Source organism: Sciurus vulgaris (genome assembly GCF_902686455.1).
Source record: "Sciurus vulgaris genome assembly, chromosome: 6".
NCBI classification, from domain to species: domain Eukaryota; kingdom Metazoa; phylum Chordata; class Mammalia; order Rodentia; family Sciuridae; genus Sciurus; species Sciurus vulgaris.
Genome location: NC_136466.1, coordinates 171,880,022 through 172,019,473, shown reverse-complemented (window position 1 = coordinate 172,019,473; position 139,452 = coordinate 171,880,022). Strand labels below are relative to the sequence as shown.

At 59.8% G+C, this 139,452-nt stretch overlaps 2 protein-coding genes and 1 long non-coding RNA gene across 3 annotated transcripts; 1 reads left to right on the top strand and 2 right to left on the bottom strand.

Moving 5' to 3' along the window:
* The first annotated feature begins 4,989 nt into the window (after positions 1-4,989).
* LOC306664520 lies at positions 4,990-15,631 on the top strand. The gene is made up of 3 exons (XR_013764733.1): positions 4,990-5,250; positions 14,857-15,029; positions 15,395-15,631. It is a non-coding gene; the product is annotated as an uncharacterized lncRNA (long non-coding RNA).
* Positions 8,006-42,129, bottom strand: SLC6A3 (solute carrier family 6 member 3; the record flags this gene model as incomplete). Its single annotated transcript, XM_079145447.1, has 14 exons — positions 8,006-8,201; positions 14,824-14,895; positions 16,331-16,498; positions 19,518-19,618; positions 19,904-20,003; positions 20,456-20,584; positions 21,585-21,697; positions 24,257-24,381; positions 25,533-25,636; positions 28,180-28,314; positions 28,912-29,050; positions 34,907-35,138; positions 40,437-40,568; positions 41,850-42,129. The coding sequence occupies 14 exons, from the start codon at positions 42,127-42,129 to the stop codon at positions 8,178-8,180; spliced, it is 1,854 nt and encodes a 617-aa protein (XP_079001573.1). The 3' UTR covers positions 8,006-8,177.
* Positions 42,130-61,357: 19,228 nt separating this feature from the next.
* On the bottom strand, positions 61,358-105,359 carry LPCAT1 (lysophosphatidylcholine acyltransferase 1). Its single transcript, XM_079143499.1, has 14 exons — positions 105,110-105,359; positions 87,301-87,443; positions 84,892-85,106; positions 79,540-79,652; positions 78,351-78,411; positions 75,397-75,455; positions 73,383-73,417; positions 72,204-72,258; positions 69,372-69,454; positions 66,567-66,692; positions 66,021-66,174; positions 64,285-64,383; positions 62,879-63,020; positions 61,358-61,634 (listed from the first exon to the last, which is right to left on the bottom strand). The coding sequence occupies exons 1-14, from the start codon at positions 105,242-105,244 to the stop codon at positions 61,450-61,452; spliced, it is 1,605 nt and encodes a 534-aa protein (XP_078999625.1). The 5' UTR covers positions 105,245-105,359; the 3' UTR covers positions 61,358-61,449.
* Positions 105,360-139,452: the final 34,093 nt, after the last annotated feature.

Below are 139,452 nucleotides of genomic sequence, written 5' to 3'. Positions count from 1 at the left end.
CCAGCTGTGTGGGCCCCCGCCCACTGGCAAACAGCTCCAGGGAAAGCAGAACTTAGCTCCGGGGGGAGGACAGCATGTGGATTCCAGGTGAGCACGCTCAGCCTCGCACACTCAGGCTCGCATGCTCAGCCTCGCACACTCAGGCTCGCATGCTCAGCCGTGCATGCTCAATGCCCGCTCGCCTCGCCAAGTTCAGTACGCATTCTCAGGAGAGCAAAGCCTTTGAGAAAATAGGGTGTTGGATTTTTCTTGCACCGCTTCTGTCCACTGGCCTTTGATCCTCTGAGGCTGGTGTCCACGTGGGTGACCTCTCCAGAGGGAAGAGGCAGTGTGGGGACTCCGCCAGCACTAAGCATTTTCTTGACTAATCGGAGCCCTTTGGGGAGGCGGGCAGGGAGCAGGAGTAGGCTCACCCACCACCTCTCAGGAGCTGCCTCATGGCCTCTCATGGACACTCATGGCCTGGGCTGAGGACTTGAGAGCCACCTTCCTGATCACAGATCTCAAAGGCAAACCCGAACAGACCACTCTGCTTCCTGGGGGGTCCTTGGCCTAGTGAGGGCACAGGCAGGTGGTGCTGGCCAGCAGTTCCTGATGCTGCCACCCAGCCCAGTGCTTCCTGCAGTTGCTCCCTGGAAGGCATCTGGGTCTCCCAGTGGGGTGGTGGGGGGGACAGACCACGGGGACAGTGCTGTGCCAGACTGTCAGCACTGAGTTGGGCCTGCTTCCTAGGGTGGCCCTGGCGGGACAGGTTGCAGTGGTGACATCTGCTATCCTGTGGAGGCTGGCCGGACACAGCCCCACTGCCCCTTGCAGTGGATAATGTAGACCAACCTGCAGCGGGACTTCTGGGTTCCTGGGCTGGGGTCCCTGTGGGGCAGGTGGGATGCAGAGCTGCCCCCACCACTGGCTCCACTGGCCCCCACTGCTGGCCTCTGAGCAGGTTCCTGGAAAACTCCAATGAGCAGCCCTGTGTCCCTGTCTGGGCACCTCCGCCTTAGCCGGGGGGATGCTTCTGTAACCACAGAACCCTGATTCCTCTGGTGGAGGCTTGACTGTGGGACAGTTTACCTAAACATCAAAGCCTAAATTCCTAGCTTCTCAAAGAGAAAGCGAAGAGGAGAAACCAGCAGTGCCCCGACGCGAGCTGCCTTTTGTGGGTTAAACAGGCCTTTCAGTCAGCAGCGCCTGCTCTGGAAGATGCGCCCTGCCTGTCCTCCCCTCTGAGGTCTGCATTGGATTCTGGTACCTGGCCACACGCAGCTGGTCTGTGCTGGTTCCCGCAGCAGAGGAGGGGTCGCTCAGTGTGTCCCTTCAGTCCACCCCATGCTCTTGAGTGGACACAGGACACTGGCCTTCTGAGATGGTGAGCAGCCTGGGCGCCACCTCCCGACCCTAGTTCCCTGGCCTGTGACGAGGTCTGGGCTCTAGGAGCACAGGGGAGGCAGGCGGGTGGTGGGCCCTCTGTGTCAGGTACCCTGTCACCGGAAGGCGTTGGTGTGGGATGCGGGTCTGTTGGGAGGGCCCTGGCCTCCCCTGGGGGCTGCTGGGCGCAGGGGCAGTGCTGGGTGCGTGGTGCTCGTGACCCCGCTCCTCCTGGGAGGGGAACAGTGCCTTCCACGGGGACCAGAGGCACAGGCCTTGCAGATCAGCAGGGGTTCAGAAAGGGGAAGGTTCCCTTTTCCTGCCATTGGCAATCAGGAAACAGGTAGCTGCCGTGCCCTTTGGTCTGGTCAGAAGAATCCAGAGAGATCAAAGGAGGATCGTGGAGTGAAAAACAGAAAAACCAAACACAGAGGAATCCGTTTACCCTTTAAACCACGCTTCCTGTGTTGTTAAGCCTTTATTAAAATGCTTCCCTCAGAGGAACTGCTGGCTTTTCTGGGCTTTACCACCCAGACTTTGTGTCTAAAGGTCACTCGGTGGAGAGCACAAATCCGACGGTAAAGAGCAGAGGGGGCAGTGCCCGGCAGAAGAGGGGCCCAGGCGGCTGGCCCAGGAGCGTGGCTTCCGCATTCTCAAGAGAACCCTCTGGACGTTCAGCATTAGCTCATCTCACTTACGGTGAAGAGTTGGCATTTCCTCGGAGAACAAGTGCCCAATGCAGCGCCCACCTCTAGTGCTGCCCGGGCACCGGGGTTGGGCCAGAAGGCAGACTTGGGGAGGCCCTTTGTTCACCCACCACCCTCCTGCTCACCTGTCTGAAAACGCTCCACAGCCTTCTGGGGACCAGGTGCCTCCCAGACACCTCCAGAAGGAGTGAGGTCTCAAACTTGGAGCAGGGATGGGCAGTCTCCTGTGTGATGGCTGCTGGGTCAGAGCAGACATCCAGAGGAGATGGCCAGTGGAAGCTGAGCCTGGAGGTGGGGCTTGCAAAGAAGCTGCTCTGGACGGAGGGAACCAGGGCTGGTATGGACAGGAAGGGGGCCCTGGGGCTGGAGTGCAGCTCAGGGCCAGCGTCCACTGCAGGTGGCCTGATTCCTGACACCTGGAGAGCCTGCCCGTTGTGGCTGTGGTGGCCAGGGGACAGCACAGGTGAACCTCAAACGGCCAGCTTGAGCTCTGCAGCTGCCCTGACCGCGGAGGTGTCCAGCGATCTGGACCCTTTGGAAGCTCCCGGAAGACCCCGCAGAACCTTGCAGTGTCGAAAAAACAGCAAGGGGTACACGAACGTGTCCATGCAGGTGGACAAAGGCCAGCACAGGCCTGTGGCCAGAGCTCGGGAGCCCTCCCTGTGGAGATGGCACTGAGCACAGCCATGCAGCGCCGCCAGCAGGGCATGCCTGCGCCACCCCAGCCGCCTCCTGCAGCCAGGTAGCCTGCGTCTCGGTGGTCCCTTCAGGTGCTGACGGCACTGGCCTGCCCAGGTCAGGTGCCTCTCCAGGTCCCGTGTCTCCCGCCTCGTGTGACCCGGGTGACACACAAGCTGCTGATCAGCTCTCCGAGTTGTCGTCAAGGTTTCTGGCCGACAGCAGGCGGCTGGTCCTCACGTTTTGGGGGAGTCAAACGTTACAGGGGCTCCGTCAGTGGCCGGAGTGGAGAGTGGACCCCCGACAGCCCTGAGCAGCCCCCTGTGCAGGCCCTCCACTCTCGCCCAGGCCAAGCCGCAGCCTAGAGGGGTGCCCGGGAGGATGAGGAGATCCACGTCGGCCTCCCCCGAGGCTGGCCCTGCACCACCCCACGGCCCTGCAGACACCTATTCCGAGGTGGCAGAGGCGGCAGCTGAGCCCCTCTCTGCGTAGGCCTCTGCCAGGCCGTCCACCACCATGGATGCACCGAAGCTCAGCAGCAAGGGGCCGGGAGGGGCGGGACAGGAAAGCCCGCAGCGTCCGGGCCGCTCTGGGCTTGGGTTCTGTTGGTTTTACCGCGAGCTGCCTCCGTGGGTGATGACAAGTGTGTATTTTTAAGAAGCCAGGGTCTTCTCTGTACACCTTTGCTTTTAAATTGTTTCATATCTGGTCAAGTTGGGATTTTTAAGGGCTTCATTTTAAATTTGTATTGAAAGTTTTTAACTTGAATTTTCCAAAAACTGTCATCAAACTACAAGTACTTATTAATAAAAATATTGAATAACTGTTTAAAGGTTTTATGCAGATTTTTGAACCTGCAGGCATTGGGTTCCCTGACCCTTAGCTGTTCACTAACCAGTGGCTTCAAGAACAGGGGGAGGCTGGTCTTGCAGGCTGAGGCTGGAGGCCGAGCCACAGCGTCACGGTGGAGGTCCTGGAGCTCCTGGGCTGGGCCCATCTCCACCTTGCTCCTCTCCACCCTGCGGCCACTGCTGCCCCTGGGGTGCCCACAGCTGTGGCCTCGGTCTCACTGCAGTGCGCTTGCCCCCTGCACCTCAGGGCCTCTCTCCTGTCCTGTGCAAACACGAGGCCCGTGGCAGTTAGGCCACCTCTGCCTACATCTGCAGCAGCCCGATCTCCACGTAAGATGGCTTCACAGGTACTGGGGCGTCAGGACACGAAATCTCAGCACCCTCCCAGAGACCAGTGCCTTCCGCTGAGGGCTCTTCCTGATGCTGAGCTGGGCTGTGGGTTGGCATTCCTGCCATGTCCAGCATGGGCATTTCCTTTGGTACTAGGGATTGAACCCAGGGGTGCTTAACCACTGAGCCCCGCCCCAGCCCTTTTTGCTTTTTATTTAGAGGCAGGGTCTTGCTAAGTTGCTTTGGGCCTTGCCGAGTTGCTGAGGCTGGCTTTGAACTTGTGATCCTCCTGCCTCAGCCTCGTGATCTGCTGTTATCACAGGTGTGTGCCTCCACACTCAGTCCAGGGTGGGCTTTGGGGACACTCTCGCACGTGTATCTTCAGGTACATGTAGCACACACTGCTGGGCATGCAGGCAGGATTGTGGGGTTCTGGGGGGACATTAATCTGAGGCACAGGAGTGCTCCTGAGTGGGATTTGTGCACACTGACTTCCTGGGCTCTTAGCAGAACACTAGGTGGCAGTGAAGCAACCAGGACCAGGGAGGCTGGTCCCTGTGGAGCGCTGCTCCTCCGGACCCCACAGTGACCTCGGGCCGGGAGGGGCTGGGACGCTCAGGTAGTGCTGGGACAGTGAGGTGCAGGCTGCGCCTCCACAGGCGGGGAGGGGGGGTCCTGCAGCAGGCTCCTCCTCTGACGGTCCCCCCAGATGCCATGCCTATCCGTCTCCCCTGGAGGTCAGTGCTCTTGCCTGCTGTCCACAGCCGTGTGGGAACCTCAGCTATGGTGGAGGTGAGGGCCGAGTCACGTTCCCTCTGTGACTCCTGGGCTGGCATTGCTTCCAGGTCTGCTGGCCACGTGGACACCCCTGTGGCCACATAACTACTGGTACAGTCTGGACCTGGAATGGCCCCAAGGTCCACGTGTTAGAGGCTGGGTCCCTGCCTGGGAACTACTGGGAGTATGGAAACTTAAGAGGTGGAGCCCAGGGTCACTGGGGGGCATGCCTTTGGGGAACCCTGGGCCCTACCCTTCCTCTTCCTACTTTGGGTGTCCTGGCCATGGGTGAGTGGCTTCTCCTTGTACTGTCATGACAGCTGCTTTTCTGTCCACCCCAAAGCACCAGGGCCAACCAATTGGGGACCAAAACTCCCCCCGGTGAGCAGGCCTCTGGGAGCCGCGCAGCTGGGTACTGGCTACAGTGTTGGGAAGTTGGCTGACACAGTGCCACTGAGGACTGGTGTGCAGTTGATTTGCAGGAGCTCCTTCTGAAAGCAGGGCATAATCCCCGCCTCAGCGCTTTCTGAGGATCACCTGGGGTGAGTGCCCCTCCCGTGCTCCTAGGATCCTCCTTGTGGTTGCCTGCAGAGCTCAAACCTAGAGCGCGGCCACGGCGTGGAGGCTGGCAGCCTTTGGGGTGTGCCGGGCTGCCTGGTCCTGGGGCACCACAGCCCAGGTGTCCCCCTGTTCTCTGCAAGGTGCTTGTCCACATCTGTCACGCGAGAGCTTTGGCTCCTGCTCAGGCCCTTGTCCTCTCCGCTTTCCTTGTGAGGGGCTGGTGGACTTTAGTTTTGCTGGGGCTGGGGAGGGGCACCTCGGAGGCCTCAGCACTGTGTATGACCCATCTGTGCATTGGCCAGACCACACCCTACTGAGCAAGCCCAGATGTCTGGATGGTGGCCATATGGCCACAGTGCCTCAAAGTGTCTTGGGCTGTAGGCAGGGGAGAACCATTTGGCCAGCCCAGCTGACCTGATTGCAGGGTCACTGCAAGGTCACCCTTGAGGCTACCAGCGGCAACGCTTGAGACTGTAGGCCATGGGCCCCTGAGAGCGAGGCCCTGGCTCAACACGTAGTCTTGGGTCAAGCAGCCTCCATGGTGAGTCACTGTGTGGGCAGAGACCTGGAGGAAGCAAGGCCACTCTTCTGGGATCTGGGACGAAGGTCATCGTGTGGGTGGCAGCAGAGGTCTCCACGTGGGCAGTGCCTGCAGGACCCCTTGGCTGGGCGGGCCATGCTGTATGCAGCACACTTGTATAGGGGCCACTGTATCACCTGGGCCACAGCAGGGAAACAGTGAGTAGGTGACCTCTCAGGGGTCACCGAGGGTGCCAGCGGTCAACCAGGTGGCCAGGTGGACTGGCGTCTCTAGGTCCCTTTGGCTACAGAGGGGACAGAGACCATGGAGGACCAGGGCCAGGAGCTACTCAGGAAACATGGGACATGTCCCTGGAAGGGACTCATGGGCTGGGCAGTGGCAGTGGTCAGCTTGTGGGGCCTGAGTCGGGATGCACGGGGGCTGGGGGAAGGCAGGGCAGGTCTTCAGGGGGCCACCCGTAGGACCCACCTGAGTGAGCAATGTGACACCAGCACATGACACGTGCAACCACAGGGCAGCCTGCAGGAACGCAGACCTGGGGTCGGGGCCAGGTCACCCTGGGCGCACCCATGTGGGAATCCCATGGAGGAGGAGGTGGACCACCCTGGTATAACTGCATGGGATCCTGTGGAGGGGGATGGGGTCACCCTGGTATAACTGCATGGGATCCTGTGGAGGGGAATGGGGTCACCCTGGTATAACTGCATGGGATCCTGTGGAGGGGGATGGGGTCACCCTGGTATAACTGCATGGGATCCTGTGGAGGGGGATGGGGTCACCCTAGTATAACTGCATGGCCAGGTAGTTGCCCCAGCACCTGTGTGGGAGTTGGTGGAGGGGAAAGGGATCACCCCGCATAGTTGCCTGGGAGCCATGGAGGGGGTGGGAGGCACTGTGTGCCCACGTGGGAGCTCATGGAGACGCTTGCCCAGGCTCTGGGGGGCAGGTGAGGAGAGCCGTGGGTGGGTGGAGGGCGGGCTGGGGCACAGGGGGAAGGCCTCCCCATGAAGTTGGCTCTCCGTCCCTCAGGGTTGAGCAGGTGAGCTGCCCTGTGCGGGAGGACAGGTCAGGGCAGAAATGGGACAGGCGGCCACTGTCCTAGCACAGGTTTCTTTATTGTGCGTGAGGACCACACGAGATACTGACACAGAGACGTTAGCATGCTGACAACGCCTGCTCTACACACAGGGCCCGCCTCGGGAGGAGGTGGCACAATTCCTCAGCGTGGCCGTGGGTGGGCTCAGGGCCACCAGCCCAGTGTCCCCCAGTGTCAGGCTCCAGTCCACTGGTGGGAAGCCCAGACGGGCTCTGCACGGCCCGCACCTGCTGGACAGCACAAGGTGCGATCTCTGTGGGCAGGTCCAGCAGCTCCAGGTGACCTCATGACATGTGCCCTCCCCTCCAGGGGCAGCAGCCTGTGTGCCGGGGGAGGTGGCTCCTGGCCAGCGTTCTCCACTTGGTATTGCTAATTGCTTTTGTCAACAAAACCAGAACACCAGCATACAGACTTGCAGAGACTAGCCTTACGTTGTGAGAACAGTCTTGACTCACAGGTGAATATGATTTTAAAAAGCCACTTCCTAATAGGAAAAGTGTCCATAGATGTGACAAGTGCCTGAGAGAAATAAAGCCCTGCTGGTTCTTCCCCAAAAGGTTGGCTCCCGGACAAGCACGTGTGTCCCCAGCTGCCTGGGGGCTCGCACCTGCCAGGGGCCGTCAAGCTGGGACTCATGGCTTTCTCCCATGGCCTGGGAGTCCCCAGTGAGGTGACCATGAGCTGACTAAGAAGCAATCAGAACTGGCCGGTCTCATGCACCAGGCCCCTGGTCCTCCATGGCTCCGAACAGAGCCGAGGGCCACGTGCAGGCGGGACGCGCATGTCCCAGCATGGGTCAGACCAGCCCCTGGGAGGACTTGGCACTCTGAACATTTCTGCCATTCCTCCTTCTGCACACTTAGACAAATCAGGACACTTGGCTTTAAAATCTGAGCAACACAAATGACCCAGGCAACTATGGTGGGCACAGGAGTCCTCACACAGTGTATGTACAGTCACCCAGGTCCCTGTCCCCAAGGCAAGGTGACAGCAGGCCCGTGCCCCAGGGCGGCTGCAGGGTGGAGCTGGTTGTGTGGTCAGGCTGGAGCCTCACCACAGGCATCTCTGCTGTTCTCGCAGTGACACAGGACACAGGGCAAGCCCCTCTGAGGCGGGAGACGGTGAGAGGTCAGAGACGAAGCCTCACGCTCCGGTTGTTCTCAGAGGAGTCAGGGGTGGGAGTGGCCCTCTTTCTCCGGAAACATGAATCTCCCTCCTCTGTCCTGGCTCCTTGTGGCGAGAGGACTGCCCTGCTCATCCGTGGGCTCTATCTACACCAGGAGCCAGTGGCGTAGCTGCAAGGAGGACATCTAGTCAGAAGTAGGCAGTAGCCCTGGGCACAGGTAGCTCCTGGCCCGACCCTGTTAGCTCAGGGCTGCCCTGCCAGCAGCCCCTGCCCACAGGGGAGCACGGGATGCAGGATGGACATGCTTCTGGGGGCCTGGTTAAAGTTGGATCTCAGCTGCAGAGCAAGGCCGGGGCATGGCTGGGAGGCCATGGAAGACTCCCGGTTTGTTGGAGACAGCAGCTGGTCTGCAAAGATGCTGGCCCTGGAGATCTGACCTTCTGCAACCTGTGAGTGACCCAGCAGCATCCCCTCCCCTGCACCCCACACTTTTCCATCCAAGTGGCCTGGCAGCACGGGGATGGCCCCCAGGTGGCCCCAGATCGAGGCCAAGGGACAGCTGTGGTGCTGCAGCCGCTGCCACCATGCGGTTACCAGTCTGGCTGTTTGAGAGTCGACTGGTGACACACGGCAGCAAGACTTCTTAAATATTTTCTAAGCAAAAGCTTGTGGCTGTTCCTGAACATGGCACCAGAGGGGAAAGAGGACACTGGCCCTGCTCCTCATGCAGCAGCTTTCTGTCCCCCCGTCAGGGACCCTGCGGGGCTACCTCAGCTGGTTAGGACATGCCACAGGTGGTGGGGGTCTGCAGGGGCCTGGGGCAGCTGCAGGAGACACCAGCACAGGCACTATCCAGGTGTGTCTTGGGGCCCAGTGAAGGCAGTGGTGGGCAGGACCTGGCTGGAGTCGCAGTCAGAAGGGCCCAGTGGCCAGGGTCCTAGTGCAGCAGATCTGGGTAGCATCCATGCAGACCAGCGATGGGGGATGCTGCTCAGGACCAGCTCCAGGACCCATCCCTGAAGGCGAGAGGCCCTTCCTCGACACCTACAAAAGCAGAGGTGGCCCTCTCTGTGGGAGGGGTGTTTGGGTTGACTCCCGAGGTCAGGCCACAGGCTGGTAAATAAAAAGACTAGAAATGAGAGACAGAGGCCGGCTCTGGGTGTGGGCTGGCAGGAACCAGAAGGCCAGCAGAGCAAAGGACCAGAGTCTGCAGGGCCAGGTGCCAGGACAGCACCACGCAGTGGGTGTCCAATGGAGGGACCAGGCCTATGCACCATGCATACCGCACAAGGGGCAGGTGGACCAAACGCAGCCCAGGTCAAAGCTGGAGCATGGCTGTCCGTCAAGGACGCTGCACAGGGCACACGGCTTGTCAGCGCAGCAGATCACACAAGTGGCCCTGAGGGTCTTCCCAGAGCCACGGGCACTCTGGTAAAGGTGGATGAAAGGGGCCAAGTCTCTCCCAACCGTGCTTGACCACCGGCTAGGCTAGAAGCCTTGTGGCTCCTGGGCCCTGGTGGGGAGTGCTCAGGGTGGTCGGTGCCAGACAAGCTCTGGTTGACCTGTTTCCAAGTATCTTCACAATCCCCCAAATAAAGCTCAAGAACATCTGTAGGAATGCAAGCATATTGGCACCTAGCAAGGAAAGCCATAGCACCTGGGGGACAACTAGACACAACTCGACATGCAGAGCAGCAGCACACAGCCCCAGCGGGAAACCCCGTAGCCAAGCCCATCCCTAAGGGACACACGTGGAAACCTGCAGGTGTGACTCAGGAAGTTTCAAATTACTGTGTGTGTTCAGAAGTTACGCAGAGATCCAGAGGCATAAGAAGACCCCAGGGGACCCCACAGAGGACAGGGCATGGATGTACGCCAGAAGGGGTCAAAGGAAGTCACAGAACTAAGAGGACCAAACTGAACCACAGCAAAGCAACACAGGCCAAAGCTCCCTCAGCCACTGGAGGGCACAGAGTTTCCCACCCAAGGTCCAGAGCACAGTGTGTCTGGAGAGAGAGATGCACAGCTGTGCAGGAACTTCCAGGGCAGAGTACTCATGTGCTTGCGGGCCTGGGAGCAGGACAAGTGCTTGAGGAACAATGGCCGGGAATGCCCAAACCTGATGCCAGCTGCAAACCCCAGCAGCATCAGCAAGTGCCACGTGCCCTGCCTGTGCACAGGTGGAAACAGACCTCAGCAATCCTAGCAGGGTGACCCTTTCCAGAAAGCCGAGAAGAACTGCAAGCAAAACATGCTTTCTAGGACCACAGAAGCTGTTCAGGCTGCCGGGTGCGGTGGCCATGCCTGCAGTCCCAGCTCTCAGGAGGCTGAGGCAGGGGACCACAAGTTCAAGGCCAGCCAGGGCACTTAGTGGAGCCCTGTCTCAAATCAGAACTGAAAACAAGGGCTGGGGATGTAGCTTGGTGGCAGAACTCCCCTAGGCTCCACCCTCAGTACCATAAAACATAGAAATCTTTCTTTCTATCCATCCATCCATCCATCCATCCGTTACCTGTCAATCATCTGTCCATCTATTATCTATGTACGTAGTCATTTTGTCTGTCTTCTATCTACCTACCTTCTATCTATCATCTATCTTCCATCTACTTGTCTTCTATCAATCTACCTACCCACCTACCTACCTATCCATCATCAATCATCTGTTCATCCATTATCAATGTATCTATCAATTTTGTCTTTTATCTTTCATTTTCTATCTTCTAACATGTATCTATCATCTACCTACCTCTATCATCTATCTATCAATCTATCAATCTATTCATCCATCCACCCACCCACCTACCTTCTGCCTACCCTTTACCTGTGGAACCAACTTATGTAGTAAGAAGCAGGGGAGGGATTCATGTGGGGCTGAGGCTGTTTGCTCCAAGGACTTTCAGGAGAGGGTGGATGGCTGGAGGTGATCACATCAACGCTGAATTTTCATGCAGCAGTCTCACGGGGACTTACTTTGTTTGTGGACAGATAAATAAAAAGTGGCAATGACGGAAGCATGCTGTAAGACTGTGGCCCTGAAGTTGCAGTAAGGAAACCCCAAGTGAGGGTTGGGGCAGGAAGGCCTGGGCGGGTGCTGCAGAGTCCTGGAGGGACTTGCTCTGCCCTGTGCTGGTGCTGGGACTGAACCCTGGTGCTCACCACCAAGTCTCATCCCAGCCCCTTCCACCTTTCACTTTGAGACAGGGTCTCTTGCTGTTGCCCAGGGTGGCCTAGACGTGCATCCTCCTGCCTCAGTGTCCGTGTGTGTGATCATAGGTACAGCCACAGCACCTGGCCAAAGGCAAGATTTTAAAATGTTGTTGCAAAATCCCCAGAACTGATACAAGTTGTGGATCCACAGATCCTGGACACACCATATGTCACACAGATATGTCCCAGGAGATGTGAAAAGAAGCCCACACAGGCACATCATGGTGGAACCAGACCCCACAGGGCATCTGGTGGTGCCCAGGGAGCCAGACACCATGCTGGGGGCAGCGGGATCCAGCACTGTGTGTGCGCCAGCAGGCCAGGATGGCAGAAGAGGGCTGAGGTCTTCCAGTGCCGACAGACCATGCTGCCCACCTAGGACGGAGAGCCAGAGGATGTTTTCATGAAGGAGGTAACCAGAGACTCACAGACACAAGCCTGAGCAGTCAGTCCATCAAGAGACCCATTTAGGGGGCTGAGCAGGGCGTTTTGAAAAGCCAGAACATGGCCCTAGAAGGGAAGCTGCATTGCAGGAGGGCAGTGAGCTGGTGACCACCAGGCACACAGGCCGGCAATGCGGTCACACACATCACCACACAACAGGAACCGCACAGGGGCGTCCTGCTTGTGGGTTAGAGTCAGAGACAGACGGTGATGATTGCGGTGCTTTGACCAGGAGGCGGAAGACCCAAGTCCTGGTACATTGAGGGGGTTGAGATGTTGACCAACCTTGGACTCTGTGGGGACAGACAGAATTAAAGGCTGCAGCATGAGGCAGAAGCTCGTCAGGAACCACAGCAAACATAAGTGGGTTAACCTGCCCAACGGCCATAGGAAGGAGTTGCAGGTATGGGCTGGGTTTGCAGAAGACACCATGACTTAACATCTCTGCAGGCTGTGAGTTGACAGCAGGCAAACCCAAAGGCACCCTGTGCAGTGGTAGTCACGACAGACAAGACAACCCCGCAGCAAACACCTTGCAGTAGAGGACTGGCTCCTAATGCCAGGAAGCTCTGACCATCCTGAACACAGGTGGACCTCAGAGAAGAGTTTCAGCTGATGAGCCACAAGGGCAGCTGAACACAGGTGCCGTCAAGGTTCACGTCACAAATGGCTCTCGGTTATCAATTGTCCAGCAAACCTAAAATCGACAGGCAGTATAAGACATGGCAACGTCTCCACCAACCTAATCTCACAGGCAGAAGCAAGCTTGGTCCCTTCATAGACGTCTGAGCACAGTGCAAGAAATGTAGAGGCAGCCCCCAAAAGAGGAATGAAACAGCTCATATATTTTGGAATTTAAAAGCAGACTTATAAGCAAGTTACAAGTTGAAGAAGGTACAATGGAGATTAAAATATATTTAGAACTAAATAATGAAATATACTCTGTCAAAAGTTGTGGGATGCAGCAAATCAGGTATATTGAGGGAAATTCATAGCCTGGAATACATATTAGAAAAAAAGAAAAGTTGAAAATTAATCATTAGGGTCCAAAGGAAGAAGTTAGGGAAACCCACAGAGAAGACCCAAGAAGGAAAAAATAATAAAGACAGGAGCTAGAATTCTTAAGATGGGAGGCAGATGCCAACAGAGCAGTCTGCACAGTCGAATCTGGAGACTGAGAGGTCCCACAAAACGCCACACACAGAGCAGCCCTCCCATGCCAGTGCAGGGCTCTCAGAGGACCTGGCTCTTACCAGGGTGGGCAGGGCCCACGAGGCAGGGAAGGACATCCTGTGTGGGTAGGGCAGGGGGCCGAGCTCTGGGGATGGGGTGGGAAGCTGGCCCAGCACCAGAACCTGTCCTAAGAGAGGAGGAACAGGAAGCATGACCAGTGGCCACAGGGAAGTGCTCCTTGCTCTGACCCACCCTCGCCAGGCGCCCTCCCTCAGCCCGGCCGCACTCCTAGCCCTAGGACTGGCAGCTGCTCAGGTTCCCTGCCACTCCTGTGGGCAGGCTCTTGCAGGGAGTGGAGAGCAGAAACCCAAGGGGAAGGGCAGCGGAGCTCCACCTGACACCCAGAAGCCCTGTGAACACCGACTGCCCTGCCTGGGTTCGTAGGGCCCTGTGCCTCCAAGTGCCACCCAGGAGACCGAGGCCTGTGCACCACGAGCTGACACAGTGTGCTTTTTAGACCAGCTAAGGCACAGGTAAGGGACCGTTAGAGATCCCTGCTGCAGGTGTGCTCCAAACCCGTCTGCACTGGTGACATCCCCTGGGTCCCAAAAGCACCCTGGGCATGGCCGACCTCCAGACGGAGCACCCCACGCCCTCCCAGGGCCACTGCCTACCACGACCTTTCAGACAGCCTGAGGCCGGACGTGCCCGGGCGGTCCTCTGGGAGCGCGCCTGCTCCTGCAGGCCCTGCCTTCCTAGGAAATCCCTCCACACCTCTTTGGATGTGTCCTGAAGTCCTCTCTGTGGTTGAAACACGCTAGGGCTAGGTTAAGGTCCCTTCTTCCTTCAGGGGACCCTCTTGGACAACTGGCCCTGCCCAGGGGACTGTGGCTGCCATTGCTCTGCACAGAGGATGCTGGGTGGGAGGGGTGGCGGGCAAGGCAGGTCCCCTCTGCTCCACTTGGCTAGGCTGGGACACGCCAGAGTCGTGCCCTCAGCCCTTCTCACCCTGGGGTACCCCACCTTGCATTCAGCTCACACTAGAGTTCTGGAGATGGGCCACCCTCCTGGGTTGGGGAGGGGACAGCTGAGATGCACCTAGAGCATAGCCCAGGTCTACCTCCCACTTTGCTGTGGGACCTCAGGCAGGTTCTGAGCCTCTCTGGGCTTTGCAAGGAGACAGGCCTGCCTCTGAGGTGGTGGCGTCACAGCGGCCAAGCACTTACCCTAGGCTCTCAGCAGTGTGCAAGCTCCACAGCAGGTGAGCGGCCACGCTCATGGCAGGTAGGGGCACGTGGCCTGCTCACCTGCATCCCGGGCTCCCCCAGGCAGGTGAAGGATGTGGCCTGCTTACCTGCATCCTGGGCTCCCCCAGGCAGGTGAAGGACGTGGCCTGCTTACCTGCAGCCCGGGGTCCCCCAGGTAGGTGAGGAGCACGAGGCCTGGTCACCTGCCCCCCATGATCCCCCATGTCAGGTGAGGGGCACGTGGCCTGTTCACCTGCACCCCAGGCTCCTGAGTGACTGAGGAGTGAGGCTAGTCAGGGCTGCCAGGTCCTCCTGCTGCCTTGGTGGACACCTGACCAGTTCTAGACCTTCGAGAACCCCCAGCCTGTCCTGTCCCCTCTCTGCCCCCCGAGCTGCCCAAGCCCCTTGGCCTCCTCTCTGTCACCACACCCAGGGAGGCAGTTTTGGCCACTGCAGGCCCTCCCTTCCTATGGGTGTCTGTCAGCTGTCACTGGCTCTGTCATCGCCACTGACCTCTGCTGCTCTTGGGCTGCCCCACACTCAGTCCAGGGTTTCAAAGTGGCCCCTGGCCAGCACCCAGGGCCCTGTGGCAGAGGGTGCACCCAAGCATGAGCTGCTTCATGCAGCCTTCTGGTTCTCTGGGGCCACGGGAGCAGCTGTGGACAAGGACACTGCTCCTCCATCCTTCTGAACCCCTGCCCAGGGGGCAGGCTGACTCACCGTGAACTGACGCACCTCCCCTCTGTCCACCAGCTGGCGGTCCTTCTCAGGCGTGATGGCATAGGCCAGTTTCTAAGAGAGAACGAGCCGTTGGCGTTGGCATCTGCAGGTGCCCACCCACCAGCATGAACCAATGCCCCTCAGTGGACATGTGGGCAGATGCAGGAGCCCATAGCCTGCAGTCCAGGAGTCCGGATGGGGCGTCAGTGAGTGTCCATGCCCAGTTTGCAGCACAGATCATGGTACAGGGCTCTGTCACTCAGTCCAGGTGTGGTGGGCTTCATGGGCCCTCTCATGCCTGCCGGGAGCCCCTGCTTCTCCTGTCCAGCACAGGAGCTCATCACCCCGACCTCCCAGAAGAGGCATTGTCAGGAGCTTGACTTCGGAGGCCCGGGGCCATCCCCGAGTCCCTGAGGCCATGTCCCCACCTGGGACCCTGGGTGGCCTGGCCCACATGGATGTGTAGTCTGCTACCAGGCTCAGCTGCCAAGGTTGCCCTTGGCTTGTGTCCGGGGCTGGGTGGCAGAAGCAGCTCTTTGGGCCCACTGAATGCAAGTCTTTCCTCCCGCAGCTCTGTGCCCACCTGCCCCACCATCCTGGGCCCGAGGGACCTGCCTCCTGCAGGAACTGCCTGGCACCTGCTTTCCAGCATCCTGGCGGTCTCGAATGTCCATGGCAGACAACTGAGGCCACGGCAGCCCACGGAGACACAGCCCCATCACAGGCTGTGCTGGGCCCACTCCAGGCCCCACCTGGCCTGACGACTGGGGATTGGGCTGAGTACAGCCCAGAAAGGCGAGGAGTGCTCCCTCTGTGGTGCCCAAGACCAAGGGGCACGAAGTCTAGAGTGAACCCCTGGACCCAGGGGGAGCAGTGATGGGCTCTGCCAGGGCACTGCCTCCACCCAGGCCTGCAACACTTGGGCACGGAGCAGAGCTGGGACCACCCACGGGGCTCACAGGGAGGACAGTCCTCCCAAGGACACGCCTCGTACCTCCAGGCTCCGCAGCACAGGTCAGACACGGCCTCTGGGCTCTGCTCACCACTCTGCTCTAGGGGCAGCCAGGCAGAGGGGAGGAGCAGGCTGCAGTAGGATCCCAGAGCTGCCCTTGGCCACACCACAGACAGGCTCAGTCCCTGCAAGGCTGCAGGTCACCCTGGATACCCACTTCTGCTGGCTGCCCTTCCCACTCACCACGGCAGTGTGCAGATGCCCACGCACACACAGCACGCAGACAGACACACAGACCTACTGCGTACAGGGGCTTGTAGACACGTGCACGCACACAACACATGTGTGGGCACACACCACACAGATTCAGGGACAAGGCAGATGAGGGTCACCCGGTCACATGTGTGGACACTGCATGGGCTCCTGCCGCATTGGCCCACCCCTCGGCCTCCACATCTCCCCATCTGCTCCTGTTGGGGCTGAGCCAGGGGTGTGGTCATGGACCACTTCATCCTGGGCAGCCGGATGAAGGCCGAGGGCTGCACACACACCCACCTCTCGGAAGGACCCCGGCAGGCTGCAGAACTTGTAGGCCGCGTACAGAGGAACCATGGCCATGGAGGACGTGGCAATGACCCAGCCCAGGGCGTTGGCCCAGTCAGGGAAGACGTAGGCTCCATAGCGGGGTGGCCTGAAGGTCACGATGCTGACCACAACCACAAACTGCAACAAGCACACAGGTCAGGACCAGGGGTTGGGGTGGGACAGAGGTGACCAGAAGGGGTGCTCCAGCACACATGCTGGACCTGGCCAGGCCCTGCAGACAAGCAGGCTGGGGGTGGCTGAACAGCTCAAACAAGGTCCTTAGGTGTTTTGGTTTGGATATGAAGTGTCCCTCCAGAGCTCATGACCTCATGTGAGGTCATGCGGGAATGTTCCGAGGTGAAATGATTGGGTGGTCACTGTAGGCAGGGGGGAGTGGTTGGAGGAGGTGGGTCACTGGGCTGCCTTTGGGGTTGATGGTTGTACCAGGTGAGCAGAGCTTGCTCTGCTTCCTGGTGCCATGTCCTGGGCTGCTTTCCTCCACCAATCCCTTACGCACGATCCTCTGCCTCGCCTCAGGCCCAGAACAACGGACCTGGCCAACCATGGACTGGACCTCTGAAACCGTGAGCTTTTAAAAATAAACTTCCTCCTCTCAGGTCCTGTCAGGTCTTTTGGTCCCAGTAACACGAAGCTGACTAAACAGCGGGTATGTACTGCCCTGCCCTGCCCCATCTACCTGCCCTCTCTACCCTACCTGCCTCCTCTGCCCCATCCTACCTACCCACCCTACCTGCCTACCTACCTACCTGCCCTACCCTGCTCTACTCCCCTCCCCTCCTCAATGCCCTACCCTGTCCTGCCCTCCCCCACTCTTCCTGCTCTACCTACCCTCCCTTACTCTACCCTACCTGCCTATGGACACTTCCCCACCCTGCGGCATCTACCCACTCCACCTACCCCATCCTTTGCTTGAAATCAAATGACACCACTCCCACCAGGGCATTAGTCCCCCTCTGCGGGGTGAAGACACTGTGGCTGTGGGCACCCTGGGCAGCCTGGGCTGGGCCCCTTCACCCGCTGTGGAGAGGGGTCTGGTAAACTCCCAGTCTTCTCAGAACTACGATGATGGCCACAGATGCAAAAGGAGGGTGTGTGGCAGCTGCTGATGGGGGTCCCGCTGTCCGGAGGATCTCCTGGTGCAGCTGCTCACCCCTCCCACACATGGGCATCGTCAGGACCAGGTCTGTGCACCACAGCCTGCACGTGTGCCACACACCCGCACGAGCACCTACGTGTGCCCTGAGCCCCACACAAGCACTCCAGTGTGCACGGTGCACCTGGGTGTGAGGGCCTCTGGAGGGTGCAGGGGAACATCGGAGACGCAGTTTAGGATGAAGCTCGGAAAGCAGATTCTTGCTCATCATGGGCTTTTCTCAGGGTCCCCAGTTAAGTGCCCGCACAGCCACCTTGCTGAGCAGGTTTGGACACGTCTGTGCCTCAGTGTCTTCTGTGTTGCCTGTTTCCTCGAGGCTTGGGGCCCAGGGATGGAGGATGGGGCTGGGATTCAGGACATGTTGAGCCAGGCGTGGAAGCTGGTGGCCGCTCACAGGACTGGAGCACCAGAGGGGCAGGCGTGGCTGCCTGAGGGTCTGCACGTGGTTGGAATGGACGCCCTCCCGCAGGCACCGACTGAGCTGGCAGATGCTCTGGGAATGCGTTAGAGCCCTGCAGAGGCTGTGCACACGCCCGCCTGCAGTGCACCAGCTCCCTGGGGCTGTAGGGCAGGGGCCACGCTGGGACTCAGGGACACAGGGCAGCACAGAGCTTGCTTTCTGCTGGTGTGGAGGCTTCACAGGAAGGGCTCTGGCATACAGCCAGGGCCTGCTCAGGTCTCCATCAAGCTGGCAGAACAAGTTCTGTTGGGCAGTCTGCAGGTTTGAGCTAACCTGTACCAAGAGTCTAAGAACGAGGTCCCAGGATGCAGAGTGTCTGCAGGGCCCTGGTCTCTGAGGACCTGGGTCAGCTCAGGTCGGCTCTTGGTGGTCTGGGTGCTGGCCAGATGGGGGCAGACCAGGAGGACGATGGCAGGGGAAGGGTGTTGTGGGGGCTTGAGGTTGTGGTGGGCGTCCTCAGGGGCAGCTCCTGAGTACCACGTGTGGCTGCCAGCGGGCGTGAGCCCCTTCCCCTGGCTGCAGAGGGCTACCAGCTGGGCTGGGGCTCATCCCACACAGCCACAGATGGGAGCCAAGTGGCTGCTGACTTCTGCACAGAGCCTGTGGGGCCTCTGGCACTGTGTCATGCCGTCCAGGAGAGGACTCGCCCCTTGCTTCTTGCTACACCCTGGGCACTGCTGTGAGCTCAGGGTCTCAGAACTTCTGCACGTGGGCCTGCCGAGCCAGTCCAGCTGCCTGGTGTCCGTGATGAGTGTCTTTGCTTCCCATGGCCCCTGCTGGCCCTTGGGACCGGGCCCAGGTTGCTCCAAGAGGTGTCTGGCCTGAGTTGCTGCCCTGTTCCAGGCCTGCCCTGGGGACTCAGGGCAGCTGTGCCTTCCTGGGACAGCTCATGGGACTCTGCTCAGACCTGCAGCCCCAATACAGCTGCGGAGGCCCATGTCTGGACTGGCCAGAGCTCTGGGCTTCTTGTTCTCTGCTGTAGCAGGAGAGACAGCCACAGTCCATCCTGAGGCCAGAAGGTGCTGCCAAGCTTTGATAAAGCTACAGAAGCAGGCAGCTGGAGGACTTTGTGGGTTGGCCCTAGTCTGCTGATCCCTGTGTCCCTGCTCCAAATCAGGTGCCGACTGGCCATACTAATGGTCCCCAGGTCGAGGGACCCTGGGAACAATGGGTCTAGGTTACTCCTGCCCCAACCCTGGCCCTGGAAGGTCTAAGTTCTGTCTCTGACTCACAGCAGACAGGCTGACTGGTCTCTGGATTTCTTCCAACACAGAGGAGTAGCTCAGGACAGGACTCACTGGGATCTTAGTGGGTCCAAGATCCCTGAGATCACACGTGAGTTCCTGTCCGGGGGAAGGTGCCTTCAGGAGGCCAGAGAGGATGTGGGGGACCCACCTGCCTCCTCAGCTGAGTCCTGAGAACCCCCCAGCTCAAGCCATGGTGCCCTGGCCTCCAGACACTGGGATAGGCACAGGCTGGGTTAGGGGCAGAGTCAGGGGGTGATGAGTGGACGTGGCCCTTACCAGGAGGAAGCAGGGGCTGACTAGCTTCCAACACAGACGCCAGTACAGGCTGGGCCGCTGCCCTGTCATCTGCTTGATGTCCTCGCTGAACTGCTGGACACCTGGTGGGGGGCAGCAGTGGCCACAGGATTAGGACTGTCATGTTCTCGTGACGCTGAACACATGCCAGGTTTCTCTTACCCTTGGGGTCCCACCCTGCAAACCCCAAGCTCTGGATGCACCCAGCCTCCCATGGAGGTAGCCAGGTCCCCCACCCCCAAGATTACCTGGTGACATTGCTGACCATGGGTCCCCACGTGCCCTCCAAGGTAACTTTGCCAGAAAGCAAGCAAGAGGAAGCTGGCCTGGCTGGCCACAGAGTGCACGCCCTGTGACCCTGGGCTTACCGTAGAACCAGGCCACCCCGATGGCTTCGATGAGCACTCCAAAGAGGATGGACGTGCCAGCTGCAAAGTGGTCCAGCAGCGTGAAGACATAGATGCCCCCCTGGAAGAGAGGGGTCCTGGCTGGACTCGTCCCCTGCTGGGCGCCTCCCTTGCACAGGGCTTTTCCTGAGACAGCCCGGCCTGCGGGCCACTCTGTTGAGGAGTCTGAGTCATGAACTCCAGCCCGGGCAGCTTCTGGGGAAGCTGCTGTTACAAAAGTTAAACACAAACCCCCTCTCCCAGGACTCGGGAGACACAGGCAAGCCCCACACTCAGGATGCTTCTGCCACCTCCTTCTGCTGCCCACATAGTCCCCCACCCGCCCACGTCCTGCTGAGGGTGCATCCAGGAGCCACCTGGATGGCAAAGTCCTTCTGGGACCAAGTTTCAGACAGGCAGCTGCCCCGCGTGTGGCCACAGGGGACTGGGGGGTGGCAGCTTCTGAGAGAAGCGCTGCCCGCCCAGCCTGACAGCACTGGCCACCTGCCCCCGGAGAGCGAGACCTGCGCGTACATTGGTGATGCAGAAGAGGGACAGCAGGAAGGTGGCCAGCACAATGCAGAGCGTGAAGAGCTCCCGGTGCCTGTGCAGCAGCGCGAACTCATCGATGAGCCCCGTGATCACAGACTCCATGCCGCCCATCTGCAGGACACAAGCAGGACACTGGCACTGCCCCGCAGACGCCGTGCCATCGGGAAGCACGCCCAGGGCAGGGAGAAGGGGCCCACAGCAGTCCAGGGGCCAAGCCAGGAAAGGCTTTGGCGAGGGACACTTCCTTGTTGATATGGCCATCACAAGTGGCCGTAGGGTGACCACAGCTACCCCAGGTTGGGTGAAATGGCACAAGGCTAATACAGTACGTCCACTGCCACGTGGGCCTGACCAGGCCTGGCTCTGCCAGGTTCTCCTGAGCCCCTCCCTGAACGAGGGCAGCCTGGGGGGCTGTGGGCTGCTGTGGCTTGCTCCTGAGTCGTGTCACAGCAGACGTCACCCGGGCAACTGACAGCGGCGTAGTGCCCTGTGAGCACCATCTACCTGGGTGCAGGAACACAGGGGCCCATGGTCCCCTGTGGCCGTCACCAAGGTGGGTGGGAGGTGCTGCGGAAGGAGCTGTGGCAGGGATTCCAGCACATCCTGGGCCCTGTCAGGTGGGCAGATGGCTTGGAGCAGCAGCCCTCCCGCCAATCCTGAGGCCCCTGAGGGACCAGAAGGAGCCTGAGCAGGAGCTGCAGGCCCAGGCCCAGAAAGGGCCCAGGCAGTCTCCCTCCTGGGGAGCGAGGCCAGACCTGCTGTGCATGCTCGTGGCTGGTCACACTCCTTCCAGCCTCCCTCTGGCGCTGGGCCTGCTGCCCATGTGCTCAGATTGCAGAGCCCAGACTGGACACACAGATGCCCAGAGCAGGATGAAGGGAAAGTTGAACTCCAGGAACCACCAGCCCCTCCAGAGAGGGTCCTGAGTAACTGTGGTCTGGTCTGTGTCCCATATGTGGCTCTGTGCCCAGCACAGGAGGCCTGGGGGTCCATCGTGGGTCTCTGGGGTCCTGCCTGGCCATGCAAGGCAACGCCCCAGGAGCAGGCTCATCAACTGTGGTGCTGCCGACCCAGCAGGCCGGGCGCAGCAGCCGAGGGCCATAGGACTCACGGCACTGTCGATCCCCAGGGTGAGCAGCATGGCGAAGAAGACCACGGCCCAGGCGGAGGACAGGGGCAGCGTCGCGATCGCCTCAGGGTAGATGATGAAGATCAGCCCCGGCCCTGCAGTGGGAACCCACTCTTGTCACTGCGGAGCGTGCTTCTTGCTCACTGGGGACCATGGGGACTGGACAGTGGGAAGCCTGCCCCACGCGTTCTCCTGGAGGGTCCTCCGTGACCTCAGCACACCTGGCGCAGATGCCAGGAAACGGACGTGCAGAACCCACTGGGGGCCTCTGCTGGTGCCCCTGCTGCCAACCTGGGTCCCCACGGTGTCCACATGGGATGCAGGGAAAAGCAGCCAAGACAGGGAGTGGAAGCAAGGAGGAAGGGACTGTGGGCAGGCCAGTTAGCAGGCACCTTTCTGGTGCAGGCCGTGCGCACAGGCACGCACACGTGCCACACATGGCACACTAGCATGCAGGCACACACCCGTGCACACACACACAGGTGGCATGCATGTGTGCCTGCACAGATGCACGGGAACGCCACACGCACACACGCACACAGTATTGTAGCCTGACAGTAAAGTCAGACGCACGTCGTGGCGTGCTCCTGACCCCGCCTCCTGACCCCTTGGGGTGGCTACGCCAGGCTCACTCTGGCCACACAGTGCGAACAGACATGGGTGACACCTTGTACACAAGTGTCGCTGGCTCCCCACCCCCTGCAGCAGGACTCTGGAAGCCCACAGACGGGCACCTCCTGGCCCAGATGGCAGAGCGCCACAGCACCCAGAGGACTGTGCCCAGCGAGCAAACCACGGTGCTGCTGTGGCCCTGAGGCCCGGTGTTGGGCACACCCAACGCCCTGGCAGATCGGCAGAGCCGTGGACCTGTCTTCCCAACAAGGTGAGGCCTGCAGGGCCGGGGAAGGCACCTGTGAAGGTCAAAGGGTCGCCCGCCGTGTGGCTCGTGGGGACAATGCCAGCAGAGGGGGAGGACTGGGGCACTGCGGGCTCCCAGCAGAGCCCCCACAGCTCACCCCAGATGTCCCGGGAAAGGGCACCCCCACGCCGCTGGGAGTGCCCGTTTCCAGCCCACCGTGTAGGCGCCACCCGAGTCTCACCTGCAGACCTCTAGCTGGCCGTTTTCTTTGGTCCCCGTCTTCCACAGGAGCGCGTCTGGCTCCACGCAGGAGCCGGCACTCACCAGTCTTCTTAAGGACCACAGACCAGAGCTCAGTCCACACCCACAAGTTACCTGGGACCTGTGGCCAGGCAGGGCTGGACCTGGGCTCCTCGCAGCTGTCAGGGGGCCCTACCACCAGCCACCACCCCAGGAAGGCTGTTCTGTGGTCTGGCTGAAGGCCAACATGCCCGCCTTTGGTCTCTGTGCCCGAGTTGGCACCCTGCCCTGTGGAACTCAGAGCCCGGGAGGTAAGCGACGTTGCCCGTGGGGGATGCAGACACGTGGTGCTGCACGTCTGGGCTCCGCAGGCTTCAGCAGTGATCGCGGTCATCACGGGAAAGGGCCAGAAGATGGGTGGGCTGGCGAGGCGGGGTGGACTGCACCCTGGGCTCACTGCACGAGGCTCCTCCACCTGTACTGCTTTCTCCCTGCTCAGGAGGCACCCGGCCCGTCCTGCCTGGCTATGCTCGGGCTGAGGGAAAGGCTGCGGCTGGTTTTCTACTTGCAAAGTGAGGGTCCTATTGTTCAGCCCTCCAAGGACAAGTGGATGATCAAGGCTGGCTGTGGCCAGTGTTCAGGGCACAGCGGTGTGGCCTTCCTCCAGCTCTGAGCCCCAGGAGAGGTCACAGGTGATGGCACTGCTGGGGTGGGGGCCGTGGCAGCCATGACGGTCACGGCCGTCTGCACACAGCTGCTCCCCTTCCTTTGCATGGATGCCATCCTCCTTGAGGCCCTCACCAGAGTGGAGATGATGCCAGTGCCACGCTCTTTTCTTTATAAAGTTCCAACTTCAGGTATTTTGTTACAGCAACAGAAAACTGACTAAGATACCACGTCTTAGTCACACACACACACACACACACACACACACACACACACACACAGCACTCCACCCTTCCCACTTTCTCAGTGCCCAGGTGTGGAGAGACACTGGGAATCTGAAATCCGGCTGAGTGAGGGAGGGTCCACGTGCCAGGGACTTCAGGGATTTCTCTGTGACCCAAAGCCCATCAAAGTATGTCATGATCTCTGGATCTTTGTCAGAAACAGATTAATTGCTCATCTGAAGAGCAACCCAGCTGGCTTGTGGCAAGCCATGTAATGGCCAGCACTGCTTAGCCCTGTGTCACATGCAACTGAAGTGGCTCAGTCCCCTCCCCGCAGCTGCAGGTGCCACATCAGGGCGCAGGCAAGCTTCCAGGGGCCCTAAGGGAAATGTGCACCCCAGACCCTGCCATAGGCCTCCAAGCGTCTGCAGGGAGCCAGTGTTGAGGGATAGAGGCATGAGGGGCATGAGGGACTTGTGGCTCTGTTGGCTGCAGCGGGCTGTGGGGCAGTGGGGGCTGGCCACTGCTCTGACAGCCAGGCTGCAGCTCTGGGCTGGACCCTGCAGTTCGGCTCGTTCAGGCAGCTCCTCCTAGATAGGGCAGCTTGGGCCCCGACCCCCTTCCCACCCGTAGGAACTGGGAAGGTCTGGCGGGGCAGGGCTCACCATCCTTGGCCACGTCCCCAATGGGCACGCTGTGCTTCTGTGCCATGTATCCCAGGAAGGAGAAGACGACAAAGCCAGAGGAGAAGCTCGTCAGAGAGTTGATGGAGGTGGTGACGATCGCGTCTCTGTGAGAACAAGACAAGCTGTCCTGGCGCCAGCCACGTGGCGGCCCCTCCAATTTCCCAGTCATTACTCTCAATTTGCTGTCTGGGAAGGGCAGGAAGGCTCTGGAGGGGCGGCTTCTGCAGACGAGCTCAGCAGCCCTTCTGCAGCCTGGCAGGCCTGACCTGCAGCCGCCCTGGACCTCCTGGCTTGGGATGGGTGGAACAGTCTGAGTTCCTCTGGCCCAGGTGGTGTCTGCCCACCTTGCCGGGGGGTTGCTCAGTGGGGCTTCTAGAACCTAGAGGTGTCCATATCTTGGGATGTTACTGAAATGCAGATTCTGAGTGGTGGTCTAGTGGGGCCTGGCTGCGTTTCCCCCCACACGGGGGTGCTAGTGCCGCTGGTCTGAGGTTCACACTCTGAGGGCTGGGAAATCAGAGGCCAGAGGCAACCAGGGGAGAGCCAAGAGGGCCAGGGTCCCTCGGGAGGCCAGCTCTCCTTCTGGGTTCCAGTGTGGCCAGCATGCTGCTGGAGGACTGTGGTTCATCTGCAGAGTGCCTGGACTCTGGCTGACACAGGGCGGGCTCCGGGCAGGGGCTGCCTTGGGACCTGCCGTCTGGGGTCTGCCCTCTGTGGGGCCTCCCTGCCCCGTCTGCCTGGCCTCTTCGCTGTGCTCAGTCTATTCCAGTGCATTTTCATCTTCATGACATGGGAGAAAGCGAACAGGAGTGTGCACAGGCGAGAGGAAGCAGGCCTCGGACTCAGACCGTTTGCTCTCAGGAGGATCTGGACTCTGCACGTGGCTGCAGTAGCCCAGGCCCTCCGGAGCTGGTGCGCCAGCCTCGTCTCCCTCAGGGCTCCACACCCTCCCGTCATCCAGGCACCCTGAGGTCCTGGTGAGGCTGGCGCTGGCCAGGGAGGGAGGCGGCAGGAGGAGGGCCCTCCTGGGAGGGGACACACCCCCACGGGTTTCAGGACCTTCCTCCAAGTGGGAGTCCTGCTGGGCTGCCCGTTCTAGTTTCCACTTAAAAAGCCTTGTTCAGAGGTTCTGCAAGCCTGGTTTATCTTCCAGGACCCTCATTTCCCCAAGTCAGTGTCCCCCTCCCTGCTGCCCCCTGCAGTGATGCCACGAGCTTTCACAGATGGCCCAGGGTGACCGCAGGGTGGGACTTGCCTGTAGCAGTTGTTGGTGAACTTGTTGTAGCTGGAGAAAGCAATGAGCACTCCGAACCCAACGCCCAGGGAGAAGCACACCTGGGTGGCAGCGTCTATCCAGACCTGCAGGGCGGGGAGCAAGGCGGCCCTGGAGGCAGTGGCGGGGTGCCCCGCCCCCACCGCAGGGACCTCTGCCAAGCCCCGGGCTCCCAGGAGCAGCGGGCCTCCCTCCTCCAGCCCCCAGCGTGTGCTCGGCATTATCAGCAGGAAAACAGCATCAGCAGAGTGCTCAGGGCAAATGCCGCCAAGGCAGTGACCCTCCTGTCCCTGGCCTGAAGGCGTGAGAGGAAGGAGGCGGGTCGGCGTGTGGGTCAATGTCCGTGGTCCAGGGAACATTGTGCGGCCATGCCACACGACCAGGGGGGTCTGGTCCATCACCCTCGAAGTCACTTCCGCTTGTTGAAGCACCGAGGGCTGATGGCTGGCCGGACTACGGCCTGCCAACCTCTGCCTGTGTCCCCAGCTCCTCAGACCCAGAGTGCCCCAGCCTGAGCCGTGCATGGGAGCGGGGCCACCTGAGGCCGGTGTGGTGTCCAGCGGTGGCCCGCCCACACCCTGAACGTGAAAAGGTGTGCAGGTCAGCAACTGCACCAAGGTGGCACCAGGCTGCTCACGGCAGGGCCCTGCCAAGTCCATCAGAGCGCAGGCTGCCTGGCCGCTGCACAGCCTGTGGGAGCTGGAGGAGCCCCGAGCCCCAGGGTCTGGGCAGGGCCTGCTGCCCAAGGGTCTGGGCCCGCTCTTCCTGGGGGGGCTCTTCCTGCATGTCCAGCCACCCGCAGAGACCTGGCGCCTGAACCTAAGGAATGAGGGCAGAGGCTCACGCAGGGGGCTACAGGGCTGGGCGGGAGGGCAGGGGCCCCCGGCATCCCAGGCCATCCTCCTGGTGTGAGGGAAGCAAGCTGGACACAGAGGCAGCCAGAGCCTCGGGCTGCAGGGTACCAGGCGCCTCTGTCCTTTGGAACCCAGGACATGTGTGACCATGCTGGGGACTCATGCGAAAGGGTAGCTGGCCAGCTGATGGTCAGGGCTGAGGAGGTGGCCCACCATGGTCAGGAGGGCAGCAGGGCAAGGGGGTCAGGTGGCCGTAGGAAGGAGGGGGGCACCGAGGGGTCCTGCTTCCTGCACAGCCTCAGCCCTTGCCCAGCTGACATCCACCCCAGGCTGTACGTGTGGCCTGGGACCTGCCTGGACCAGCACCGGGCCCGCCGCTCAGCAGCACTCTCCTGCGCCTCTTCCCACTGTCCACCCATCCATCTGTGCGGCCATCATCCATCACTACCTCGGCTCTGATCCGTGTCTGCCTCCCGTCCAGCCCCCACCCACCCTCTGCCTCCCCACCTGTTCCCTCCACCCGGCCTCCATGCCTGCTCATGTGGACGACGCTTCTTTGCCGACGCTCATGAACACACGTGCACCTGCCTGCCTCTCCTGGGCTGCCAGCTCTGGGCGGAAACCTGGTGCTCAGTTGGGCCCCTGCGATCTCCCTGGCTCAAACACACCTCCTGCGCACACCTGCTCTGCTGGCCTGTGGCGGATGGCCTCAGCCACCAGCCTGGTCCACACCACTACCCCCCGCCTGCGGCTCCACCCCAGCTCCCAGGGTGTCTGGTCCACTGCCCTCAGCCTCCACTGCCAGACCTGGCCTCCACCTTCGGCTGGGCTTGCACCCAACCTGTTGTCCTCACAGAGGCGCTTTCCCTCTGCTCCTGGGCTTCATGGGACTCGGGGTCGACCTGCCACCCCTCCTCCCTGCCTAGCCTGCTTTGGTTGCCGGTTCGGGTGTTTCTGCCTCCCTATGGATCCTGGCACCTGGCTCTGGCCCACCCTACCTGCCCTGGGCCTCAGCCTTCGGAGGGCCTCCTGGCCCCACCTGCCCTGCAGAGGTCTGCTGTGCCCTGTAGCTGCCTGGATTCCCTGGATGGACTCTGTCCCCACCATCCCAGCTTGGCCTCCTGAACCAGAAACGTCCCCAGCAGAGCTGCTGTCTCCATTACCTGTGCCCACGTGCCTCTGCTGCAGTCCTCTTTCCCAAAGTGGCATTGTTTCTTCTCCTCCCGCCGGGACATACCTCTCGGGTGTGGCCAGACCTGGTCTCTTCATGAGGCCTCTCCAAATGTCTAACCCAGTCTCTTTGTGCAGCCTCACCGTCTTGGTTTTCCGGTGACCAGATCTAGATCACTCTCATTGTGTGTGGGCCCTGGGAGTTTGGTCTCCAAAGGAGACCCTGGTGCAGGCAGCTCCGAAGTATCTCAGAGCTGCAGGTTGATGGACAGAACCACAGCCCCTGGCTGCAGCCCTCAGGGTGCAGTCTGCGAGGACCAGAGTGCTTATCCTAGGAACTCAAGGGCGTCCTTCAGGAAGTGGTGGTAAAGGGGAGGAGAGTGAGCGGCACAGGATGTTCTGACTGGCAGTGGCCTGCTGCCCTGGACTGCTCCCTGATGTCCCCTGAGCATCTGCTCAGGCTCCCTGCTGCACCCACGTCCCCTTTCACCAGACCTGATACCTACTGACTCACAGGGAAGGAGAGAAGCTCCTGCCCAGGGCTCTGGGGACTCCAGGCTGGCGGGTAGGAGCTGGTGGCCTGGCACCTGCCTGTGCATACTCACGGATGCCTCGCAGAGCCGGTAGAAGTCCACACTCAGGTAGGCTCTGATGCCGTCGATGGCCCCGGGGAGGGTGATCCCGCGCAGGAGCAGGGCGGTGAGGACCACGTAGGGCATGGTGGCTGTAATCCACACAACCTGCAGGGGGTGTGACACTGGACGGTGCAGCCACCCAGCTGGGGCCCTGCTGGAGTGAGCTGGGGCTGGGGAACGGCCTCTGAGGGCTGCCTGGTGCCCGGCACGGCACAGGACACAGCTCGGGGAGGCTCGGGGGTGTACTGCGGTGGCAGGGTTCCCCATGGTGAGGCAAGCCCACCCTCCTTACTTGGGTGTGAAAGGCTATGGGGACCGGGGAGCCTGTGGTGCCTATCACAGCACAGTGACCACTGCGTTAAAACTGCTTCGGGTGCCCATGTGCCACCAGCATGTCCATAGCAGAGACAGAGTGACACTGTGTGGGCTTCATGGGAGACTCCCCCCTCGTGTCCTTTCCCAGACCCAGCAAATATCGCCTCAACCTGTAAGGCCACGTGTCCCCTCGGGCCAGATCAGACACTTCTCCATCCTGACCCAGCTGTGGCATGTGTCCAGCCCCAACCCAACCACAGCCGTGCATCCACCTCCGACCTGACCATGGCCACATGTTCACCCCCCCAACCTGACCATGGATAGTGTTCACCCTCGCCCCAACCACCACCCTATGTCCATGCCTGGTGGCGGGGGCCCTGCCCTCACCTTCCCCGAGGTCTTCACCCCCTTCCACAGGCTGAAGTAGAGCAGCACGATGACCAGCACCAGGCAGGCTGTGAGCTGCCACCGAGGAGGACCCAGGTCGTCGATGCCTCGGCTCTGGTGGAGGTGTAGCACACCACGCCTGGGGGAGACAGTGGGGCTGCAGAGGGCGGCCAGCATGCCTGGAGGAGACAGTGGGGCTGCAGAGGGCGGCCAGCATGCACAGACCTGGAGCTGGGGCTGCAGAGGGCGGCCACCACACACAGACCTGGAGCTGGATAGTGGGGCCCAGAGACCTGCCCTCCTCCACACCGCAAGGCAGAGAGCATCGGATCTAACCAACCAGACAGCCTGTCTGGAAGGTCCAGCCTACCAGCCCCTCCCTGAGAAGCAAGGGCTGCCTGGGATGGTCGGGGAAGTTGGGCAGCGGCTTCCTGGATGCCCAACCCTTGCCTATTGCCGGTGGCACGGCTGATTTCTGGAGTGGGAGGAATCGGGCTACCTAGGTCTGTGAACAGGGGAACCACAGAACCAGAGGGAGGCTGGGAGGTGTGGATGGCCCAGGCTTCCTCGAGGCTGACCGGCCCTGAGCAGTAACACAGGCTCCTGACCTGCTGGCACTGCTCTGCTGCAAGGAGGCTCCTCAAGGGTCAGATTTGGGGACTCTGCCCTGGGCTCCACCAGGATCCACACGTGGTGCCTGTCTTTTTGAGAAAACTCAGCCGAAGGGCAGAGTGTAAGGTGACGGGGAGGGCGTGTGACTGAGCCAGGCTCCAGTCCTGGACACCATGTCCTGGTGACACCTGCAGCAATCTGCAGGAAATGTGGGACAAGAACAAGAAGATGTGACCCGAAACCAGAACGAAATCAGTCAATGTCCACTGTCCACGGTATAAAAACTAATTCGGAAAGTGGAACGGTTTGCACAGAGATTAAAGAACTCCTGATGAAAGCAGGTAAACCGCGTGACCTTGGGTTTGTTTGCCAATGGATTCCTAGACACAAAATAAACCAAATATGAGACAAATCTGATTTCATCAGATTTAAAAACGTCTGTACAGCAAAGGATTCCATCGACCAAGTGGGTTGGCAAACTGGAAGGGGAGAAGACATGTCCAACTCCTTGTCTCTAGTGGGAATGGCAGCCAGAGTGTAAGAAGGACGCCCAGACCCAACGGCACCGGCACACAGCACTCTGCTGTGGAGGGGCTCCAGTTGGCGCTTCTCCACAGAGGCACAGGATGGCCACTAGCATGTGGGAAGACGCACAGCACACCAATCACCAGGGACGCGCAGACCCAGACTCCGTGAAGCATCACCACCCTCGAGGTCAGAGACCGTCTGAGCCAAGAGACAAGCAGAGGAGTGTGGTCAGGAATGAAGCTGGAGAAGGGGGCCTGGCTGGAATGGAGAGGCCAGGCTGCAGGGAGCCCAGAACTGTCCTGGAGGCAGCTGTCCACCTGCGGGCTCGTGCTCCACAGATAGGAAAGCAGGGCTCGGACTCTGCCTCACACCCACGTTCCCACAGGGCCCACGGCAGCTGGAGCGCAAAAGCCACCCAGTGTCCGGGCGCAGGCGAGGGGACAGGCAACTGCAGGTCGTCAAGATGGACAGCACCTGACGACACGCGGAGCCACGCCCTCACTCTGGTGGACACTGAAGAGTCACACTAAGTGCAGGAGGGCAGAACAAAGACCCCGTGGGCCCAGGTGAAGGACGCCCCTGGGCACTAGAGCCACCACACAGAGCCTGCCCCGGGGCATCGGGCACCATGGGGACCGCAGTTGAGTTTAACGGGGACAGAACTTCAGTTTGAGAAGCTGAGTGGGTCGGAGCCGAGTGGTGGCAACGGCCTCCCACCACATGAACGGGCTCGACCAGGAAGCTGCACGAACGTGGCCAAACCGTCAGGTTCTAAGCCGTGCAGTTTGCCACCTAGAAGCCCCAAGAAGAAGAGCACGTTTCAGGAAAGCCAGCAAGTGCAGAGCACGGGGCCTTGGAGGGGAGTCTTCACACGGAAGGGTGATGGCCAGAGGGAAGCCCCGTCCCCAGGAAGACGAGCCGGGAGTGCCGGCAGGCAGGAGGGGACGGGGCTCTTCTCTCTGGCTTGAGTGGATCTACGCACACTTGTTTAAAGCAGACCTGAAATGATGGCATTTGCAGGTAAATGGATGGAACTGAGGAAGATCATGCTAAATGAACTAAGCCAATCCCAAAACCAAACACTGAATGTTTTCTCTGATATGCGATGCTGGTCTGTAGGGGGGGTTGGGTCGAAGGAAGGGACTTTGGGTTCTGCAGAGGGGAGTGAGGGGAGGGGTGGGGCGGTGGGGGAAGGAAGGACGGTAGAAGGAGACCGACATTATCACCCTCAGTACACATAGGGCTAAACTGCAGGCGTGACTCAGCACCACGTACAGCCAGAGGAAGGAGAAGCTCGCTCCATTTGTGTGCTATGTGTCAATCCTACTGTCAGGTACAACAATCCGAGCAAAAAGCAAAAAATCAAAAATGAACACCAGGGCGTTGTGCGGCCTACAACACAGGGTGGAAGCAACCGTGATGACCGGAGGGGAGGAGGCAGGCAGCGGGCCCTCCGTGCTGGGGAGGAGAGAAGGCACCTAGCCACTGGACACGGAGGAGCTGCAGCCCGGGGCCAACCAAGCAGGAGAGCGGAGCTTCCACTCGATCAACAGAGGAGGAGGAAAAGGAGGAGGAAAAGAAGAGGTGGGGTTGGCGTGAGGTGGGCAGGGACCTTACCTCCCTTGTCCCTGTAACAGTCCTGACTTCCTTCTCCCAGTGACTTGAGATGACGTCCTCTTCATACGTTCAATCTCTCTGAGTCTGAGTGCACTTACTTCCAGGCATTCTGTTTTGCTAACAAGCCTGCATGATACTCTTCAATTATTCAGGCTTTTAAAAATGCCTTCATGTGTTTTAGTGCTGGCCCCACTTCTATGCTTATTTTTTTCACTAAATTTAGCATCAGGTGATATAGCTTAAACTGTTTTCACTGAGATTTTGTTAAATTTACAAATTTATTTACACAATAATATGGTCCTATTTCTAGAGAGGCTATTTTTGGCCTTCAGTGGTATCTGGATTTTGATTTTTAATACGTCTCACATTTTAATTGACAAACATTAATATTTTTTGTTACTGTTATATATGAAACCTTTTCTTCCATTAATCTTCCAAAAGATTGTGTGAATATATGTAAACTACTGATTTTTGTATGTTGATTTTGTACTTGGTAATCTAATTGAGCTATCTTACTATTTGTAGTAGCTGCTAATAAAATATCTTGAATCTAAAAAAAAAATAGAGGGGGGACCAATCAAAAAAATAGCAAGAGAGAGACTTCAACCCAACCATACTGATGACCAGTTACAAGACAGATTGTCACACTGGACACAAAGCAGGAAGGGACTCTCTGCCACCCACCAGAAGCCCACTCTGAATAAATGACACTTCAAACGTGAGAGGAAGGAACAGGTCCCAACAGGCCACCACCCCAACAACCAGGTGGCCATATTCATGCCAGAGACGCAGACTTCAGGAGGGGGGACATGAGCAAAAGGGACACTTCACGACAAAAAGGGGGCAAACCAAAAGTCAACATTCACAAGCACACTGGTCTTCATGCCAGGGCCTCGGTCATGAGAGCAGTACAGCTGACAGTGTGAAGAGGGACAGGCAAGCCCACCACTGCAGGGGGTTGCAGGGTCCTTCCCAGGAACTGGCAGACAGGGGACAGTCCTCCCCCGACTCAGCAGAAAGCATGTTTACTACGTATTGCCTGGGCTGGCCTTGAACTCCCAGGCCCAAGTGATCCTCGCAACTCAGGATCCACCACACCTGCCAAAACACCACTGAGTTGTGGAAGCTGACCTTAGACTTGTGATCCTCCTGCCTCAGCCTCCTGAATTGCTGGCTACAGACGTGCTCCACCATGCCTATGCCACCGTGCATTTAAAAATGCATTCTTTTTAGATGCCCAGGAAACTTTCACCGACGTACGCCACAGAGTGGAAGGTACATATAGAGCGTCCACCAACGACACCACATAGCAGGCCATAAACAAGCCTCAGTATATCTTAAAAGATCAAAGTTTTACACATATATCATTTTGTCAAAGTGAAATCAGAAATTGCTAACAGAAATATCTAGGAAACCTCCACATACTTCAAAATTAAACAATCAACTCCTAAGAATGTTCGGTTGGTCAAAGTAGAAATCACATGAGAGATTATGAAGTACCTCACCTTGAGTAAAAATGAAGACACACACCAAACCTCATAAGGTGCAGCTACACTGGTCTCGCAGAGGAAAGTGTGTCGCTTTCAATCTAGAACTTTCTACCCTGTATTAGAAAGTGGGTGAGGCAGTCTTAGTGTCTGTGGCAGCGAGGGGAATTTGAAAATGCCTGGAGTGGGTGGGCCCATCTGGGGCTCCTGTAGCCCACACGTTTTCTGGGCGCAGTCTTCGTGCTTACCTGGCCAACTGACACCTGAGGCCTCAGGCTCGGTTTGCACAGAGCCCGGAGGCTGCTCTGCGCATGGCCGCCCCCTGCAGGTGAGCACCTCACCCCTGTGGCCCGTGGTTTTCCTCACCTCTCGGTGGGACCTGGCTCCCCATGCGGTGCCTGGAGGAGCCCGCGTCTTCGTCTGGGTGCGCTCCATTAGAAGGGGGTCTGCACTCCGACCCCTGTGGGCCTGCACACTGAGGTCACTGGCCTGCTCCAGGTGTGTGAAGCCTGGGCATGCCAGGAGGCTCCGCGGGCACCTCAGTGCCAGGGAAGGCTCCTCGGCAGTCAGTGCTCCTGCCTCCCCTCCCTGCCTCGGCCTCCACTGGCAGGTGGCCCTGTGGCCTTCATGGGGCAGAGGGCTGGGTCACCCCTCCATCTGCCTCCAATCATCTGATTTCTAGAACATGTATTTTTCCTCCACCATTCACCACGACTCACTGAGTCCCCCAGCCCTCTTTCTGAAAAACCAGGCATATGAATGACCGGCCCTCCCAGAGCATCATTGGCTCTGCAGCCTTTCCACATGCTCCGAGGTGCGCTGAGGTCCACCCACAACATGGGATGGCCTGGCATGCGCCCCACATCCTCCTGTGCCTCACAGCCTGGCCATGCCCGTCCACCCCGCAAAGCCTGCACACCACAGCTCAGGGTAAAACTCTGGCTGGAATCGGGCTGGGGAAGAGACCACCTTCCCCAGCGCGGCTCCCCACAGTGCGCTCTCCCACACACACGCACCTGTCCCAGAGGTCAAGGGGTAGTGGTGGACCTGTGCTGAGGTCACAGCCCTTCCAGGCAAGGCCACTTGGCGATGGGGGAGGACGAAGGAGCTGGTGCAGGGCGGAAGGGCTCAGAGAAAAACAGATTCCAGAGAGGGGCTGGCCTGCAGGTGGACTAGACAGGAGGCCGGGAGACAGGAGCAGGGCATGGGCATGTGCAGCAGGAGGATGGAGGGCCTGTGGGCAGGGCGGGCCCAACACAGGGAATAAAGCTGTGCTTGTTACAAAGAGAAGAGCTTAGGAAAGTGGAGTTTCAGCTGGTAGACAACCTCTCTGTGAAGCAAGGGCCAGGCTGCAAGGCCAGCAGCCCCTCTGCTGGAGAGAGCAGAGCCGTGAGCAACAGCGTGGCTGACCCCGTGGGCAGGGAGGCGGGGGGGGGGTGGCCAGAGGCTGACCCCCGACCCAGGCTCGCCTGCCTCCCACTCAGTGCTATAGCCCTGAGAGGCCTCCTCCCCCACTGGGGAGCAGGATGGACGGTGAGCGGCTCCTCTAGCAGGGCAGCTGAGCTAGAGGACCCCTGTGGGAGTCAGAATCACACTCCACCAGGACACAGAGGAGCAGGTGGGCAGCTCCAGGCAGGCCATGCCTCCACCCCTGCACGCAGCAGGGCAGAGCGGTGCCCGCAGGGTCGCCCTGGAGGGCCATCCCCGCCCTCCCTCGTCCTCCAGGCCTGTAAGGCTTGCCTTCCACTCACTCGAAGTACTCAGCGGCTGGCGTGGTCCCGAGAGTGTCGTTCAGGCCCGCGCCGAGGGTGGAGTTGCCGGGGTGGGCGTCGGAGCAGCGGGGGCTGTTCCAGGAGTTGTTGCAGTGGACCCAGGGCAGCTCCGCCGAGAAGGAGGAGAAGAAGTAGTGCAGCGCCCAGGCGATGACGACGTTGTAGAAGAAGCCCACGTAGAGCGAGATCAGGATGACCGCGAAGCCCACGCCTGGGGATGACAGCAGCCCGTCAGCGGCCGTCGCAGGCCCGCCTCCGCCCGCTGGCGTCCTGCCTGGCCTTCGTGGTGCCGGAGGACGCGTGGAACACGGAGAGGCTCACGGAAGGGCTGTGTGCCCTCCAGAGCCATCTCCTTCAGCCAGACATCAGGGTGTCTCTAAGGGACACCAGGGCCAGGAAGGCCTCCCGGGGCACAAGTGACCACCCTGGCAGCTCCAGGGATGCTTAGGGTTAACTAGGGACACCCAGCAACATCTGGGGCCACGTTAGGTCACCCAGGGCCATCTAGGACATGAAGGTCATCCACATCCAGGCAGGGTAAGGAGGGACCGTCCACTGCTGCCGCGGACACTCAGGGTCAACCAGGGGCATTCAGGTCACCTAGGTCACCTAGGTCATCTCTGCGTCACCCACGACAACATAACCAGGGTTAGGTGGGACTACCAGGTCCACGTGAAACCGTCAGAACAGTCACCCTGGGCCACCTTGAGACACCCATGTCAATAAGGCCATCGAAGGTCCCTCAGGAATGCTCAGTGTGGCCAGGGGACAACTGGGGTCCTCCATGAAAATCCATAGCAACCCAGGCTCACTCAGGATTATCAAGGGCACCCAGCACTGTCCAGGCTTAGCCAGGGACACCATGATCACAGGGCGGTTCACAGACTTCATGCTCATCCTTGCCCATCAGGTTACCCAAACTCATCCAAGGCCATCCGTGGCCACCCACAGCTACCCACCTCCCTCTGAGACTACCCAGGGTAAGCAGGGTCACCTGGGGCCATTCACGAGCACCCAGGCCATGCCTGACCGTCAGTCTCCCAGGGTCATGTATGATCACCCAGGGCTTCCTAGGACCACACAGGGCCATGCATGACCACCTGGGGCCACCCAGAGACAGGGCCTGACAGAGTGCTCTTTCCAAGATCACAAAACCTGGAATTTGGGATCCTCCACTTGGTAGGGGCTCCTGGTGAACTGGAAAAGAGCCCAGTTGGGGGCAATCCACAGAATGGGGTCAACCTGACTGGTGAGTAATGGGTCTGGTGGTTAGAAGACCTCCTCCTTAGCCAAGGGTTCGTCTTCAAGGATGCTGGACCAGCCCAGCCACGTTCTGCTGCTCTTGCTCCCTTCATCAGGCTCCACGTTTCACTTCAGCTTCCTCCTCAGCTCTGTGGCTGGGCTGTGACGGATTCAGGTCACGAGAACCTGTGTTGTGCCTGACCAGCGGCTTGCCAGGGAGGAGCCCACCTTTGGGCGGATGCCTGTTTCAGGGAGTGGTTTGGGGTCCTCCTCAAGGACCCTTCGCAGAGGCTGCTGTCATGATCAAGGCACCGTGTTAAAGCTCCCTTCCTATCCCATGAGCAAAAAGCAGGATCGGGAATGCACATGAGCCCCCTTGGAAAGTGTGGTCAGAAGCAGTTACGATCAAACCAAAATGCTTGCTTGGGACGGCTTCTCCAGGCGGAACCGGTTAGTGATGAATCATTCACACACAGCTCTGTTCCTCCAGCTCCATACAGAGTCTGGGTTCTGTCAAAGGATGGCCCAGGCAGCCATGATGGGCAGCCATGTTGCCAGGAAGCCAAGCTGTTCCACAAGGTGCTGTTCCACAAGGCACCATGGGCAGTCTTCCCTGCAGCCGGCTTTTCAAGATTAAAACTTTGAATCCCAGGTCCTCAGCTTGGAACTTGGGGAACTCAAAGTATCCTTTGATCAAACGCTAAAGTGCATCCAAATCTGGTGTACCAAGGGAGGGCTGATTTTGTTCTTCCAGGGCCACTGCTGTATGGAGAGTTCTCCATCTGGGCTTCACAGCACAGGGACAGGAGAACCACCATTCACAAGAGAGTGACAACTTGGCTCCCACAGCAAAGGGCTTGTGTGGTTAGCAATGCCACAGAGGAGGGTCTTGTCTGGGGCTGCCTCTCTCCTGCACTGTCCAGCAGCCCAGGTGCCTGCGGAGGAGAATGGCTGCCTGCGCCATTCATCTGGTCATGCTGAGCTCTGCCCTTCAAGAAGGCAGAGCCTGGGAAGGCAGACCTGTGCCTCTGGCACGCAGCCCTTGCCAGCTCAAGCAACCCAGCCTCAGGAGATCCGTGCTCTGCTCTGCTGCAGCCATGCCCTGCAATCGCTGTGCAAGCAGGCAGCACGGCGAGGCTCCACGGAGACCTTCACCACTCAGGCCACGGCGGCCGTCTCCCCTCGGCAGGGGCGGGCTTCCTAGCCCGAGGTTCCAGGAAGAACAGGGATGGAAGCACAGTGCCCTTCCTCTCCCCGGAGGCTCAGAGACAAACGTTAACGCCAGCGCTCTTGCCGCTATCCATTTTCTTAAAGTTCTATTTCCTTAGCATTTCTTTACATTAACCTTGTGTGTATTCTGCGGTTTCCTCCGAGCCACGTTTAATTATTTTTCAGAATGAGGGTGAGCTTGATCAGTCACACTAAAACATTACCGAGTGCAAAATATCATGATTATTTTATGTTCAATACAATAAGGTGATTTTTCCACAGCATTGTCTGCCTTTGGCAATAAACAGACAACCTGAAAGAAAGCTTCCTACTAATGTGGGCACCAAGGCCCCAGGACAGCGACATCCACCTTTCTCTCCACAAGACCTAGCGCCCCATGAGTGCTCACAGGCTGGCTCCAGGACAGCCTCACAGACACTTCGGGAATCCATGACGGAGCATCCCGTACGGTCCCTACAAGAGTCACCAGGCAGGTGGAGAGACACACATGGAGAGAATGGGAAGGAGAGGAAAAGAGACTGAGGTTTAAGGGGTTCTTCTCCAGGGCCAGGCCAGGCCCACTTCAGTGCTGAAGGCCACCTGAGGCCTCTCTAGCTGCTTTCCCTCAGGGCCCTGGAGACTGTGCAGAAGAACCAGGATGACTCACGGCCTCAGACACAGCTGGGCTCACTGTGGACTTCACTTTCCGGCTTTCAAAGTGGAGCTCAGCTCCTGGTTAGGAGCAGGGGCAGCTCCCAGGGCTATAGAAGGGGCAGGACACGTCAATCACCCACTGAGGATGACCTGCATGACCCTTTAGTTCCAAAAATCATTCTGGGGCACTTTAACTGTCGTCTTCATTTACCAGGTGGTACTCCTATTTAATGAGACATGAAAATGTATAGTTTTATTAACAAGACAGGACTGGGAGGAAGGAGAAGGCCTACCTACCAGGGCTGGTAGGAGAAGGCTTCTGCCCACCCTGCTCGAAAGCCAACCATGCCCTCCAGTCAAACTGGCACCCTAGGGACAAACCAAAGGGCCACTGCCTGCTGGGACTGTGCTTTGGTTGGTCTCATACTAGTCAAGGACTTTCCTCTTGTAAAACAAACAGACCAGTTTTCTTGCATGGATTCACTGAGCACTGGCTGCATGGATGCCAGAGCCAGCAGCTGGCCTGAAGTGAGTCGCGATTTCCCCACCACAGACCACACTGCGGGGGAGAGAGCCTCTGCCGAGGAGCTGCCCTGGGGGCACACGTGACTCCTCCTGGGCCCCCTGGGCCCCAGCATGGCCCTGCAGAGTACCTGGCTGCAGGAGTGTGCAGGGCTGAGGTGGGGGTCCACCTGTCCCTCCAAGGCCTTCCCACCTTCATGTTCCTGCGCAGCTAGGAGCCCCGCATCTGTAATCTGTTTCCCAAGATGGTGCCGACGGCCATGCTGCGGAGGTCAGATGTCCTCTAGCAACCCAAGGCAAGTTCCCAGGACTACCAAGTGCTCTGAAGTTCTTGGAATTGCTTATTTTACAAAAATCCACTCTGCAATGTCATTAGTACTGCTGGGTAGAGTCGGGAGGACACCCTCAGTTCCTCTGCACCAGGTCCTGTTAGTCTGCCAACCTGGCAAAACCAGGGATGTGCAGTACGTGGGCAGCACAAGGTCAGTTGCCCAGAGCATCTGTCCCTGGAGTCCAGAGCCTTCAGTGAACTGCCACAGGGATCCGAAGGGGACAAGGTGACAGTCACATCGCAGACAGTTCTTGAGCTTTGACGCCTGCATTCAGATCCCAGGGAATGCCCAGGCCTTGATGGGTCTGCCATGGGCCCGAGGGTCTGCCTCACTCTTAAGGCATGGGCGGGTGGTGTCAGGGAGGGAAGTCACTCTTTATGCAGTTCCGTTTTACTGAGGTCCAGAGAATCCTTTGGCTTGGGAGAAAACTGCAAATATCTCAAGAGTCACTATGGGAGAGTTAAGGAAGGGCAGTCTAATGCCCGGACAAGCCAGTGTGCCTGGCAGTCTTGGCATTTCTGCTGCCAAGAGGGCAGTCCTGTCCTGAGAGCTGGCCCTGCAGCTGTGAGATGATGTGTTGGCACCTTGAAAGCAGTACCCACTGGTCTTGGATATGGACGCCTGGGCGCTGATGGCACGTTCCTGGAGACTGCTGGGTTCTGCTCTCTTCCACATATACCAGGTCTTCAAGACCTTCTGAGAAAACCCAAAGACTGGCCTTTCAAGGGTCATTTTCTTAGTGCCAACTGTTTGAGGGGCGCCTGTCCTGTGTCTCCTTGAGGAAGTGCCCCCAAAGCCACCTGGAACCCAAGCTCCAGGAGGCAGAACCGGCAAAGGGACTGTGCGACCGTGCAGCCTGGCTGGGGAGCTAGACAGGTCTGGAATGGAGTCCTGCTGTGCTCGTCCTGGGCAAATTACTCAAGCACCCTGACCCTCAGAGTCTGCATCTCCAGCAGAGAGCGAGATAGCTCTCTGGTGTGCCCTCCAGGGATCTCAGGGGAACACGTGAGCTGCTCAACTACCTGGGGTCAACGTGAGGTGTGTGCTTCCTGATGCTGTGGTCTAACATTAGCAGCCTGGAAGGCCGGGTGAAAAACTAGATAGACCATAGACATAGATACAGGTAGACAGATGATGGAGAGCAAAAATGATGATTTACATGGGTAGAGAGCTGGGGAATCACAGCCGACAGGTGGTCGGCAGATGATGATGACGTAGACAAATGAGACAGATGACAGACGCCTCATGGATGGATGACAGGTGGCAGATTGCTAGATGAGTGTTCTATATTACCTACCATTTCAACACCCTGACAAAATAACACTGTGAAGCACTGCAGGAGGCCTTACCTGGAGCACCTATCCTTGGTCATGGCTGATCTTCAGCACAGTACCAACTTAGAATGTGGGCGAACTGTCCATGTGTCTCGGCCACCCTGGACCCTGCATGCCTACTAGACGGCCCGCTCTGCTGAAAGCCCCAAGCCTCTGCTGTGGTCTGCACCCCACTCTGCTCTGCGCTGGGGCAAAAGGTCACGTCCCACACGTTACCTTTCAGGATGGGGCAGATCTTCCACACTCCGGCAGCTCCTTCCCTGTTGAACTGCCCAAGGGCTAGCTCCATGTAGAAGAGTGGCATCCCGGCAATGATCATGAAGAGCAGGTAGGGCACCAGGAAGGCACCTGCGGGCACACGGGCCTTGGCTGGGGGTGGGAGGGGCTGCTTTCCTCACCTGAGCTTGTGCCTGCCTCCCAGTCCTGAGTGTGGCCCTGTGCACCCACCGACCCGTTTGGGGCATGGCCACCCTCCAAGGGCGAGTCCCAGCGGTGACGGGCAGTCTGCCACCTCCATGCCTCTTGCCACTATTTCCAGTGCCTTGATCTGTCCCTTCAGAAACCCCTGGTCACCCCGACCCACCTGACAATGGCAAGCCTAAGGCAGAGGGGACAGTCCACCCCCACCCTTGGCGGTCCTCCTCTGCAGGCCTGGCCCCCTCCTTGTCCAGATCCGTTTACCTCACAGGACCTACCACAAGCCTTCCCCTGACCCTCCCCAGGCCCTGCGCTCTCGGCCTCCCTCTGCCACGCTACAGCTGAGGTCCTGGCTGACAGGAGCTGCCCAGGGGTCAGAAGCCCTCAGATCTGCCCGGTTCCACCTGTGCCCTCTACCTCCCACGGTGAGGCCTGGGCCCTGGGGCAGACTCCTGACTCCCTTGCTCTCCCCGGCGGCCTCAGTGAGGGAAGGCTTGGACACTCTTCTGGAGACCCAGCTCCGACTTGGGCAACTTACTGCTCAGGCCTCCATCTCCTTATCTTTGAGATTGGTGTGCCACGGGACTTCCTCAAGAAGTCTCCCCCTGCCCTCCTATGTCTGGAGGAACTGGGCAGAGACCAGGCAGGAATGGCAGGCCAAGGGGATGCATGGGCATGAGCACTGATGGACGTGGCCGCTCAGGGTGAGAATTTCAGGTGACCTGTCCCATCCCAGCTTGCTGAGTCCCATGAAGTCAAGGGTCTATGGCTGGTGAGGTCCAGAAGTATGGGCAGGACCACTGGAGGTGTGCATTTCAGGGCATTGTCTGCCCCTCCAAGTTCAAGTTCCACATACTTTTAAACACTGTTAAGCCATTGTTTGGCCCTTGGAGAATTCCTTCCAAAGTGAAAACAACCATTGGAAACACGGACAGGGCCAAGGTGCCTCCCCCTGGCTCCTCCGGGTTTCCTCTGGCCTCGTTTTCCTCAGCTGTTAAGATGTAGTGCAGAACTAGACCTCTGGTTCTTCACCTGGGAGAGCAAGCACTGCTGCATCTCCTGCACCTGGGAGAGCCCGTATGACTGCGTGTTCCAGTGTGAAGCAGCCCCGTCTCCACCAGGAGGAGGCGCGTATGTGTTCCTAAAGACAATGCTCCCCACTGCCCTGTGGCTCCACCTCGCAGGAGGGGCTGGGCCCCAGAGGGCACTTACCTCCCCCATTTTTGTAGCATAGGTAGGGAAACCGCCAAACGTTGGCCAGGTCCACCGCGAAGCCAATGACTGAGAGCAGAAAGTCAATTTTCTTGCCCCAGGTCTCCCGCTCTTCCACCGGGCTCTGTGGTGGGTTGATCAGCGTGGAGTTTGTGAGCTGCACCCCGTTCTGCTCCTTGACCAGGATGAGCTCCACTTCCTTGGGGCCCATGGCATTGGGCTCCGTAGCCGGGGCCACCACAGAGGACATGGGTCCCACGGAGCATTCACTCTTACTCATGGGAAGACTGGAGCCCAGGGATCCCGTGCTGCCTCCTTGTTCTTCAGCCGACCTAAAGCACATGGGGTGCACTGCGGTGGCAGCAGGGCTGCTCTGCCCAGGTTCAGAGCAGAGACCTGAGGCCCGTGTTCCCTTGGGAGGAACACACACGTTCCAAGCTCCCAGGAGGACGCGGCTGGTGTCCAGGAGAGGTGGAGATGCTAGACCTCTTTGGGGGCATGGGGTACCCGTCATGGAACCCCGAGATAGGCCTGCTGCTGTGCCTCCTCCCCAGCCCCTCGCCTGTCAAGCTCAAGGCCTGACTTGCTTTCTAATAACCACGCGCAGATGCTTCCTCCCTTCCCCACATTGCCAGGGAATCATCCCATAGTCTTCCAAGAGCACAGTAGAAGGTCTGTATAACAGCACTACGCGTTCCTTATTCCCAGTAATAAAACAAAGAGCAAAATTTATACAGGCAGCCAAGGTAACTGAAAATTTAAAAAGTAATGACAACCACTTAGTCAAAGAACACCTGTGTTTTCAAAGTCCACATTCACCTGTGCCCAGGGACGGCTCCAAGTTCACCTGCTCAGGGGCTTGCTGTGCCCCACCTGCGCTGCATGGAGGATTATGCAGGACTTCACCTAGGACAGGCAGCTGCCACGCAGCCCACTTACCCGGGAAATGGCTCTTAGGGACTTCCTCAAAGCCCTGGGCAGAGTGGAGGAGGGCTGAGCCCTAACACAGCGACAGCTGGGGACCTCCACATTGTTTCCACTGTGCACGCACTGGGTAAGGCTGGGAGGCGGGGACTGCTCTAGTGGGGTGACTCTCCCCTGCATCCCAAAACCAAACCCCCTGGCTGACGTCCATGTGTGCACCCCTTCTCTGTGGCCTCTTCACTGCAGGACGGCAGCAACTCATGGTTCTCAGAAGTGCCTGCCGGCTGCAGCCAGCCAGTGGGACTGCAGAAGTGGCCAGAAGTTTGCAGAGGGTGGGTGGTGCTGAGAGGGCGAAGCCCAGGCCCTTCGGCTCCCTGCCGGTGGGCACATCAGGGCCCTCCCTGCCCAGGGAGCCACGCTCAGCATCCGGAGGGACCAAGTCCCTTCCTGTGCTGGGGGCCTCAGAGGAGAGATCTGGATGAAGAGGGCAAAGCGTGGCCTCCCGAGGTCTCTTTCCTCCCGGGGCGCACGTCCCAAGGCAGCTCAGCTCCATGATAAGCCTTGTCCCCCAGGTTCCCTGCCGTGGGCCTGGGAGCTCTGAGCCTCGACCGCTTCCCGGCCCACCTCCCAAATCAGACAACCGCGGCAGATGAAGCACCGCGGGTTGAGACCATCACCTCTGAGGGACCTGGGTTCACGTCGCCAGTTCCGCCCACCCCGGGTAGTGTCAGGTCCATCGAGGCGGAACAGGTGCCCCAGACGCGAGTAGCCGCCCGCCCCGGGGAGCCGGCGACCTCAGCGCCCGCCCACCGGGTCCGCGGCACGGGCGCGGTCCCCCTCTGGCTGGGACGACCTTAGGGTCTCACATTTCACCGCCGGACAGAGCTCTGCACCCCCGACTGTCGGCGTCTTTGGGAGGCCGCTCTGTCTCCGGGATGCGGAGGTCCCCGACGGACGGCGCCCGCCCCTGCTATGCTACACGCGGCCCGGCTCTGGGGGTCTGCGGGGCGAGCGGAGCGCCCCGAGAATGCAAGGGGGCCGCCTGTGCAGGGAGCGACGTCGGCCTTTACCTGCCTCCCGGGCACTCGGCTCTGTGTTCAGGTCTCTGCAATTAGGTCCGCGAAAGCTCCAGCCAGCCCCACCGCACTGGGCGGTCGCAGCCTCCGGCGCTTATCTTGTAGCTGGGGTCCGCCTCGCCCCGCCTGCCGTCGGGGGCCCCCGCCCTGGCTCCGCCCCCTCACCCGCCCACCCCGGTGGGCGGAGGACCAACTGGGGCCGCGTCCCCGCCTCGCCCCGACAGGGCACAGAGAGCCCGAGGAGCCTGCGAATACTGCTCTTAGGCTGCAGAGCGAACCGCCGGGATCTTGCGCGTCCTAAAGCCTCGGACGCATGGGAGCCGGGCATCTCTGGGTCCGATGTGTCCCTGACGAGATCAGCTGTTTCCAGGCAGGAGTAGCCTGAGTCTCCCTTCCACCCTCGCCTGCTTCCCGGCGCCTGCCCTGGGGGCTTCCTGGGCTCACCGTCCCCGCGAGGTCCGGGAGAAGCAGAAGACCCAACAGGGAGGGAGCAGAGCCGCGGGTGTGCAAGGACCTGCGCAGGAGCGGGTTAGGCTTAGCCCCACCACGCGACCCCGCCCGTCTGCCGCTCCTCCGGGTCCCCACCTGAGGCTGTGCGGCTCCCGCCCTAACCTGTGCCCATCTCCGACCCCCCTCTCCGGGAGGTGGTGCGGCCAGCGGAGCAGGGCTGCGGGGTCTGGCGGTAGTACTCTGCCAGCATTCCCAGCGCTGCAGCGGGGACCCTGGGGCCCTGCCCTGTCCGTCGTGGTCAGGACCCTGCCTGGAGGGCTCTTCCTCGCCTCCAGGCACCATGTGCCCTTGCCTAGGACTCTGAGGTCCGGATTCTCCACCCACATACTGCGGTCCATCCTTCTGTGGCCCCGAGCCTGACTCCAGTGCAAGGCCAGGGTCTCCACCACCAGGCAGGAGCTGAGCCTCCTTGCTCTTGGCCTGCAGCAGGGGCACAGGAATAGGAACCAGGGGCTCCGATCACAGTCTCCTGCTAGCCCTTTCCCAGGACAGGGTGTCCAGTTCCAGGCTCCAGGAGCCAAAGAACTCTGAGAGAATGCCACCAAGCAAGGAAAGGGACAAGGAGGTATGGAGAAGGCTCCAGGTGAGTGGCTGGCCCTGCTTCTGCACCCTGCGGGTGACCCAAAGTTCAGGCCTTCTTCCCAGGTGCACCCGATGTGAGTTGCTTTAAGAGGGGTGCCAGGGCTCTCCCCCCATCTCAGCCTGCACACACCTGCTGCACTGCTGAGCTGAGTGTCCCTTTGTGCCTGGGACTCTACAGTGCCCTCGCTCCTCTCCTCGCACTCGCTCCCTTGTGCTCCAAGCTGGGAGGCCCCACTGCCTCCCCATAGCCTCCTAACTGTGGGCTGGGGCCAGGCGAGAAGTTCCCCACCCCAAGCTGCTCTGCCAGGTTACATGGAAAACAAGCAGGAGGAAGGGGGCTCTGTCTCAGTCCACCAGAGCTGCTGTAACAGAATGCCGCAGACAGGCTGAAAACAACCTCTATTTCTCACAATGCCAGAGCAGGGAAGTCCTGAATGGAGGGGCTGCAGATCTGCTCCCTGCCAATGACTGCCTGGGGGGTTTCTCTGGTGTCTCCCCAGGCAAGAGGGGACCAAGCTTCCTAGGTCCTGTTCTATCAGGGCACAAATCCTGTTCCTGAGGATGGAGACCCTCACCCCCTGAAGGTCCCTCTGTCTAGTACCATCACAGAGGAGACAGGACTTCAACCCCTGCATTTGGGGGGACACAATTCAGTCCATGACACATGGAGAGGTGACGTGCCAAGGGTCCTCACAGGAGGGATCCTTCTGCCTGTGCGTGATCCACGCAGCTTTGCAGAAAGAGGAGGGAGCCCGGGATGGACCCAACCAACAGGTTAAAATAAATGGCCACCCAGGGAGGAGGTTCTGGGAGTAACTGAGGGAGGCCGTTTAAGTAAGGAACACAGGATTGATGTCATGTGCAGCTGTTACACAAAACACAGGTCAAAATCATAGGTGGGAAGGGCCATAGGTCCTGCAGCAGTGCAAGACCATGAGCCAGTGCTCCCAGGGCATTTGGAGGAGGGAGTACACAGGGAGAGGCAGCCTTTTCTCCTGATGCGCCCGTCATGCTGGTGCAGCTGGGGAGCCTGGAGGGAGCACAGGTCGCCTGCACCCAGGTTTGGAGCACCCACACCAAGAGCCCTCCACTCCTGCCACACCTGCCTTCCAACCACTCGAAGCAGGGCTCGGGAGCTTTGGATGTTCTCAGAGCAAAGTCACCCTGGGGGCTGGGCCTGTGCAGTCCGCAGAAGACAAAGAGCAAGGGCGGGTGCATCTCCATCCTCCTGCGACAGGAGGGCTTTCTGGGCTTGCGCAGGTAGACCAGCAGGGTTGGTTATGAGTTGATTAAACCTGATTAAGCGGCCGACCTTTGCATGTCTGGAACTTTGCCCTAAATGCCAAGCTGGCTTTATTATGGCTGCGTGGCTGCTGTCAGCTCAGGGCACTGGACAGGAGCAGGCAGAGCTGCAGAGTAGGGTTGCTTCCTGCAGGCTCTCAGAGCAGCCTCCCCTTGCTGGGAACAGACCCAGTCCACAGGGGAGCCCATGCTACCAACTGCTACCTTCAATGTAGCCTTGTCCATGGCTGCCACCCACCCCTCCCCAGCTTGGGTGCTGTCCACCCTGGAGGGTTTCATGCTGCTGCCCTGCATCCTGACCCTGAGCTGGCTCCACCCTGACTCAGAACACAGGCCAGAGCTGGTGTCAGGGTTACCGCCTCAGGAGTCCCCGGAGGCCCACATGGACACGGCTCTTTCTGAGCTTCAGGGTTACGTGAGGTAAGTGGAGGGGCTTGTCGCCCCTGGTTCACAGCAGTTCAAGTGAAGACAAACCAACAGGAAGAGCCATGTGCAGGGTTAGCCAGTCATAGGAGCCAGGCCGTCAGGAACCCCACAGGAGCCGGGGCTGCAGACACCAGACTCCTTCACCTCCGCGGGAGGGAACCCTGGGCTACCTGTGGCTCCACGTTGGTGATGAGTTGGCCCCAGGAGAGACTCAACAGTGTGAGTGAGGCAGGTGGCCGTAACAAAGGACCACGACGGGGCCTTGGACAGCATCCGTCCTCTCGTCCTGGAGTCCGGGAGCCTGAGACCAAGGTGGGCAGGGTGGGGTCCTCGGAGGACTGCAGGAGGGACCTGCTCCAGGCATTTCCCCCAGCTGCTGCCACCTTTGGGTCCTTGGGCAGATGCACCACCTGGATCTCGGCTTCACCTGCACCTGGCATTGCCCCATGGGCATGTTCGCCTCCAAGTTCTCATCTCATAGGGACACCAGAACATTGGTCAGGGTCCCCTAATGACCTCATTTTAACCTGGTTACTTCCACCCTTCTCCAGTAAGGCCAAGCTCTGAGGTACAGGCTCAGGGCTTCAAATATGAATTTTGGGAATTTCACTCCAAAGAGGAGCCAGCCTTAACATGCTGGCTCAGGAGAGGCAGTTTTGAAGATAGCAGTGCCTTAAACTGTGCGCTTAACTCGGCTCCTAGCAGCTCTTGGCATTCAGTCTGGACCTGCAAGACTTGAAGGTAGCAGAGTGGAGCAAGGGAGCCAACTCCAGGTGTCCTGTAAGGTTCAAGTGACGAGGACAGGTTCAGCAGCCATGCCTGGAGGGCAGGGAGGCACTGGACACTTCCTGAACCCCTGTGGGCACACCAGCCAAGTAGCCACCTTTTTCTTAGAGGTGAAGGGTCAGCACCCGCCCTGGATGGCCTCCACCCTCTCAGCCTGGCTCCTGAGAGTCTGGAAGGTGTTGCTGGGAGAGTGATGTGGCAGCTGTGCAGTGAAAACCAGCACTCTGCTGGCCCTGGTGCATCCCGTGTCCCCGGGAGGCCCACAGGAGTCCAGCTTGGACACTGGACACTGACTGCTGTCTCACTGGAGCTTGGAAGGCCAGGGGAAGCTGGCAGGCAGGGAGGCTGTGGAGGAGATATGGTGTGCACGGCCAGATGAGGGGCCGCTAGAGCTGCCCAGCTAGGCCCATGTAGGAGTGGCTTTCTGTCCAGGCTGCAAGGACTGCTAAGGGGGTCCCTGAGGTAGAGTCAGGCCCTGTGTGGCAGGGGCCATGAGATGGAGCTGGCCTGGAGGCCACCAGGGTCCATGTGCTCACTGCTGCCTTCAGCAGAGGTAGGACCTTCTGGAGCCTTCCCTAGGAGTCCTCATGCACCAAGTGACCAGCAGACCAGCACTCTGAGGGATTCGTCCCTGCTGAGAGGGTTGCTGCCCTTGTCTCAGGGTGCAGAGAGGCTGCTGGTACATCAGGAGGGCCACGGCCCCGCTGTGAGTGAGGCAGAGGCCCCAGCCCTGCCCTGCCCGGCAGGGACAGTGGCTCCTTCTCTATTCCATGTCAGTCACTGAGGCTGTCCAGAAGGCTGCTGGCCTAGCAGCCTGGAAGCTGCACTTCTCAACTGCCCTTGCCACAGGGTTCAGTGCGCCTGGGAAAGCCCCACCTGGTCCAGAGAGGGCAGCAGGCAGGAGATGCCTTTTGGGTTCCCCTGCTCATGGGGCTTTGCCTCCCAAGCAGTAGGAGCATTTCTCTGTGTGCAGATGGGCGGGTCCTGTGGAGGGCCTCTGTGTGCAGATGGGCGGGTCCTGTGGAGGGCCTCTGTGTGCAGACGGGCGGGTCCTGTGGAGGGGCCTCTGTGTGCAGACGGGCGGGTCCTGTGGAGGGGCCTCTGTGTGCAGACGGGCGGGTCCCTGTGGAGGGGCCTCTGTGTGCAGACGGGCGGGTCCCTGTGGAGGGCCTCTGTGTGCAGACGGGCGGGTCCCTGTGGAGGGGCCTCTGTGTGCAGATGGGCGACTCCCTGTGGAGAGTCCCTGTGGAGGGCCTCTGTGTGTGCAGATGGGCGGGTCCTGTGGAGGGGCCTCTGTGTGCAGATGGGCGGGTCCTGTGGAGGACCTCTGTGTGCAGATGGGCGGGTCCTGTGGAGGACCTCTGTGTGGAGATGGGCGGGTCCCTGTGGAGGGGCCTCTGTGTGCAGATGGGCGGGTCCTGTGGAGGGGCCTCTGTGTGCAGATGGGCGGGTCCTGTGGAGGACCTCTGTGTGGAGATGGGCGGGTCCCTGTGGAGGGGCCTCTGTGTGCAGATGGGCGGGTCCTGTGGAGGGGCCTCTGTGTGCAGATGGGCGGGTCCTGTGGAGGGGCCTCTGTGTGCAGATGGGCGACTCCCTGTGGAGAGTCCCTGTGGAGGGCCTCTGTGTGTGCAGATGGGCGGGTCCTGTGGAGGGGCCTCTGTGTGCAGATGGGCGGGTCCTGTGGAGGGGCCTCTGTGTGCAGACGGGCGGGTCCCTGTGGAGGGGCCTCTGTGTGCAGATGGGCGGGTCCTGTGGAGGGGCCTCTGTGTGCAGACGGGCGGGTCCCTGTGGAGGGGCCTCTGTGTGCAGATGGGCGACTCCCTGTGGAGAGTCCCTGTGGAGGGCCTCTGTGTGTGCAGATGGGCGGGTCCTGTGGAGGGGCCTCTGTGTGCAGACGGGCGGGTCCCTGTGGAGGGGCCTCTGTGTGCAGATGGGCGGGTCCTGTGGAGGGGCCTCTGTGTGCAGATGGGCGACTCCCTGTGGAGAGTCCCTGTGGAGGCCTCTGTGTGTGCAGATGGGCGGGTCCTGTGGAGGGGCCTCTGTGTGTGCAGATGGGCGGGTCCTGTGGAGGGGCCTCTGTGTGCAGATGGGCGACTCCCTGTGGAGAGTCCCTGTGGAGGGCCTCTGTGTGTGCAGATGGGCGGGTCCTGTGGAGGGGCCTCTGTGTGCAGACGGGCGGGTCTCTGTGGAGGGGCCTCTGTGTGCAGATGGGCGGGTCCTGTGGAGGGGCCTCTGTGTGCAGACGGGCGGGTCCCTGTGGAGGGGCCTCTGTGTGCAGATGGGCGACTCCCTGTGGAGAGTCCCTGTGGAGGCCTCTGTGTGTGCAGATGGGCGGGTCCTGTGGAGGGGCCTCTGTGTGTGCAGATGGGCGGGTCCTGTGGAGGGCCTCTGTGTGCGCAGTCGGGCAGGTCCCTGTGGAGGGCCCTCTATGTGCAGATGGGCGGGTCCTGTGGAGGGGCCTCTGTGTGCAGACTGGCGGGTCCTGTGGAGGGGCCTCTGTGTGCAGACTGGCGGGTCCCTGTGGAGGGGCCTCTGTGTGCAGACGGGCGGGTCCTGTGGAGGGCCCTCTATGTGCAGACGGGCGGGTCCTGTGGAGGGGCCTCTGTGTGCAGACGGGCGGGTCCTGTGGAGGGGCCTCTGTGTGCAGACGGGCGGGTCCCTGTGGAGGGGCCTCTGTGTGCAGACGGGCGGGTCCCTGTGGAGGGCCTCTGTGTGCAGATGGGCGGGTCCCTGTGGAGGACCTCTGTGTGGAGATGGGCGGGTCCCTGTGGAGGGCCACTGTGTGCAGATGGGCGGGTCCCTGTGGAGGGCCTCTGTGTGCAGATGGGCGGGTCCCTGTGGAGGGGCCTCTGTGTGCAGATGGGCGGGTCCCTGTGGAGGGCCTCTGTGTGCAGATGGGCGCGTCCCTGTGGAGGGCCTCTGTGTGCAGATGGGCGGGTCCCTGTGGAGGGTCTCTGTGCAGATGGGCGGGTCCCTGTGGAGGGTCTCTGTGCAGATGGGCGGGTCCCTGTGGAGGGGCCTCTGTGCAGATGGGCGGGTCCCTGTGGAGGGTCTCTGTGCAGATGGGCGGGTCCCTGTGGAGGGTCTCTGTGCAGATGGGCGGGTCCCTGTGGAGGGGCCTCTGTGTGCAGACGGATGGGTCCCTGTGGCTCCCCCTGCCCTGTGGCTCCCCCTACAGCTCCTCAACTCTGGGCTAACGGCCCACATCCAGGCCTGTGTTATGGGCTGAGGTGCTTGTTTTATTTAAACTGAGCTGTACTGTCCTTGGGTTTCATTTCCTTTCTTGGGAGTTATTGTTTTCCCTTGAGATATTTGTGTTTTGTTTTTTTTCATGGATTAATTTTCTATCCCTTTATCATTAATTCAGCTCCAAAATCACCACCAGATACATTAAAACACAAGAACTAATGTCGGTTCATATGGTTGTTATTATTTCATTGCTATTTGCTGCTTATTTAATCGTGGCGTCCACTTGATCTGTGGGAATGAAAATATCTGATGAGTATCTAACTTGTCACTGCAGCAGAGACACAGCCCCTCACGCAACCCATGGGCCTGCGCCAGTTCATAAACCCAGGCCCTGGCAGGGAGGGCTGGGTGCACCCGGGAAAGACCCCGCTGCGCAGGAGCACCGTAAATGGCAAATCTATCTCCACGGGCTGCCAGAGAGCCGCAGCGTCTACAGGACGCTGACTTCAGAAAGCGACCTCGGGGCCGTCAGGACACAGACTCCAGCTCCCAGACGGCACTGGTCCCAGGGCTCCGATGTGCCACGTGATCCCTTCGGAGTTGGGCCTCGTTCAGCAGCAGATAAATGGGGCTCGGCAGGTTCATCGCTCATTGTCATCCCAGTCTGGAATTCATGGTCTGGCAGGACCCACAGTGGCAGCGGGTGGCCTGTTCCCATCGGAACACTCAGTGAAGCTGTGGCTGGACGTCTGTGGGGTCTGCCAGGGTTGGAGCTGGGCCGTGAAGCTCATCCGGGAGGCTGAGGCTGACGGGTAATCACAAACCTCATCGGGGAGAGTCCCCCTCCCTGGTTACCCTACCTGGAACGCCTCTTGGCTCCTAGCCTGGAGGGCACCTTTCCCTTTCCTGACTCTGGGGAACGACCCCAAGACGCAGGCTCCTCCTGAAGCCAGGATGGTGGAGCCTGAGTCTTCTCAGGCGACTGTCTCCCTGAGACCTCCTCGAGCCTTCCTAGGCGTTGGTGCCAGGGCTGGTACCACCCTGGCTGACCTGCAGAGTCAAGCTGTGAGGAAGGAATGAATGGAGACCTCCAGGATGCCTTGAGCTTGCTGGAGAGGGAAGAAGAGAGAGGTCAGCCCTGGTGAGGTTTCCCTGGGTCCAGGGGCCTGGGGCTGGCCGAGATGACCTGGAGGGAGAGGCAGCCTGTGGCACATGGAGATGACCTGGAGGAAGAGGCAGCCTGTGGCACATGGCCACTGTGCTGCAGGAGGAAGTGCCACGCCCTGGGCCTCGTGGGCTACGTGCACTACATCCAGAGTGCTGCTGAGCCTTGTCCTGTGTGCTTCCCGAGGTGCTCCCTAGGGAGTTGCCCAGCACGACAGGTCTAGGACATGCTGCTGTCCAGGAGGCCACAGGGCCCAGGTGGCTCTCAGGCTCCAGCATGGCCGCACCCTCCTGGATAAGCTGTCACCTGCACATCAACGTGGACTGCAGGGCCTCCCTGGAGACCCAGACTCGGCAGGCCTGCAGTGGGTCCAGCATGAGCATGTCTGTCATGTACCCAGGCGACGCTGATGCCACCAGCTCAGGAGCCCTTTTGAGAAACCTTCCTAGTGGAACCCCTGAGCTCGTTGCTCTCTGGAGGTCACAGTGTCATTGGCAGCGCGTGTACGGACACTCAGACTTTTGGATAAGAGCGAAGGTTCTTCTGAAACTTACCCTCCCAGGGAATGAGCTCCAGGGCCATCAAAGGAACCTGTGGATCCCAAGGACCGTGTGCCTGGGCAGCCCACCACTGGCTGTTCTTCAGCCTGAAAACCCTCAAGTCTGGTGGGGACAGTGACTCCCAGGAGGGGGATATGCACGGCATGGGCCCAGCAGGTCCCAAAGACCCAGGAAGTGGCGGGTCCCTGTGGCAGGGAAACTGCTCCCCTAACCCACACTTGCTTGATGGGAGCTCCTTCTGGCTGGAAAAGGGTGGAAGGAGGAGCCCACTCTGTGTGTTTGTGCAAAATACGCTGACCAAACGCAAATTGGGTCCTTCCCTGATGGTCATGCCCATGGGCACTTGTAGGAAGTCCAGTCGGGCAGCAGGCTCTTCACCACCCAGGAGAGAAGGTCGACGCGCAGGCCCACTGAACCACCAGCAGGGTGGTGGTCCTGCTAGAGAGAGATGCCAAACAAAGCAGAAATTGGTAACAGGAGCTTTCTGGGAAGATTTCATGATTGCTTAGGTAGAAAATCTTAAGGACTCTTCAAAATAACTGTAGAACTAATGAAGAAGTTTAGCAAGGTCAAATGGTAAGATAAGAATCAGTTGTCTTTCTAGATACTAGCAGCAATCAGTTGTAAATAAAATGGGAAATGATTCATTTACAACAGCATCCAAAATAAAATGCTTAGGCATAAAGTGTGTGAGACCGCAACAAGAAAACTAGAATCGACTGCTGGAACTTGAAGAAGGTCTGAAGAAGAGATTCGTACCATGTTCATGATTGAAAGCGCGATAATATTAAGATCAAGTCTCCCCAAAATAATACAGATACAACTCAGTCCCACCAAAATTCTAAATTGCTTTTTTGAAAAAGCTGACTAGTGGTTGGTGCAGTGTTCCTGGGAAGGTGGGGGACCAGGGTGGTCAAAGTCTCTTAGAAGAGAGTGACGCTGGAAGGCGTGGACAGTGCCACTCCTGACCCCCACCTCCTGGGCTGTGTGGCCACCGGGGTCCTCTTTTGTGAAGACAGCTTTCCTATGGCATAAACGACATAAAATACTCCAAGTGCGCACTTTGTAGGTTACTTGTACGGCCAGACACAGGACACGAGGGACAGAGCAGATGGCTGCTCTGCGGTGTCGGGAGCTGTTGCCGTCTCTACTCCACCCGGCCCCCATGGATGCACAACCAATGGCTGACTTGTTCCTGGTTTTACATGTGTGGGATGTCAGCTGCTGTTTTTGCCTGTTTTCTCACATTGGAGTGCTTGTTGCAGGCGTCAGTCTCACTGCTGAGTAGTAGCCACTGTGGACACCGTCCACCCATGGACAGACACCTGGCTACTACCACAGAACTCCCGTGAGCGTCTGGGCTGGTGTGCACGCAGGCCTGCGGAGCTCTTGGGTGGGGTCTTGTGGTGTGGCTGATCACTTGGTGGATGTGTGCCACTGCTCTTAAGAGCGTGTTGATCATCCTGCACAGCAGCGCACGGTGGCACCCTGCCCTGACTTGTGCATGGCAACGGCCGCCTCTCCACAGCCGCGCCGATGCCTTGCAGGGCCGGTCGTTTGATCTTGAACACCTGGACTCCTTTATAGTTCACAGGGCCCTTCTCTAACACCTGCCATGTTGGCAGCTCTGTGGTCAGGCTGCGGCCAGCGGGGCTCGGCAGGAACCTGCCTGGCCCTCTGGTAACCTGGGTCCCATTGCTGTTGGGCGTGGAGAGTTCTTTGCATACTCTGCACACAAGCTCTTTTTTCAGAGAGGTGCTTTGAAAACATTTTTCTCACTCTTGGATCATCCTTTTATTCTGAGTGGAGTCTTTCAAAGAGCAGGAATTATTTATTTTGATGAAGTTCAATTTATCAACTTTTTTCTTTTATAGATTCTGTTTTTAGTGTTATATTTAAGAAATCTTTACCAAACTGAAGATTTTCTCCAAAGTTTTCCTCTGAGATGTTCAAAATTTTAGGTTGTACATTTATGGATACGATCTACTCTAACTCAACGAGGTGTCACATTTAGATCCAAACTCCTTATTTCACATCTAGATATCTAATTGTTCTGGTACCCTTGTTGAAGACTCCTTTCTCCAGTGAGTTGCTTTTGCACTTTCATTAAAAAATCAGCATACAAATCGGGGTTCATTTCTGGGCTTGCTTTCACCTATTCTGACGCTGGTTCTCACACGGGGAATGGGCTGGTGTCCCTCCTGAACCCACAAGGAAGCCTGGTTCCGGTGACGTGCTCAGAGGCACCAGCGCACCTTGCCTGCCTTCCTTTTGGCCCCATGTGCTTCTCACACCGACACCTGGGTCTTGCCTTCACATCCAATTTGACAGCTGCTACCTGGTGTTGGGGTGCGCAGGCCAGGGGCACCTACCGCGGGCGTTGTCATGGTTGGGTTTGATCAGCTGTCTTGCTTTGGTCTTCTTTTCCAAGTGTTATTCTCTCTTCCTGCCTCTCCTGCCTTCTGATTGGTGGTCTGATTTCACTCCTCTGTCGTTGGATTACTAACCGTACCTCCCTGTGCATTCTGCTTGCTTTTGTGCTTACAGTGTGCGTAAACTTCCTGGGCCCACCTTCCAGGGGCATCAGGCTGCTCCCCACAGGGGACAGCAGTACCACAGTGGACTTCCGCACCCGCTGTGTCTGTGCGTTCCTGAGGCTAAGTTCGCCTCTATGTAGGCTAAGAATCCCAGTTTTGTTGTCAAGTGTGCTTTAGGTAGCCGATCATCCTTCTCCTCCTTTCTTTCTCTAGCTGCCGACCGTCTTTTAAAGAGATTTCGATAATGAGAAAAATGTGTTTCTATAACCCACACGTCTTCTGCTTCTGGCGGTCCTCATTCCTTTGTGCAGGCCTGGATTCTGAAATGCACCACTTTCCTTCTTTCAGGCCTCTTGTCAACATCGCTGGCATTGAGGGCATGTCGCTGACGAATTCTTTCAGTTTTTGTATGTTTGAAAATCTTTATTTCTGTGGAGAGACATTTTTGCTGGGTATAGAATTCTGGGGCGACAGCTGCCTTCTCTTTCCTGCTTATTATTGCTTCTGTGGAAATCTGCTCTTATGCTTTTCTCTGACCTTTTGTATGAAATATATCTTTTTTTCTGACTGATTTTTTAAGATGTTTCTCTTCAGTACCAGTTGGTGTAGTTTCTACCACGAAGCTCGAAACACTTTTTGTCCTCCTCCTCCAAGGGGGACTCAGGTGGCGTGTGCATTCAGCGGCTTCGAGTCCCACAGCTCCCTGACACTTCACTCTTGTCTTTGTTCTCCATTTCCTTCTGAACAATCTGCACTGCTTGGTCCCCCAGCCCATTTCCCTTCTCTTTGGAGATGCTAAATCCACCTTAATTCCTAACGGTGCACTTTGTAACTCGGACATTGACTTTTTTATCTCCAGATTTAGATATGTGCATTTTAAACAGCCTTTCACGTCTCTTCTAAGCGTACTCAGCCTTGCGTGCTCTTTGAGTGCTGCGATAGTCACAGCGATCGTGAACACAGTCACTATCATCTGAGCCAACTTTGCAGTCTGTCCCTCTTGATTCCAGGCCATGTCTCCCTACCTTTTTGCACCCTGGTAAATTCCCATTGGGTGACAGCATTGTGGAGTTTTACCCCAAGTGTGGGTAATACTGTGCTCCTGTGAATATTCTGGAACTTTGTTTTTGGCTGTAGATGAGTTGCTTACAAATAGTTTGGATGTTCCTTTGGGTCCTGCTCTGCAGCTTTGTTGGAGGAAGCAGAGTGAAGTTGGTTCTAGGGCTAGTACTTTCTTGCTGCTGGGGCAAACCATCTGAACTTCCCCCTTGGTGACCTGTGCTCTGATCTCTGTTCCTCCATGGTGACAGGGAGCAGAGCTTTGTCGCTCAGGAGACTGCAAGGATGCCCACCAGTTCTCCACAGCACTGTGGTGAGGCTGGCCCTGCTCGCCGGGACTGATGCTCCTGCTATCCTTCCCTGTGGACACCTTGAGTCTCTTGCTGCTACCCAGCTATGCAGCTCAGAGCTTTCCATGGAGTGAGGGTGGACTTTGCACCACTTGGCATCATCTAGATGAGGGGCACACTGCAAGACTGGAGAGCTTCGGAGTCCATGGAGATCAGCTCTAGAGCCAGCACACAGTCTCTTGTCAAATGCTTCCTGTGCACTCAAAATGGCAGGTAGGTAAGTTGCCTTGGTAAATGGAGTTCAAATTCTGTATGTGATCACAGTTCTCCTCAGAGGGGCTATCATTCACTGAAGAATCATGTTAAAATCTCCAATTGTTTGCCATTTTTTCTCCTTTGAAGCCTGTTGAGGTCCGCCTGCAGTCTCAGCTGTGCCGTTGGGAGCGCATGCTGGCGAGGTTTCCTGTCTTCCTGGGCATCGGACCCTCCCTGTCAGGAAGCGTCTGTGGTGAGCTTGAGCGTGACGTCAGGCTCCCCGGGTGGACCCCGCGTGGCATGTTTGCCCACGATGAATCACGTCCCTCTTTACTCTCCATCTGTGTACGCAGCAGAGCTAGGTTTTCATCTTCTGCTCCATCTCACGACTGCCTCCTAGGGGTTCCGCAGGTAACTGCCCACACGGGTGGACTTGCGTTTACCACTTTGCTATACGTATTTGTATTATCTGTCCTTTGCTCCTTTCTTCCTACTTTCCTGTCAGTCTGGATGAGATTGGTATCCGAGTTCATTATGCCTCCGTGGTGCTGTTTTCTCCGGAGGGCTCGCCGTGTGCACTTCTGAGCCATGGCCAACCGTCTTCAAGCGATGTTAACCCTTTGAGCAAAACCAAGTTTCCCCATGATGATGCATTTAAAAAAAATATTTTTGGTTGTTGATGGACACAATACATTTATTTATTTATTTACTTTTTGAGTGGTGCTGGGGGTGAACCCAGTGTCTCACGTGTGCCAGGCACGTGCTCCACCACTGAGCCACCGCCCAGCCCGCCCACGTTACTTCTGATGCTGCTGGTGCCGAGGAATCACCTTATGTTGGCCTTCACTTCCCAGAGATTTTCCTTAGCAGAGTCCCAGCTGGCAGTCAGTGTCCCGCCCGGCCTGGAGGATGTGCCGGGCTTCCATCTGCACGTGTCCTGTGGGGGGCCAGCCCCAGGTTCGCTTACCCTCCATGCTCTCGTTCCTTGTCCTCTTGAGACCCCGTCTGTGACGATGGTCTGGCTGCACTTGTCATTCATTCTGCTCAGTGCCTGTCGAGCTCCCTGGTTGTCTGTGTTTACAGATTTGGAAACAATCTGGCCACTAGGTTGTCAGTTTTCCTGCCCCCTGCCCTTTTCTGGGCTCCTACCGTGTGTGGACCCTGGACTTGTCCCCTGCCTCTGCTTCTCTTCCCCCACACTTCCTGGGGGTGGCACGTCACACCATATCAGGCCGCCACCTCCCCTGGTGTCTCACCACGAGGCCCACCTGCGAATGAGGATTCAGGGTGGGTTAGTAACACAGCTCGGCAGCCCACGGCAGGCCTGCTGGGTTACCAGAGTTCCACCTGATCAGGGGCAGGCGCAGGACGGAGTCTGGCATGGCTCCCGGGAGGGGACCGTCGTGTGCGGAAGTGCGTCCTGGTCTACCTCACACTACTGCATCCTTGCTTCTCGGTCCTCCTGCGAGCACCCTCTGTGATGGGCAGGAGGCTGACCCGGGAACCCCTGCCCACCATGGAGACTTTCACCTTACAGTAGGGCAGCCTAGCTGCAGCCTCCTGGAGTCCTGCAGGGGTGAGGGAGGACACAGAGCCTCCTGGAGTCCTGCAGAGGTGAGGGAGGACGCAGGGCCTCCTGGAGTCCTGCAGGGGTGAGGGAGCACTCAGGGCCTCCTGGAGTCCTGCAGGGGTGAGGGAGGACGCAGGGCCTCCTGGAGTCCTGCAGGGGTGAGGGAGTACTCAGGGCCTTCTGGAGTCCTGCAGGGGTGAGGGAGGACACAGAGCCTCCTGGAGTCCTGCAGGGGTGAGGGAGCACTCAGGGCCTCCTGGAGTCCTGCAGGGGTGAGGGAGGACACAGAGCCTCCTGGAGTCCTGTAGAGGTGAGGGAGGACGCAGGGCCTCCTGGAGTCCTGCAGGGGTGAGGGAGGACTCAGGGCCTCCTGGAGTCCTGCAGGGGTGAGGGAGGACGCAGGGCCTCCTGGAGTCCTGCAGGGGTGACAATGCAGGGCCACCGGGCTCAGGGTATCCCCCGCTGGGGGCACTGCAACACTGGTCGCCGTCCTGTCCCCTCAGGTGTCCTCTCACGACCAGTGTCATGCGGGGTGGAACAGGCATGGCTCCTCTCCCTGGCACGTCCTGTGGTCGCTGGTTGGCTGTCACCATCCTAGATGCCCCCTTCCCCTTCTCTGCGGGATCACACCCTGTCTGTGGCTCAGGTGTGACCATGTGAGACAGGAATGGGATCAATTTGCTTTGCTTCCACAGGGAGGACCCAACGTCCAGGGTGGCTGTGTCCCCTCTTCTCTGTACTGCCTGGCTGCAGGGCCTGGCAATGGTGCTCTGCTGACCCGGGACAGAGACGTGAAGGGTGGTGCTGCTGCAGCCGGCCTGCCCTGGATGGCACAAGTGAGAAGCCAAGCCACTGCTGATCCCCAGTGGCCACTCCTGTGCCCTGTGGGTGATGGGTCGTCCACACAAGCTCTTCTGCTTGAGTTTGTTCCCAAGGATGGTGGCCATCAGCAACTGGGGCTTCCCACCTCCTGAACTAGGAGCAAGACAAGTGCTGCTGGACGGATGGGGTGGCTGATGAGTGGCGGGAGCTGGGGATGCTGCACTGGCCCCAGGTCTGCTGGGTCCCCCTTGGTTTCTCATGACACAGGCCAGTAGTGGGTGCAGGCTGCAGGCAAAGGCCCCTGGCCACCTGGGTGCTGCTCAGGGCCAAGGGAGGAGCATGGGCTGTGGAGGAGAGTCGTGGATGCTGGCCTGACCTCGTGACTAGGACCGTGGCCAGGCAGGTGCCTGTGTGTGTGTGTGTGTGAGCTGGCAGCACACCTGTCAGTTCGCACAGTCAACAGTTGTGGGACGGCAGACTTTGATTCAGTTTCCCCACAAGAGTCCTCGGATGGGCTTGTGACCGCACAGAATCCGTGTCACCTAGAGGTGGGCTTGGCCTCCTGGGAGGTGCTTACAGGCACCATTCCACTGGGTGGGAAGCGGGGCGCTGGGGCACTCTTGTGCAGGGGAGAGGGGACAGCCAGCAGCCAGTGGGGGCTGTGCGGGGCATGCTCTGCACCCACAGTCTGAGCTGGCTGCACACCCCTGGGGTGGCCCGGCTTCCAGCTTCTGGCCAGGGCAGCAAAGGACCAGGGCTCTGTGTGAAGCACCTGGTCCAGGCCGGGCACACCACCCAGTGCCCTCTGCTCCAAGAGTCCTCTCTACAGATTCCAGGGCTGTGCTTTCCAGACCTGCTAGGGATGAGGAGAAGCCGCACCGCGACCTCCCAGGACCCCTCTCGTCTTTCCAATAACAGGACACGTGACACCAACGCTTTCAAGTATCTATGTACGCGTTTATTCCACAGAAAACCCGCATTCTTCACGGGCGGCAACCGCAGGGTCAAGGCGGCGGACTGCAGGTCGCCGTGGAGGGAAAGGGAATCAGGAGGACAAACATCCATTCCGAGTCTGTCTCAGAGATTTTCTCCTGAAAATGCACCTCGTGGCATTTCGTTAAAAACCCTTCATCTGCAGACGTCAGGGACGGGCGCTGGCCCTCCCTCGGAATATCTCAGTTCATTAGCCTCCTTCATAGGCCTTTCCCAGGCTTTTCTCTTCTAAAAGTGGATCTTGACCCATCACTGTGAAATGGACCGCCGTGGGCCACCCAGGCTGCCTCCCAACTTCCTCTCGGGAGCCAGCAGCCCTGAACCAGCCGTGGAGGTGGCACTGCCCACGTGGTGCCCAACGTCTCCTGGCAGAGTCACAGGGCAGCGCTGAGGAGTCAGTGACCCGTCCTGTACTCGCTGACCTGGCGGTCACTCTGCACAATGCCCAGATATGGAACCCAACTCATCTTAGGAAAAAAGAGCAGAGCCCGGCTCAGGAGGCACCGTGCGCCACAGGCTCCGAGGAGGGCGTCTGCACCAGCCCAGGATGGAGGTGGAGCGGCCACCACTCCTCCAGCCTGGGAGGGGCTGGGCACCGTGTCCCCAGAGGCGCCACCTGCACCTGCACAGGCGAGAGCCTGCAGTCCCCTCCCCACCGGAGGGTCAGCCACACTCAGGGGTCCTGCTGTGCTGGAGCCACCACAGAAACCAAGCAAGGGGGGAGAGGCCAGGGCCAGGGGCCTCCCTGCCAGGGAGGGCTGCCACCACCTGGGACAGCTCAGGGAGGGAGGTGAGACGCGGAGGTGAACGGACAGCGCCCGGCTCGGCTCTGCTGGTGCGGTTACCAGGGTTCCTCGCTGTGATCGGAGTCTAAGCGCTCACGAAGTAGACTGCATCGTATTCAAACAGAAATACCAAACTGGTAACATTTATAAAAAAGGGGATGTTAAAGGATCAAGGAAAGCAGAAGAGGCGTCCTGCGGCCAGGGGTCTGTGGCCAGGCTCTCCCTGGGCCCGCGGGGAACTTCCCTGGGAGAGGCCGTGAGAAATGTTGAAGCCCAAGACAGCCTCGGTCTATCAAAAAAGGGCTGATAAATAAATATCCTCTGACCCTAACGGGAAAAATGAGTAGAAAAACAATTTTCTCTTTTTTAAAAAAATGCTGAATGTGTTCCAAAGTAGCTAAATGAAGTTTATAAAACGCTCTGTGCTCCCGACACAGAAAGGCGGGCGATCTGGGACCAGGGCCAGGGCCACTCTGCTTGCAGCACGGGCAGCATGGCACCTGATTGTGCCACACACAGAGAAGGGGACCCGGCGAGCTAGGTGAGGGTGGGGGGCACCCGGGGGCACCCGCGGCCCCAGGCAGATGGCGCCCCTCACGGGGTTCCCTCCGAGGCTGGGCTCCCGACGCAGGCTGCTCACAAGGGAACAGAGCCACAACCCCGAGCCTCTGGAGCCTGGGTCTGAAGGGCAGAAGGAAGAGTGCACCTGGACGTCCAGGCCGCTGGAGGCAGGGTGGCAGGGGGCCCTCGTCCTCCGGGACCTTCTGTCCTAGTCCAGCTTCTTACAACAAGGCTTCCTCCCAAGGCCCAAGCTGTCAGGGCTGAAGTCAGCACAGAAGCCATTGGGGGTCAGCACTGGTGGGGTCTCGGGGCAGTGCACGGGCCCCGTCAGGTCAGGGCACAGATACTCCTCTGCAAAGTCGGGGTGCCTCTCCACAAACCTGGTGAAGTCGGCTGCAAGAAACAAAGGACCTTGGTCACCAGGCTCTTGAGGAGCAGACGCCTGACCCGGGCTCGTCCCCTGTGCCCACCTGCTATCCCTCCCCCTTCTGGGGAGGGCAGTGGACTCCCAGACCCCGGCTCCCCCTCACCCACTGAGCGGGGAGTCCACAGTGGCCGTGCTCCCTGCAGACCCCAAGCACCAAGGGCAGCACCAGCCCAGGCGATGCCGCCAAGCACTGGGACAGCACCACGCTCGCCTGCACGCTCTCACACTCACGGGCACGCTCACAGGCATGCATGCTCACAGACACATGCTGGCACGTACTTTCACACCCACCCTTGGGGGCTGACACTTGGACACAATTTTTAAGGTACACCCAAAGAGACGAATAGTGGCCATTTCAGAGACTCCCCATCTCCTTGAACACGTCTGCTCTTTTCCTCCAGTGAAAGCACACGCCGCCTTAGAGGAGCGGCGTGCCCTGCGTGCCTGTGTGGCCCGGCAGGCTCCCTGCCAGCAGTCCAGCTCCTGGCTGCCTAGGCCCTGAATCCACTGGCACTCTGTCCTGCATGCGCAGAGGCGGGTGCGCTGGTCCTTTTGGGGACAGACTGCTGCACCCACCTTAGAAGATGAGGGAGTGAGGACTGGGGGGCCCGAGGGTCACAGGCCACAGCCCCAAACCCATGAATGTCACGAAGGACAGCGTGTGTCACCCCTCAACAAGGGAGGGAGGTGCCCCGAGTTGGTCTGCCGATCCCACTGCAGTTCAGAGCAATGTCCTGGTTACTCCTCAGCATTCAGCCTGTCAGTGGAGCCATGCTGACCCCAGGGCACCGGCAGACACCCAGGTGTCCTCTGGGGGAAGACCACTGTGCCCGGCACGTGGGCAACAGTTCGGGAACACACCTCTGCTCTGCTCGGCTTTTCTTGACAGACCATTCCTGGGCCAGGCAGTGTGAGACCCAGGGCTGTGGCTGCTGGATGCACAGCTAGTGTCCCCAGGAGGGGAGACGCTGCCACCTCTGGACGGCACCCAGGGCCCTGAGCTCTCCAGGCAGGCTGAGCTTGGCTCTACGCTCCAGGCTCACCCTGACCTCTGAGGCACCACTAGGCCACGTGAGAGGACAGGACAGCCTGGAGAGAGGAGGGGACAGGGGCTCTGGTCCTGTCCCCAGGGCTCACCCCTTCTGTCACATCTGGGTGGCAGCCTTTGCCATGTGAATGCTCTGGGGCAGGTGGCCCCCTCCCCACTCACCAAACGTGATTGTCCCCTTCTCCTTCTCATCGATGGCCTGGAACAGGTCAGTCACATGGAGCTCTGCCACCCCCAGGGCGGTCTTCAGGATGCAGGACAGGTCACCCTCAGCTACACCACCATCCTCAGGTGACCCGTACATCTGCAGGGAGCAGCAGGGCATCACTGAGGCCTCCTTGGTCCTGGACAGGCCTGGTGCACCGCCCTGGAAACCCAGCTCCCAGCAGTCAATACCCCACCTCCTCAGAACCACGGGGCCCCCAGGCAGGCAGCACTCTGGGGAGGAGGCTGAGGTCCAGGCAAGGTTGTGCCTCAGGCCCTCTGACCTCCACCTCCTGGACATCTGGTACCCCTGGCCTGAGAGCAGGAGGCTGCCTATGGACTGTGACAACTGACCCCCAGACCGACAAGCACAGGGAAGGAGACACTCCGTCAGGAAAGAGGAAGCAAGCCCAGGCCAGACTTCCCCACACCACTGCTGCCTATGGGGATCGATGGACCCACAGAGGCGGCACTGGGCGGCAGAAGGCCAGAGGAGCCAGGCCAGCCCAGCTCTGGCAGAGCAGCGGGCCTCTGGCCCCACCTCCTGGCCACAGCCTGAACTGCGGCACCGTGGGAGCCTGCTTGGCCTGGATGTGCTGCTACCTGGATGTGCTGCCCGGAGGCCGGGGCTGAAGGCTGGGAGGAGGGCTAGAGATGCAAGTTTCTAAATTTGGATGGTCACCTAGAGGCTGTGGGAAAACGTGGGTAGCAGGGCAGGGCTGCAGCCGGGGTGACCGAGGGCTGGGCTCCCCCGCCAGGTCTGGGTGTTTCCCAGACGTGACCAGGGCTGCCCGCACGTGACCAGGGCTGGGGAGGGGTCCGGCCCAGGAGGAAAGGGCGTGTTGTCAGGAAGTGGTGGCCTGTGCTGGTGCAGGTGGCGGCAGGGACGCCAGGGGGCCCGAGGTGGCACCAGCAGCAGTCAGGGTGAGGAGGTGCCTGCAGGCAGGAGGGCTGAGCCCAGGTGGAGGGGCTGCTGCCCTGCTGGGCGGCCATGGTGGGGTGGCGTGTGTGGCCACCTGAGGGCCCCAGGAGGCCCTGGAGCACGCGCCCGCTCCTTTGGCAGGCACAGAGGACTGGGCCGAGCTGGGGCAGCTCCTTCCTCCAGAGCCCTGCTTGCTGGTCAGCAGCTGATGGGGCGGGAGGATGGTCCTGGGCCCCGCCCCGGGGAGTGCCCCTGCACCCTCTCAGGAGGGCACTGGCTAACGCCAGGAGGAAGCAGAGAGTGCCCTGGGTCCTTCGCAGACGCCTGCAAGAGTGGCGAGGCAGACGTTAGCCCGCCACGGTGAGCGCTGCGAGACTGCGTCACAGCCTGACGTGACGGGTCTAACCGTCCCCACAGATGGTTCACGAGGGGTCCCACTTGCCTTAAATGCCAGCTGGATGGTGTCCAGCGTCCGGGACGGCCGGCACACTACTGACAAGGCCACCACATACTCCCGCAGGTCCATCTTGCCATTTCCGCTCTGCAAGAGACAGGCTCTCAGGGGCTCGCCCTCCTCAGCCAGCAGTCCGTCAGCAGGAGGCCAGGCGCCGGGCCCCGCGGGCCAGGGCACACAGGGTGCTTGGAAGAACAGTCTCAGCACGGCACCCGGCGTGGCAGCGGCTATGCACACTTGTTTGGAAGGATGGTTGACTGTCAGGGCCGGGGACCACAGTGTAGCTTCTCAAGGGAACCTGGGCAAGCAAGGCCTGCTGCCCGCCGAGGCCGCGTCGCCGGACCTGCAGTCAGGCCGACGCTGTGCCAGGACCCCAGCCTGGTGGGGCACCTGGGCACTCACAACACAGTGAGACCAGGTCTCAGTTCGTGGAGCCGGCCACCCAGAGCAAGGTCAGCGGGACCCTCTGCCATGGGCTCCTAGGCTCTGCAGGACGTGTCACTGCGTGGGAGATAGGGTTGAGCTGGGGGATGACCACAGATGACCATAGGTAGGTGGATGCATGGAAGGACACATGCAGGAAGATGCCTGTCAGCTGGGGTGAGGGTGCTGGGCGGGGTGGACTGACCCTTGCTGCCCATGTTCCTTGTCCACTGCAGGCAGGGACAAGGACGAGTGTCAGGAAGACACAGCTCCTGGGTGCCCCCCAGGGATGTGGTGCCTATCCTGCAGTGGCCCTGCTCTGGCTCTCAAGGTCTGGGGCACAGGGTGCTGGTCTCGGGAAGCAGCTTGGGCACCAGGCAGGTGTAGCCCATACCAGACCCAATGGCTGCGTGTGTCCAGTTCTGGGACGGTTGGGCCTCTGGGTCTGAGCCCTGGGGGTGAAGTGGGGCATGCTCCTACCTCATATGATACTGTACATTAGACACAGCAGAAAATAAAAATCAACACCCACATGTCACTGTGGGTCACCTGGGGACGCAAAAGCTGACCCAGGGTCGCTGTGGAGAGCTTGGGCCCCCCGGGAGGCCTGAGCAGAAATAGCTGCGGCCCAGCTGTGCAGGCAGAGCTAGGCCCAAAGTGGCCAAGCCTCGCAGCAGGGTGTCGGTCAGCCGGCCACGGCTGAGAGGACGTGTCCTCAGGAGTGCCTAGGTCAGGACGACATCCGTGACTCAGGGACGAGTGTCCCCGGCACACACAGGCTGCCCTGGCTCTGCCAGCGCCACACGTGGCTCCCCGTGGTGTACACAGGACGCCTGCCCTGCCCTGAGGCCGGCTCCGCAGGACCCACGGTGGTAACCCTGGCCTGATGACAGCCAGCAAGAGCAGGCGGCTGACTTCCACCTGCCGTCACACCCACCCGGGCCCTGGAGGCCACCTTGCAGGGCCACGGTGACATGAACCAGACTCTCATTTGGCCAGCGTGTGATCGAGGAGGACTTGGGCTGCAGGAGAGGCTGGGCTGGCCACGCGGGGTCATCCTCTGAGACACCGGCTAACACCCCGGAGCACCAGCAGGTTCCAGGGAAGGAACACGCGGCGCTGAGCTCCTGCACACACCGAGGGCCGCGGCCGGCCTGGCGGTGCTGGGCCCGGGCAGGGCGTCCTCAGTGTCTCAGACCTGGGTGAGGTGTGGTCCAGCCACAGGGAAGGCCTCTTGTGTTCTGAAAAGCCCAGTGTCACCCCAAGACCCCCCTCAAAGAGTGAGAACCACTAAGACCCACCTCGTCGAAGAGTGAGAACAGGTCCTGCAGCGTGTCGGAGACGGGCACCTGCAGGGATGCAGCGAGCTCCGGGAGGCTGATCTTCTCCTGGCTCTTCCCCTGGGCTCTCTCCGAATATTTATCCAGGTCCTTTTCGAGTTTTTCTGGTTTCAGCCTAACAAAAAAAATGGGAGCGATTTCTTTTTCAAGACCATCAGGAGACTTGCTGTCATGTCTTGCAGCTCATCAAGACCCCAGGCCATCTGTGCGACAAGTGGGGAGTTGGCTGCCAGGTTGAAGGCATGCCCCAGCAGCCTGCGGGGACATCCGGGCTTCTTGGCAAGCAGGCATTGTGTCCAGCACCTCTGCCAGTTCCCTGGACACCCACGGCATCGTGGGGATGGCTGGTGCCCCCACAGAGGGTTTCTAGGGCCCTTCTACGTGGACTGAAGCTGCATTTAAGTGAACCTCAGAGTAGGCACGTCAAGCATCGCTTCCTGGGCCACCTGTCCTGTGCGCTCAGCAGCACCAGGTTCTAACCCCACTCAGGGCTCCCAGGAAACTCACCCCAGGCCCCGCACCAGCCTGGCAAACTCCAACAGGCAGGTGTCAGCAGGCAGGCGAAGCTGTCCTTCGGCCAGGGCCAGCTGGCAGTCCTCGAATGTGTAGTCAGTCACTGAGATGCCCAGGGCCCTGCAAGAGAGGGGTGTGTCAGCCATCCCCATATCGGCCAGTCCTCACATGTCAGCAGCTGGACAAGGGGCCGGGCATCCCAGGCACCCAGGTGGACAGTCACAGAGCAGCACCTGCAGGCTGCACCCGGCCGTGCAGCCACAGCAAAGCTCAGCCCTGCCAGGACCCTGCCCAGCCTGCGGGAAGCACAGAGGTCGGCCAGGGGCACCTGGAGCAGCAGGGCACCCACTTCCCACGGGGGCGCCTCTCCCAAGCCAGCTCCAATCACAGACGTCCATGCAGTGGTGCCCACTGATCACGCGCCCCACACACGGCTGGCTGCTCCTGAGGCAGGTCCGCCTTGCCGACGGGGAGCCACCAAGGTCCATGGCTTCTGATTTGCACCACGCAAAATGACGTTAAGTTCAAGGCTGAGCAAGAGCTTAACGTGGCCATGGTGGAGGCCGAAGTCAGAGTGGGCACATGACAGGCTTCCCAGCATGGGTACCGCCCAGCGGCTGCCGCCCAGTGGCTGCCAGAGCACATGCCCACTAGGTCTGAAGAGGGCCCGCGCACCCTTGGGGCCCTCAATACTGGGGAGCCCTGGAGCTGGAGAGCACTAACAGGAAGACCCCGAGCGAGGGCCTGCAGCCCAAGATGCCAAGGCAGGCCACGCTGGCATGAGCCCTGCAGCACAGGCTCTGGGCTCCGAATCCGGCTGCAGACCCCCGATGCACACCTGAGGCGACGTTCCGCGCAGCGGGAGTACTGGCGAGGCCGCTCCCTCGCCCACACGGGCACGTGGGAACCTGGGAGGGGCTGGCAGAGGAGCAGGCGTGGATCTCAGCTGCTCCCTGGGAATCAGGGTGTGCGCAGCTCCCGTCTCTGTCTAACTGAGCTAGACGCAGGGTCTGAGCTGTGTGGCCAGCAAGGGACCAAAAGGAAAGGGCGCCCGTCCTCTGGGAAGCAGAGGATGGGCCTTCCAGCCAGTCCTGCCTGGTCTGAGGAAGGGGACCTGGAACACGGAGGGGAGACTAGAGGGCTCTCTAGACGGGAGACCTGGCTCCAGGTAGCTGGCCTCTTCCCAGAGCCAACAGGACCTTCCCACAAGCTCACAGGAGCGTGCAAGGTCCACACCGGACTTGTGTGTGTCGCGGGGGCCCTGGGTTCCAGTCTCAGCCACGCTGGCCCAGCCCTGCAGTCCAGCCACTGAAACGTGGGTGGCGTGGGCCCACAGGGCTCTTGTGCAGCAGCGGCACGTGTGCCCCTGCTCTGAAGCTGGCACACACACGCCCCGAGACCCACACGGGGACAGACAGCACCGGGTCCTTCGCCAGGGGGCACTGCCCACGCCAGCCCCTGGCTGTTCAAGAGGGCTGAGTCAGAGTCCATGAAAACCTTCTGCCTGCTCAATGCTGAGTCCATGAAAACCTTCTGCCTGCTCAATGCTGAGTCCATGAAAACATTCTGCCTGCTCAATGCTTCCCGTGGAAAACTGGACAGCAAAGCAGGCCCGACTCCCCTGGGCACCTCTGTAAGCGACAGCTTGTAGCAGCTCCTGGGAGGGCCTGGGCGCTACCTCACGGCGTGCTGTCACCTTGCTGTATGCAAGGGCAGGTGTCTCAGGACACCACGGGAAGGCAGGCGGAGGCCAGCACAGGGCACCCTTGCCCACCTGGTTCCCAGTGGGCTGCACAGTGATTTCAAGAGGATTCTGAGCCTCTGAGGGGCCGGCCCTGCCAAGCTGAGGGGTCCTCAGAACTCGTTAACAGCGCTCCAGAGCCACACAGAGCACGCTGGCCTCGCTTGGCGGGTCCCCAGAGTGCTCACGCCACAGCAGAAGCCGCATGCGGGGCTGGCTGGGGGCAGACATGCACACCCGTGTCTGGCCCTGTTCCCGCCCAAGGCTGATACCTGGTCAGAGCTGCCTGTGGCGGAGGCTCGAGGGACTTGGGGGACAGAGACTGTGCCACCCCATCCTAACGGGCATGTTCCCTGGGAGGGAGAGAGAGGGAACGTAAGGACCAGCATGCCAGGGGACCTGGCAGTGTGGCTGAGCACTGCGACCTGCTCGGGGAGGTGGGTCAGCAACTCAGGGTCAGGAATGGGCGGTCCTGCGCTGCAGGGGAGGAGCGTCAGGTACAGCTCAGGCACGAGCCCACACAGGTCCCGGGAGGAAGCAACGGAGGCACCCGAGGCATCGTGACTGGGCTGGATGAGGGGACGAGGGGGAGGGCACGCAGACCCTGCTCCAGACGGGTGGGCACGGGACGCAAGCAGAGCGAGGCCTGTGGCCCTGGTGGGGGACCCTGAGGAAGCCAGGGGGCTGGTGTCGCCTGCCCACTCATGAGGCACCTTAGGGACTGTCCTCTTAGGAGGCCCAGCGGAAGTCCACCCTGGGCCTGGGAGGGGTAGGAACGCTGGCTGCCTGTGTTGGTGGTGGACTTGGGAGGCCCGGGGTGCAAGGCCCAGACCCGAGGCTGCCAGGGCTGGTGCTCCCGCGGGCCGGGTGGGCTGCGGCGGGAACATGGGATAGACGCCAGCGGAGCTTTGGAACTTGCACAGTGAAGCGAGAGTTGACCGCCTTCTACAAGGCGGACGAGCCAAAACCCCCAGCCAGGAACGTGGCTGCCCGTTCACCTCACAGACACCTGCTCTCCCAGGAGCGGGGATGGGCACGGGCACGGGCAGCTCACTCACTCGGCCATGACGCGCCGCACGTTGCTGGCGTACAGTGCAGGGTTCCTCTTCTCCTCCTCGGATGGGCTGTACACAGGGAGGAACTGAGCACAGAGAAAGCTGGTCAGCCGCAGCAGCAGCCCAGCCTGCCACCCACCTGCTGCCTTCACAGGGTTGTGGGCCGCGGGGTGAGGTCGGCCAAAGCCCAGTTGGCAGTGCCTCACACACACCCACAATGCACGCACTGCACGTGCCCACAAGGGAAGTGCTGAATATGCCACGATATACACACTGCACACACCACGATGGACATACTGCACACACACCAACGTATGCACTCCACACACCCACGATGAACTCACTGCACACACCACAATGTACTCACTGCACACACCACAACGTATGCACTCCACACACCACAACATATGCACTCCACACACCCACGATGAACTCACTGCACACACCACAACGTATGCACTCCACACACCACAACGTATGCACTCCACACACCACAACATATGCACTCCACACACCCACGATGAACTCACTGCACACACAACGTATGCACTCCACACACAACGTATGCGCTCCACACACCACAACGTATGCACTCCACACACCCATGATGAACTCACTGCACACACCACAACATATGCACTCCACACACCCACGATGAACTCACTGCACACACCACAACATATGCACTCCACACACCCACAATGTACACACTGCACATGCCCCAATGTATGCACTGCACACACCCACAGTGGATGCACCACACACACCACAATGCATGCACTCCACACACCACAATGTACTCACTGCACATACCACAACGTATGCACTCCACACACCACAACATATGCACTCCACACACCACAACATATGCACTCCACACACCCACAATGTACACACTGCACACACCACAATGTATGCACTCCACACACCCACAATGTACACACTGCACACACCACAATGGACATACTGTGCACACACCAATGTATGCACTACACATACCTACCATGTACACACTCCACACACCCACAATGAATGCACTGCACACACCCATGATGCATTGCGCACGCACACACACACACACACACACGTGTGAACACTCCTGCATCTGACGCCCACCACCCTGCTCCTCACTAGGAGCGCCCACGTGGACAGGACGCCCCACTCCTCTGCACGGTCAAGTCTGACCTTGTGAGGGGAGGGTCTTGGGAGGCTGAGGCCTTGTTTCCACCTCTAGGTTGCTGTTTTGTGCGATGAACTACAGTTGTACTTGTTTATACATTTGGAAGAGACTCTCGGTGGCCTTCTGTCACCTACTGCATCTTGAAATTAAAATTAAAAGTCGCAGATGCATGGTGCCTGACCTAAATGACTGAGATCACGTACCGTGGGCGACCCCGTCATGCACAGAAAGGTGGAGACTCTCCCCCTGTGACACGGGAGCATCCAGAGGCCTGTCAGCGCCCTGGCGTAACTCCACACTTGACTCACTGTTTCATTTAAAAAGTCCCTGAACTGCAAGGTGCCTCACCTCAGCCCTTACGTGAGCCACTTGAGTACAGACAGGGCGTCTCACAGTCTCTCCACCTCCTCCCGAGATGAGCCATCGGCTCCGACAGAGCTGCTCAGAACCAGAAGCCCCAGTACTGCCTCCCGGAGCGGCTGAACAGGCCCCTGAGCGTCCAGCTGCGGGGCTCCTGGCTGCACCAAGACTGTCCTGGCCTGTGGTTCAGGGTGTTGCAGCCACAGGGCTGACCTCCCACAGCAGTGGGCAGCCTGGCAGAAGGCTGGGTCAGCTGTCCAGCTAGCACTGCTCTGCGATGCTCAGGGGAAGGTGCGGAAGGTGCAGAGGACGCACCCTGACTCCAGGCACCGCGCCGCCTCAGGTCCCTTTTCGATCCATTCCTCGCTTACGCTAAATCCTACAGTGCACACACATGGCCAAGCGGTTCAGCCAACAGCACGCATCAGGACCCGCAGGCAGGCCACAGTGTGATGGCCAGACACACTTAGCAGGATGAACTCAGTGGTACCAGTGCCAGGTAAGATTAAAAGCAGTTATTGCGTATGTGCCAGTTTCTATGCACTTAAGCATAGACTAACCATAATGAAGGCTTAGCTTCCTCATTGATTTTAAAAAGTCCTGTCTGAATGATCCAAAATCATGCAAAAAATTAATTTATTGGTGCAAAGTAACCAGGAAGATGCTCTAAAAAGACCTGAGAAATGTATGAGAGCCAGACAGATGACAAGAGACACTACAGCCCAGAGCACAACACTGACACAGGCTCTCCACAGCTGGTCAAAGCCATTTCAACAGGGCACCTGTAGATGCCCAAGAACATTTTATAACATTGCATCTACAAGGCTCTAAGCTAAACAGCTGTGTTTTTTAAAAGTTTATTTATTTTTATGATGTTTCATTTTCTGTTTTTAAGTTTTTAATTTGTTTTAATTAGTTATACACAACAGTAGAATGCACTTTGCTACATATATAATGGAGTATAGTTTCTCATTTTCCTGGCTATAAACACTGTTTTAACACTGTGTCTACACAGCTCTAAATTGAACACTGTTTTAACACTGTGTCTACATGGCTCTAAAATGAACGCTGTTTTAACGTTGTGTCTACACGGCTCTAAGCTGAATACTGTTTTAACAGTGTCTACACGGCTCCAAGCTGAACGCTGTTTTAACACTGTGTCTACATGGCTCTAGGTTAAACACTGTTTTAACACTGTGTGTCCCTGGACAGACCCAGTGAGGCATGCTCCTGCATAAACCATAAACCACTGGACAGAACCCGACGAGACCTTGCCAACATCTGACCACACGTACCTCGATTTCCACTCGATTGTGAAACTGGCACAGCGTGAGCCACAGGATTTCCAACCTTTAAGACAACATTGAACAGATTGCTGACACAGGTGAAAAGCTTCTCTGTTCCTTTGAGTTGAGTTACTGCAGTGCTGGAATCTGCAGGTCGCTTCCCCGCTTTGCCCTCCAGAGGGCGCTGTTAGGCAGGGAGTGGCCCTCGGAAGGGCGCAGAGGAGCCCAGTTCAGGCCAAAGTCCCGCCGGGAGGAGTGGAAAGTGGTCTTCAGTGTCCCCATGCGTGTCCTGTCTCTGGCTCTTCCACAAGCTGCCCACTCCTGCTGCCTCCTGCTCAGGGATCCTCATCTGCAGACACTGGCCCCAGCCACAGGCCACGCTCTCCAGAGCCCCGAGTGCTGCCGCTGCCCCTGCAGCCTGGCTCCAAGGCTCCCGCTTACCGCTGGCCTCAGGACTCTGAAGTGGGCAGGCCCCAGAGCGGCTCCAGCCCTACCCACAGCTGCTGCCTGGCTCTCTGCATGGGCCCATCTGCCCCACCGTGTGAGCCAGCTGCAAGTCCAGGACACAGGACCCCACAGAGTCCCTCCCTGGCCCTTCTCCCAGTCCACCCTTCAGCCCGAGAAGGGCTGACACCTGACCTGTCACCTCCCTAGCATTCTGTCCAGGGACCTTGGCAAGGCCTGGAGAATGCCCAGTCCTGGGCACCACCAGCCACCTCCTCCCTCCAAACACCAGCTCACACACGAGTGTGCTGGAGGAGCCTGCACCTGGGCTCCCCCAGCTCCTCTCACTCTGTACAGCTGTCAATCACTGGGTGGCTGTCCCAGGGGTCAGGGATGGCAATCCCAGAGAGCCTCCCTCCTCCAGCGCTACCCAGCTGCATGCCTGACCAAAGTGCCCACCTGAACATGGGCCCACCGGGTGGACGGTGGCTACTGAGCTGACGACGCGGGATGGAACGGAAGAGCTCAGTTACCTTCCCGAAGGTGCTGAAGCCGAGGAACTCTAAGTCCCTGGGTCAGGCATGCTGGGAGGGGGCCTCATGGGGACATTAGCTCCCACAGTGGGCTGGACTGACTGCTGCCAAATGGCAGCTTTCACGTTTGCAAAAGCACGCAGGCACAGAGGGGCTACCAGGGCCCGTCTCCACAGAGCCACGGGACAAACGAGGGTGTGGGGAGACTCACGCTCTGGGTCCTCGCCACGTCCAGGTGATGGTGTCCTGAGGCACAGGAGGAAGAGACAGGTCAGGCCTGCAGCCAGGTGCCATGATCTGCCCCCAAGCCCGCCTGGCAGTGCCACAGACTCGCCTCCTCCCGCTGAACTCAGCCCCACCCCTGGTCCCTGAGGACTCGCGCCCCACAAACACCCAGCTTTCCTCTTGGCAACAAGGCTCAAGTCCAGTGCCTGCCTCAGCCCAGCCGGTTCCTTTCTTGGCCTCTCCAGCTCCGGGCGCGTCCTGACCTTCAGCAGCAGCATGGGGCTACTGCGTTGGCTGGCCCTCTCCAGTACACTCTCACAGGCCCCACGGCCTCCCTCCAGCACCGGTCCTGCCCACACTGACCTGCCCACGCTGGACCTCCCTCGCAGGTCCGCCCACACCTGGCTGCGGGTGCTGTCGGCAGCTTTGTTCCCATGCTGCACCCACACTGTGACTCCCCAGCACAGACATGCTCCCTGGGTCAGTCCCTGGCTGGGGACTGACCACCTGTCCTGACCCTGGCCGCCTCGGGACCTGGCTGTCCCATCGGTGTGTACCATCTGTGCGCTTTCAGAAGCCCCCTAGCCCCAGCTCTGCCAGTCACTGCCTGGGAGGCTCCAGGAGCCGCTGGCTCCTACGCTGGTGCCAGTCAACTCGTGTGGTCGATCCTCTCCTCGCCCGCCTGCCCCCTCCTGCCCAGCCCGGCTCCTCCACGCAGACCACGGGGTCTTCCTGCAGCTGAGCAGCTGAAGGAACAGGGCTCGGATGCACATGTGAGCCGGGGAGTCAGCTGCACTGAGGCAGGCTTGCCCGGGGGACCCTGGTCTGCACACATGGGGTGCCTGGCTCTCAGGACCGGTGGGCAGAAAAGGACTCTTCCCAGCTCCTGTGACCTGTGAGGAACGGCTGAGGCTCAGCTCCAGGGACTGCCATTTTGCTAACTGGCTGCTTGGATGGCCTGCACTGGCCCTGTCCACGTCTTCCCCCAGGGCAGCACACAGGCTGTGGAGTGGGGCCGCGCCCTGTGCCCACGTGGTCTGCGTTTCTGCCCCACGGCCCATGGGGTCCTGGGCCACAGGTTTCTCTCCTGGGAGTGCTCCTCTGTGGCACAGGACAATCCACACAGGAAGTGCTCCCTGCAGTCAATCTGCACACACAAGAAGTGCTCCCTGCAGAGAGCCAGCACACCTCTAGGGAGGTCGACTCCCCAAAACACCTGCAGAGCCCACGCACACTCCGGACCACAGAAGCTCACGAGGCGCGAGGACACCTGTCCCGAGGGGTCACAGCAGAAGTGCAGGTGCGGCAGGCCTGAGGAACATCTGCGGGGGCATCAGGCGCCTGGGGAGGGCGCAGCTGGGCTGGCACTAGCTCCTTCAGGCTCTTCCCAGGGGGGGTCCCCAAGGTCACCCAGAAGCCCCAGGACTCCTCTTATGTTTTCTTAAACAAGGGATACTTCAGCGTGGACAGAGGCACGGCAAAGGCACGGCACTGCACAGCCACCGAGCCCCTAGCCTGCCAGCAGTGAGATGTTCCTAATTTTTTTTTTTTTTGGTGGTGCTGGGGATTGAACCCAGGGCTCCGTGCTTGCAAGGCGAGTACTCTACCAACTGAGCTATATCCCCAGCCCAGATGTCCCTAATTTTAAAGTTGCCCGAATGTGAGTTTGCAGGGGGAGAGGGCCTCTCATCAAGCGTCAGGGCGAGCCACACGGGGAAGAGGCCACCGCTTCCTGACCTGCGAGTGCGACTTGATGCACCACCCCAGGGATATTCTGGAACTCGGGCTCATCAGCAGTGCAGGTGCCGACAGACTCACATCGGGAACCCAGTGTGAGCCAGTTCTGCCCTCTGGGCCGTGGCCATGCAGGGGAGTGTGTGGAGCTCCATCCACCAGGTCGGGTGGACATGGGGTGCAGAGAAATGGCCACAGAGGTGCACCTGGACGCTGCAGTCTCGTCCTGCACAGTGCACACCACCAGCTCAGGAAACAGCACTCACCAGTTTGTTAGGGTATCGTAGCACCACAGGCTGGACGGGAACGCCAGGGATGAACGCACCTGCCAGGAAAGGACAGCAGTCTCACTGCTGGGCAGCGGGGCCTGGTTCAAACCAGCCTCCCACCAGGCCTTCCAGTGGGCAAGGGCTCTCTAACCAGGGCCACGTCTGCAAGGACCCAGGGAGCCTCGAGGGTCTCAGCACTAGCACAGAGGCAGGTGGCCGAGCGTGTCTGGCCTTCACCTCCAGGCGTGGCCGGTCCCTCTCCTGAAAGTGAGCAGCCCGGAAGCATCCTGGGAGGCAAGGCCTCCTGTGCTTAGGGCAGACCCTGGTGCTGCCTGGCCCTGAGGCCTGCAGGAGTGCCGCGGGGACACCACCCCCTGTGCACCGTGTCCTCTGGTGACGGCACGCTCCACAAGTTGCTTCAGGAAGTTTGATCCCTACCTTGATTTCTATTTAAAGCTATTAAACACCCTAGGTGTCAGGAGTACCCAGGGAGAAGGCCCAGATGGACGTCCCAGGAGGACACAGTGGCCTGCCTCCAGGGGCCCTCCCATTCGCCGGCTCAGGCATTTGGGGCTGGTCTTGGCTTGGGCTTCTGCATGGCTCCTTACACACAGGGCTGCCCCGACATGGTCTTGAGGTTACTCTTCCTTCCCTGGTGGCTGACCAGTGTCAGGACTGTCCCGCCTCATGCAGGACATCCACCTGCAACCCGTGTCTGGCCTTTGCCTCAGGCCCTGGTCTGACATCTGGGATCCCTTTCCCTGTGGGCTGAGCAGCAGACAGGAACACAGCTCACCTGCCATTTCTGTGTGCCTGGATGGTGGGTTGGTCCTGCGCCAGGAGAGGGGAGGGACATGGCAGGGCCAGACAGACCTCGGCTCAAACCCTGCACTGGCCCCTGGCAGAGGAGCCTGGATCCCTCAGAAGTACTTGCTGGTGAAAGCAGTCCTACCTCATGGAACTGAGCGTGGGGCATGGCATTTGCTGTCCCGGCTCAGGGACCATCTTGGCCGTGTGTACTGTGTCGTCATTATAACTCAGAAATAACCAAAGGAAAGAACCTTGGTTTCAAGTTCCATATGTCCGTTTTGGAACGCAGGCAAAATGTGCATTTGGACGTGGGGGTCAGGTGAGGGTAGACATGGACAGAATCAGACCTTTGGGCTGGCAGAGCTGCCTTGCACGAGATGCCTGTCCTGAGCCCTTGAGGTGGACACCAGCTGGGGGCAGCTCCTCCCAGGTTTCAGGACCCATAGGCAACCTGGGGTCCAGCAAGCACTCGCGCTGGCTGGAGGCCCCTGAGTCCACCTGGCTGAGCCCTAGCGGGGTCAGAGAGGCCACCAGGAAGCCGCTGTCACTCCAGATGCCGCCACCATAGGGTGCCGGGTCTCATGCCCCAGAGGCACAGGGACCCTCACTGAGCCTAGAGGACAGACTCCCTTCCTGGAAACTCCACTCACAAGCCTCACCAGGTGATGCCATGACCCACCCTGGCCTGCGAGGTCCTGGGGATGCACTGGAGCCTGCCTGTCCCCGACGCTGTTCCTACCAAGTTGTCTTCATAGAGAACCCCGGGAGTGCTTGCCTGCGCCTGCTGCGTGGGGCTGAGGCATTGACCATGCTCCATCTTCTGGGACGCTGCCACCTTGCTCAGGGGCTTTGCTCTGCTCTATGTCCCAAGTCCTCAAGTGCATGAAGACCAGCTGCCCCTGAAGAGCGATGCTGGTGGCCACTCCTCAAAGTGGGAGACTCCTCTCAGACGGTGCTTCCATGACTGGCTGCCTGCCCCGAGGAACCTGCCCCTTGCACACGCCCTGCGTGGGTGGGACCTGAAACTCACTTTCAGGTCATTCTCTGTCTGTGGTGGCCTTGGGGACACACTAACTGGCCCTGGGGACACAGTCTGGATTATGGGTTGTGTGTGGGGCAGGGGGTTCAGAGTGTGGGGCCTCTCAGGCCCCACATGGGCTGGGGCCAGTCTTCTCCTGGTCCTGGTCCCTAAGTAGAGCACCCCCCAGCCAGGTGTGCCCACTCTGGATCAGAGCAGTGCAGAACACAGCTTTCTGCTCCCTTCACCTGCCTCTGCCCCTGGATCCTGCCCTCTGCTCACGGGGGACAGGACCAGGTGCATCTGAGCAGAGGATGTGATCACACACAGGAACCACGCAGCACAGGCAGACAAGACTGACTCCCACCAGCTAGCTCTCCAGAGAGCAGGGGCAGCTGGGGAGTCTGAAGGCCGGAGAGCACCATGGCCAGCACTGCAGGTGGCACATCCAGGGCCTGAGGCAGCCTGGGACCTGCACACACACCCAGGGTGAACGCAGGTCACCGGGACCACCTGCCTCCTAAATGACCCGCTACGGAGGACACAGGGCTGTGCAGAATGCCAAGCAACTTCGCCAGTGCCAGAGGATCCGCCACCCTCCTGGGGCCACGGCAGGAGACCCCGGTTCTCCTGCATCTGGTGACCCCTCTGGGCAGAAGGGCACAGTCCAGCTGGGGCTCTGAGCAGCTTAGGGTTCTGCCCCTGGGGTTCCCGCGAAGGACAAAGCACAGGTGGGAAGGCACTGCTGGGAGCGGTGGGGCTGCCCGGCCCAGGGTGGGTGGCTGGACCCTCCTGGGAGGCCAGGAGGCCCACTGACTCCAGACCCCTCGCCTGGACCCGAGAGAGGGCAGACACCTGCACCCCGGCCTAAGCCCACCTACTACAGTCTCCCCCAAGCACCCGAGTGGATTTCTAAAACATTGTTCTTCATTTGATTATATTTTCTTTTTTTTTAAAATGGGTGCATTATAATTATCTTGTGACTCAGGGATATTTCTGAGAACTCCAGCATACACAAAAAGAGCAGAAATTTTTATTATCTACATATGACATTACTTAAAAATATTGCTTTAAAGTATACCCCTCCCAGAGAAGAAAGGTTAATAAAATAAAAAACACATACCAGGTTTGAAGGTAATTAAGCAGGTCCTATTTGTACACGTTCCTTCTGGAAAAATCATTATCTTGAAATGAAAAAACAAAGTCAGCACGAAACTAAACACAGTGATTCAGAGAACACAGGTGTCAATCCTTCCCGCCTATTTTCTCTGCCCTGACGCAGTTCGGGCTCTCTAGTTGCATTCAGGTGGAAAGCGAGGCTGTGCAGGGGAAGCACACGCGGGTTCCAGCTCCTGGTTCTGGAGACGTGAAGCCACACAGCAGCTCCTGGAGACGGGTTCCCGAGGGGCCCAACTCACAGGAGAAATCAGATACAACACGTCCTCAGCCTGGAATAAGTGTCCCAGGGAAGGCTGCCATCCTCCTCATGATGAAAAGGTGGAAAGAGCAGAGGCAGACAGCAGGGGGGTACCCAGCTGGAGGCACCCTGGGCGGGGCCCGACACTGAGGAAAGGGCCGGGCAGGCGGGGGAAGCTGGGCCACAGGAAATGCTCACAGAATCCACAGGGAAGGACCCCTGTCCACGCTGGCATTCGGTGATTTATTCATATGACTTGAGCAAATGAAAACCTCCCCACACCTGCAAAGCCAGTGCCTTGCAGCTCAGTCCTGGTCCCCACAGAGGCCTAGCTCAGAGAGGCAGGGAGGCCCTAATGTGTGGGGGTGGCAGCTCAGGCACCCTGGAAGTCATGAGACCCTGTGGGCTGCTAGGCCAGCGACCAGAAGCTGGGGTCCTTGAAATCCCAGCTCCTAACGTTGGATCAACTGACAAGGAAAAACCAGTGCATAGGCCAGACCCAAAGCATCTGAGGGAACAGGGCAGAGCAGGGGTTCAAGGGCTCCTGCACATGTGGCTTAGACCCCAGGCCCCTGTTGTATGCTGAACGGTGTCCCCTAAAAGACCAGCCAGGAGCGGAAGCGCAGCCCAGGGTTCTGGGAGGCAGCCGCCACACTCCGGCAGCTAACACAGAAAGGGTCTGCACCATACCTGCACCACTTACGGTGCAGAACTGTTTTCTTATCTCTTCTCATTTTAAATCCCAGGCACCAAAACCAATAGCAAGCCCTGCAACTGCAAGTACATTCCTGGGTTCACAGACTCACCAGGACAAAACCAAAGCCCAGCACCCAGGAAGAGTGCCCCTGCTCACATGCCTTGGAAACCCCGTCCAGACACAAGCAGACAGCATTACCTGTGGCCACTTGCCGCCCGACTGTGCCCGTCTCCTGATTTCTTCCACTGTCTTCCTGCGAGAGTCCTGGTCTGACCGAGACACGAACACAGGCCGGATGTACCTGATCAGAGCTGGAGGAGTTGGCCGTGGAGTCAGTGAGTGGCCTGGACACAGTGGGATGGGGGCAGGTCCCATGGTACCCTGATACCCACAGGCTGCCCAGGGGCTGGCAGGGAGCAATCCGGAGAGACACGAACCTCCCCCAAACTTACCCCGGTAGGAAGCCTGCAACCCACAAGGCTACAAGCACAAGAGTTCCCAGGACATGACCCAGGACGGGGAGCAAGGGCAGAAGATTGGCCTGCCAACAGCAGGAAGTTTGGGGTCACCCTATTAGCAGAGCAGGGGTTCAAGGGCTCCTGCACATGTGGCTTAGACCCCAGGCCCCTGTTGTATGCTGAACGGTGTCCCCTAAAAGACCAGCTGAACCCTAAGTCAGCTGAATGTGACCCTGAGTGGAAACAGGTTTGCAGGTTAACAGGAGGTCACAGGCCTATAGGGTCCTATCCAAGGACTGCTCTCCTATCAGGAAAACAGGGGCAGGGAGAGGAGCCCCTGGAGGGGCAGAGCTGGGTGAAGCAGCTGCCAGCCGAGGCGTGCCCAGATTGCAGCAGCCCCAGGGTTTGCAGCTGCCAGAACCTGGGCATCTGGCTTCCAGGTGTAAGAGGCGCCCCGTGTCTCAGCAGCCCCACAAATGCACAGCCTGGTCTGACCACTGCAGCATGGGCCCCCACTGGGTGGGGCAGGTGTGGCCTGAGGCCCACAGCGGGAAGGACCACACTCAGCAGAAAGTGATGGCCCCACGAGAGCACCAGCTCTGCTGTAAGGGGCTTCACAGTTGGGGGCGCTTCTTGGAAATCACTGCAGAAGCAGACAGGATGACTGTTCCCAGGCACGGCTCCATCTGAGAAGAGGGCAGGCCATGCCACAGCACAGCTGTTCCCTGCCCCGTCCCGTGGGCCACTCTCGTCCCCCTGGCCCCCTGGGCTCGTGGATCACCCCTCCCCCGTCCCGTGGGCCACCTCACCCCCCTGGCCCTCATGTGCTTGTGGACTGCCCCTCCCCCATCCCTGGCCCCCTGGGCACACCACCGGCCTCAGCCCTGCTGGGCCCAGACTCAGCCTTGGGTCCTCTGCTCAGCCTCGGTACTGTAAAGCACAGTATTTCACGACTTCTTTCTTGGAGGTCTTCCAAAGAGCAAAGACAAAGTTTACTGAACGAGAAGAAAATCCCACTGAGCTTGCAGTCACCGGCTGGTCCCTGGAGCTTCTGCACAGCTGGAGACATGTGGGTCTCAATGGTCCTGTTTTCCACATCTTGAGTCACTTGGCTGTGCCGATAACCTGGGACCCACTCATCCTGACCAGCTGCGACTCCAGCCAGTCGTGGGTAGGAGAATAAAGGAAGAGGACAATGGAGGGGTGATGTGAGTAGGAAGGAAGGGGTCCTGTGGCTTCGTCCCCCAGTCTTCCCGAGGCAAGCCCGAGATCTTCCCAGAGGCACGCCAGGGCTCTGGACACAGCGCCTCCCGTCCTGTGGGTGCAGCTGGGTTTCAGAATTCTCCTTTTCTGTCTTGAATGCCAAGGAGGGCATTCCCCAGCTCTCAGCCTGGTGCCAGGAGGCGCGGGAGGAGGGGTGCTCGAGGAGTCGTCACTGGGTGGAGCTTCGCCAGCACGCTCCAGAGGGCAGAGCAGCTGGGTGGGCGTGCCTGCCTGGGCAGGACCCTCTCCTGCCTGTGCACGGACAGGGCCAGGACGGCGTACTCTGACTGGAGGCTTCCTAAATGGACAGGCATGTGCAGAGGACGCCCAGGAAGCAGAGAGCAAGGACGTCCCTGGTTGGTGGCTCTCACCAGGACTGGTGGCTCTAGAGAGTACAAGCTCAGAATAGTCAAACTCATCTTTTCAACAGAGTTGTGGGCTGTCCAGGGTCCAGGAGGGGCTGAAGCTGTACAAGCTGGCACCCCAGTGAGGTGGCTGAGCTCTGCAGTCGGTGGCTCCCCGGTTCCTGCATTGCCAAGCGCCCTCCTGACACATCGACCCTCGCAGCCAGCGAGGGGTGGAGTGTGGGCTGGACTATGTTTCAATTCTAATTCACATTTCTCTTTACTTACTTGTTTAGTCTGGCTCTGCTACCTACATTGGCTTTGAAACCCTGGCCAAGAGATCCTCCGGCCTCAGCGTCTTCAGTAGCATGCCACCATGCCTGGCTCCTTAACATTTTTAATAGTTATTTGTCACTATCTTTCACTCCTTGGTCTCTGCATTGTCCACAAAATAATGGAGAAATGCATAGGAAGGACTTGCACAGGGGACAGGGTAAAGATGGCTCCTCCTGATAGGGCGGGTGCCTGGAGTTAGGACGGGACACCTGCCCGCCCCCACGCTGACTCCGGGCCTGCACCTGGGTGTGGACGGGCAGGCACCATCTGCCATATGCTCAAAGCCCAGGTGTGCGTGCATGCTGGCGCGGCGATGTCCCCTGACCCAGTCTTTCCCTGGAAATGCCAGCAACCCGCAGCCTGAGGCCTTGATAGGAAGACCACTCAGAACAAACGCCACCTTGGCAGACCCAGCGTGGCCTTCTGGCCCCCTGCAGGGACCACACCCTGAGGGGCTCAGGAAGGCCTGTTGGAGTTATCAGAGTAAACTGCAAATTAGCACATTATCGTAATCTACCTGGCTTTCTGGAATTCCAGGGAACCTAAGACTTCCCAGGTACTTGGTATGTTATACTCTACTGGAGAGCCAGGCTGGGGGCTGGTCTCACCTGCACGGCCCACGGCCGCAGGCATCTTGAACCTCCCTCCAGGCCTCACTCAGGGTAGCTGCCCCTGGTTTTGCCCTGTGACTGACATGGATCCACTGACCTGTGACACCTCCCAGGCATAGGCCTGTGCAGTCTGACCAGCCACCCCATGCTGGCCTCTCCATTGGACCAGCTGCCTGGAAAGGCAAGGTGAAACCAAAATGAGTGTAACAGAGACAGAAGCCGCATCTCTGGCTCAGGACGAGCTGCCGTGAAGCCATGGTGCAGCTCAGCCCCTGGGGCTCCTCGGACACTGACTCTCAGTTGCGGTTTGTGGTGCAGGAATTTGTCCTTGATTCCTCCAGTCTCCAAACAAGTGCCCATGCCACTGGCCACATGCGTCCCCAAATCCACTGTGTGAGGATGTGGCCTTGTCCCTTTGAGAAACAGGGTTCTGGCTGCAGCTTTGGGGTGGAGCAGCTCGCAGGGCCACAGACGTAGTGAGAGTTAGGAGGATCTGAGCGTCGCCAGGGGCTTTGTAGTCTCCTGCCTGGGTCCCGTGTCTCCTCCCCACGGCTGAGGGTTGGCTCAACTACCTCAGGGAAAGAAGGCGGACGGGGTCTAACAGGAGGCCCGCCATCATTGTGGTGCCCACAAGCACAGGTGTGTGCCCACCGGGTCTGCCCACCCTCAGCAGCACCTCCAGGAGGCAGACCAACAGCACCAATCCCATCAGTGACCAGCCAATGGAACAGCAAGGGCTGGGAGCAACTCCAGGTCCTGCTCTGCCCTGTCCCCATGAGGCCAGAGCGGAGCCCCTGAGGTTCCAGGCCCAGGGAGGTGGGCTGGCTCCAAGCACAGCTCAGAAACATGGGCCAGGACCCGTCCATGCCCTCCCTGCAGGTGCTCCCGGAACCTCGCAGGCCAGCGGCGGAAGGCGCGCAGTCCACCCTGGAGCCCCACACGCCTGTCTCCATGAGGACTGCCTGGCGACCGAGAGCCAGCACGCAAGCCCCGCCGGACCAGCAGGGCAGGCTGCAGAGGAGGACGCTGCCCGCACTGTCTGCTGCCTGTTGTCCACTCCAGTGTCCACTCACCTGGACGCAGGTGATGGCGTCGTCCCGCTCCTCCCAGAAAGGGACTCACCGCCCTGACCAGCATCCCACCCCAAACTCTCCCCCAGGCCTGGAAACCCGTGGCACTACCCCATGGCTCCCGGGGGTGGGAGGACGTGCCCGCTGCAGCGCCAACACCACCCTAGGAGCAGGGCCCCTGCTGCCCTGCTGGGCCCACGGTCCTCCCTCCCTCCTGCAGGTCAGCACCCCAGCCTCGGTCTTCTGTGTCTCTGATGTCCACTCAGGGACACGCTACTCCAGAAGAGCACCCCAGCTGGTGGCGAAGGATCAAGGTACAGATGTGGCCTCCCCTGGGCAGGAGGGCAGCTGGGCTGGGGCCTCCCATGGGTCCTGGTGCCGGCAGGGCCCTTAGGCCCTGGGGCTCGGCAGGTTTTCCCTCTGTAACTCGGGGCCAGCGGGCTGTCTGGATTCCTGACTGCTGAGCGGCCGTGCTGTGGGCTAGTGGGGCCCCTGAAGCTGTGTCCAGGTCCCACCCCAGAACCTGCGCACGTAGCTTTCCATGGAAGGAAGGTCTTTGCAGGTACGGCAGTTAAGGCTCTCAAGACAAGGTCACCCGGGTCACCCAGCACGAGTGCCCTTACAAGAGACCACAGAGCAGGGACAGGAGAGAAGCCCGAGGGACCAGGCACTGAGGCTGCAGTAACCGGGCCATACACCCAAGGGAGCCGGAGGAGCGGAGGGCCTCCCCTGGACCTGGGAGGGAGCAGGGCCTGTCCTCGGTGGTGTGACTTTCAGCCAGCCCCAGCGGTGACAGAAAGGCCTTCTGTTAGGTTGAGCCACGAGCCTTGGCGGTCGGCTCAGCAGCCTACCACACTGGTGCTCAGCGTGCCACGGTAGGCACCAACTGCCTACTGCCTGCCCAGGACACTGACTTCTACCTGCAGGAGAGCCTGGACGCCCATGCTGCAGAAGCCCGCCCTTGAGGGCACCAGCCCGTCACACTGAACCCAAGGAGCCCATAGCACAAGGGGGTGGTGGGGGGCAAGGAAGGAGCAGGGGCTTCCCAGGCCACAGGGAGGGGGCGGCTGCAGTCCTGAGGGCTTCACTCTCGCTCTCCTGGGTGGGGGCTCACTCCTGGAGGGGAGATTCACTCAGCAGGAGGACTCACTCCTAGGTGGGCTCACTCAGGAGGAGAAGGACTCACTCCTAGGTGGACTCACTCAGGAGGAGGAGGACTCACTCCTAGGTGGACTCACTCAGGAGGAGGAGGACTCACTCCTAGGTGGACTCACTCAGCAGAAGGAGGACCCACTCCTAGGTGGACTCACTCAGGAGGAGGAGGACCCACTCCTAGGTGGACTCACTCAGGAGGAGGAGGACTCACTCCTGGGTGGACTCCCTCAGCCGGAAGGAATTCACTCCTAGCTGGGGGCTCACTCCTGGGCAGGGTCCCAGGGCTCTGCCCAGTCCCTCAGGGTGCACTCACTTCCCCAGATTGGGATGTCTCTGCTCTCCGCTTTCATCACGATGGAGGACATGGTCATGGTGACAGGGATGGCGTCGAAGTAGGACGAATGTGGAGCCAGCGTGAGGATGGCGGCCTCCGTGGGCAGTGCTCGCTGACCCTTCACCACCACGTGGTGGAAGCCGCCGGCAAACCACATGGTGCGCATGATGGCCTTGAGGAGCAGGTCCACCACCCTGCAAGAGAGGTGCCGTGTCACGCAGGAGGTGTGGGTGCTCCGGGAAGGGTGCTGGGCCTGGCTAGGCCTCCAAGCCTGCGGCAGCTTCCGAGGGGTCCCCAGCTGTCGGCCTTCCCTTCACTCCCCTGCGACAACTGATGTTTCCATCCTGTCCACCACCGATTGGGATGGAAGACCTTACACCCCAAACTCAGCAGTCCACCAGACGGCCTTCTGTTGTGTCCAAGTGGAGGAAGCCACCTAGCACATGAAACACCTAGCACGTGAAACACCTAGCACGTGAAAACGTGGAGTGGACCAGGGCTGGGCTGGGTGTGGCCACCTCACCTCTGGTCCTGGAGCCAGGCCTGGCGCTGTCCCGTAAGCTGCTTCTGCTAGAAGCAAAGTGGCAGGAAGGCAGCAGACAGTGGGAAGCAGCCTGGACCAGGGAGCTCGTTCCCCACTGGATCACGAGTGGAGCAATCCCACTGTTTGCCATGAGCCCTCCCTGTGGAGTCATCAGCGAGGCACCCAGTAGGAGGGTCTGAGCTGCGCACGCCTGGGCCAGGGCTCCCCCAGAAGGAGCTGGGCCTGCTGGGACAAGCACTGAGTGCTGACCAGACTGGGTAAGATCCCTGCACAGAAAATGAGAGCCCAAAACCCTCCTTGCACACACACACACACCTGCATATACAGACATGCTCCTGCACACACACACACACCCCTGCACACACACTCACACAGGAGGAGCCTCAGGCTCCACACACCCAGACACCAAAGCTCTCAGGAAACTGACGCCACAGGAATCTCACACCGTTCTGCCGTGAAGCACTCTGCACGTGCGTGTCTCGTGCAGACAGCACCCCTGGAGCAAGGCTGGCTGAAAGCAGAGCTACTGGAGGATAAGAAGAGCCACCAGGCCACACGGGACCCCAGCAACAGCTGCCAGGGGGTGCTGGCGTGAGGAGAGGCGTCCTCGGGCCTCCCACCGGTGCGCAGGACGCTGGCCAGCGGGGCCTCACCAACAAGTGGAGAGCTGTGCCGGTTTGTCTGGACCTGTTCTGCCTCATTGTATCTGATACCAAGTTCACTTTCTGGGGTCGAGTGTTTAAAGGATGTCAAGCCAGAGTGTGCTCTTCACAGAGGACTAGAAAACCCTAAGAAGCACGGGCCGTGGTGCCTGTGAGCAGCACAGCTGCTTCCAGCAGAGCTCGGCGCTTGGGGCCGGTGGTGGCAGTGCAGCCTGTGGCCCTCCTGACACCACCACCACGTCCCCACCTTGACCTGCCAAGATGCTCACAGCAGAGGCGCTGGCGTGGGGCTCTGAGGACTGGGGACTTAAGTGACACTAAGAAGTGTGTTCTCCACGGTCTACGCTGGGTCTTTCTGGGACGGACCACAATTTGCGCACTAGGCTGAGGCTTGTTTCTATCCAGTGCTGAAAGGCAAGGGCCAGCCTGGGTCTATGCGGCACAGCAAGGACCCAACCTGCAGAGATGGTGCCTGGCGCACAGCCTCGGAGCCTGGGCTGGCCCGAGGTTCTGCACAAGGCCAGGGCTGTGCTGGCTGTCTGTGGTCAGTCGGAACCTCTGGTCTTCACTGGACTTACAGGATGTGTTACTTTCAGCCCACTCCCAGTGAGCCCAGGTCGGCAGGCTGTGCCCGGGACCGTCTGCCTCCATGGCTGCTGCACTCATGCCTGGCAACGGCCCCTCCTGGTCCATGGCACAAGTCCAAGATCCAGGCGGGAGGCCTGCCTGGGCGGGAGGCCTGGGTCACTGTGTCACAGGTGGAGTCTGTTTGGAGCTGAGGGTCCAGGGAGAGATTCCCAATGGCAGAGCCAGAGCGGGTGACGGTGGCTGAGGAACCTTCAACCTCAGTCTGTGGGCAACAAGGACTCGCGGCAGGTTCTGCAGCAGAGGAGGCCCCGCTACAGTCGTGAAGGATCTGTGCTCGGGGATGAGGAACAGTGGCCACATGGCCCACAGAACCCTGAAGAAGCAGCCTTAGAGCAGAACCAGGGCAGGGGCGCACAGGAAACGGTAAGTCTTAAAGGAAGAAGCGGGAGGCTGGCATGACCTGGAGGGCAGCCCTGGGGAGGTGGGCTTAGAAGGGAAGAGGGAGGGTCCACACGGGAAGGGCGAAGCTGCTGGGACAGCTGGCACGGCCATCCATGGTGCGCCCCACACAGAACTCCGCCAAGAGCTGCCTACCTCCGCCACAAGGCCAGGGGCTGCTCGGGCTCCTTCTCAGCAGGTCCCAGTGAGGCCACAAGTGCGAAGGGCCAGGCCAGCAGCATCATGAAGGCAGCAACCAGGAGGCGGATGGGGAACAGCGTCAGCGTCATGAAGGCCACCTGGGGAGGGAGAGACACGTGGAGACACTGGCCTGCCTGGAGCCCCCATCGCACCTCCTGAGCCACGTGGGGACACACAGCGGGGCCCTCCCTGCACCTGCAGCAGCTGCTCCGACCAGGGCCCCAGCAGAGGCCCCCAGAGAGGGTCAGGGCGGCACCCACGGCCTCCTCGCTGTCCTGGATCCTGCACGGGACCCAGCAGCGAGCTGGCACCATGGGCCAACTGAGGCAGCAGGGCGCTGGATGGAGGGTGGCCACGTAGGAAGACGGGCCGGCCACGGGCTTGGGAGGCAGGAGCTGGCCTTGAATCTGGACAGTGGAGGCCATGGGTTAGGAAGTCAAGGGCCTCAGGTCAGGAAGATGCCGCAGGAGACAGGCTGGGCTCGTCACCTGTTTTCACAGTGGCTCGGACATCAGGGCACACTGCACATCGGGGCACTGGACTTAGTGTCCATCTACCCAATCTGCATCAAGGGCTCATGTTCACGTGTGGCCATGGCTGCCCGCTGGGCGGTGCTGCAGCACAAGCCTTCTTCGCCCCGGGCAACGGCGTTGCAACCCCCCAGGACACAGCCCTTCACACCCCAAGGATGCTGGTGGTGGGCTGGTGATCGCCCCTAACCAGGAGCGGGTCTGGGACTTGAGTTGTCATGTGGCTCTGGAGGCGCTGGATTTAGCGACCCTGCCTGCTGCGTCCGGGGCACCTGTGTTTGCTGTCACCAACTCGGCTACCGTGACACATGCGCACACAGCGCCCTAAGTGGCCGACCTGGGGCTGATCCCCACCTGTTCCCAGGCAGTGACATGACCTCCTGTCACCGCCTCCTCTCCTGGTGAGGTCTCCCGCGAGCACCCTGTCCCCGTCCCTGTGGGACCTCTGCTGCTCTGTGGTTCCTGGATGGCTGCAGGCCTGCAGTCTGCTTTTCTTGAGTAGACCTTGGTGTGTCTGCGAGGAGACCCTTCCCAGCCCCCAGCAGGTCTCGCTCACCTGAGGTGCTGCTCTCACTTCCTGCAGCCAACTGTGGTCCAACAAGTAACCATGGTGAGTCTCACACCTGTGCCCCAGCCCCTGCACACTCCCCTCTGTCCCCTCAGGTGGGGCCAGCCAGGTAAGTGCCACTGCCTGAAGTCTCTGAGGGCCGCTGGCCATCCGAGGGCACCTCGGGCGGGGGCTCAGGGGCTTACATAGTGCGCCCCCTCATGGAAGCACACCATGGGCCCCTCACGGGTGCGAGGACAGCAGGATACGTGCCAAGTTCACACTAGCTTATCAACCAAGCCTCACCCAGGAAGGCAGAGCGGGGGTCACAGCACCTGCAGGGCCCGGTCCAACCTGTGACCCAGGCATGACCAAGCCCAAGGCGTCACACGGCCAGGATGGCGGGATGCGTGCAGGGCGCGGGCCACCGAGCGCCCCCAGGCTTCCAGCACCACTGTGTCTTTCATGGCTCTTCAGCTCCTGGTTTGCTGAACTGTCTGCAGCAGCTCTGGACCGTCCACGCTGAGAGCCCGAGTCTGGCATTTCAGCTCTTGTGAGGTTCTTTCTCCCCCGCTGAGTCCATTCGGTCTCTCCGGGTTCCTGGGGCCACGCTGCCGTCTTCAGAAACACCCGCTTCCTGGCGCCGCCATGGGCCCCAGCGACCTCCAGGTCCCACCTGGTTCTGGTCCCAAGAGCAAGGGCCGTCCCTTCTGCCCTCGGCCATCACCCTACCGTCTGCTGTCAGGGACGAGAGGGGCCATCTGCGACGTGCCTACTGACACCCTCCGACCCGAGTGGCCCCAGTCCTTTCAGAGCCGTGGAGTCGCTGTCCAGGACTGGGGGCTGCGTCCTCCTCCAGAGACCCAGTAGGCCCCTTCCTTTGTGGCTGCTTGGGGAACTGAGGACTCTGCCCCAGGAGCTGCAGGAGGCAGAGGCTGCTGGGGAGGGAGGCAGGGGTGTGTGTACGAGCCCCAAGGGGGCCCAGCCTCGTGCTGGACACTGAGTCGGGTGGCACCAGCATGGAGAGGGTCCTCTGGGTCCTGCTCCCAGACACCTCCTCAGAGAGCACCATCCCTCCAGAGGACACCTGCGCAGAAGCGGGCAGGGACCAGTCTGCTGGTCTGGGGAGCGGAGGAACGCGGAGCAGAGGACGCTGGCCATGCCCCCAGGATGACAGGCTGAGGCTCGGGGCTGCAAGGTCACGGGAAGTTATGGATGCAGACAGCATGAAGGCCACGGAGGTCGAGACCAGCAGCCCAGCCCAACCCAGACAAGCGGAGCGCGGGGCCCTTCCTTACTCTGAGGAGCCTGTCTCCCGAGGGGGCCAGCCCAGCGAGCATACGGCCATCTCCCCAGGAGCCCCGTGTTTGTGACAAGATGCTGGAGGGGCTCCTCTACCAGAGGCTGATCTGCGTCCTGAACCATCCACAGAAGTGGACTGTGACGGGCTGTCCCTGGAAGGACTCCCCTGCAGGCCGACACAGCTGCAGGGCCCGGCAGCACCAGAGCTGGGGGCAGATACCCCTGACGGGGTCCAGTCCAGGTGGCGCCCAGGCCAGCAAGGGCTCCATGCACGCCTGCTGAGCACCGGCCACAGGGGCCAGGCTCAGACTCGGCCATGCCAGGCAGGGCAAAAACAGGGATGGACTCCTGCCAAGGCCGAATCCAGAGGGTGGCAGGTGACAGGATTCGGGACCCACAGGCCAAGGACTCGGGACCCACAGCTGAGCTCCGGCAGGAACCAGAGACACACGGCCGAACCTCAGGTACGGTTAGAACCAGGCGACAGTGAGCATGCGTCCATGTCGGCTGATGCACCCCACTGTGACACATGCCCGTGGACACACTCACATAGGGACATGTGCCCATGCTCACGCCAGTGAACACACACACATCCACTAACAGTGATACACACACACACCCATTGATGCACCCACTCACAGTGACATACACACACACACACACCCATTGATACACCCACTCAGTAACACACCCATTGATACACCCACTCACAGTGACACCCACACACCCACTAATGCAGAGACACACACACACCAATTGATACACCCATGCAGTCACACACACACACCCATTTATACACCCATGCAGTGACACACACACACACACACACACACCAATTGATACACCCATGCACAGTGACACATGCACACACCCACTGATACACCCAGACATGGTGACACACACCCATGCTGACACCACAGAGACACACGCACACCCACTGATACACCCACACAGAGTGACACATGCCCTTGCTCACTGACACCCAGTGATACCCACACAGTACACGCACACAATCACTGACACAGACACACCCACACGCCCACTGAGACACGGCTGCACATGCAACCCCATGTCCCCTCTGACAGACACTGGGCACTGACCCCGTGTGTGAACCTGGTCCAGGTATGGGAGGCAAGGCCCAAGAGTCCATTCCTCAGGGCAGCCCCCGTGGACCCCAGCCCGGCCCAAACAGAGGAGCAGGCGTGTGGGCCAGTTGAGCACATGGTCAGCAGAGCCCTGATGGAACCCAGCGAGCCTACTGCTGCCCAGGGAGGGCCCAGCCACAGTGCCCTGGAAGCGGGCGGCTGCCCCTGGGCTACAGGTCAGGCTGTGCTTTAGCACAGGGGCCAAGCAAGACAGGGGCAGAGGGGCCTGCACAAGTCCAGGGCCATGCATGGGGGTGGTGGCAGAGGCTGCGGGCCCTGCCCTCGTCAGCCCCTACCAGGACCCCACAGGAGCCTGCGTTTGGAGACGGGCCTTCACAGAGGCGATTAAGGGAGAACGAGGTCACCAGAGTGGCCCTAATCCACTCTGAGTCCTTATGACACACACAGGGACGGCATGTGGGGACATGGTGGAGCCTGTGTCCAGGGAGAGGTCCCAGGGAGCCAGCCTGCTGCCCGGACCCACCAGCCTCCAGGATGCAGACGCTGGACGCCTGTGGTCTAGGACCGGCTGTGATCTCGTCGGGGGCCAGGCTGACCAGCACAGTCCATGTATGTCTGAAGCGTCCCCAGGGAGAACCGTAGAGGGACGGTGCCTGTTCTGAGTGTGGAGGGAGAGTCCAAGGCACTGGTCAGGGACGCAGAGGGCGCCTGGACCTCCCCTCTGCCAAGGCCACGTGCGAGGTCGGTACACAAGCAGCACCGGTGGAAGGGTCAGACCTCCGCAGACACGAGGGTGCTGCGTGGGGCCAGAGGGATGCGGCGGTCAGCACCTGCCTGGACAGACCGTCCACCAGGCCTGTGTGCTGTGGTGCTGCTGAGGCCCAGCCAGTGAGGGCACCCTGAGAGCACCTGCCAAGGACGGCCGGGCAGCAGGGTGGGCAGTGCGGTCCATGTGGCACAGGCGGCCTCCGCCCAGGCCAGCCTCCCAGAAGGTGCATTCTGAGGCCAGGACCTCGGCCCAGGGAAACCGAGGGCCCAGGGCCCTGTTCCCAGGACAGGTGAAGCGGCTCTCGCAGACACGCCTGGGCAGCAGACTCCTTGACGCAGGGAAGACGGCCGGATGCGTTGGGCGCCTGTCGGCCCCAGAGAGGCTTGCTGCCGTCACTCTCCCCACCTCACTCTCAAGGCCTGACAGCGAGGCAGAAGGTGGGCGAGAGGTCCCTCTACCCCTGGCCCTCAGGGACTGTCCGCGGGGGCTGCTGAGAGAGCACGGCACGTGGGCTCTGAAGGCCAGTGAGACCCGAGATGGCTTTTGGCCACTGTGCTGCAGCCTCCACACACATCGTGAGGTTCTGGGAGCACAGGAGGCCAGCAGAAGCCAGGCAACCATCACCTGTGCCCAGGGCTGAACACCGGTAGCCTGGGCAGGGCACCATGTGGCCCAGGCAGAACAGACTGGACCACATCGGGCAGGACCAGGGGCCAGCAAGCCCTGACAAGAGGACCCCAGGCTGCCTCACCTGCTTGCCCAGGGGTGGTGGAGGACCCTCGGTTTCCAGAGGTCAGCTGCTGTAGGACAGAGCTGGCTCCACAGTAGAAAATGGTGGAAGGACAGGCCGGAGATCCACCAGCGTGGCACGGGGCCAGCTCCCTGAGGCTCACCTTTGGGTACCGCTGAGGTCACCTGGCCTCTGGGCAAGAGAACGACTCTCCAAAGCTCCAGAAGTGCCTTGTGGAAGCCCACGGGGCACCTGTTCCAGTGCTGGGTCAGCCCCTGCCTGAGAGCCTGGAGAACAAACGCACCCCCGGAAGCGGCGGCTCTGGAGACCTCCCCAGGTCAATGCGGCTGCCTGCCAGAGGCCCGGGGAGGCAGGGAGGACTCGGGGTGGGTGCAGATGCGCCCAGGACTCTCCAGACTGCAGGGTGCAGCAAAGCGGAGGCTGAGACCAAGGGATAGTGGGCACAGGCCAGGGCTCCTGGGAGAGGCATGGCACTCAGGAAGCAAGTGCAGGTTTCAGCACGGCCTGGAGCCAGAGTGACCGGCCCTGCCTCTCCCTCAGAGTCCCAGGGCCCCACGCCAAGGACCCAGGTGGCCCCACGCCACACACCATCACAGGGCCTCGTCCTCCAGGACCACTGGCCCCACTGCCCAGTCAGAGTTCCCACTTGGCCAGGTCCTTGCCCCACCATGCCTGGGTGACCCTTCAGAGCCTGTTCCTCATTCTGGGTCAAGAGATGACCAGTCATAGGTCAAGACTGGACACTGGTCCTGGGCCTGGGAGTGTCCCTCCAAGCTCTCCAATGCATATGTGTGGCCATCCTAAGAGCCCAGCTTTATGCGGGGCTCAGGTGCAGGTGCATGCTGACTGAAGCCCCAATCTGTCCCTGCCTGGAGGTGACCAGGGTGACCCATGAACCACTGGCCCTGCCTCTCTCCCTGAGTGCCTGACACTCTCCTGTGCTAGGTGCAGCCTACGACACACACACCCGGTCCACCGTTCTGCCAGCGTCTGCCTTCCTCCTGGCCAGGGTCTCCTGCCCAGCTGGGATGTGAAGTGTCTGTCCTGGGGCTGCCCTGCCCCATAGGGCTACACTCGAGATCCCAGAAGTGCCCAGCAGGACCTGGGACAGGGGCACCACAGAGTCTAACAAGTGCACAGCCCCAGGCGGAAGGGCTGCGGCCTGGGTGGGCTCTGGAAGAACTCAGGTGGTTTCCTGGGGAGCTGTACACACAGTCCAGGGGGTCACAAGACAGTGAGGCTGCTGACCAGAGGCTGGATGCCACCTGCAGGCACGTGAGTCAAAGGCCATCTGTAGGTCAGCTGAGGGCAGCTACGGGTCCCACAGGGCACCAGGGCTGGCTCCGAGGGGACGACAGAGGAAAGGCAGGAGACAGGACAGGCTTGCAGCATGGGCTAGGTAAGCAAGCAGCACTGTCCCAGGGTCGCAGGCCCAGGCACACGGAGCGCACGCCTGGGTCTCGGACACGCAGGGACTGTGGAGGGGCTGTCCCATGGGAGCACTGGGGGCCCCCAGGGACCCAGCCCTGGGCCGGCACCCGAGTGTGCCAGCCCATGCCAGGGCACCTGGGACCCAGAGATAAAGAACACCAGGATGTGACCCGAGGTCTCCCCAACCCAGGTGCAGAGGTGCTGGGGCCCAGTGCCAACCCGAGGCCATGTGTCAAGGGCTGGACCACCTTCCTGAGCTCCTCAGTCCAGAGGTCAGGGCCGGGGCAAAACTGGGAGAGCAGCATAGGACAGCAGGCTGGAACTGACCAAACCCTGAAGGCCAGCCTGAACTGCAGATGAGGGAGGCCGGGCCATGCCTCCCCCAGGCCATGGAGGCTACCTGGTCAGAGTGGAGGAGAAGACCCTGCTGGGGAGGGCGCAGCATTCCTAAGCCAGAGAGGAAAAGCACCACAGGGGACAGACTTACAGGGTGGGAAGCGTGGCCAGAGAGGTAGGGGTAGCCTCCCAAGGCGGTGGGTGGCTAGAACCCAGGCCAGGCTCCAGGGTGGGAGGGGGGCCACCTGGGCCTCAGCAGGCCTGCAGGGAAGCCCCGCTTCTGGGGCCAAGTCCCTCTGCACACGCGTGTCCTGACAGGTATGGCCCTGACCTGAAGACACACCTCCTAGTGACGTCCACGTCGGCCTCCTGACACACCCCTTCAGCAGCCTGACTGGTGGCTGGTCATTGGCACAGCCATGCCCTCCAGCACAGGACATCCTTCAGGTACCATCCCAAGGGACAGTCTGCCTTTCTGGTCAGTTCCTACTGGATTCACCTCCAAAACATATCCAGAACCAAGCCTAATGCAGGCCGCTGGCCCTTCCTTCCTGGGACCACTAAAGATGGCTGTGGTGGGCTCCAGGACCCCCAGAGGGCAGGGGGTCACAGAGATGTACTAGGCACATTGCAGGGGAGGAGCCAGACGCTCCCTTCTGTCCAGGTCTACAGGAGGAGGAGGCCGGTCCTGCACTGCCCTTGAAGGCCACCTAGGAGGCTGGCCTGGCCACCTGCAAACCCTGAGGCCAGGGTGGGCCGGCTTCCGAGAGATCCGGGGGCAGCAGGGACACAGGGAACAGGCGGGATCAATCTTGCCCCTTTCCACTGTTTCTGTAAGTGAATATGAAGTGAGCTCCTTTTGAGAATCCTGGTTTAGACCACACCTGGAGAGCGCCTGGGCAGGTGTGGCCCAGGCACCTTCAGCTGGAGCAAGGACGCCATGCCCTGAGAGACTCCGCCCTCCGGCCAGCCTCGCACTGACCATGGCAGAGCCCCGAGGGCTGCCTCTGGAACTGGCACCCCGCAGGGCACGCAGCCAGCAGTCTCCTCCTGTCCTGCGCCCCGCACCAGAGCACCCTGATTAGATGAAGTGTGTCCACTCCCTTCAGACCCTGCTCTGAAGTGGGGAGGGAAGAGTGGTTTCCAGAATCAATTCTAAGAGTTGAAGCACCAGAAGCAAAAGAGGCACAGGAGTGCTGGCCCTTTCTCCGCTGTTGCTGTGTTCCACACATAACTTTAGTTTGAAATGTGGAAGCATGAACTTCGTGATTTCCACGTCATAAAATTTTCTTTTTAAAAAATCATTTAGAATGTAAAGCTCATGACCACAAAAGAGGTGGTGGGCCAGATCTGGGTCTGTGTGCGGGCCTTGGTGGGAGAGCCCGTGTTCCTTGGGCTTGCTCTGGGGCGGGCAGAGTCCACGTGGAGGGCCACACCTGGCAAAGGCCATCTTGCTATGTTATGTGGCAGAGGGCGTCATGTGGCCAGGAGTGACCGATACAGGCGTTTCAGCTATGGTGGTGGCTTTACTTTCTTACAGCCATCTTCAAACAGGCTCTGGCCCCAGCCCCTTTACACAGACACACCAGGCGCAGCCCTGCCTGGACCAAGGACGGGCACAGGCCACATCTGCAGCGCAACTCTGCAGACGTTTTACATTTGGGTGCTTTGCTTCTTTCTGCGTGAGCTGCCGTTTACATAAATGCTTTGCTGGACTTCAAGCTGGGTTCGCCTGCTTCCCACTAACAGGTGGACATCCGCCTCTCCTTGGCCTTAGATCTCAACACCATCACGGCCGCGCCTCCAGAGGGAACATGGCCAAGTCCGAGTTTGCTGCTCTCTATAAGTCACTTCTTAGCGCTCCCACTCAAATCTAAAATTAAGTACTGCTCTCCTAACACCGAGCTATTTCTTCTCTCAAACCCTCAGCCAGCCCCACCTCCCCAGTCCCTGCCACCTGCCAGAGAGTCCTGGAAGGCAGTCTGAGCACGTATGGCTTCTCCTGCAGTGAGGCTCAGCAATGGGCTCTGAATCTGCAGACCTACCTGCAGTCAGCACAGGAAACTGCGGCAGAGAGCTCTCCTGGCTGTCTTTGCCATGACACCCTGAGTCAATGTGGCTGCTACTCAGGGCTCTGTGGGATCAAAACCACACTGGTCTAAGGCGAGCCTAAACCAGGAGCCCTGCAACCACGGGAGTCCACCAGGAGCACTCCACGTCAGACGAGGGCTCCTGCCCACCTGCCTTTCCAGACAGTTCTGGGCTGCCAGAGACTGATCAGCTGACCTAGGCTTGAGTCTGCGTCCAATGCCTCCATGCAGACACACGATGGATTCACTGGGGTGGCATCCTCAGGGGGATGCAGCACGGCCTGGGCATCTGTAGTGGATCCTGGGGACACTGGCAGTGACCGCAGAGGTAGGAGAGGGCCCTGGGTCAAGTGAGGCCACAAAGGGGCTTGCAGCATGAGTGGATGAAGGGCTAGTGTCACCTATGCTGGCTCCCCACACTGCTGCTGGCATGGTCGGGACACAAGAGCAAAGGACAGGGCTCCTCCCTCCTCCAGAGTGTCCTCTATCGGCATTTGAAGGGCTGGCCTTAGACTACCCAGCCCGAGATGGCTCTGAAGCCCTGGGACAGATGTGAGAAGGGACCTGTGACAGTCACATGGCTACATGCTCGGGCCAGCACATGCCTTTCCCTGGGTGCCCATATGCAGTGCTGTGACACCACGCAGGGTTCCTGCAGTCAGCTGCGGGGCTGGACCCCTGCTGGACAGCCGTTCACACTGCTGCTTATGAGGTCCAGCGGCACTTGGAGACCGCGTCCCCTCAGGAGATGATGGCCTAGCCGGCCCTGGGAAGCTGGGTGTGGCTGAGCACCCCCTCCCTGGCACAGGCCCATCTGCTGGAGGGAGGACTCGCTTTCGACCCTACGTGTTGCACAGTCCCTTGCAGGACACACAGAAGGTCATTTCCAGGTCCAGGACATCCAAAGGCATGCTCACAAAGCAAGAGAAGCTGAAATCAGGGCCTTTAGTCGCTGACTCAGCGCACACGCGAGCACCAAGGGTCCCCAGAGCCCCGGCCACTACACTCCAGGACCAGGGAAACTTCCACGGTGGACATGAGGCAGGGGAGGTGGCCGGACAACCTGTGCAGCCTCACAGTCCAAAGGGCTCCCAGGGGCCATCAGGACAGGAGCACCAGGAGCTAAATGAGGGCTGGGGAGCCTGGCCGGGGCGGGTGCTGCCCCCGTGCTGCGGGGAACGAGCTCGAGGCAGCACTGTGAGGCTGGGGTGGGGCACTCCTTGCCCACCTGTGGGGCAGCCCTGCCTTCAGTGGCTTAACCTGAAGATGAAGAGGGGACTGTGGGTCCTGCTGGGGCTCCCAGGGCCGCACAGCGCATCAGCCCTGAGCGTGCACAGCAGGCACAGGGAAAGCCCTAGCTGACGGTCTGCCACCTCCACCCAGGACCAGACCCCTGGGCTTCACCAGCCACACACACGCCTTGGAGATGCCTCACATATCCAGGGAGGCCTTGACCTCTACCCAGCACCCACCATTTGGCCCAAGGCCGTCCCTGCAGTGCCATGCGGACCCACTGCTCCGGGCCTGGGTCTGGGTGCTCACCCAGGGTCTCCCCCACCAGAGGTCGAGCTGCCTCTCTGCCCCCCAGGCTCACCCTGGTGGTGACGGCCAGGAGCTGAATGAAAACACCCAACATGGAAGTGGTTTACTCGCTCAGCTGACCCACGAGGGCCTGGTGGACACAGGCTGAGTACCTCTCCCTGTGTCCTGGCCCAGAACCTCTGGACACTGCCAAAAGCTTGGACTCTCCTTAGTCCTCCTAAGCCACTCAGTTCTGTACAAATCTCTCCTGAGCTTTTGGGGTCCTTTGTCCAGGAACCAGAGCCCTATACCTGTGGCTCCCACAATTCCAACCCATAGTCCCAGATGTGAAGTCCCTTGACAGGCCAAACTACAGCCAGAGGCCCTGCAGGGCCCCCCTGTACTCCCTGGGGCCTGGAGGGGGCCTTGCCAGGGCTGCCTGGCACCCCTAGGGCTCGGGACCTGATTCACAGAAGGTGTTCAGCAGAAGCAGTTGCAGAGGCAGAAGCAGAAAACCTAGAAGGTGTGTGTGGCGGGGGGTAGACACACTCTGGAACCAGGCACGGCTCCCCAAGTAGACACAGCCCCGAGTCCCTACTCAGAGCTGCAGGGCTCAGTTGCAGCTGACCTACTTCCACAGGCGTCTCACCTGTGGGCAGGACACCCTGTAATCATGTTCCTCCGAAAGCCAGCTTTCAAAGCCCTGAGAGCCTATGTGTGGGCACAGCCCAGGAGGCCTGGGAGCAGAAGCCTGGATGGGAGTGTGGCCAACGGCAGCCCTGGGGCACAGAGCAGCACCACCAGCAGCTGCCCAAGGCCAGCAGCAGCACACAGCAGGGCCACACCCGAGGAGGCCCAGCTGTCCTGTTAGTAGCAGCTCTGCCCCAGGGCACAGGAGACTCAGAGGACAGCGCTGGGTGAAGGGCCTGCGTGGTCTGCACTGCCACAAGTGGGCAGACCCGCCCCTGCAGGTGGTGTGGTCCACCAGGGCCACAGGTTCCTGCACTGTGGGGTCCTCTCTGAACAAGGGCTATCCCAAGCAAGAGAGAGCAAAGTGACCTGCTCATTAACCACTACTCACTCGCAGCTCCAGGCTGGGTCCAGGGCATGGCAGGATCCCTGCCCTCGGGCTCACTGTGAGCCTAGGGGTTATTTGGTCTCTTTTTAACTCGGAAGGGAGGGTCACCTCCAGGAGGGGCAAGGTTGGCAGTAGCACTCAGTTTTGTCCCAGCAGAACGTGGGAGGGGGACAGACGATGTGGCAGGGGAAGGGCCTCAGGGAGCAAGGGGACACTGTGGTCCCAACACATGCAGAGAGAGGCAGGAGTCAGCATGCTGAGCCTGGAGGCAGACCCTCCAAACCCCACTTTGGACAACCTCAGCGGCCTGCTGTCTGAGTCAAGGAATCCCGAAACGCAAGATCAGCGGCATTCCTAACAGCCTCATTTGCTCAGTAAACACCTGCAGGAAGCTGCAGGCGCTGAGATAAGAGGGCAGCCCCACGCCCACCGTGGGCACCCCAGTCCCAACCTCCCTGAGCGCTCCAGCCTGATTGCAGGGGGACAAGAGCATTCCCACCCCGCAGGCCTGACCCAGGCCACCCACAGATCGTGGAGCACCCAGGGCATCCTGGCTCTGCTCCCCAGCTGGTCAGAGGGACAGCAGGAGCGGACAGAGCTGCGTCCCTGGTGAAAGCGGTCATTCCTCGGCATGGGGAAGGGTGGACAGCTGAAGATGGAGGGAGGCAGGAGACGGCTGTATGAGGCAGGGCTCCCGCACCCTCCTGCCATGGGTGGTCTCAAGGCCACTGACCAGCAAAATGAAGAGACCCTGCTGTGGAGGGCAGGAGGGCCCAGCTGGGGAGAAGCTGAGCCAACCCTGGGCTGTGAAGATGTCCCAAAAGCAGTTCACAGGCCACAGTGGCTGTGACCCCTCCTGTGGGTGAGGAAGACAGATTGACTGGTGTGTGGTCTGCTCTATCCCAGGGGCCTGGGGGAGCAAACTGACCTCCACAAGACAGCCCAAAGGGAGAGTCGGTGCCTGATCCAAACAGTCCCAGCCCCAGTGCTCCCCACCCTCAGGGCAGTGGGGTCCCCACTGTGCTCAGACCAGCACGAGCCCTGGGCTCTACCGGGGGACTGGACACACGCGGAGAGCAGAGCCTCTCCTCATGGCCAATGCCTGTCCTCGCCTTGCGGGCCTCAGGATGCTGCTGAGGCTCAGGTCAGCCCAGCTCCATGGCTATCTGGAGGGCTTGAAATGCTTAAAACTATGAATTTTCTTTTTTAAAGAGCTACTTATATAAGGCAAATAAGGTTTTGGGAAAAATAAATCACCCCTTCAACTCTAAGGTGCACACCTGACCCTCAAGGGGCTCAGAGAAGGGCCACCCCAGGCTTCGATGGCCCATGCTCCAGCAGCACGAGCTGGGCCACCAGTCTGCACCCACGATGGTCCTGGCTGCATCCCGGGGTCACCAAACACAGGGGCAGTGGCAACACCATGCCCCAGGGAAGTGAGAACTGGCTTGGCGTGAGCTTGAGAGCAGCACAGAGGCATGTCCAGAGCACCCAGACCCAGCACAGCAGCAGGGGAGCCTGGGACGCACTGGTGGGCTTTAAGCCTGCAGGAAGGAGCAGAGGGAGCATGACGTGCCGGAGGCCACAGAAGCACACTATGGTCACAGTGAGAATCACGTACTGACGCGCGCACACACAGCACTGTGCCCTGCCCTCTGGGCTCGTTTCAAAATAACCCCCGGCTCAGACCTGTAGGACCTGGGTGAGGAGCCACTGCTGCCCTGGTCATGTGGGTGGGGGCTCTCTCATCCTGGGCTGTTGGAGAAGGGTCTGGGAACGGAAACTGGAGAGACGCAGGTGGCAGGAAGGTCCCTGGGACAGGTGGGAAAGGAGGTGACTTTCTGCAAAGTGACCTGGTAGATGCCTTACTTGAACACTCCCCTGCAGTGAAATGCAGGGCAGGAAGGACCACAGGCTTGAGGCCACTCTGCTGCGTGGGGACAGGTACAGGGCCACTGGATGCCCAGCAAGCAGAGCAGGCAGGTCCTGATGCCAGGCTTCTGCAGCAGGACACCCACTGTTCCAGGTCTCAAATCCCTGATCTTTTGAAAATGAGAAATAGATAACTGAATTGCAAAAATATCTAGCTCACCAGTGTTAGGCAGAACACGTTTAAAAGAAAGCCGGCCAGCTTTACTTGGACGACAGCGCAACGTCTTCTGGACCATTGGTCGGTGCAGGGCATGTGGTGCTCGGGAGGCACCCTGAATGCAGTGAGATGAGCTCGTGTTGCGAAGTTTCGGGCTCCAGTGTGAAGCTGGCTGGTGGGTGTCGCTGGCTGGTGGGTGTCCCAGCCTGCCGGGCAGCTTGGTCACAATAGCAAAGACACAAGCCTGCAAAGAACTGCTGTCCCCACAGCACATTCAGCAGCCTCCCGCAAGCCCAGCTCCTGACAGCATGCCTCACAGGGTGAGCACGGGCCACTGTCCCTCATGCAAAAGGCCAAGGGCTTGGGCCAGCCCACTCTGGGGGCCTCGCGGGGAGTGAAGGCGAGGTTCCCTGTAGACTAAAGGCCCAAGCAGGGAAGGACTGTAAAAAAAAAAAAAAACAGCTGAAACGTGAGACGCCAGTGGAAACTCTTTTTCTGATACATCAATGCCAGCGAGGCCGACAGAACTCAACGGCCACCAGCACTGAACGGAACTCAGTTCAGTTCCCTAACCTGGGCAGTTAGGACAGTGTGGCTGAGTTCCCACTGAGGACAGCGTGGCTCCCAAAGTCAACAGCAGCCTGGGGACCAGCCAGGCAGAGGCCAGAGTCAGACTCGAATCTGTAAAAGTATGATCTCGATTAGAATTCCAGAATCCAGACCAGAGCCCTGGACAGAGACTCTCCAAGGCTGCTCTATCAGGGAAGGCATTGCCCAACTCCGGCTGGTCGGGGCCCAGGGTGTTCATGCAGAGCAGTCACGGGTGGGACAGGAGCCAGCTCCTGCTGCTAACACCACAGATCAGAGAGGAAAATGAGCCTCGGGGCCTGGGATGGAGACCTGTTAGCAATCTGCAAGGGACATTCAGAAATCAGCACGTGAGTCTGCTGTGGAGACGCCGAGGGACCTGCTCCCTATCAACAGTGTGAGCACAGAGCATTCACAGCACACTTACAACGATTCTAAGATTCAACGTCAGTCTAAGACATGTGACGGATGCACGAAACTGACTACATGTTGCTGCAGCTGTAAAATAAAACTGTGCACACTATGCATCCATACCGTGTACACACCATACACGTGTACACCTTTGTGTTTAGCTCAGAAGGCCATGAAGCAATGAATGGTCCTTCTCAGCCTCAAATCCCTGATCCTGCTGTTTCACCTCAATCACAACCAAGCTTTCTGTGTCTGCCTTTCCAGAGAGGCAGAAGGGGTTACGGAAGGCCTCAGCCCTGAGGCCAGGTCAGCTTCTACATTGAGCCAGACCCACAGGCTCAGAGTCAGGGACAGCACAGCACTGGACCCCACAGCCTGTCTGCAACACTGGGACACCACACCTGCCTCCCATCGCCTCCCAGGGCTGCAGCTGGCAGTGAACAGAGGTGAGGGGGCTACGAAGTGGCCCCCAGCCTCTCCTGGGCCACATGTACTGGCAGAGATGGCCTATCAGATGCTAGGCCATCCACACTTATTGTCTTTTGCAGGTCAGACTAGGCAGCGGGCAGCTGGCCAGAGTCTCCTGCTCTGGGCCCAACACTGACCCGGCACTCAGCTCTAGGGCTAGAGGGAGTGGCTCTGCTTTCCAGGAAGTGACCTCTCAGGAGGCTGGTTACAGGCAGGGACTTCAGAAAAGGAAAAACCCATCAGAACTGGGGATGGGGACATGCTCACATCACAGAATCCATGGGAAGTTCCCCAAAACCCCGGGAGATGAAAAACCACCTCATGACTCCAAAAGTAGCAAATAAGCAGGCAACTAGGAGGAACCAAGGCTCAGGGCTGGGGACCCAGTGACACACCCATCACCCCCAGTCCCAGATCCTGGCTTCGGTCTGGGTACCCGGCAGGTTTCATAGACCCCAATAGTCCTGGGCCCTCTTTCAGACCCTCACATGTTGCTTTCTAACCACAGAGAGGCTTACGCTCCTCACCAGATCCGTGAACGCCAGAAGGACCGCCATGGGGGTCAAGGTGGCCCACCCGGCACCAGGCCAACGCAGCAGGCTCCCAGGAGGGATGCACCTGGGCTCTGGTACGGGAGTTTCCGAGCACCTCAGTGTTTGGTAATGGGCCTTTCTTCATCCAGGAAGCACGCTTTCTCTGCTTGAAAGACAGGCCACTCACCTGTAGAGAATGTTTGGCCATGCCTAGCCTAGAGGTAAGAGGTTCACAGACTAGTGCTTGGTGAAAGCCAACGTTTCCACCGAGAATCTGAGGGCATTCACAGGCTGCAACCCTCAGCCGCACCAGAGCAGGTACAACCGTCCCAAGTACCCCAAAGACCCTGAGGGCTCCGAAGCCTGGCAGCATGAGTGCACAGTACCTCCTGGGAGGCTGGAGCACCACACACACCTGTTCCTGCCAAAGGCCAGCCCCGGCTGGCTACCCATATCCAGGACCAGGACTCGGCAGGGCAGGGCCCTCCGAAAATCAGCCCTGGGGAAGCCCAACAGTGATGGCAGCTTCTCCATGGTCCCTGCTGAGAGCAGCTGGAATGGAGGTGCATGAGTTCCAGGAGCAGAAAGCAGGCTGGGGGTGGCACTCTAACCCAACCCTGACTTCTCCCCGAGGTCAGGGGCCTCTGCCCTACTTCCTGTCGGGCAGTGGACCTGGCCCTGACTTTCCCTCCTAAGGGGCTGCGACTCTGGCAGGACACAAAGGGAGGGAGGCGCTAGTGTCCTAGAAGAGGGATGCTTCACCAAGACTGGAGGAAGAAGCAGTGAGGCCAGAGAGGGAAGGGTCAGGGAGAAGTAGGGCCAACAGGATGACCAGGGCAGGGCAGCATGATCAGGATGGGTAGGGGAGGGTGCAGAGGGTGACCAGGCTGAGGTGAAGCAGGGAAGGCCCTAGAAAACCACAGGATGGGCTCCATCCCAGGGAGGGCTTCTAAGCCGCAGAGTGGCAGGAGGAGGGGGAGAGAGGAAGGCGCACTGGCCAGGGAGTGGCTGGGGAGGCAGTGGGGGTGAAGGAGAGGGACTGCGTCCTTCTGCAGGCACAGCAGCTGGCAGGTGAGGTGAAGGTTGCAGGGGAGGTTCCAGGCAGAGCCCCACGCAGCACGGCGGGTCCCCAAGCCTGCCTCCACACATGCAGGGACAGGGTCTGGGGGCCCAGCTGGGGCCAACATTGCCCTTGCCCTCTCTGCGCTCAGTCTTTTGCCCACCACTTTCCTCCACAGGTGGCAATCAATGCCACCCAGGGCTTGAAGACAGACAGACATCCTGGGAAAGCCTCACCTGTGACCAGGACCCCGGGACTTCTCACCCTGATGTGGTATCAGGCGAGTTACTTTACACATTAAGAACGAACTCCCTCTGCCCACAGAAGTTTCCTCACTCCTTAAGCCCTGACAGCATGCAGTCCTCCTACCAGAGAGGCCTGGGCGAGCTCCTCAGAACGTGAAGGACTGGCCCCAGAGTCACACTGGAGTGCCAACGCGGCAAGGGACATGTTCCACAGGGAGAGCCACAAGAACAAAAGGGGCAAGTGTCCCTTCCTGCCTGGACCAGGTCCCCACTCACCCCCCACCTGGCCAGAAACACCTTTAGGGAAGCCACCACACACCCTTCCCTCCCACGTGGGAACCAGGTCACACAAAGTTGACTTGGGTCAGACGCCCCTGGGGAGCCTCCTTACGGAAGATGCACACGCGCCAGGAAACTGCAGACACACAGGCGGAAATCCCCCTGCCCACTTGGCCCGTCCGCCCCATGCGCCCACTCTCTCAGGCACAGATTCAAATGACCAGGCAAAGTCCCGCACACGAGGCTATGGAGACTCAAAGTCGGCCTCCCGCGCTGAGCTTAGCCGCGTGGAGGGGATGCCCGCTCAGCAGCGCGGGGCCTGCAGCCTGGGAGGAGCAGCAGGGACCCAGATGCGGGGCGGGGATCGGGCTGCAGGCTAAGGGGGTGCGGGGCCAGCATCAGGGTGCGGGCTGCGGGAAACCGGGTGCCAGGGGCCCAGGGATCAGGGTGAGGGCGGCGGGAAGCCGGGTGCGGGGGATCGAGCGGCGCGTCGCAGGGAGTGTAGGGGCCACCGGACGAGGGTCGGCGAGGGAGGGGCCGCGTCCCTGGACCCTCCCCAGCCCCACCGGCGGCCGCGCCTCCCGGGCCCGCATCCCGCCGGGTCCCCGGCGTGCGTCGCGGGACACCCACCTGGGCCTTCTGCAGGGCGCTCAGCCGCAGCTCGTGCACGAAGGGGTTGCGCCCCGGGGGCGCCAGTCGTCGCGCGTCGCCCGCCGCTACGCCGGAGGCGGGGGCGGCCCGCGGCCCGCGTCCCCGCAGCCTCATGGCCGCCCGCCCGCCCGCCGCTAGGGAACCGGGCGCGGAGCTGGGCGCCGAGCTGGCGGAGAGCGGCAGCAGCGGCGGAGGACGCGCGGCGGGCTGAGGATGCGCGGCGGGCGGGCGGCGCAGGCGCGGGAGGGGCGGCGGTGTGACGTGGGCGGCGGGCGGCCCGGGCGGGGCGGCGGGCCCGCCTCCGCCTCCGCCTCCCTGCGCGGCGGCCCAGCGCCCAGGCCTGCCCGCGGCTGCGCCGGCTCGGGCGGCGGCCAGCGCGGCCGCGGAAGTGGCGGGCACGCGCGCTCCCGGGGCGCTGGGTGCGGAGCCCGGGATCAGAGGGAGCACGGCCTCGGGGCGGTTGGCTGGTGGAGGGGCCCCTGGGCCCTGCCGCCCAGCTCCGCGACCTTCTGAGCAGCCTTCTTTCCTCCTGGGTCCTCGCCCACCCGGCCGCGCCCCTACCCCGGAGGCACGGTCCAAGGCGGCAGCTCCAAGCGGGCCCAGTGGTTGCAGAAGGTCCTGGGAGGCGAGAGTTTTTCTTGGACTCCTGGAATTCCTGCAGTTACCTCCGAGGGTACGGGGGGTGGGGGGGGGGGAGGCATTTGGGGATCCCTAATTTGTGACTCATTATTAACTAGAGCGAAAGCGAAATAGCTTTGTGGTCAAAATCTATAAATTTGAAAAATCCATTGCACATTGTTTACCAGAACATCAGCTGAATTTCTCTGTGCCCCTGTCGGTGCCACTGCACACAGCAAGCTGTGGGTGAAGAGGGGCTCAGACACCCTCTCTTCCTAGCCCACTGCCCCCAACATACACTGACACCAGAAAGCAGGAGGAACGAACCAGAGCTCTCCTGTACTCCAAGGTCTGGAAGCTTCTGGGGACATCAGTGCTCTGAGGATCCCCAGCCATGTCTTTCCTAGGCAGCTGTTCAGGGGGTGGCCTGAGCCCTCTGCTAACTGGCTAATACGCTGGCTGAACAAAGCAGACCTGTGGCCAGGCAGTGGGCCCTTCTGAGGCCCTTCTGTTTCCAGGCCTGGATGGGGAGAGAGAAACAGAACTGCAGGTGAGGGTCTATGGCACCCTACAGTGTTCAGAGGGGAAGGGTACCTGCTGGTCCAACCACTTCAAAACCTCACTCTTGACCTCAGCAAGTGACCTCACCTTGGGCTCTCCATCTGTGAAAAGAAACCCATGCAGCTGTGCCCTCCCTGTGCACCAAGAGAGGCAGGGGAGCCCTTGGGGCCTGGGATGAACCTTGTTGCTGATGGGGTCTGTTTCAGTTGTGCTGTGGCCTGGCCGTCAGCATCCCATTGACCTCTGGGCTTTCAGTGGCCACTTGCTCCACTCTCTGGCAACAAGATCCCAGTACCTAAGGAGCAGCTTCTCATCCAAATGTGAGAGTCAGGAAAGCGCCAGGGCACAAAAGCCTCTCACCCTGGCAGGGCTGCCCACCCCCCACCTGCCCAGACAAAACAGTCTGGCTCAAAGTCCCCCAGGAGGAGAGGCCTAAGGGCATCCCAGTTCTGGGGTTACTGCTGTCTCAGAACTGGGTCTTGGCAAACAGAAAAGCTGGTGCCAATGTCAGGGTCCTTCTAGTTGCAGAGGCTGGATGGCATTGAATTGGCCTGGCCACGTGCACACAGAGAGATGACCGTTGGCGGCGGGGCGGGATCTGAGTAGCCTGGAGAGCTGTCTGTGTGTCAGGCTGGGTTGCAAGCCCACAGAGATGCTGGAGTGCTCAGCCCAGGACCTGCGGATGTCAACTTACTGGAAGTAGGGTCTTTGCTGTTGATGAAATCCATGGGCCCTATCCAGTATGACTGGGGAAATCTGGATAGGGACACATTCCCAGGATGAAAGCCAAGCTGAGACTGGAGTTGTGCTGCCACGAGCTGATCAGTCACTGGAGACTAGAGATCTGGAGAACCGCTGCCTGGAGACTTCAGAGGAGGCCCCGAGGTCCCCTGGTCTGGACTTTTGGCCTTAGAACTGTGAGCCTGCGAAGCTGCTGCTTCTTCCCAGCTTGTGGGCATCTGTTGGGAGCCCCGTAGTCTCCAAGAGTGCCTGTGAGTGGCACTGCCCTGCCCTGCAGGCTAAGCTGGCTTAGCAGGCCAGGTGGTGTCCTCTGGCAGTGTCCTCGGGCCACATGCAGAGAAGCCCCATCTCCTGGGAAAGGCCTTCAGTGCCTGCCCCATTAGCCTTCGTTGGAGCCACCATGGGAAGTGAGACTGGGGTGGACCGCATGGACCCTTGGGTCAGGAGGATCCTTTTGGAGGAGGCTGAAGAAGGCGATTTGTGCCAGTCAGGTGTGACAAGACTCATGGACAGGAAGCGAGTGTCTGAGGAAGATGTGTGTCACACAGATCCCCAGGGACGGGCCTGCCACGGGTGACATGGGCAAGTCCTCTGTTTTAGTCTGCTTGTGTTGCTGTAGCAAAATACCCGAGACTGGGTGGTGGGTAAGGAACAGAAGTGTGTTCCCCCAGTTCTGGAGCCTGGGAAGTCCAAGACCAAAGCAAGAATGGGTCTGGTGGGTGGCTGATGCCTGCTTCCAAGATGGCCCCGGAGCACCATGTCTTCACATGGCCGAGCGAGGACAGGGCCTCACCTCACAGCCTTTTGACAGCAGCTGCAAGTTCTTTCCTGTCCTTTCCCTACTTCAAGCTCAGGCCGCTCTTAGTTCCTCCTCTCACGGTGGGAGTGACTTCAGGCTGCTCTTATTTCTTGCTGGACATTTCCTGCTCCGCCAACTCTGCCTGGATTCCACAGATGTTTTTTCCCTTCCGTTCAGTCTTTACTCTGTTCCCCGTAGGGTTTCTTCTTTGCCCCAGGTGTTGCGTGGTTGCATATTATGTCCAGATACTTGGAGGTGTTCCAGACACATTTCTGCTGTCGACGTCAATGCATTCCTTTGTGGTCTCAGCACAGTGTCTCCTGAGCTCAGTCCTCCTGTGGCCTCTAGCTACACATCAGTTACAAGTGTGTGCTCTGTCTGGGTGGAGGGTCTGTGATGCCATCCAGATCAGCTGGTCAACTTTTCTTGAAGCTTCTGTATCTTCATCACTTCTGGTGCCTGTTCTGTTAGCAACAGGCCAACTGTGACCAGAGCCCTGTTAGTGTCTGCCTCGTGGGTTCTCAGGCTGTGTTCTTGGGTGTGCATGAATTTAGAGCTGCTGCGTTTTCTCGGTGAGCCCACTGTTATCCTGATGCCGCTCGGACCTTGGTGGCATGTCCCATCCTGAAATCTGCGGCTTCTGACACTGGCATGGTCACCTTAGCTGCCTGAGTTTAGAGTCTCTGTGGCATGATTCCTGTCCTTGGGCGTCACATCTTTCTATGGCCATATCTTCAGGAGGGTTTCCAGTAGCCAGCGTGGGGACACGCCTTGCTTCCCTTCCTCTGGAGTGCGCTGACAGGAGGGGATGGGCCCCGAGGGCCTCCCACGGTCCCACATGTGGGCTTCGGCCTTCCCTCCTGCTTGCTCGCCTGTCTTTCCTGGCCGTCGCAGGTGGCTCTCTCCGTGTGGCTTTCTTGTGGACCCACTTGATCTGTTGTCACTGTCTCTGCGTTTGGCCTGTCGGCTGTCCTCCCTTTAGAGTAGTTAGCGTCTGCTTCAGGGCTCCACGAGTGTGTGTCTGGAGCTGTCGGCTTGTCTCACCGCTTCCCGCGGAGCCGAAGCCCCTCACCATGAGCACTGTCACAGCCCCTCTGCGCCGGTCGGCTTTCCTTTCTGTTCCTTGCTTCCTGGGGTGGAGCCCGCCAATGCCAGGTGAGTGCTCTACTGCTGAGCCCCAGCCCCAGCTCGTTTTAAGTTTCATTTTGAGACAGGGTCTCACTAAATTGCCCAGACAGACCTCGAATTTATAATCCTCCTGCCTCAGCCTCCCAAGTCACTGGGATTCCTGTGCCTGGTTGTGCTATTGTTTCCGTGTATTTTAGCTTTGCATATGCTGCAGACTCCTCAAAACAATGTTACTGTTTTTGCTTTGAGCAGTCACTTTTCCCCAGAGTAGAAACATCCGTCTGGGAAGGCTTTTGCATTTTTGCTGTATAGTTGCCATTTCCAGAATGTCCTTTGCTCTGTTTAGAGCTGAGTTTTCTTCTGGTGCTGTTTTCCTTCCTCCCAGAGAAGTCTCACTGACACTCTTGAAGTGTGGCTCCTCTCTTGGACGTGTATTCTGGCGGTTTCCGTTTTGCCTTCGTGTTTGTAGCACTTTTCCTGATGCACATAGAATTCTAAAACAAGTTTGTATTCTGCTTGTGTTTTGTTTGCTTCAGTGGATCTTTCACATTCCTGCCAATAGTTGGTATGTTTAGACTTTTTAATTTTAGACAATCTAGTATGCGTGTAGAGGTATTTGATCATGACCTAAATTTGCAAACCCAAATGAGTACTGCTGGAGAGCATTTTATCATATTCCCATTCACCATCCATAAATCTTCAAGGATCTGTCCAAGTGTTTCTCTTATTAAAATGTTTATTCATTCTGGGCATTGGTGCACGCCTGTAATCCCAGTGGCTAGGGAGGCTGAGGCAGGAGGATTCCAAGTTCAAAGGCAGCCTCAGCAATTTAGCAAGACCCTGTCTCAAAATGAAAAATAAAAGGCCAGGGATGTGGCTTGGTGGTTAAGCACCCCTGGGTTCAATCCCTGGTACCAAGAAAGTTTTAATCATTTATTTGTTCATATTAGTGGATCTGGAAATATTTTATATATTCTGAATATAGTTCTTGTTTAATGTATATGATCTGCAAATACTTTTTGCCATCTGATGTCTGTCTTCTTGCTGTCGTAACAGGGTTTTTCTTTCTCTTCTCTTCACCTTTCCTCCCTCCCTTCCTCTTTCTCTTTTTGAGAAAGGGTCTCTTTGTTGCACAGGCTGATCCTGAACTCTTGGGCTCAGGCGACCCTCCTGCCTCAGCCTTTGGAGCTGTGGGGACCTCAGGCTAACATCAACATGATCAGCTAGGATATTTTCAGAGAGGAGCGGTTCTTCATCTTTGCGAAGTTCAGTTCATCCTTTTTAAAGGCGTGTGCTTTGATGCCACAGCCAGGCTGCTTTGCCTCACCCAGGGCCACAGTGTTTCCCCGTTTCTTCATGTGTCTGCATTTCATGCTGCACATCTGCCTCCGCAGCCCACTGTGAGGCTACAGGCAGGAGCTTTGGTTTTTGCCCGTGGACATGCAGTGGTCCCCTCTGCTTGTCATGAGATTGTCTTCCTGCACTGAGCCGTCTTTGTCTGCTCTGCACGCTCCTGTTCCGACAGCAGCGCGGTCCCCATTGCTGTGAATTCTGTGCCTTGCGGTTGCTAGTTCTACGTGTTTGGAGATCAGACGTGTTGGTCATCAAGCTTGGTTTTCCTTTTGAAAGTCATTCCGGGTGATTCTAGGTGTTTGCCATTCGCACATGAATCGTGGCGCTGGTTTAGCGGTTTCCTCGTGAGAAGCTTGCCATTTTGGTTGGGATTATGTTTACTCCATGCAGAAATTTTGGAGCATCTTAACAATACTGAGTCTTTCCTTTCATTCCCATGCGTATCTCCCAATCCACCTGTGATTTCTTTCTGTCCTCTCAACGAGGTTTTGAAGCTTTAGTATACAAATCCTGCACCTCCTTCACCAGATTATCACTAATATGTAATATCTTGGTCTAATGTAAATGCTAGTTTTAAATTTTCGACTGTGATTGTTTATTGCTAGACAGAGAAACACAACTTGCTTTGGTGTTCTCTGTGCTTTGAAGCCTTGCTGGGCAGCCACTTGCAGGCTCTAGCGTCCTCTCCTGGGTTCTGAATGCTGGACAGCACTGGGTGAGTGTTCTGCTTCCTCTCCAGCAGGAAGCCTTTCCTCCCCCTAGTGCCTAGCGTCCTGTGGCCGGCGTGGCCAGGCCGAGCCCCATGCCCTCCCACTCGGCACAAGCGGCCTTTCTGCCCAATGTCTCCCTGCACATGCCCGAGAACCTGCACTTGTGCCCTCGTGAGGGACAGTGCGGCTCCTTCCTTCTCCTAAGGTGAAACCTGGTGGCCACTTCTCCTTCCTCTTTGAACTTCCTGGATGGTCTATGTGGAATTGGGACTGTTTCTTTCAAAGATCTTTGTAACACCTTTCAGCCAAGTCATGTGGGCGTGCAGTGTCCTTTGTGGAAACACTTAACTTAAAATTCAAACTGTTTGATAGACAGTTTCCTGATCATGTTTCCTCTGGAGTGAGGTCTGCCATTTGTGTCTTTCTAGGAATTAGTCCCTCTCGGGTAAGTGTCCAGCGTACTGGTGGTTGGCATAGACGTGTTCTGGATTCCCACTGTCAACGATGTGAGCTGATGTCTCATCCCTGACTGCTACGGTGGTCTCAGAGACGTGCCTGGTTCTGTGGATGTCCACCAGCCTCCTCTTCTAGGATCTTAACCTCTTCCTTTCTTCTGACCTCCTTGGGCTTAATTTGCTCTCTGTCATCTGGATTCCTAAGCTGAGTGCTATGGTCACTTACTCGAGGACGCTCTTCCTTTTGTAACGTAGGCATTTAGTGCTACACACTTCCCTGCACTCACAAACTGGGACGGGTGGTATCACTATTTTTATTTAGTTCACTGTGAATTCTGGTTTTTGTTTTGACTTACTTGTTGACCCATAGCTGATTTAGAACCATCTTTTCTTTTTGTTTCTCTGTATTTGGGGGTTTTCCAGAGTCCCCTCTTGACTGCTGGCTTGGTTCCATGGTGGTGAGAGGGCCGACTGTGTACGACTCAGATCTTCCAGGTGATGGAGACAGACTGGGTTTGTGTCCAGCACGTGGTCTGCCTTGGTGAATGTTTTGGTGGACTTGTTCAGAATGCGTGTCGCCCTCCTTGGGCCTGGTGTCCTGTGAGTGTCCTTGAGTACAAGCTTGGGCTAGCCTCTGGGCTGGCGGCCTACAGGCCTGTCTCCTGCTTCTGGGCGCTCAGTCCAGTGTTCCTGGGCTCAGGCACACTGTGTTGCCCTCTGCTCCCTGCCTATGGCCATCTCTCTCAGGCCAGTGTCCTCTGATTGCTCTCTCCTTTCTCTGTGAGGACACCAGTCACTGGATCTAAGGCCTCTATAAATGCAGCATGGTCTGACAGAGCCTTGTCTTGATTACATCTGCACAAACTGCTTTCCAACTGAGATCGCCTGCCCAGGGACCAGGGGCTGGGACTGGCACAGATCTTTTTAGAGGGTGCAGTTCAGCCCACCATCAAGTGTTGGATGCCTTAGGCAGATAGATGAAGAGAAGCTAAAGGCCAGCACAGTCCCCATTGGCCCCACGCGGCCCTTTGCTGCCCCATGCCGTGCGGTCGAGGCCAGTTCTGGGCTCCCTCCCTCCCAGGCTGGGCTGTCCGGAAGAAGCTGTCTGACTGTTGGAGGGAGAAGCTGAGCCTCGTGCCCACTTCCAGAGAGCAGCCAAGCAAGCTGCGCTGACACACCCGTGCCGACTTCCTGACCACAGCCTCTGCGCCTGGCGTTCCCCTCACGCCTGCCCCTTTCTGTGGGTCTGCAGTGTCCTGGTCACCTGAGCTTGGCAGTCTCTCCGTGGAAATGTTCTGTGCAACTCTGGCCATAAAATGCCCAAATGGCCAGTTTGCTGCAGACTCTGTCTTCTCCCAGGCTGAAGGTGTCGGGGCTCTGGGGGGACGACCCCAGGGCCTGCTGTCCCTGGTGGATTTGGTGCACCACCTGGAGCAGTGTCCCTGACACTTTGCAGAGGGCAGTTCCTGGCTGGGGGCCTGGGCTGCGTCCCTCATCCCCCCAGGGCCCACCACAGTTGAGAGAAACCCCTGCCTCCCCAGGGACAGAAGGAGCATGGTTTCCCAAGGGAAAGGAAATGCACGGCATGGCAGGAGCTCACTCCACTGAATGCAGATGTGCTTTGGGAAAAAGAGAGAAAGAAGATGTGATGCATTTGGGGCTTCACCATGTCAAAATGTCAGGTTTCCACGTTGTTAACCAGTTGGGGATGATCACACGGGGGAACGACACCCAACGGGCTTTGTCCAGTAGGCAGCAGGTCATTTTCTGTCCACCCCACTTGGTTTTGAGGCGCACAATCGCATCAGGAAACTCAGAGGAACTGCCGTCTGTGTGCCAAGGAACTCACATCAGCCCTGGCTCCTTGATAGGTGGAAGCCATCAAGGATACTTGATAGGTAGGTGGAACCTGAGCAGCTCCGTGCTCCCCAGTGGCCCTGGGTGCAGTCTGTTCTGTCTGTCCACAGGCACAGGTGCATGCGCTGGCAGCTCGGGGCGGACTGCCTTCTCGCCGAGTGCCCCGTGCAGGGGCTGATGTGCTCAGGGAGCTGTTTCAGTTTGCCTTGGTCTGCTAGGGCCAGCGTCGCAGAGGAGCTCAAGTGTCCAGGTGCTGCAGGACGGGTGCCTGGGGGCCAATCCTGGTCCACAGCAGGCCTCCTGGCTCTGCCTGCTCATGGTCCCACGAGCAGGGCGGCTCCCTGGGCCTTCTTTGAGGATGTGGGTGGCACCCTTGAGGACTCTGTCAATCACCCCACAGCAGGCCTGAAGCATGGACCCTCAGAATCTGCACGGCCCTCGCCCTCTGGCACTGGCTCTGGTGCAGAGGCAGGTCTCGGGCCTGGAAGGAGTGTGGGGCCCCTGGAGGAGGACTCTGGGCAGCTGGTGAGACAGGTGGACTCACAGGTAAGCTGCCTGGTCTCTGGGAACTGGCCAGGCCTGGGAGAGGTGGTGCCCAGAGGGGCAGGAAGTCCCCAAACATCACAGTGCAGCCCCAGTGCCCAGTAGGACCTGTGCCCCAGGCCCCATTGCCCAGCACCCTCCTGACCACTGAGGGCTCAGCTTCCTGGCTGGTCTCTTCTTTTGACCAGAGGCTTTTCACCCCTGTTGCCATGGGGTCCTCTGGATCTCAGTGGGACGGGCCTCCTACAAGCTGCCAGCAGCAAGGTCAGAGACCTGGCTGGCCCTCTGCCCCTCCCCTCCAATGCTCCCATGGCTGTGGGGCCCCGCAGGCAGGAGAGCTTGGCCTCAGCGCTCTGTCCCTCTGGCCCCGCCACTTTCTTTGGGTGTCAGATTGACGAGCCAGGCCCTGCTGCTCTCAGCCCTGCGGAGCCAGCTTTGGACACCCTAGGTTGAGTTCCACTTCCTTGGGGCTCCTGGTGCGTGTGAGCAGGAGAATTTCCTAGGTGGGAAACTGAGGCAGGGCATGCTGCGGCCAAGGCCACTCCAGCACCAGTGAAGGACTCCGGCTGTCACCTCCACCAGGAGCTGACCTTTCTGCTTACGCATGAGGATGCCCTAGTGGTCACTGCCTTGTGGCCACACACCAGCTCGTCCAGCTTCGCAAGCCCAAGCGTGGACATTTGTCATGGAACAGGCACCCGACATGAGACCTCTTCTTATATTTTGTTGGGAGGTTTTGATCTCATTTAATACTCTGGTAAGTACCAGCCACCTGCAAGGTGCCAAGGTAAAGTCAGTGGCGTGGAGCGTCACCACTGGGCGCTAGAGAAGTGACCCTCGTCAGCGGACACAGCTGAGGCAGGCTCCTGGGGTCTTCATGCCCACAGGTGGGAAGGCAGAGCTGGGGGCTTCTCCCTCACACTTCTGATTTGCACAAGTGTTTGCATGTATCTTTGCCACCAAAAATGTCAGAAATGCAAAAATCATGAAACAAGTACTTTCAGGGATCCCCTGTGGCAACTGCAGGTGGCTTGAGGCCTCAGCCACCCCAGCACACAGGGAGGGGGCTGGCAGGACGCCCTGCCCGGGGTCCTGGTCTTGAACACAGGGCACCTCCCTTTCCGAGTCCCGGCACCTGTTGCTGAATGAGGAAGGAGAGTTTCCTGTTTTCATATATATATATATTTAAGTAAACTAAAAACATATGTATTTTAGTTGTAGATGGGCACGATACCTTATTTTATTTATTTTTACGTGGTGCAGAGGACTGAACCCAGTGCCTCACGTGTGCTAGGCAAGCGCTCCACCACTGAACCCAGCCCAGCCTAGAGTTTCCTGTTTTAAACGAACACTTTCTTGTATTATCTAAAAATCAGATGTGGTTGAGTATAGTGTTCCCTGTCATAGGGAATTCAACGTGGAAGACATTTCTCAAAGTTTAGAGTCAGAACTGTCTTGGTGGGAGGCAAGTGAACTTCTGAAGGAGGAAGTTCCGGCAAGGAAGGGCCAGTGGTGAGGCCATGCAAGCCTGCTGCTCTCTCCTGACACCATCCTCACCCTCTTCCTGTGATACAACAGACACATTTTAGTGGAGTAATGCTACCCAGAATGGACTGCATTTCCCAGTCTGTGTGTCATCTGAGTGTCATATAACCAAGTTCTGGTGGTGAATGAGATATGAGCACAAGTTTTCTGGACCTTCTAGGAAATGCCTTTAAAGGGAGAATGTCTTCTTCCTAGCTGGAAGGAAGATGTGATAGTTAGAGCTGTAACATCCATCTTGGGCCACGAGACATGTTTAGGAACGAAAGCTCTCATGCCAGAGGAACAATCACAGAGGTGTCTGGGTCCTGGCCGCAGGTAGGGCCCTCTCAGCCCTGGAACAGTTGCCTCTGGCCTTTCTGAGTGAGGGAGAAGTGCAATTCTATCCTGTTTAGGTTGTTATTGTTTCAGAATTTCCTGCTACTTGCAAGTGAACTTAATCTGAATGAATATTTAGGCCACGGGTGGGGGGGTGACAGGCTGGAAGAGCAAAGCCTGAGCCCATATGGTGCTGTCTTTGCATATTGAATGGATTTAGAAAATCCACCGGATCCCTCTGAGCACTGTTTGCAGCTTTCTGCAGCCCGGCGGTGACTTCTCATCCCACTGTCTGTGGGTCCCTGGCCCTTGCCCTCCCAATGGCTGTGTGGATCGTCACCCTCCCAGGGTTCTGCCCTCCTCTCTGCTCAGTGCCCGTGCCCCGCGACTGGTCCTGACCCGTGGAGCCTGCCGCTCTCACGGCCGTCCAGCAGAACTCCCTGGGCCGCACCGACACACCAAGGATCAGTAGCCAGTTCTTTAGCGGTCAGCTTCCGGTGCTGAACTACCAGGACACTTTGCTTGCCCAGCAGTCACTGAGGAAAGAAAGAAGGCAGACTCACTTGGCGAACCAGAGAATTTACTCCCCAGGACTGTTATGGAAGTCCGTGTTTTCATCGACGTCTGACTGACCCTTCTGACTGGGCCATCTCAGGCTGGGTGCAGGCTGGAGAGTGACGCTCCAGTGTGTGGGTGGGCCCTGGGCTCCAGGAAGACAGAAGTGACCACTAGGACGTTCAGGAGGTCCCTGGGACAGTCAAGAGGGGCTGGCGAGGGCACAGGGAAGCATGGGACGGGGCAAGAGCTCACCTCCTCCTGTGCACACACCTGCACGCACCTGCACACACCTTCATGCAAACTGCACCTACACACATGCTCCTCCCCATGCATACACCTGCACCTGCACACACCTGTGTGCACACCAGCATCTGCACACCCTCCTCCTGTGCACACACCTGCACCTCCACGCTCTCCTCACTGTGCACACACCTGCACACACACCTGTACCTGCACATGCACACACTTGCCCCTATAAATGTGCTCCTCATGTGCACATGCACACGTGTGCTACACACGCCTGTGCACACACCTGCACCTGCACATGACTGCACACACACTGGCACATGCACACCCTCCTGTGCACATGCACCTGCACTTCCACACCCTCCTCCTGTGCACACACACCTGCACACACCCCTGTCTTGTTCTTGCATGCTGTGCACTGACACCCAAGCTGTGGTGGCCCAGGGTCAGTTCTGCACAGGTCACTCATGCTTCAGCAAATTCAGGTCGGCTGAGTGGAAGCACTTGATCTGAGGACAGATGCTCAGGGTCCCCTGGTCTGGGCCCTCATGTTGAGGCACGGCACTTGTCCGAGCTGACCCTCATGCCCATTTCCCATGTGAGCTGATGAAGCCCAGAACTCTTCCTGGGCTGGAGGTTTCCTTCTGTGCCGATGGAGAGGGTCTCTCTGCTTAACGTCGGCAGGACACTGGAGTCCGCGTCTGGGAGGGACTTTCAGAGCAGGGGTTTTCAGCACACGGCGTGTGTAGCTGTCACTCCTCAGAACAACAGCATCATCAGAATCCAAGTGCGCAGTTCATGCCCTGCTGTTCTGCAAGGATATCTCCAGGAGTGCGCCTTGCTGACCCGAGGGCCAGCTCTGCCGTGTGCTCTTTAAGCAGGAGGTGAGATAGGCCTTTTCCCGGGATTGTGCAGACCTTGTGACAAGCAGACAGCTGTGATGTGACCTAGCTGGCCAGGAAGCAGGGGCTCTTTTATAAGGCTCCCAGTTTCTGCAGCCAGATTGCACCTAGCCACTGCAGAAGGTAGGTGGAGGGCTCCTGTACAAACTTGCATTTGGCAACGGGCTGGTGGTCCAAAAGGGCTGTGAGCACATTTCTACCCCACTGTGCGAGGCGTATGTGCTTGTCTCATGCAACTGAGTGTGTTTTGGGGTGAGGCTCAGCAAACAGGCACCCTGGGGAGAGCTTTCCAGGTTGACTGGATCTGTGAAATTCCTGTTCAGGATTGCCTGTTGGGGTGGATCCTTAGGACTAGGCTCTAGTCTGGATGAAGGGTCCCCCAGAGGCCCGGAGTGAAAGGCTTGGCCCCTGGGATAGTCACCGAGCGGAGGGGTGTCTTCGTGAGACGGGGTCTGGTGGGCTGTCCTCAGGTCTTGGGGTCCCTGACCCCTTCCTCTTTCCTTCGCGTCCCTGGCTGTGAATGAGGGGTTTTCTCTGCCATGTGCCCCCACCAGCACACACCACCCGACACAGGCCCAGAGCAGTGGGGCTGCCGGGTCACAGACTGAAGGCTTCCCAGCCGCCAGCCAGAGCGACCCTCTTCTTTCTGCAGGTCGAGCACCTCGGCGTTTGCTGCAGGAGCAGAGCACGGGCTGGCACGCTGCCTGCGGTGGCCAAGGCTCCCTCTGCTGTGCTGAAGACATGGAGCCACGACACCTTCCACAAAGTCCTTCCAGAAACGTCCTTCTTAGGATAGTGTTCTGCCTGGGACTCTGGAGCTCTCAGGAAACGCGGCCACAGGCGCCCTGTGTAGCCGCCTGTGCTCCGACTCCATCGTTTTCTCTGACTTCTGTTCCTTCGTTTTGTTTTCTGTACTCAGTGAGGAAGTTCCTAACAGACAATCCTGTAGAAGATGGAAGCTGGGGCCACAGTGTCACTGGATGGACCTGCAGACCCTGCGTCCTTGACCACTGGCTCCCAAAGCATCTCTTGGATCCACGCTTCTCTGGTGCCTTCTGATCTCAGTTCCCTCTGGAGCGTGAGAACATGGCTTTGGTTACTGCTGGCGAGCGCAGCGATTTGCTCTGGCAGAGCTCCCTTTCAGATCTTCTAAGCAAACTTGCTTTCTGTCCAGCAAATGTGCAAGGGACACCTGAGGTGCCAGCACTGCTTGGGGACTGGCCAGGAGCGAGGTTGAGCTGGCGCAGAGGGACGGAGGAGAAAGCAGAGGCGGGAACCAGGTGGCCGCTGGCAGGGGCGGGTGCCCCTCGTGGGAGGTGAGGTCCAAGGGCATTTGCAGGGAGAGAAAGGCTGCAGCAGCGGCTGCTCTCCTGGCTGGTGGCCGGTGTCCCTGCCATGAGGGGCCAGCATCTCAGCTGGCCACAGCATGAGTGAACAGCTTCTGGGACCAGGAGGCCATTGCTGGGCAGCCCAGGGGCTGGGGGCCGTGGCAGCTTCAAACAAGGGTCTGGGATCTCCGTTCCCTGCGCTCGGCATGCAGGAGGAGCAGTGCCCAGGGGTGCCAGAGCCAGGTGAAGTGAGTCCTGTCTTGGACAGCTAACCGTGCACTTGGCTTGGGGCGTTCACGCTTCCCCAGACCTGACGTCTGGCAGGGAGTCTCAGGTAGGCATGGGTAATTCATAGCACGTACATTTGAAGTGTCCTGTCCTTGACCATAAAGTCCACACCCTTTGTCAGAGTGGAAAGACACACACCCGCCTTGGTGGGCTTTGTCATGCTTACCTGCTGGCTCGTCATGGAGAGCTCCGGACACACCCCCACCTGGAGCGCCTGCCCCGGTGTCCCAGGGAGACGCAGCACTGAAGGGCGGGTGCCCTCTCCTCTCACAGACCCCAGGCCGACTCCCCTGAGCTCTGCCCATCCCTCCACAGGAGGCCTGAGCTGCTCCAGTCTGGGAGGGACCCTCTCCCTGGCGGTCCTGGGCTGCAGGACCTGCCTCCCCACAGTAGCCCTGGTACCCAGTTCCATCTGCCACATGGACTCTGCACCCTAGGAGAAGGACCCAGTGTGTGCTTCCTGCTGCCTGGGGGGCCGGGACCTGGCCGAGGGGCTCAGAGGCTGGGGCGGGGTATGAGGGGTATCAGAGGGATGAGGCCAGTGCTGCAGGAGAGCGGCTCGCAGAGGCGAAGCTGTGCCCGCTCTGAGGGTGAGCTGGCTCCAGGCAGGAGGATGCCTCCCGAGGCGTCAGGCTCACAACCTGTCTGCCCAGACCCACAGGCAGGCAGGCGGCAGGCCTCCGCCCTGCTGTGTGAGTGCAGTGGAGTCAGTGTGGGGGGCCCAGGCTGGCCCTGGGCAGAGTGGCAATGGAATGGCGGCTCTTCTGTCCAGCAGAAGGCGCAGCCTTGAGACCCTTGCTGCCGTCTCATCTGGAACAGAGACACCAGCTCACGGCCATGCGGCACTGGTGACGGTGCACCCCTGGTCTTGAAGAAGTGGCCAGGCCCCAGGGGTGTGGACCAGCATGCAAGAGGCTATGGTGGAGTGACCACCTTCTCTCAAGTTCTTAGCTCATTTGTTGATTGGCATCCTCTGAAAGGAGGAGCACCCAGGTCCTGCAGAGGAGTCCTGGGGGAATTTCTCCCCAAGGGTGGGCAGGCATCCACAGAGTTCAGAGGTCAGAGATCAGGGGCCGCGGAGGGAGTTCTGAACCAGAGAGCAGACTCGGAGAAAAGCTGGCAATGGTGGGGTTGCCTTAGTGGCCCAGGTCAGGACAGGGCTGGATGGGCCCAGCATGAGACTTGCAGTGTGGGGAGGCCAGCTTGTACCTGCCCACCTCAACTGCTCACCCTGGGTGGACGAGCGTGGCCACTGTAGCCCACAGCTGGCCAGGACACTTGGCTCCTCCCTGGCACTGGGAGTTTGTGTGTGGGGCAAGGGACACAGCTACCCTAAGGAGTCCCAGATGGGGTTGCAGAGTGTGCCTTGCCCCTGGCCCTCCTGCTTGTTCCCGGGACTCCTGATGGGCCAGATAGTCCACCCTGCAGCCTTACTTCCTTCTTACTTTCAAAGTCACAGAGAACCCCGCTCTGACCGGGCATGCCTCACTCCCACGCGAGGAACACCCAGCTCCCTCCAAGATGGCCCCCAGACACCCCCAAGGTCAGAACTGCCTGTCATATGTGTGAAGACACAGTTGGGATGGGCCAGGGCTGGTTCCTGCACCCAGAAGCCAGGTTCGAGTCACACAAAGGGCCCACGTCCTGGTGGCAAGAGCGTGAAAGGCAGGTTCATGCCTCGCTGATGCAGGCTCCTTCCAGGAGGAGGAGGTCCTGGGAGATGATCCTATCAGCACCAGAGGTTGCAGCTGAGGCAAGACAGGACTGGACTCTCACTGTCCTGCATCCAGAGCCTCTCACAGACATGACGGAACCCAGTGGCTTTTCAACTTTCCAACATGGTGGCCATGGACTGGTCCTTTCTGGGGTCTCTGTCCTGGTTGGTGAAATGGGATCGTGAGAACTGCATCATGGGGCCCTTGCAATCATCAAGGCACCTGCCCGACACCTGGTGGCAGGCGTCCTTCCCTCCCCACCCAGCTGCTGTCAGGAACGTGGCCGCTGTCCTGGTCCTCTGCCCAGCATCTCCTGTCTGGGCCCTCCTCTCTATAATGATGGCCACCCAGACCCTGTGGGCTCAGAACGAGCCTTGCTAGGACTTACCAGCTGGCCCCTCTTCCTGGTGGACTCCAGGCTGTGCACCCCATGCGAGGCTGGGGTCCTGCTGGAGTCTCACCAGTGGAGGGTGGGGTCTGGCACTGAGGGGTGCCATGCTGAGAGAGTCCGCCAGTATAGCTACAATTTAACATGCAGGGGTGTAGCTGTGTTTTATTTGATTTTTAAATTCAGTTTTTTCGATCTCATTTTCTATTTGAGAACAGAACTTCCACCCTGACCACCAGTCAGGACAGGCGTCTGGCTGGAGCTCAGGGTGGTGGCTGAGCCCTTTCAGGATGACGCTGAGGGAACTGGCAGCTCATGGTTGCCTCTGGGCGTCTGGTGGCGTCAGCACCTCTGTGACAGGCGGACTTTGCAGAGCTTGTAATGTCAGCAAAGGATTATTTCAGGATGGCACTTGGCACAGATGTGCTCAGCCAAATGCATTTTTGAAGAGTAGGATCTTATCCCAATTATTCTGTAGCGTTGTTAAAGGAGGCGAGAGAGCACGGGAGAGTTTAGCAAAGCCTCTGGTTCTGATACTTTCATTTGAAATCCAAACACAATCACTGGGTGGGCAGCAATCAGCGCGGCTGACGCCGTAGCTGCTCTGGGAAAATCAGCCTCATTCAGACAAGTCAGAGCTTATGAACGGCCACCCTACTTTCCCGCCGTGGCTGTGCTGATGTTGACCCAACACCACACACAGATCCCTCTGTCCCAGGCTGGACGCTGGCCAGGCGCCTTAGCCAATGCAGTCAGAGCCAGCTCAGCCCTGGAAGTGTCAGTGTGACAAAAACCCTCTGTTCCAGGCTGACCTGCTTCAACCAGGAAGCCCCCCCCTCCCAAGGGGCCTGCACCATGGACACACAGATGGGCCCCTGGGGAGGCAGCTCTGTAATCAGGTCAGCCACTGGGTGGAGCCGTGCTTCTACCTCTGCAGGGAAAGAGGTGCCCGTGGGCCTGGGGGAGGGAGCCCCTGGCAGCCCCTGTCCCTTGACCTTGCTGGCTGCCCACGAGGCCCTCTTCCTTCACTTCCTGAGGTGCATGGCACCTACTCCTGGTCACCACTAGGCCCAAGCCTTAGTCCTGCTGCGAGTGAGGCCCAGAGGTGACCTACACCTGGAACCTTGGGAGGGCTGCCTTTGTGGGGCAGGGCTGCTCAGTGCCTGGCCCTGGCTTTCTGTGGCTTCGAACCTGGGCTGTGGGGCTGGTTCCCATGAGGAAGGTCAGTGGGACCCCTGGAGTCATGAAGAGAGAAGCCTCCCAGTGCCTCTCAGCTGGGTCTGTGAGCCCGGCCTCCCAGTGCCTCTCTGCTGGGTCTGTGAGCCTGGCCTCCCAGTGCCTATCTGCGGGTCTGTGAGCCTGGCCTTCCAGTGCCTCTCTGCTGAGTCTGTGAGCCTGGCCTTCCAGTGCCTCTCTGCGGGTCTGTGAGCCTGACCTCCCAGTGCCTCTCTGCTGGGTCTGTGAGCCTGGCCTTCCAGTGCCTATCTGCGGGTCTGTGAGCCTGGCCTCCCAGTGCCTATCTGCGGGTCTGTGAGCCTGGCCTCCCAGTGCCTATCTGCGGGTCTGTGAGCCTGGCCTCCCAGTGCCTATCTGCGGGTCTGTGAGCCTGGCCTCCCAGTGCCTATCTGCTGGATCTGTGAGCCTGGCCTTCCAGTGCCTATCTGCTGGTCTGTGAGCCTGGCCTCCCAGTGCCTATCTGCGGGTCTGTGAGCCTGGCCTCCCAGTGCCTATCTGCGGGTCTGTGAGCCTGGCCTCCCAGTGCCTATCTGCGGGTCTGTGAGCCTGGCCTCCCAGTGCCTCTCTGCTGGGCCTGTGAGCCTGGCCTCCCAGTGCCTATCTGTGGGTCTGTGAGCCTGGCCTCCCAGTGCCTCTCTGCTGGGTCTGTGAGCCTGGCCTCCCAGTGCCTATCTGTGGGTCTGTGAGCCTGGCCTCCCAGTGCCTATCTGTGGGTCTGTGAGCCTGGCCTCCCAGTGCCTATCTGTGGGTCTGTGAGCCTGGCCTCCCAGTGCCTCTCAGCTGGGTCTGTGAGCCTGGCCTCCCAGTGCCTCTCTGCTGGGCCTGTGAGCCTGGCCTTCCAGTGCCTCTCTGCCTGGTCCATGATCCTTGACTTCAGATGGAAAGGCTCTCTGACCACTGCCTCTTCACCCTTTTGGTAAGTAAAGTGTCCCTTGCCCTCATAGTGCAAAGTGGCCAGTGCCCAGCATATGGTACTGGTCAGAGAGATGGACAGCAGATGAAGTCACACAGACTCACATCTGGGGGTGGAAGACATACCATGCAGCCACGCGGGCCACACAGGCCTGAACTGGGGAGGGGCTGAGCCAGCTGGGCTGGAAGGCTTCCCAGTGGCAGGAGGGCCGTGACCCCTGGTTCCCTTGGGAAGATGTGACGGCTTCTCTGAACCTTCTGGAGCTGGTTGGGACCTGGGAACTGGCAGGGAGAAGCTGGTCCGCTGATGGGGAGCCTTCACGTGGCAGCCGTCCCTGGGCCGCAGCCAGGCCTCAGACGCTGCAGCTCTGCGATGGTGGTACGCTGGACACTGCCTCTCACAGTGCAGGGTTCTGCTGGCCGTGATACCATCTGCCTTCCTAGTTTGGCCACTATTGAAGCAGGCACCCTGATGTTCTCATTCAGTGATGGTGCTAAGGCACTGTGTCAGGAAGCTGCTGGGCTCCATTTGTGGAAATCAGTAAGGCAGAAGGGCGTGGGTGTTTCCCCTCCTTCCTGGACACAGTCCTCCAGGTGACCTTGGCCAGACCCCACAGCAGAGGCTAGGCTGGTGGTAGAATAGGCTGTGGCTCCCGTGTGGGTGGCCTCTGAGCTCCTGGCCTAGCCTCCTCACTCAGAGGCCAGTTGGTTTTGAGGATGGCAGGTGCAGACTTTCACCCTTGGCCCTGAGTGTGAGCACCAGGAGATGAGGGTGCAGAGGGCCCTGCAAGGACCCTCAGCTCTGCCACGTGTTGCCCCCTGCTTCTACCCCTGTATCAGACAGCCCCTCTCACGTGCAGTGAGGAGAGAGCAAAGGACCAGGGTTGGTGCAGATGCACGGGGCGACGGGTGCTGAGGGAAGGAGGCCCCATGCAGAGGGCAGCCAGGCCCTGGGGAGGGCACCTGGGTCCATGTGCACCTGTCAGGTGGCTCCAGGGGGAACCGCCTCGTGTGTGGGTGCCCACAGGAATTCGGGTGCCAGAGGCGGGGTGCAAGGGCAGCGCCTTCTGGAGGTGAGCGGCGGAGGGCAGGCCCACCCGTGAGGGACGTCAGCACAGGGCAGGCGAGGTCAGGGGACCCGTACTGGTTGCGGTCACCACCTGCGTGTGATGAAGGTGTCAGGTGCCCAGGACCTCAGCTTCCTCTCTGTAAAGGGCAGGGTTTGGTCTCCCAGCCTGAGGTGACTGAATTCTAACCACTGTGCACAAAGCTGCTGTGGACACACGTGGGTCCCAGTCTCGGCCTGAAGGCAATGCGCCAGAGTCCAGGTCAGGCGAGCAGGCTGAGCAGGGCACGCGTGGGGCAGCAGCACGGTTCTGACTGTCCCATCCGCTGCCATGCGACCTGTTGTGGTGCTCCCTGTGGCCACGTGTAGGCAGACTTGGTGTTAGAAGGAGGATATTCGACCCAGCAGATGTCGTCCCATAAAGCTTCTTTGTCCTGGTTTATGGTGCTGGAACTCAGCCTGGTGCCCTCATGTATGCCAGGTAGGCACTCTACCCCCAGCTGCCCCCAGAGACTCTGCTTCGTCACCGAGTGCCTTTCTCAGTGCTGAGCCACATCTGCTCACAAAGCTTTCCCCACTGTGCTCGGTGGGCATGCTGTGGCCTGGCCTCTGCTGTCTGAACCTGCTGTAGTGTGGGAAGGCAGGAAGGGGTCAGGCTCACAGTGGCAGGCTCTGGCTCCACCACGTTGCTTAGCTCGGTAGTGGAGGGCACTCCAGCTGTCCTGCAGGTGGGCAGTCTGCAGGGAGGTGAGTGTGTTTTCCTGAGAGCCAGGAGGGCTGTGCCCAGGGAGGGAAGCTTGTTGGGTGCTGCAAGTGGCCAGGCGCCTCTCCAGCCCCGGAGAGCAGCCATGCCTGCATCCGGCCCTCTCGGCATCCGGCCCTGGGTGCTCGGTGTTGGGTCAACACTTGCTGGCCATGGTGCCTGCAGGTCCTTCCTGGAGGGCCCTGGAGTTCTGGATAAGAGGCGTCCGCTCTCCTCCCCACTTCTCCCCCTCCGTAAACACGGTCAGCTTCCGAAAACACCTTTGGTTTCCTGTGAACTCTCTCCTCTGTAAATACACGTGCTGGGCTCTCGTTCTTCATCCCACTGTTGCTCAACCTAGGGTTTCGCTTGTTCAAAGGGTCGGCTGGGGCTTTTTAGGTGCAGGGGGTGAGGAGGCCGCCTGGGGTGTGGAGAGCTGCATGGCCGGAGCTCCCTGGTCTACGCCACATCCATGCAACCGAAAAGGCCGTGTCCACCCCCAGTCCTCATCTGCCAGGGACAGTGCAGCACAAGCAACCTGGCTTGTCCTAAAAAGTGGACAGGCAGAATATGGGAGTGTCACGTCCCTGCAAGGACCTCTGAGGTCTGACTCACAGGCCCAGAGTGTCCACATCCTCCTGGACATGTCAGGTCAGGTTCTCCCATCTTGCAGATGGGAAGCTTGGGGCTGAGATGTGCTTCGATCCAAGCGGAGGCAGCGGGAATGGGCAGAACCAGCCCTGAACTCTGGACTCTGCCTCCAGGCCTTCGGCTCTCAGCTTCCCCCACCCCCAAGTCCCTGGAGTCCCTCACTTACTAGGAAAAGCTCCAGGAAGGGGATGGTGCTGGCCAAGACCTGGCGACAGAGCTCCCGTCAACGTGCCTCCACCGCAGGGTGCCTTGTTCCAGCCTGCTGCCCGGGACTGGCCTCAACCCGCTGAGCCTCACTCGGAGCGGTGTGGCCTGCCCTCTCTACTCCCTCTGAGACTCCTGGGCCACTGGTGTCCAGCTTGTCAGTGTGCCCTGCACTCCGAGAGCCAGCTGCTGGACAGTGCAGGCAGGCTAATGCTGGACAGGTTGCCTTGGCTGGACAGAGAGCTTGTGGAGGATGTTGCCAGCACGCACAACCCAGACCTGGACCCCGCTGCGGGGCTAAGTGCCCCTCTGGGAGATGCCTGGGGGTCACGGTTCTTATCTGGGGCAGCCCAAGGCAGAGACTGATGGTGCCAGGCAGATGCTGGCCCCTGGCCTGAGCTTGACCAGTTTGGGACTGCAGATCCCCGGGGCCAGGATGACTCTGGACCTCCCCTGCCCTGTCCTGCCCCTTGCCTTCCCTGTCCTCTGTCTCCCCTCTGGACTTCTCCCAGACTCTCTCCTCAGTAAGCCACCTGCAAGGCTGTGCCTGGTCAAGGACCTGTGGAGGACCTTGTCCTGCTGAGATTAGAAGATGGGAAGTGTCCACACGGCCGGAGGGGGAGGCATTTGGAGGCAGCTGTGCCAGCGCTGTGTGGAGCGAGACGGGGCAGGGGCCTTGAGCAGGAGGGCACCACAGGGAACCACAGACCTGCAGACGTGCGGTGGGACGCCAGAGGCAAGCCCCGCGGGAGGAGCGACCCAGGTCAGCGGCCTGCCTGGCGAGGGCTCAGAAGCTCACCAACCACAGGGTCTGTTGGCCGCAGAACATGGGCTGGACGATTTGAGAGGCAGAGCTCTGGGCCTGGCTGACGCTGCGCTGGTGTCCTGAGGACCTGTGCGGGCAGGAGCCCACCATGGGAGGGAAGGCTCCCGACAGCCCATCATGGGGTCCTCCCCAGCTCATTCCTGACACACGCCTCTGCTTCGTGCAAACGGTGGCCCCTCTGGCCGAGCTGCCCTCCACGTGGACAGAGTGGGTCTGCACAGTGCGGTCAGCTCCCTTCTTGTGGTCTTCCCTGGGCTGACCCACCCTGCTGTGTGGACCTGTGTCTCCTTCACCTGGCCTCCTTCACTGGGTTCCTGCAGGCTGGAACCCGGGCTGACAGAGGTCTTGGGGTGAGCCAGCCCCTCAGCTCCCTGGGCCTCAGGGCTCCTGCTCCTGGGCCTGAAGCTTTTGGGCCTGAAGCAAGGCCTGCTCAGCCCTCAGAGCAGGGGCATTGTCCGTGGGAGCCTGGTGTGAATTCCTTTCAGGCCTTCCCTTCTCATCCGTCTGTCTGTCTCCCTCTCTCTCTCACACACACACACACACACACACACACACATGCACGCACACTCCTGGGGCCCCTGATGTGTAACAGACTTGGCCTTCCACAGCTCCGACCTGGTCTGAACAGCATATTCATCCCACCATTCAGGCATCCAGGGGTCAGACGCAGCCCGTCCTGCTTCCCGTCTCAGGCAGCAGTGCTGACGCGGCACTGGGGTCCAGGACACCACCACACACCCGCAGGAAAGTCACATGATTGTCGATATGAAATCGTACCAGATTTTGTGCAGCCCCCTTCTGGATTCCCCAGGAAGAAAGTACAATTCCAAAGAATGGACGGGGTGGTGCCTGCAGCCAGGAGCGCGGAGGGCTGCTCTTGCGTAGGGCTGGGTGAAGGGGGACACCCCCCAGGGAGGCACAGGCCCCGGCCCTCAGCCTGGTCTTTCTCCCCATGCCTGCCTATGGAGAGGTGTGGTGGGTGCTCTGGAGGCCAGCGGGGGTCCTGCGGCCCAGGACAGCTCTGCTCCCCAGCCACTCTCCGTTGCCTTTCCTGGAGAACTTATCTTTGCCCTTTGGACCCTGAGAACTCATCAGCTGGCAGAACTGGCTCTCCAGATGGCTGGAGCTGCCTGGGAGGGCCAGCAGCCAGCGGCAGACAGGGTGCCTCTTCCCTTTGGTGCTGACGAGCACCACACATCCCTCTGGCGGGGACCATGGGAGTCCTTTAAGATGCAGCAAAGTGCCTCAGCCTCCCAGAAGCCATGGAGTCAGGATGACTGCCCACAGCCCAGGGCTCCAGCCTGGAGTTTCGGCCCATGGGAACCTGATGGAGGGCAGAGAGGTCTGGAGAGCTGTGTCCAGATGGGCTGCAGGCCAGACCACAGCTGCCAGCATGGCCTGCAGGCCAACTGTTGCCAGCTTGGTAGGAAGAGGCAGGGCCAGGGAGGCTGGGAGGCCCTAGGGCTCCCTCGGTGTTTCTGGAGGAAGGGGGCAGTCCCTGCGCCGTGGCTCTGGAACGTCCTCCAGGGGCTCTGACGCAGCACCTGACTCCCCTGTGCACAGGAAGGGGAGCCACGTGGGGCTCTCCAGGGCCGTCGGGTGGAGAGGGCTGCCTGGGACTGCTGCTGGGCCAGGCCACTTGGTTCTCTCTGGACGAAGCTCCTGGAGTTAGCGCGATGTGCAGTTCCTCTGCGTAGGGAGACACAGAGCTGGGCTGGGCTGGGCTGGCCCCGGGCCTCTGTGGTGTGGGATGTCATCCCTCGCCCACTGGACAGCTTCTCTGGCCACGCGTCATTGGCAGAGCTCCTCTGACTTCAGGATCACCCTCCCAGGAGTGTGCGAGTGTGGCTGGGCTGGGCAGGACGCCCCAGGCTGTGTGGGAACAGCAGACTGGACCTGCACTGCCTGCATGTGGCGGGGGGGCTGCCAGCACTGTCCACCCGAGGAGCGTCTGGCCATCAGCATCCTATCCTGGATTTCCTATGTGCTTGGGGAAGCGTGTCCAAGATGCTGGGCTCTGGAGGGCCCCTTGGAGTGAGGCTTGGATGAGGAGGACAGGCCTGAGGTGGGAAGGACGTGGCCCGCTGGCTGGGGCGGTCCTGAGCAGGCCATTGGGTTCTGCCCGTGGGGGCTGGGTGACGTCTTCTGGGAGATGCCGAGGGAGCTTTCCAGGCTGACGCCGTTGGGAAGGGGTGGGATTCAGGTCCCTGTGCAGGCCCAGGTTCTCCTGGCGCAGCAGTTTCTGGCTATCTGACTTGGCCTCTGGTCTGGTCCAGGTTTCTGTCTCCAGGAAAAGCTGGTACCGAGGCAGGGCTGAGGGCAGCAGTCCAGGAGGGCAGGGCTGAGGCTGAGGACAGGGCAGCCCCCAGGGACTCCATGGTGGGTCTAGTTGGCTGGGCATGGGGGCATGTGCCAAGGCGTGTCCAGGCAGAAACCCTGGGATGCCTGCAGCTGAGGTGATGGGTGCGTCTCAAGGCACACAGCCTGGAGACTCAGCCTGCCTCCCACACATGCCACGGCGTCTCTGTGGGAGGCTGCGACCCTCCACAGAAGATGTCAAGGGTCTCTGGCACACTGCACCCCCACATCTTACCTGCTGGGTCTGGTGGCCTCCAGATGCCGATGGACTGGGTGGGCGGGTGCAGGGAAGGCCCCCAGCCATAGGTCCAGGCTAAGCGTCCTCAGGTTGATAAGCTCCTGTGCAGGGCCCCAGAGCAGCAGCTTACCCCTGGCCAGCTTAGCCTTAGCCGCTCAGGACAACCTGGAGGCACCCGGGGGTACAGGGTGTCGAGGGTACTGCCAGCTGCCGGATGGTTGCAGGCTCAGGTGGGAGTTGGGGCCCCTGCGTGGCTGCAAAGGCACCTGCCATCTTGCTTTGCTCTTGTTCCCAGTGTTCTTCAGGGGCCACACATCGAGAGAGGCGCACGGAGTTCAGGGCCCCCAAAGCTCACAGCCACGACCAGGAGCTCCATGGAGTTGGGTTCTGCGACTACAGGGGTTGGGGAGTAGGCAGACAGACAGACAGACGGACGGACAGCACTGTGGTTTTTCTGCCCCTCTGTCCTCATGTCAGAAGGCACACGGCCTCCAGGACCTGGTCCTGGGCTGCTGTCCTCCTCTGATGTCCAGGAGGAGTCCCCAAGCTCACAGCCCCTTGTCAAGCAGGGGCAGGGGTTGACCCAACATGCCAGATGAGCACCCTCCACAGGTGTGTCCTGGATTGATTGGTGACACGTTAATTCAACTGCGGAGGCCTACAGGGTGGGCACTGTGCCACCCGCCAGCATCCTTCCAAGTCAGAAGGTGGCAGTAGCTCTGTCTTGGCTCAGGATGAGATGGCAGCTGGGCAAGGTGGAGTCTGAGGGACAGAGCTGGTCACTGGACGCCTGGGAGTGCCCTGGGGGCCCTGCAAGTCAGTAGGCCATGTGCACAGCCAGGGAAGGGCCTTCCAAGTGTCCACAGCCTGGAGGCCCCTCCCCAGGCGGCCTGCTTCACGGCTCCTCAGGTCTACGAAGTCACCAGCCAGGGGTGTGCAGACCCCTAAGGAGGAGCCCAGGGGACAACACAGTCATGAGGTCTGAGCCGTTCTGAGACAGGGGATGCATTGGCAGAAGTGGACGCAGATGCTGCCCCAAGATGTGAATCCGCCCTCCGTGATGCAGCTCCTCCAGGTCCTCAGAACAATGCCTGGGCTGCACCTGGTCCTGCAGCCCTGGGGCAGGCTCTCCTTGTCATGGAGGTGGGACCAGGAACCGTCACACACGCCCTGAATTGTCACTTCTCTTATTAATAAACTTTGACTTAGAGGGTTTTACCTCTATGGACAATAGGTAAGGAAACTGAGGCTTCCCGGACACACTGCAACCCAGCTCCCCGTTGCTGACATCTCCATCTCAGTGGGACCTGGACACCAATGAGCCTGCACTGGCCTGTTATGACTGGTTAAGGTCATAACTGGTTAAGCCTGAACCAAGTACAGGCTTCCTCCAGCTTTGAGGTGCGGGGTTTGGGATCCGACATCCCCTTTCCAGTTTTCCAATTCAGAGAGCCATGCCCTGGCCACTCCCCTAGGTCCACGGAAGAGAGGGCTTGTGGGATGCTGCTAACCGTGCCCCATGTGTGCCTGGGCTCAGTGACCAGCACCCGGCAGCCCCGACTGTGCAGGGGCAGATGCCTAGGGCGACTGGAAGGCTGCGACCACAAGGTCTTGAAAGAACACAACGGGTCAGGTGGACCCAGTGGCCCCTCATCATCCACCACGTCACTCTAGAGACTGCCTGCTCCTGGGATCAGCTGTGCCCAGGTCCCTGCTCATTGGGCAACCTGAACACCCTTGTGGGTGAAGTCCAAGCATACCTGTCCCCCTACATTCAGGTGGAGGTCAACATGATTTGAGCAGGCGTGACACGTCAGTCCAATTACACTCCAGGTGGAGGTCATCCTGGTGTGAGCTGTCGGGAAGCATCTGTCCCCTAACACTCCAGCTGGAGGTCACCCTGGTGTGGGCAATCGTGACATGTCTGTCCCTTACAATCGAGTTGGAGGTCATCCTCATGTGTGCACCCCCTCCTCTCCTGTGCCCTCTGCACCCCTCCTCTCCTGTGCCCTCTGCACCCCTCCTCTCCTGTGCCCTCTGCACCCCTCCTCACCTGTGCCATCTGCATCCCTCCTCTCCTGTGCCCTCTGCACCCTCCTCTCCTGTGCCCTCTGCATCCCTCCCCTCTGTGCCCTCTGCACCCTCCTCTACTGTGCCCTCTGCACCCCCTCCTCTCCAGTGCCCTCTGCACCCCTCCTCTCCTGTGCCCTGTGCATCCCTCCTCTCCTGTGCCCTCTGCACCCCTCCTCTCCAGTGCCCTCTGCACCCTTCCTCTCCTGTGCCCTCTGCACCCCTCCTCTCCTGTGCCCCCTGCATCCCTCCTCTCCTGTGCTCTCTGCACCCCTCCTCTCCTGTGCCCACTGCACCCCTCCTCTCCTGTGCCCCCTGCACCCCTCTTCTCCAGTGCCCTCTGCACCCCTCCTCTCCTGTGCCCGCTGCACCCCTCCTATCCTGTGCCCCCTGCATCCCTCTTCTCCAGTGCCCCCTGCATCCCTCCTCTCCTGTGCCCTCTGCACCCTCTTCTCCTGTGTCCTCTGCACCCCTCCTCTCCTGTGCCCCCTGCATCCCTCCTCTCCTGTGCCCTCTGCATCCCTCCCCTCTGTGCCCTCTGCACCCTCCTCTCCTGTGCCCTCTGCACAACCTCCTCTCCTGTGCTCTCTGCATCCCTCCCCTCTGTGTCCTCTGCACCCCTCCTCTCCTGTGCCCTCTGCACCCCTACTCTCCTGTGCCCTCTGCAGACCTCCTATCCTGTGCCCTCTGCACCCCTCCTCTCCTGTGCTCTCTGCATCCCTCCCCTCTGTGCACTCTGCACCCCTCCTCTCCTGTGCCCTCTGCACGCCTCCTCTCCTGTGCCCTCTGCACCCCTCCTCTCATGTGCCCCCTGCATCCCTCCTCTCCTGTGCCCTGCATCCCTCCTCTCCTGTGCCCTATGCACACTCCTCTCCTGTGTCCTCTGCACCCCTCCTCTCCTGTGTCCTCTGCACCCTCCTCTCCAGTGCCCTCTGCACACTCTCCTCTGTGCCCTCTGCATCCCTCCTCACCTGTGCCCTCTGCACCCTCCTCTCTTTGGCCCTCTGCAACCCTCCTCTCCTGTGCCCTCTGCACCCTCCTCTCCTGTGCCCTCTGCACCCCTCCTCTCCTGTGCCCCTGCACCCATCCTCTCCTGTGCGCTCTGCACCCCACCTCTCCTGTGCCCTCTGAACCCCTCCTCTCCTGTGCCCTCTGCAACCCTCCTCTCCTATGCGTCTGATCCCCTCCTCTCCTGTGCCCTATGCACCCCTCCTCTTCTGTGCCGCCTGCATCCCTCCTCTCCTGTGCCCCCCTGCATCCCTCCTCTCCTGTGCCCTCTGCACCCCCTTCTCGCGTGTGCCCTCTGCACCCTCCTCTCCTGTGCCCTCTGCGCCCCTCCTCTCTTGTGTCCTTGCACCCCTCCTCTCCTGTGCCCTCTGCACCCTCCTCTTCTGTGCCGCCTGCATCCCTCCTCTCCTGTGCCCCCTGCATCCCTCCTCTCCTGTGCCCTCTGCACCCCTTCTCGCGTGTGCCCTCTGCACCCTCCTCTCCTGTGCCCTCTGCGCCCCTCCTCTCTTGTGTCCTTGCACCCCTCCTCTCCTGTGCCCTTTGCACCCCTCCTCTCCTGTGCCCTCTGCACCCTCCTCTCCTGTGCCCTCTGCATGGCTCCTCTCCTGTGCCCCCTGCACACTCTCCTCTCCTGTGCCCTCTGCACCCTCCTCTCCTGTGCCCTCTGCACCCCTCCTCTCCTGTGCCCTCTGCACCCTCCTCTCCTGTGCCCTCTGCACGCCTCCTCTCCTGTGCCCTCTGCACACTCTCCTCTCCTGTGCCCTCTGCACCCCTCCTCTCCTGTGTTCTCTTGCACCCCCTCCTCTCCTGTGCCCTCTGGACCCTCCTCCCCTGTGTCCTCTGCACCCCTCCTCTCCGGTGCCCTCTGCACCCCTCCTCTCCTGTGCCCTCTGCACCCTCCTCTCCTGTGCCCCCTGCACGCCTCCTCTCCTGTGCCCTCTGCACCCCGCTCTCCTGTGCCCTCTGCAACCCCTCCTCTCAAGTGACCTCTACCCTCCTCTCCTGTGCCCTCTGCACCCCTCCTCTCCTGTGCCCTCTGCGCCCTCCTCCCCTGTGCCCTCCTCACCTGTGTCCTCTGCACCGCTCCTCTCCTGTGTCCTCTGCACCCCTCCTCTTCTGTGCCCTCTGCACCCCTCCTCTCCTGTGCCCTCTGCAACCCTCCTCTCCTGTGCCCTCTGCACCCCCTCCTCTCCTGTGCCCTCTGCACCCTCCTCCCCTGTGCCCTCCTCACCTGTGTCCTCTGCACCGCTCCTCTCCTGTGTCCTCTGCACCCTCCTCTTCTGTGCCCTCTGCACCCCTCCTCTCCTGTGCCCTCTGCACCCCTCCTCTTCTGTGCCCTCTGCACCCTCCTCTCCTCTGCCCTCCTCACCTGTGTCCTCTCCACCACTCCTCTCCTGTGCGCTCTGCACACCCCCTCCCCTGTGCCCTCTGCACCCTCCTCTTCTGTGCCCTCTGCACCACTCCTCTCCTGTGTCCTCTGCACCCCTCCGCTCCTGTGCCATCTGCACCCCTCCTCTCCTGTGCCCTCTGAACCCCTCCTCTCCTGTGTCCTCTGCACCCGTCCTCTCCTGTGCCCTCTGCACCCTCCTCTCCTGTGCCCTCTGCACCCCTTCTCTCCTGTGCCGTCTGAACCCTCCTCTCCTGTACCTCTGCACACTCCTCACTTGTGCCCTCTGCACCCTCCTCTCCTGTGCCCTCTGCACCACTCCTCTCCTGTGTCCTTTGCACCCCTCCTCTCCTGTGCCCACTGCACCCCTCCTCTCCCCTGCCCTGTGCACCCCTCCTCTCCTGTGGCCTCTGCACCCTCCTCTCCTGTTCCCTCTGCACCCCTCCTCTTCTGTGCCCTCTGCACCCTCCTCTCCTGTGCCCTATGCACCCCTCTTCTCCTGTGCCCTCTGCACCCCTCCTCTCCTGTGTTCTCTTGCACCCCCTCCTCTCCTGTGCCCTCTGGACCCTCCTCCCCTGTGTCCTCTGCACCCCTCCTCTCCGGTGCCCTCTGCACCCCTCCTCTCCTGTGCCCTCTGCACCCTCCTCTCCTGTGCCCCCTGCACGCCTCCTCTCCTGTGCCCTCTGCACCCCGCTCTCCTGTGCCCTCTGCAACCCCTCCTCTCAAGTGACCTCTACCCTCCTCTCCTGTGCCCTCTGCACCCCTCCTCTCCTGTGCCCTCTGCACCCTCCTCCCCTGTGCCCTCCTCACCTGTGTCCTCTGCACCGCTCCTCTCCTGTGTCCTCTGCACCCCTCCTCTTCTGTGCCCTCTGCACCCCTCCTCTCCTGTGCCCTCTGCAACCCTCCTCTCCTGTGCCCTCTGCACCCCCTCCTCTCCTGTGCCCTCTGCACCCTCCTCCCCTGTGCCCTCCTCACCTGTGTCCTCTGCACCGCTCCTCTCCTGTGTCCTCTGCACCCTCCTCTTCTGTGCCCTCTGCACCCCTCCTCTCCTGTGCCCTCTGCACCCCTCCTCTTCTGTGCCCTCTGCACCCTCCTCTCCTCTGCCCTCCTCACCTGTGTCCTCTCCACCACTCCTCTCCTGTGCGCTCTGCACACCCCCTCCCCTGTGCCCTCTGCACCCTCCTCTTCTGTGCCCTCTGCACCACTCCTCTCCTGTGTCCTCTGCACCCCTCCGCTCCTGTGCCATCTGCACCCCTCCTCTCCTGTGCCCTCTGAACCCCTCCTCTCCTGTGTCCTCTGCACCCCTTCTCTCCTGTGCCGTCTGAACCCTCCTCTCCTGTACCTCTGCACACTCCTCACTTGTGCCCTCTGCACCCTCCTCTCCTGTGCCCTCTGCACCACTCCTCTCCTGTGTCCTTTGCACCCCTCCTCTCCTGTGCCCACTGCACCCCTCCTCTCCCCTGCCCTGTGCACCCCTCCTCTCCTGTGGCCTCTGCACCCTCCTCTCCTGTTCCTCTGCACCCCTCCTCTTCTGTGCCCTCTGCACCCTCCTCTCCTGTGCCCTATGCACCCCTCTTCTCCTGTGCCCTCTGCACCCCTCCTCTCCTGTGCCCTCTGCACCCCTCCTCTCCTCTGCCCTCTGCATCCCTTCTATCCTGTGCCCGCTGCACCCCCACCTCTCCTGTGCCCTCTGCACCCCTCCTCTCCTTTGCCCGCTGCACCCCTCCTCTCCTCGGCCCTCTGCATCCCTTCTCTCCTGTGCCCACTGCAATCCTCTTCTAAGTGCCCTTTGCAACATCCTCTCCTGAGCCCTCTGCACCCCTCCCCTCTGTGCCTCTGCACCCTCCTCTCCTGTGCCCTCTGTACCCTCCTCTCCTGTGCCCTCTGCACCACTCCTCTCTTGTGTCCTCTGAACCCCTCCTGTCCTGTGCCATCTGCACCCCTCCTCTCCTGTGCCCTCTGCACCCCTCCTCTCCTGTGCCCTCTGCACGCCTCGTCTCCTATGCCCTCTGCACCCCTCCTCTCCTGTGCCCTCTGCACCACTCCTCTCTTGTATCCTCTGAACCCCTCCTGTCCTGTGCCATCTGCACTCCTCCTCTCAAGTGCCCTCTGCACCCTCCTCTCCTGTGCCCTCTGCACCCCTCCTCTCCTGTGCCCTCTGCACCCCCTCCTCTCCTGTGTCCTCTGCACCCCCTCCTTTCCTGTGCCCTCTGCACCCCTCCTCTCCTGTGCCCTCTGCACCACTCCTCTCTTGTATCCTCTGAACCCCTCCTGTCCTGTGCCATCTGCACTCCTCCTCTCAAGTGCCCTCTGCACCCTCCTCTCCTGTGCCCTATGCACCCTCCTCTCCTGTGCCCTCTGCACCCCTCCTCTCCTGTGCCCTCTGCACCCCTCCTCTCCTGGGCCCTCTGCACCCTCCTCTCCTGTGCCCTCTGTACCCCTCCTGTCCTGTGCCCTCTGAATCCCCTCCTCTCCTGTGCCCTCTGCACCTCTCCACTCCTGTGCCCTCTGAATCCCCTCCTCTCCTGTGCCCTCTACACCCCTTCTCGCCTGTGCCCTCTGCACCCTCCTCTCCTGTGCCCTCTGCACCCCTCCTCTCCTGTGTCCTCTGCACCCCTCCTCTCCTGTGCCCTGTCCACCCCTCCTCTCCTGTGCCCTCTGCACCCCGCCTCTCCTGTGCCCGGTGCACCCCTCCTCTCCTCTGCCCTCTCCATTCCTCCTCTCCTGTGTCCTCTGCACACCTCCTCTCCTCTAACCTCTGCACCCCTCCTCTCCTGTGCCCCTGTACCCCACCTCCCCTGTGCCCTCCGCACCCTCCTCTCCTGTGCCCTCTGCACCCTCCTCTCCTGTGCCCTATGCACCACTCCTCTCCTGTGCCCTCTGAATCCCTCCTCTCCTGTACCCACTGAACCCCTTCTCTCCTGTACCCTATGCACCCCTCCTCTCCTCTGCCCTCTGCATCCGTCCACTCCTGTGCCCTCTGCACCCCTCCTCCTCTGTGCCCTCTGCACCCTCCTCCTCTGTGCCCTCTGTACCCGTCCTCTCCTCTGCCCTCTGCATCCCTCCGCTCCTGTGCCCTCTGCACCCCTCCCCTCCTGTGCCCTCCCCAACCTCCTCTCCTGTGCCCTCTGAACCCCTCCTCCACGGTGCCCTCTGCACCCCTACTCTCCTGTTCCCGCTGCACCCCTCCTCTTCTGTGCCCTCTGCACCACTCCTCTTCTGTGTCCTCTGCACCCCTCCTCTCCTGTGCCATCTGCACCCCTCCTCTCCTGTGCCCTCTGCACCCCTCCTCTACTGTGCCCTCTGCAACCCTCCTCTCCTGTGCCTTGTGCACCCTCCTCTACTGTGCCCTCTGCACCCCCTCCTCTCCTGTGCCCTCTGAACCCCTCCTCCACGGTGCCCTCTGCACCCCTACTCTCCTGTTCCCGCTGCACCCCTCCTCTTCTGTGCCCTCTGCACCACTCCTCTTCTGTCCTCTGCACCCCTCCTCTCCTGTGCCATCTGCACCCCTCCTCTCCTGTGCCCTCTGCACCCCTCCTCTACTGTGCCCTCTGCAACCCTCCTCTCCTGTGCCTTGTGCACCCTCCTCTACTGTGCCCTCTGCACCCCCTCCTCTCCTGTGCCCTCTGAACCCCTCCTCCACTGTGCCCTCTGCACCCCTACTCTCCTTTTCCCGCTGCACCCCTCCTCTCCTGTGCCCTCTGCACCCCTCCTCTCCTGTGCCCTCTACACCCCTCCTCTCCTGTGCCTTGTGCACCCTCCTCTACTGTGCCCTCTGCACCCCTCCTCTCCTGTGCCCTCTGAACCCCTCCTCCACTGTGCCCTCTGCACCCCTACTCTCCTTTTCCCGCTGCACCCCTCCTCTCCTGTGCCCTCTGCACCCCCTCCTCTCCTGTGCCCTCTGCACCCCCTCCTCTCCTGTGTCCTCTCCACCTCTCCTCTCCTGTGCCGTCTGCACCTCCTCCTCTCCTGTGTCCTCTGCACCCCTCCTCTACTGTGCCCTCTGCAACCCCTCCTCTCCTGTGCCCTCTGCACCCCCTCCTCTCCTGTCCCCCTGCACCCCTCCTCTCCTGTGCCCTCTGCACCCCTCCTCTCCTGTGCCCTCTGCACCCTTCTCTCCTGTGCCCTCTTAACCCCTCCTCTCCTGTGCCCTCTGCACCCTCCTCTCCTGTACCTCTGCACCCTCCTCTCCTGTGCCCTCTGCACCCTCCTCTCCTGTGCCCTCTGCACAACTCCTCTCCTGTGTCCTTTGCACCCCTCTCTCCTGTGCCCTCTGCACCCCTCCTCTCCTGTGCCCTCTGCACCCCTCCTCTCCTGTGCCCTCTGCACCCTCCTCTCCTGTACCTCTGCACCCTCCTCTCCTGTGCCCTCTGCAACACTCCTTTCCTGTGCCCTCTCCATCCTTCCTCTCCTGTGCCCTCTGCACCCTCCTCTCCTGTGCCCTCTGCAACACTCCTTTCCTGTGCCCTCTCCATTCTTCCTCTCCTGTGCCCTCTCCATCCCTCCTCTCCTGTGCCCGTTGCACCCTCCTCTCCTGTGCCCTCTACATCCCTCCTCTCCTGTGCCCTCTGCACCCCTCTTCTAAGTGCCCTCTGCACCCTCCTCTCCTGTTCCCTCTGCACCCATCCTCTCCTGTGCCCTCTGCACCCCTGCTCTCCTCTGCCCTCTGCATCCCTTCTCTCCTGTGCCCTCTGAACCCCCGCTTCTCCTGTGCCCTCTGCACCCCTCCTCTCCTGTGCCCTCTGCACCCCTCCTCTCCTGTGCCCTCTGCACCCTCCTCTCCTGTGCCCTCTGCATCCCTCCTTTCCTGTGCCCTCTGCATCCCTCCTTTCCTGTGCCCTCTCCATCCCTCCTCTCGTGTGCCCTCTCCATCCCTCCTCTCCTGTGCCCACTGCACGCTCCTCTCCTGTGCCCTCTGCACCCCTCCTCTCCTGTGCCCTCAGCACCCTCCTCTCCTGTGCCCTCTGCAACCCTCCTTTCCTGTGCCCTCTGCATCCCTCCTCTCCTGTGCCCTCTCCATCCCTCCTCTCCTGTGCCCTATGCACCCTCCTCTCCTGTGCCCTCTGCACCCCTCCTCTCCTGTGCCCTCTGCACCCCTCATCTCCTGTGCCCGGTGCACCCCTCCTCTCCTCTGCCCTCTGCATCCCTCCTCTCCTCTGTTTCTGCACCCCTCCTCTCCTCTGCCCTCTGCATCCGTCCTCTCCTGTGTCCTCTGCACCCCTTCCCTCTGTGCCCTCTGCACCCACCTCTCCTGTGCCCTCTGTACCCTCCTCTCCTGTGTCCTCTGCACCCCTCCTCTCCTCTGCCCTCTGCATCCCTCCTCTCCTGTGCCCTCTGCACCCTCCTCTCCTGTGCCCTCTGCACCCTTCCTCTCCTATGCCCTCCTCATCTGTGCCTTCTGCACCCTCCTCTCTTGTGCCCTCTGTACCCTCCTCTACTGTGTGCTCTGCACAACTCCTCTCCTGTGTCCTCTACATCCCTCCTCTCCTGTACCATCTGAACCCTCCTCTCCTGTGCCCTCTGCACCGCTCTTCTAAGTGCCCTCTGCAACCTCCTCCCCTGTGCCCTCTGCAC

Coding starts and splice junctions, on each gene's coding strand:
- LPCAT1 (XM_079143499.1), bottom strand. CDS start 105,244: ATGAGGCTGCGGGGACGCGGGCCGCGGGCCGCCCCCGCCTCCGGCGTA. Junction 79,653..84,891: donor AGACATCCCAATCTGGGGAA/GTGAGTGCACCC, acceptor CAACTCCTCCAG/CTCTGATCAGGTACATCCGG. Junction 75,456..78,350: donor CTTAATTACCTTCAAACCTG/GTATGTGTTTTT, acceptor CTTTCCTGGCAG/GTGCGTTCATCCCTGGCGTT.